The 144,179-nt window shown below is 43.5% G+C and overlaps 4 protein-coding genes and 6 non-coding genes across 13 annotated transcripts in view; 8 read left to right on the top strand and 2 right to left on the bottom strand.

Moving 5' to 3' along the window:
* Nucleotides 1-22,867, top strand: part of cacnb1 (calcium channel, voltage-dependent, beta 1 subunit) — a 310,047-nt gene extending 287,180 nt beyond the window's left edge. For all 3 annotated transcript variants that reach the window (XM_048560446.2, XM_059638898.1, XM_059638897.1), the window contains exons 12-14: nt 4,229-4,324; nt 9,163-9,348; nt 20,103-22,867. In XM_048560446.2, coding sequence (XP_048416403.1) covers nt 4,229-4,324; nt 9,163-9,348; nt 20,103-20,600 — 780 coding nt within the window. In that variant the 3' untranslated portion in view covers nt 20,601-22,867. The remainder of the gene's footprint in view (nt 1-4,228; nt 4,325-9,162; nt 9,349-20,102) is intronic.
* Nucleotides 22,868-57,095: 34,228 nt separating this feature from the next.
* Nucleotides 57,096-88,906, top strand: LOC125466235 (ADP-ribosylation factor-like protein 5B). 2 transcript variants are annotated; one of them, XM_048560501.2, is made up of 6 exons: nt 57,096-57,657; nt 72,090-72,150; nt 73,410-73,557; nt 78,592-78,675; nt 81,558-81,709; nt 82,908-88,906. In XM_048560501.2, exons 1-6 carry the CDS (start codon nt 57,612-57,614, stop codon nt 82,954-82,956), a joined length of 540 nt encoding a protein of 179 aa, XP_048416458.1. In that variant the 5' UTR covers nt 57,096-57,611; the 3' UTR covers nt 82,957-88,906. The 2 variants fall into 2 exon arrangements, with proteins under 2 accessions (XP_048416458.1, XP_048416459.1); XM_048560502.2 differs by lacking the exon at nt 72,090-72,150.
* Nucleotides 82,912-105,935, bottom strand: LOC125466134 (dickkopf-related protein 3-like). Its single transcript, XM_059638637.1, has 4 exons — nt 105,872-105,935; nt 94,090-94,264; nt 90,495-90,690; nt 82,912-83,183 (listed from the first exon to the last, which is right to left on the bottom strand). The coding sequence occupies exons 1-4, from the start codon at nt 105,893-105,895 to the stop codon at nt 82,991-82,993; spliced, it is 588 nt and encodes a 195-aa protein (XP_059494620.1). The 5' UTR covers nt 105,896-105,935; the 3' UTR covers nt 82,912-82,990.
* Nucleotides 105,936-109,390: 3,455 nt separating this feature from the next.
* Nucleotides 109,391-109,462, top strand: trnac-gca (transfer RNA cysteine (anticodon GCA)). The gene has a single exon. It is a non-coding gene; the product is annotated as a tRNA-Cys (tRNA).
* Nucleotides 109,463-110,922: 1,460 nt separating this feature from the next.
* trnac-gca (transfer RNA cysteine (anticodon GCA)) lies at nt 110,923-110,994 on the top strand. The gene has a single exon. It is a non-coding gene; the product is annotated as a tRNA-Cys (tRNA).
* A 606-nt stretch (nt 110,995-111,600) lies between these two features.
* Nucleotides 111,601-111,673, top strand: trnac-gca (transfer RNA cysteine (anticodon GCA)). Its single transcript has one exon. It is a non-coding gene; the product is annotated as a tRNA-Cys (tRNA).
* A 1,457-nt stretch (nt 111,674-113,130) lies between these two features.
* On the top strand, nt 113,131-113,202 carry trnac-gca (transfer RNA cysteine (anticodon GCA)). The gene has a single exon. It is a non-coding gene; the product is annotated as a tRNA-Cys (tRNA).
* Nucleotides 113,203-114,875: 1,673 nt separating this feature from the next.
* trnac-gca (transfer RNA cysteine (anticodon GCA)) lies at nt 114,876-114,947 on the top strand. The gene has a single exon. It is a non-coding gene; the product is annotated as a tRNA-Cys (tRNA).
* A 1,114-nt stretch (nt 114,948-116,061) lies between these two features.
* Nucleotides 116,062-116,133, top strand: trnac-gca (transfer RNA cysteine (anticodon GCA)). Its single transcript has one exon. It is a non-coding gene; the product is annotated as a tRNA-Cys (tRNA).
* Nucleotides 116,134-130,707: 14,574 nt separating this feature from the next.
* Nucleotides 130,708-144,179, bottom strand: part of swi5 (SWI5 homologous recombination repair protein) — a 13,717-nt gene continuing 245 nt past the window's right edge. Inside the window, exons 2-5 of the mRNA XM_048560648.1 lie at nt 139,466-139,514; nt 137,212-137,324; nt 133,921-134,015; nt 130,708-131,718 (exon numbers count right to left, since the gene is read on the bottom strand). Of these exons, the coding sequence (XP_048416605.1) occupies nt 131,654-131,718; nt 133,921-134,015; nt 137,212-137,324; nt 139,466-139,514 (322 nt within the window). The 3' untranslated portion in view covers nt 130,708-131,653. The remainder of the gene's footprint in view (nt 131,719-133,920; nt 134,016-137,211; nt 137,325-139,465; nt 139,515-144,179) is intronic.

Genomic DNA, 144,179 nt, shown 5'->3' with positions numbered 1-144,179 from the left:
ACCCAACCTTCAGTAATCTTACTACTTCCTGTTCTGGTCTCAGGCTCCATTGTTTATGTTGGTAATATGTTTAACCCTGAGATAAGCTTTCAGGAAACATATCTTTCTTTTATTCATTCATGGGATGATAGCATCACTGGCTAGGCTAAAATTAATTGCCCCAGGGCAGGTAAGAGTCAACCGCATTGCTGTGGGTCTGGAGACACGTGTATTAAAGGACACTAGTGAACCAGATTTTTTTTTTCTGACAATGGGTTCATGAACATCATTAGAGTTTCTTCTAAATTAGTATTCTGCTGTCTTCTGTGGCAGGATTTGAACCTGGATCCCCAGACCATTGTCTAGGTCTATGGATTAAGAGCCCAGCAATAATGCCACTCCTCCTGACACTATCTTTATCTACCATATCCCTAGGATTGCCTGTCCCCATCTCCATCTAGCCAGCCACCTGACTGTTCCTTCTTTACTCCATCTGCTGCTGAAGCCTTTTTTAGTGAGCTAGTCAGCTCCAAGTTGGACTGTTCCAACACATTTCTGGGTAGCCTCCCACATTCTACCCTTCATAAACTTGAGGCTATTACAAGGCTTGTTAGCTCATAATCCCTGTGCTCACTGATGTGCAATGCCTCCTCGTTGAGAAGCAGTTTGATGTAAAATTCTCATCCTTATTTTCATGCACCTCCATTATCCTACACAGCCAACACCCCCAGCCCCACCTGCTCTTAAATGATGTAATGTCTTTCAGCAGTCTTCTGTGATATCTGTGCTCCTGGAATGCTAGCCTTTATATCAAGAGGCTTATATTATAAGGATGTAGATGTTGGCACAACATCGTGGGCTGAAGGGCCTGTTCTGTGCTGTACTGTTCTATGTTCTATGTTCTATGTTATGCTGAGTATATAAACCCCTGGTTAGAACCCACTTGGAGCACTGTGAGCAGATCTGGCCACCACACCTCGGGAAAGAGAAATTGACCTTGGAGGGAGTACAGTGTAAGTTTACAAGAATGATACTTGGACTTACAGGGTAAAGTAATGAGGAGAGATTATACAAATTAGGCCTATTTTCCCCAGAAGGATAAAAGGTGATCTGATCAAGGTCTTCAAGATATTAACAAGAGAAAACAGAGTTGATAATGATAAATATTTCCACTGGTTGGAGAGTCTAGGAGTAGGAGGCCCAAGTCTAAGAGTTAGATCGCACCATTCAGGAGAGATCTGAGTAAGCACTTCCACACACAAAGAGTGGAAGATTTGGAACTCTCTTCTGCAAATGGTACTGAATCAGTTGTTAATTTTAAATCTGAGTTTGATACATTTTTGTTTAGTGAAGTTATTAAGTGGAAGTGGGCCAAAGCTAGGTATAGAGGTAGGTCTCAGATCAGCCATGATTCATTGACAGGCATGAGGGAGTGAATTTCCTTTATTCTCCGTTCTTAATTCCTTCATCTTTGGTGGCTGGGCATTCAGTCACATAGACATTTAACTCTGGAATTCTCTCCCTAAACCTTGTCTTTCCCTCTATGTTCTTACCTTTAACACTCTTGTTGCAACCAACCCTTGCCATCAGCTCTCATGCTACCTATCATGGCTCAACAGCATATTTTACTTTATAATGAACCTGTAAAGCACCTTGGGAAATTTTGTTAATCTAAAGGCACTGCATGAATAAAAACAGTTAGTCAAAAGGTGCTACCTTTAGATATGTCTTCACCTTTGATAATACTTAGGTGAAGTATGTTTACACCAGGATCTAATGCTAATGTCTGAATCTGAAATTGCTGAAAAGAAATTGCAAAATCTACTGTTGTACATCTGGGTTGTAAGCTTTGTCCTCATCACAGTCTGTTTTGTAAATTTCTGCAAATAAGCTATTTGAAATGTGGAAGGGTAGTGTAAAACAGAAAGTCAGCAGGTCTGGCACCATCTGTGTTGTGATGAAGAGTCACCAGACTCTGCTTTCCTGCCTCAGATATTCCCAGATGTGCTGAGTTTCGCCAGCAATTTCTGTTTTGTTTGTTTCAGAACTCCAGCATTTGCAATTTGTTTATTTATTTTAGTATAACTAGTAGTTCATATTTGGATATGAAATGTAGAAGATGTCAATAATCCAGACGTAAAAACAAAGTAAAAGTAAAAAATTCTGGCTGCTGGAATTTTGAACAAAGAACAGAAGTTGCTGGAGAAACTCAGCAGGTCTAGCAACATCTGTGGAGAGAGAAACAGAGTTAACATTTCAAGTCTCTTGGAAACATAGTCTAATGATATCTTGTATTGAATTGTTCCATCACAGAAGCCTAAAAATGTGTACATGGTTACAGTGAGGCATTACTGTGAATCAGAGAAGATTTTACAGTGAGGTTAGTGTGTAACTGATGTGTTACTGGTGTATCAGAGTTTTACAGTGCCACATTATAGCGAAGGATAACAGTGAGGGGTTATTTTGTGTCAGAGATCGCTACAGTGAGAGGCCAGTATACAGTATATGCCGGCTTTCGTAGCAAGAGGTTTTGAGCAGGCATGTCTTGCTTTAATGTACAGTGCATAGGTGAGGCCACACCTGGAGTTTTGTGTGCAGTTTGGTCTCCTTACCTGAAGAAAGATGTTCTTGCTGTCGAGAAAATGCAGGAAAATTTACCAAGTTGATTCCTGGGATGGAAGGACTGACATTATAAGGTGAGATTGAATTGGTTAGGATTGCATTCACTGGAGTTGAGAAGAATGAAGGAGCATTCATAGAAACCTACAGAATTTTAACAAGAATAGACAGGGTCAATTTAGGTGGGATGTTCCTGATGGTGGGGATGTCCAGAACCAGGGATCTTAGTTTAAGGATAAGGGGTAAATATCGTAGGACCGAGATGAGTTGGGGGCGGCCCAGTGGCTCAGTGGTTAGCATGCTGCCTCATAGTGCCAGAGAACAAGTTCAATTTAATCTTTGGGTGACTGTCTTTGTGGAGTTTGCCCATTTTCCCTGTGTCTGCTTGGGTTTCCTCCGGGTGCTCCAGTTTCCTCCCACAGTCCAAAGATGTGCAAGTTAGGTGGATTGTTCATGGGAAATTGTCCATAGTGTTCATGGATGTGAAGGCTAATTGGATTAGCCATGGGAATTGCAGCTTTATTGTTGGAGGAGTGGGTCTGGGACAGTTGCTTTTTGGAGGGTCAGTGTTGATTCGATGAGCCAATTGGCCTGCTTCCCCACAGTAGAGATTCTGAGGAGAAATTGCTTCACCCAGATAGAGTGAGCCTGTGGATTACACTGCTACAGAAAGCAATTGAGGGTGGGCATGGTGGCCAAGTGGCTCAGTGTGTTAGCCCCACTGCCTTACAGCACCAGGGACCTGGGTTCAATTCCACCCTCAGGTGACTGTCTGTGTGAAGTTTGCACTTTCTCTCTCTGCCTGGGTTCCCTCTGGGTGCTCCAGTTTCCTCCCACAGTCCAAAGATGTGCAGGCTCAGTAGATTGGCCAGACCTAAATTGCACTGTCATGTCGAGGGTGGGAAATGCAGGGATGGGGTGGGTCTGGGTGGGATGCCTTTTGGAGGGTTGGTATGGGCCAAATGGCATGTTTCCACAATGTAGGGATTCTTCAAAACATTATGTTTTGTTTTCAAGAAGGGGGTAGATGTAGATTTTATGGCTCAAGGGGTCAAGGGACATTGGAAGAGAGTGAGATTAGGATATTGAGCTCAGTGATCAGCCATGATCATAATGAATAGTAGAGCAGCTCAAAGAGTCAAATGATGTGCTCCTGCTCCTATCTTCAATGTTTTTAATGTATCTCAGTGAGAGGTTCCACATGTATTGGAAAGTATAACAGTGAGGGTTTGTGATGTGTCAGAAATAATAGGAACTGCAGATGCTGGAGGATCTGAGATAACAAAGTGTGAAGCTGGATGAACACAGCAGGCCAAGCAGCATCTTAGGAGCACAAAAGCTGACGTTTTGGGCCTGGACCCTTCATCAGAATGCTTTCTGAAGAAGGATCTAGGCCTGAAACGTCAGCTTTCCTGCTCCTATGATGCTGCTTGGCCTGCTGTGTTCATCCAGCTCTGCACCTTGTTACCTAGGGTTATGATGTACCTGGGTTACAGTGAGAAGCTATCATAATGAACTGGAGATCACTACTGTACAAGTGCATTATAGTGAGAAGCAGCAGTATGTTAGTCACACATGTGCACTAAAACGTGAAATGACATTCATTGTTATGATGAATTTTTGATTACAGGTTTTACAACGTCTGATAAAGTCACGAGGGAAGTCCCAGGCCAAACACCTGAATGTACAGATGGTCGCATCAGACAAACTGGCTCAGTGTCCTCCGGTCAGTATCTCCCAGTCAGACACAGAGGGCTTTCCCTGAACAGAGGGGCATACACATTAACCAGGGTTTGTCTTTGTCAGGCGTCACTTCTCCAGCATCTTCTTTATCAGCCTGCTCATGACGGAGTCTGGTAAACTGGGGCTGATTTGGTCAGAGAACGCAGAGATCTAAACATAGGTGTACTGTGAAGAGGAGATGGTACTCTGTTCAGTGTTGCTGAGAAATCCGAAACAAGGCCAGAGAAAATAAAAAGTAACAAAGCTTCTCGCTTGCTTAATTTATTAATGATGAGCTTGTGCAGCACTCTGCAGTCGACTGACCAAAGCGAGTGGGCTGCTGTTTCTGTTCTGAGTCAGTGCAGCATCTTTTGCAAGGCATTTGGTTTGCTCGCCTTGATTGGTCGGTGCCTTGAGCATAGGAGTTGGGAGGTCATCTTGTGGCTCTATCGGACATTGGTGAGGCCACTTTTGGAACACCGTGTTCAATTCCAGTGTCCCTGGTACCGGAAGGATGTTGTTAAGCTTGAGAGGGTGCACAAAAGTTATACTAGGATGTTGCTAGGGTTGGAGGGTTTGAGATATAGTAAAAGGCTGAATGGGCCAGGGCTATTCTCCCTGGATGGTCAGAGGCTGAGGGATGACTTTATAGAGGTTTACATTAAGATAAAGGGAGAGATTTAAAAGAGACCTGAGGGCAATGTTTTCATTCAAAGAATGGTGCAAGTGTGGAATGGGCTGCCATGGGAAGTGATGGAGGCAGGCACAGTTACAATATTTAAAAGGCATCTGGATGGGTACATGAAGAGGAAGGGTTAAGAGGGATATGGGTCAAATGCTGGTAAATGGGACTAAATTAATTCAGGATATCTGGTTGGGATGGATGAGTTGGACTGAAGGGTCTGTTTCCGTACTGTACAGCTTTGTGACTCTAGTAATAACTATTTCCTTCCATACAACATATACTGTGTTGCTAATTTATAATTGTGCCCACTAGTGAGCCCTTCTTTATATTGTACAGCTTCCTCCAATTAATTGATACTGTCTTTAGTTCGTGAATAAGACATTTGCTGCGTTGCTTCAGTGGCAACAATAATGCGCCGGTTATCTCTGTGGTAGACCTTATAAACATGTGCTTGGAAAAGGCAGTGAATATACATTTTATTTAAAGTAATTGGCATTCAGCCATTTCCCTCTCCACAGAAGGGATAACCAGTTTTGGGGATTTAGTACGAAATATGCCAGTCTCGCCCTGCCAGCTTTTAGTGAATCCAGGATAGTGAAGCCCAAGTCAAATGGTGAAGTCTGAAATTAGACACAGTCCATTTCCTAATAGTTCTTTTATTTATGGAAAGCAACAAATCAAGTCAGTGAATTAACGAGCTGAGAGCCACTGAAGGGAGTATCATGAGAAAAACAAAGGTTTGAATTGAATGTACTTCCCAGAGCTGGTGACAGACTCCAGGACCCATGGTGTCAACTGGTCATGAAAGGCCTCAAGTGTATCAGTAAACAACCATGTTCTTCCTCTCCAGGAATGACTCTCTCTCTTTACAAGTGCTCAAAGTGCTTTGTTAAACATTGCTCTTCACCTATGCATCTTAACAATACAATTAGCATATAATTAACAGGCAGCTGCAGGGGAAAATAGTCAATGATGCACACTGTTCCTTCCAAACCTACCCACTCTGCTTTCCAGCTGGCAATGCATTGAAGGTGAAATCAACCTCAAGAGGGCAAACAAACCACAAAGTTCCACCGAGTTTCCCTCCATTATTCAGTGTGAATGCTGGAGCTGCAGACCACCTTTCAGTGTTCAGTTGGAATTGAGGAATGGTATTCGGTCCATCATGCCTGTTCTGACATTCTGTTGGGTTGAAGCTGACCTGTGTCTCATTTCCATTTCCCCGTTCTGGTTCCACATACCAGTGGTGAACAGAATTAAATCTGGCGAGTGAGCTTCCAAACATAGCCACCCAGCAGCACTGTTCATTCTTGTTGGACCATAAGATACAGGAGCAGAATTATGCCACTCAGCCAATTGGGTTTGCTCTGCCATCCGATCGTGGGTATAATGTTTCTCAACCCCATTCTCCTGCCTTTTCTCCGTAACTTTTGATCCCCTCACTAAGAACCAATCTGACTCTGCCTTCTGCATGCCCATTGTATCCAGGCCTGTTAGTACTGTGTATCAATCAGATTCTCAGTCATCCATCTAAACTCCATCGAGTCCAAGTCCTCAGACTCTGAGTCCTCAACCTCTCCTCCTATGACAATGATCCCTGGGATCATTCTTCTAAACTCTGTCTTCAAAGCCAGCACATCCTTCCTTAGATACAGGGCCCAAACTGCTCACACTATTCCAAATATACTCTGACCAGAGCCTTGTACAGACTCAACAGTACCTCACTGCTCTCATAGTTTAGCCATCTCAATGCAAACATTGTACTTGTCTTCCTAACTGCCAAGTGAACGTGGATGTTAACTTGAATAACATCTTTAACTAGGACTCCTAAGTCCCTTTACTCTGCAGATTTCTAAACCATTTCTTCATTTAGGAAATAGTCTACGCCTCTATTCCTACCAAGTGCATAACCTCACACTTTCCCACACTGTATTTCATTTTCCACTGCCTTGCCCATTTTCCTAGCCTGTCCAAGTCCTTCTGCAGCCTCCCCACTTCCTGAGCACTGTCAGCCCCTCCACCTATGTTTGTATTGCCTGTGAACTTAACAAAAATGCCCTCAGTTCCTTCGTCCAGATTGTTAATGTATAATGCAAATAGCCGTGGTCCCAACACTGGACCCTGTGGAATTCCACTAGTCACAGGCTGCCATCCCTTTATCCCCTCTGTCTGCCAGTCAATCCTCCATCAATACTGGTACATTGCTCCTAACATCATGCGTTCAGAGATTCTGGGTAAGCACCTGGTATTCCACGTGAGCAGCATTCTCAGAAGCTGAAACTGTATCTGACTTTTCCTTCTCTCCCTCCATTGACCATGGGTTGCTCAAGACCATCATCACACTGGCAGAGACAATTTACTCAGATCAAAACCAGGAGCAAATATTTGCCTGTCCCTAGATTATAATGAATTTAATGATGTCCACAACAATGACTGAATTTGCCGACTTAGGGATTTTTGAAACATCACCACCACTTTATTTTATATTTCATTTTCTGGATGGCTTGGCTTGCAATTATTAACTGTCCCTGTTGACCGTTGAAAGTGTGATAATGAGCCATCATCTGGAACTGCTGTCGTCTGTGTGGAACAGAGACAAAGCGCTGTTAGGGAAAGAGCTCAAGAGTTCCAGGATTTTGATCTAGGGACTGGCGATATATTTCCAAATCCAGATAGTGAGTGGTTTGGAGGGGAACCTGTAGGTCGTGGTGTTCGCAAATATCTGCTGGGTGGCTGGCCCCTTGTCTGCTGTTATCTTTCTAAACGGAAGTGATTGTGGATTTGGAAGGTGCTCTCTAAGAGCCTTTGTGAAATTTTCAAGTGCACGTTGTGGTAGGAGTGAATGTTTGTGGCTCTGGTGCCAATAAACAGGCTGCTTTGTCCTGGATGGTGTCAAACATCTTGAGTGTTTTTGGAGCTGCACCCATCCAGGCAACTGGGAAGTATTCCATCACACACCTGACTTGTGCCTTGTAAATAGTGTGTAATCTTCAGCAAGACAGGAGGTGAGTTATTCACTGCAGAATTCCTAACCTCTGACAAAAACTGCATTCATCTGTCCAGACAGAAGTATATACTATTTAAAACAAAATTCATGGGATGTGGGTATTGGTAGCATGACCAAATGGTTCAGAAATCTGAAGAATAAAGGGACTTAGGAGTCCTAGTTAAAGATGCTCTTCAAGTTAACATCCACGTTCACTTGGCAGTTAGGAAGACAAATACAATGTTTGCATTGAGATGGCTAAACTATGAGAGCAGTGAGGTACTGTTGAGTCTGTACAAGGCTCTGGTCAGAGTATATTTGGAATATTGTGAGCAGTTTGGGCCCTATATCTAAGGAAGGATCTGCTGGCTTTGAAGACAGAGTTTACAAGAATGATCCCAGGGATCATTGTCATAGGAGGAGGTAATGGCCTTGTGATATTATCTCTAGATCTATTAATACGGAGACCCGGGTAATGTTCTTGGAACTGGAGTTCAAACCCCACTATAGCAGGTGGTGGAATATGAATTCAATAGCAAAAAAAACGTCTGGAGTTAAGAGTCCAGTAGTGACTGTGAATCCATTGGCAATTGTTGGAAAAACCCACCTGGTTCACTAATTTCCTTTAGGGAAGGAAACTGCCAGTGTTACTTAGTCTGGCCTACAAGTGATTCCAAACCCACAGCCATGTGTTTGACTCTCAGCTGCCCTCTGGGCGACTAAGGCCGGCCAATATTTGCTGGCATAGCCAGTGATGCTGTCATCCCATGAATGAATAAAAAAAAAAGCCCTTGCAAAGGTAGCAGTGAACTGCTGCAGTCCTTGGGATGTGGGCACCCCATTTGTGCTTTTAGCAAGGGTGTTCCAGGGTTCAGGCCCAGTGACCCTGATGGAATGGTGAGATGGTTCCTCATCAGGCTGATGCGGTTTGGGGAGCTTGATGATGGAGGTATTCCCGTGCACCTTGTCCTTCTAGTTCATAGAGGTTGCAGGTTTGAAAGGCAGCATCAAAAGACTCTTGCATCTACTGCTCAGGTGTTGGATAGGCTGTTGTACTTGTTGCCTGGTATTGGAGCCGTTGACTCTGATGAACATGGAGACAATGGAGAGTTGGGAAATAAAGGACGACTTCAGTCTTCTGAATGTTTGCTAACATTTTCTTCCATTGCAGGAACTGTTTGACATAATCCTGGACGAGAATCAATTGGAAGATGCTTGTGAGCACCTTGCTGAGTACCTTGAAGCCTATTGGAAGGCCACCCACCCAGCCAGCTGCAACCCCCCCAACCCTCTTTTGAACCGCACCATGGCAACAGCTGCCCTAGCTGCCAGTCCTGCACCAGTGTCCAACTTACAGGTACAAGTCCTCACTTCTCTCAGGCGTAACCTTGACTTCTGGGGCCCAAGTGATGATGAAAACAAAGAAGCCACAAAACAGCAGACGGAAGCAGAAGATACAGTCTAGCCATGAAATGTACAGAAAGGAGAGAGAGAGAAAGGAGAGAGAGAGCGAGCACAGTGGTGGTGTTACTTTAAACAAGTCTTCCCAACTCCTGTCTCAATTTGTGACCCTTTTTACTAGAATGTAGTTGCATGTTGATGTTCGCTAACCATGCATTTTTCTTTTGGTAAGGAAAGAAATGACACTTGAAGAAAAGAAAGTGGTGCCAATTCAGAAAGGGACACTTTTCTTTCTTCAGTGACAGGCAATCCCATTTGTCAATGGTGTATTGTTTGTGGTTCCTTTTCTGTTGTTCCATTTGTGTCATGTGAGCAGCATGCAATTTATGAGCCAGCATTTCTACTTCAGGCACATTCCCGATTAGTAGTTAGAGCTGGACTGCACAGACCACGCAGCAGAGAGTTGTATTTGAGGGAAAAAGATGTCCGTGTGATGTACGGAGTGAGCAAACCCTGATTTGTATTTAGCCACACTAAGTTGAGCTGACATCAAACCATGAGGTACATCAGCAACTGCCTGAAACATCATTGTAAGATCATGTTGGAGGCTCTTCAGAAGGTATAAGAGCACTAAAAATACATTTACACTTTAACTTCAGTTTTTGCCAAAATTGCAGTGCAACTCAGAAGTCGTTGTTACCAAAGTCCACGGAGAGGTTGTTTAAATCACAAAGAGACTCCAGACAAACCTGACTAGTGTCTGGATCTCCTGAATACTTGTTAAATGCGAGCAGTGTTGATTTGTAGAATGCAGGCACTCCCAATCAAGCATTTAAAGTATTGAATGTGACAACAGCCACTTGGGGAAATTTGCCTACTGACCTCTGACTGATAACTAGAAAGTAAGTGCATGTTAGAGGGACTGCAACTGCAAAGGAATTTTGTACTATACAGAACAATATCTCATAGTTGACCCTTTCAAGTGTCTCTGTCATCTGCTGTATTGTGGAGGCTTAGCGTAAATGCAGGATATATATTTTATTTTCTGAAAATTGTTTGAATTCTACAAGTTAAATGATATGTATCTTTTCCTGGGGACCCATGCAATGCCTTGTGTCTGTGCATTTGAGTTCTGGGGTTGCTCTGAGAGCTCTGGAGCTTTGTACACACAGTGTGTGCAGTCAGTTCGTTCGCTGGCATTATTTACTCAATGGATTGAGACTGGAATAAATCTCAATGTTTAACTGTAGTATCCTGACTTTAGAGGACAAAACCTCTTGCAGCAAAGTAACATGGATTGCACTGGTTACAAAGCATTGAGAGTAAGATTTTAGATGTTGAGGGATAGGCCACGACAAAGAACAGACTCACACTCCTCTGACATACTTCAGCATTTTCAACATTCAAACAGTCTTCCGTTGTTTAACCACTCCTGTTTGGCACACTCTGTATTTGAAGAGTTTTTGAGTATTGCGTGTGTCAAGTTAACGTGTATGCTACTTAACAAAACTTCATGACAATTCAGAATAGTGTTCCAGGTATTTGATGCTCTTGTATTTCCAAAACATAGCTTACAGACCAACATTTCGTCACCGAACAAAAAAAGTTCCAGGTATTACATGGAGGGGCAATTTCATGAGAGGCGAATAAACCAGGATGAACTCTGGACTCAGTAGGAAGTTATGTGAGTCTAACTGTAGATCCTCCTCAGAGTGAGTCAGTGCCCTCAGGAAAAAAATATAGAAAGAAGAATGCAACAGAAGGTTTAAAATTTTAGTAGAGTCCATATCCTTTTTTGTTGCAACAAGCTGGTCTTTGCCCATTTATTCCTGGGTTAGTCGATACCACTGTAACTGTGTTGTGCATGATACTAGTTCTGAGAAATCTGCTGTCAGCAACTTCACCTGCAATTGTTGACTTACGGCTTTCTCCCAGTGTTGGGAAAGAACTGCAGCTGAGAGTAAGTGGCCTGTGCTGAGTCAGTCAGCAGGAGGTGCCCAAGAGGAGGTGGATGGCGGGCTGTAGCACACTGTTTGGGAACAGCGGCACCTATTCTGAGGCACTCACTAGGCTGAACCAGAGCCTCTAGGAGGTGCAGGAATGACTTTACAGCAGACCTTACAGAAATAGCTTCTGCACTGTGGAATGCAGGTTAAATGTTGCTGCATGTGAAAACTTGAGGTTAGAACAATTTTGCTAGAATTTGAATGAAGGGAAGAATAGACCTCCAGGCTTGTTCAATGCTTATTCAACTTTGCCCATGAGCTGCTGCTTTCCTGAGAGTAGGGGAATAAATTGAGTCTAGGCCTGACGTTCAGACTGGGTTCGGTAAGGCACAAGCAGTTTCAACTTGAGTAAATGTCAGTCCAGGGTCCTCCCCTGAATAATTAGAGTGATCTGCCTCCTGCTGTTTGTGTATCTGTGGGTCACTCTGACAGAGGTGTCGATTTTGGGTTGCCTAGCGACTGACAGTGGGCCTCGGGTTTGGTTGGGGATGGTGTGAAGCGGACAGTAGAGGAAAGCAAGGTGAAGCAGACTGTTGGAAGGGAAGGAAGGGGAAGGCAGTTGTGACTCCTGTCTCTTCCCAGCCCCCAAAGAAAAGCAACATTTTTAACTCCATATTATTCACAAGTTTCAAAGGGTCCCTTTAACAGAGGTTACACGCCTCATTAACATTTTCAAGGCAGCTAATACATGTAGTTGCTTAAAACCCATGAGTTTGGCAGGAAGGCTAACACCTACAGTTTTTGGGACACAGGACGTCCTGTGGCTACATTAATGCACACTCTGCAGTTTTATGCATGTCAGCCAGTACATCATGTTTGGTTTAGTACATTTGCAATTATGATTTTTGCAGAGAGTTGAGCAAACCATTGATTTGTTACACGGAATCTGTACCTTGAATTTCTCCAGGGATATCCCTGGCAAGATGATGAGCAGGACACCAGAGGGAAACAGAGAAAACAGCTGCTTCTTTGAGGACCCAACCAATGGATCAAACATTGCATCAAAAGAATGCCACAGGAATTCACAATCATACTGTTTCCCATTCTTCGATCAAAATTCCCTTGTTTTAGGATGGGTTCATCTATTCAGATAAGGTCAGGCCAGACCTAATGGTGTGCCTTCAAACTATTTATTAATATCATATACACAAGGTTCTTCCAGTAGACATCACCGGTCTACATATTTTCCTCACCAACTTGTTTAAGCATGAGATGAGCTGCCTCTGGAGCAGGTGAGACTTGTACCTGGGCCTTCTGGCTAGGGACACTACCACAAGAGCCGTCCTCTCTATTGTTGTTCTAAGCTGGTCCAGTTCCAACCGTCTAGCAGAGTTTCTCTCACATGACTGCTAAGGTTACAGTTAGATCACAGCATACATCAGAGACTTGTCGGCATATTTATTAAGCCATGTATCTGCACCTTCCATTGCAGCAATCTATGGCAAGCATGCAGCACAGGCCATTCAGTCTATCTAGCCTCTGCTGGCCTTTGTGCCTCGTACAGATTTCCTCCCACCCCTCCTCAGCTGACCTTATCCCCATCGCCCTTTATTCCTTTCTCCCTCAATTGCTGGTCTAAGTTTCTCTTAAAACATTATCAATGTGTGGCTGTGTTGGATCAGTCTAGTTTTTTAAGCTGTAAAATTGATAATTTTATGTGTTGCTTTTGTGGTTAAACTCAAATTGTGCAATAATTCCAGTCCGTTTTTGTAGAGGAATTGAGATAATCTGTTCCCATTGTGAACGGATGGTGAGCGAGAGAACACAGAGTTCATGTAGTTATTAAAAGAAGTAACAGTGGTATGAGGAAAATCTTTTTCGCACAGTGAGTAGTCAGGGTCTGGAAGACACAGCCTGAGAGCGTGGGGAGAGTTAGTTTTGATTGAGGTTTGCTGCAGAGAGCTAAACATATATCTGGAAAGGAAGAATGTGCAGGCCTCTGGAGAGTTGGTAGTGAACTGGGACTTGTTGAATTGATCATTTGAAGAGACATTGCAGGTAATGATAAACCAAAGATCTCTTCTTGTGCCATAAAAGTCCAGGGAATAAGAGGGGTGACTGTAAAAGTCCATTCAATCTAGTTAGATATTCTTCCAGATTTTCTAGTTGCAAACCAGCTCCTAAGATATTGTCAGTCTGGTAATAAACTGGTTAATGAGTGGTCTGAATCTGTAAGAACATGGCAAATTGGAGCAGAATTAGGCCAATCATAGAACATAGAAAAGTATAGCACAGTACAGGCCCTTCGGCCCACGATGTTGTGCCGTGGAATAATCCTAATCCAAAAACAAAATAACCTAAACTACATTCCCCTCAATTCATTGCTGTCCATGCACATGTCCAGTAGTCCCTCAAATGTCACTAATGACTCTGCTTCCACGACTACCACTGGTAAACATTCCATGCGCTCACAACTCTCTGGGTGTAGAACCTCCCTCTGACGTCTCCTCTATACCTTCCTTCTAACACCTTAAAACTATGACCCCTCGTGGCAGTCAATCCTGCCCTGGGGAAAAGTCTCTGGCTATCGACTCTATCCATGCCTCTTATTACCTTGTACACCTCGATCAGGTCACCTCTCTTCCTCCTTCTGTCCAGAGAGAAAAGTCCGAGCTCAGTCAACCGCTCCTCGTAAGACAAGCCCTCCAGTCCAGGCAGCATCCTGGTAAACCTCCTTTGCACCCTCTCCAAAGCCTCCACATCTTTCCAATAATAGGGCAACCAGAACTGGACACAATATTCCAAGTGTGGTCTCACCAGGGTTTTGTAGAGCTGCAGCATAACCTTGCGGCTCTTAAACTCGATCCCCCTGTTAATGAAAGCCAAAACACCATATGCTTTCTTAACAACCTTATCCACCTGGGTGGCAACTTTGAGGGAGCTATGCACTTGAACACCAAGATCCCGCTGTTCCTCCACACTGCCGAGAATCCTGCCTTTAATCCTATATTCAGCATTTAAGTTCGACCTTCCAAAATGCATCACTTCGCATTTACCCAGGTTGAACTCCATCTGCCATTTCTCAGCCCAGCTCTGCATTCTGTCAATGTCTCGCTGAAACCTGCAATAGCCCTCAATACTATCAACGGCACCTCCAACCTTTGTGTCATCAGCAAACATACTAACCCACCCGTCAACCTCCTCATCCAAGTCACTTAAAAAAACTACAAAGAGCAGAGGCCCAAGAACAGACCTCTGCGGGACACCACTCAGCAGTAACCTCCAGGCAGAATACTTACCATCTACAACCACTCTCTGCTTCCTGTCAGCCAACCAATTCTGAATCCAGACAGCCAAATCACCCTGTATCCCAATCAATCCAATGAGTCTGCCCCAACAGTCAATCATGGCTGATACTTGTTTCAACTCTATTCTCCTGCCTTCTCCCTGTATGCCTTTATCCCTTTACCAGTCAGGAACCTATCTCTTTCTGTCATAAATGCACTCAATGCCTTGGCCCCCATAACCCTGTGCAGCAATGATTTCCACAGATTCCCCACCCTCTGGCTGAAGAAATTCGTCCTCATTTCAGCTCTGAAGGGTTGACCCTTCACTCTGAGGGTGTGCCCTTGGGTCCTAGTTTCTCCAAGGAGTGGAAATGTCTTCTCCACCTACATTCTATCCAGGCCTTTCAGTATTCTGTCAGTTTCAATCAGATCTCCCCACCCCCATCCTTCTAAACTCCATTGAGACAGACCAAGAGTCCTTCTCTGCTCCTCATTTGATAAGCCCTTCATCCCCAGGATCAGTCTTGTAAACCCTCTCTGGACCCTTATCAATGCCAGCACATTGTTCCACATGGCCCAAAATGCTCAAATACAGTCTAACCAGAGCCTTATGCAGCCTCAGCAGTATAACCCTGCTCTTATATTCTAGCCCTCTTGAAATTAACACTAACATAGCATTTGATTTGCTAACTGCCACAAAACCTGCATGTTAACCTTAAGAGAATCCTGAACTAGGACTTCCAATTTCCTTTGCGCTTCAGATTTCTAAAGCCTTTTACCATTTTGATAATAGTCTAGCCTCTATTCCACCTAGCAAACTGTAGAACGTCACATTTTCCCTCAAAGTATTCCATCTGCCACTTCTTTGCCCATTCGCTTTGCCTCTCCAAGTCCTTCTGCAGCCTCCTCGCTTCCTGAACAGTATCTATCCCTCCACCTATCTTTGTATCAATTACAAATTTGTCAACAATGCCCTCAGTTCCTTCATCCAGATAATTATACAATAACGTAAACAGTTGTGGTCCTAACTCTGCCCCCTGTGGAACCCCAATAGTCACCAGCTGCCATCTCTCTGCCTTCTGCCAGTCAGTCATCCCTCTATCCATGCCAATACCTTGCCCTTAACTCTTTCGGCTCTTATTTAGCACCCTCCTGTCCAGCACCTTATCAAAAGCCATTTGGAAATTCAAATAGATCAAACAGGACTCCCCTGTGCCCTGTTGTAAAACTCACTAATAGCTGCGTTACAGTATGGCACAAAGGAATTTTACGTCATCTCACCCACTGTTACACAACCAGAGGAGTTCAAACCTCAAAGAATTGAGCCCGGAAACCTCACAAAACAACAATGTCAATACAAACGGAAAAGAATATGTATTTGTGTACTCATAAAGCTTATATCACTCTATCCCTGCTGATAAAGGAGTAGAAACAACTCGTTAAAATAAATTTGGGTATGTCCATGGAATTCAGAATCACAGAATTCATGGAAGGAGGCCACTCGGCCCATTGTGCCTGTACTGGCTTTCCAAACAAGCATCTTGACCTTGTTTCAGAGGTAGTAGGAACTGCAGATGCATCAGAGGAGCAGGAAGGCTGACATTTTGGCGAAGAAGGGTCTAGGCCCAAAACGTCAGCCTTCCTGCTCCTCTGATGCTGCTTGGCCTGCTGTGTTCGTCCAGCTCTACAACTTGTTATTTCATCATGACCTTGTGCCAACCTCCTGTATTTTCTCAGACCCATGTACATAATTTCATGCACACTCCATGCAGAGGGATATACAAACTGCCTGCAGAACTGTGCCCACATTCAGATACACTTACAATTTTGACGCAGCTAATTCTTTACAAAAGTTTACAATGTTAATATCCGTTTTTGAGTATTTGTCTCGTGGCTCTTTGCTTTGTTGCCTTTGTTTGTCCTTAAGTTCCAATTAGCTCCAACGACAGGACAGGAGTAAAATCGAAAAGGGATCAATTTTAAGCTGGCGCTGATGTCAGGGAGGCTGGCTGGATTGCGTGCAGTGCTGCTTCCACTCCCCATCTGAATCCACTGTCCACTGGTGTCAAACAGTTCCCCTGTGTGTTTCCCACTCACTGTAGCTTAAATTAAAGTGATCCCCTTAGATTGAGTAGCAGTGCCAAGTGGCCAGGAGAATACAAGCTAAATCAAGGACTGTTGAGCCAGATTAGGAGATCTTACCATGTAGTGGGCAGTGCCCCTGAACTGGAAGCTCCAAGTTCCTTTGCCAAACAGGCTGAGTATCACCTTGTGATTGCTTCCAACGTGAACCACTGGTAGGTGGTAAGAAAGGGCAATACCAGCCGTGTGGTGGAAAGAAATCAAAGCCACTGTCCAGGTGACTTCAGCTGACAAAGGAGCAGTGCTCAGAAAGCTTGTGATTTCAAGTAAACCTGTTGGACTACAACCTGGTGTCGTGTGACTTCTGACTTTGTCCACCCCAGCCCGACACCAGCGTCCCCACATCAGGTTACAACACACACGGAAAGGTATAAGTTTCCAGAACAGCTCAGGGTCCTTTGGGGAGGGATGGAGGGAAACTGAATCAGATGCTGGAGGGTTTCAGCTGGATTTGGGACCTCCCTCCTTGTACTGCCCACATTGGATGTTGTGATCCTCTGGATCAGACCTGCCTACAGGCAGAGAACTCAAGGGTTAGATTTGGTCTGAGGAAACCCATGGTCTTTCTGCCCCAGGAAACAACAATGAGAAATACATCAAAGCCACTCAGAGCACCTGGGTAAACCTTATTTTTGCCTGCAGCCTGGCTGGTGCAGATGGGGGCAGATACAACAGATAGAAAGTGTCAGGACCATGCTGTGTCTGAAGGAGAGTAACAGTTTCACTCAACATAAATCGCCGCAGTTCCTTATGGGTCCAACTAAACTTGACTGACAGAGCTCCTCTGCATTCAGAGCATTTTCAGGTCTTTTGTTCCCACTGTTCAGTATTGGTAAGGCTTTCTCTTTTAGCCAATACAGAGATGGTTATGCTCAGATAGTTGAAAGTAATTTCTGCTAATTGGTGTGTATTCCTCTTGGACCATTGCATCAAGCAAGTGTTCATGGATCAGCAGCATGGAGTCCATCTGATTTTTTTTCTATTATTGAATTCATTAGGTTTACACTGAAGGCAAAATGTAGAACAGACTCATGATTCATTTTTGCCTGTTTCTGACTACTGCCCAGGCCTAATTTATACCCCAAATCACCAGCTATTTTGAATTTTCTTGGTTTGTCCATAATATGAAGCATGCGTTATATTTCAATGTAAAATTAAAAATTCAGACTCTGGCTTTCAAAGTTTAAAATTTTCATTTTCTTTCATGACACTTTTAAAGTGGTAGGTTTTGGCAGAAAGGTCGAAGCAAATTTCAGACCAGGCGATCAATGGTTGCTGTCTGCAGTGCTGCAGATGGTGCTGTCTTGCACAGAGTAACCATACTGTTCCACTGAAAAGGGCAAGAATACAGTGGTTAATTGGCTTCAGTCTGGGCAGCAGTATTGGTGCCACTGTGGTACAATGGAAATAAATGCAGACACCGCGTATAATGGTTGGCTGATATCTTCCATTTAGTGCCACTTCCCCAAAGCAAATCCCTGTCACATATTCTTCTTCTTAGGATTATAGAAGACGTAAGTCATAGAAATAGGACTCTTCACACAAACAGCCCAGGCCAGTGTTTGTGCTCTACTCAATCATCTTCACTCGTTTAAATTTACCACTGTAACCCACCATTCCCTTCTACTGCTCCCTTAATCAATGCTCCGTCTAATTTGTGTAGCCTTGCAGCTGCTTTGAGGATATGGGCATGCCAATACATTCACTTCCCGTTTCTCCCGCTGCTCCTCTGCAGGGAACACAGAAGGGTGTCTATACTATACACTTCGACTGTTCTGTATGGGACTCAGTTCCTCATTCATAGCAACACGAGGACGAGAAGCAGGACTAGGCAATTCAGCCCCTTACATCTGCTCTGCCATCTAATATGATCATGGCTGATCTCAATCTTGGCCTCAACTCCACTTTCCTGCCTACTCCCCATAACCCTTTAATCTGTTAAATAACTGTCTCCTGACCTTACTGAAGTCTCACCAGTCTCTGGGTAAAGAGGTTCTGTTTGAATTCCTCTTTGGATTTCTTGGTGACTTTATTATTAATGACCTCAGGGGGAGGCAATGGCCTGGTGGTAGTAATCACTGGGCTATTAATCCAGAGATTCAGATAATATTCTGGGGGCTTGGGTCTGAATCCTGCCATGACAAGTGTTGGAATTTGAATTCCATAAAATATCTGGAATTAAGAATCTAATGATGACCGTGATCCACTGCTGTTTGTCGGGGGCAAATCCGTCTGTTTCACTAATATCCTTTCGGGAAGGAAACTGCCATCCTTACCTGTCTGGCCTACATGTGACACCAGACCCACAGCAATGTGGTTGACCCTGGGCAATAAATGCCACCTAACCAAAAGCATCCTGTCGATGAATAAAGAAACAAAAAACATCTTACGCTATTCCCCACAAAATAGCAATACTCTGTATCCATTATACAAAACCTCTTCGTAATTTTAAAGATCTCCATTGGGTCACCCCTCAACCACCATTTCTTTCAAAAGTAAAGAGAAGCAGTTTATCTTCCTTAACTGGTAGGAACACCACACACTTTCTTTTGGTTAAGGTCATTGCTGTGGGTCTGGAGTCACCTATAAGACTGACCAGGTGAGCACTAAAGACATCTTTCACCGAAGGACATTAGTGAACCAGAACCAATTTTTATGGCAATTGACATGGTCAACTCACTTTAGAATTCCAGTTTTATTTGTCTCATTGAATTCAAATTTCACAATTTGCCGCAGTGGGATTTAAACCCACACCCTCAGAATATCATCCTGGCATTCTGGATTCCTGGTCCAGTGACAATACCACTACAGCTCCACTTCCTTTCTCCAGGCACAATCTTTGTAAATCTTCACTGCGTCCTCTCCAGTGTCTCCAAGATGTTTAATAATATGTTGACCAGAACCCCACATGCCTGTATTCTAAGTGTGATCCATACAAAGTCCTCAATCCTTCCTATCCTCAATAAGTTAGGTCCAGGTCCCTACACAGGCCGCCAGGAATGAGAAAATGCTTCATTTTAGTTGCTGTTTTATTTCTGGATTAGTCTAATTGGAACTTAATTCATAGAATTACTAACAGTGGAAGTCCATGCTGACGCTGCTAAAATGCAGGTTTCTTTTAATAGAAATATGTTACTTGAGCTTTGTATTGAACTCATTAAAAGAAGAAGAACCGATGGGATAGTTTGTGTCGATGTTGCTGTTGACCTGCATTATTAATCTGCTGTAAAAAAAACTGTGCTTGTTGTTTATTGTTAACCTATGTTTGTTTTCCACCTCCCCAAACCCATCCCCTCCCCAATTCTCTCTCTGCATGGTGTGCTGCTACTAACTAGGGTCCCTACTTAGTGCATGGAGAGCAAAGCATTGACTGTTCGGCTCCTGACTTGCATGACTATCGGAATAACTCTACCAAACAGCCCTACCATCGCTTGTCATCCTCCACGCCTCAGTACAGCCACCACCCGCGGGCTATGCCCCGGGGTCTCTCCCGCCAGGACACCTTTGACTTGGGGACTCAGGGCAGCCGGGACTCGGCCTACACTGAGCCAGGGGACTCCTGCGTGGAAATGGACCCTTACGACGACCCGGAGCTCTCGGAAGAGCCTCGGAGCACCAGCGCTCGCTGGTGCAGCATCTCAAGGCAGCAGGTCCGGAGGCAAGAGTCCTGGGAGGAAGAGGAGGAGGAAGAGGAAGAGGAGAGGGACAACCTGAACAGACAGCAGAGGAACCGGCTCAAAGCCAGAGAGCGCTACAGGCAAAACAACGAGGAGGTCCTACCCAGGAAACAGAGCGATATGGAGGAGTGGAACCGTGATGTGTACATTTGCTAAATTGTGCCCTGTTCTTCCCACCACCACCACCATCCCCTCAACCTTTGGAGAGTTTTATCTTGTTGTGCTGCCTGTCAATCCAAAAAAAAATAAGAATTTGGAGCATTTCTCCGTCCCAGTCCCTCTCGATCATCATCACCTCCTTCCTGTTGATTGATTTGAACATTTTACGTAGGAGAGGGGATTTTACATTCAATGCCACGTCTCCCCCTTCCTATTTATTTATAGTGCCTCAATACTGGGTCTGCGAAGGTGTCCGAACCAGAGATGGTGTATTGTTAACCCTTTAAAGGACTAACACAGTTGATGAACACATTTGACTCTGTATTTTGCATTACAGCTACACCTCTATTTGTTTTTTGCAATAACGAAACCAGCCAGTGGATTGATGATAATCAGATTTTGATCGCTAAAACGAGACAAGTCCATCCACCACCCAAAGCCATTTCACTTGTCTCACTGGAGCTTTTGTAGATCCGTTTTTTTTGGTAGATCAGGGCGATACGTTGCTGGGTGTGAAATGTGTAAAATCCTATTATAAACACGCAAGAATGCATGGAAGCATGAAGTTAAAAAGTTGGAACCTTTTAAAAGTGGCTCACACATGGACCACTTCTCCTAAGAGAATGTGCCCTTTTATTCACTCATCCTTGTTTACATGAAGGGTAAAATCGAGGGTGGTCTCAGAGGGAGGAGAGGGGAGCGCTGTTATGTTGTCTGCTACACTGCTGTTTTTTAAAATCCCATTCTCTCTATATTTAATTGGTGATTAGTAGTACCTATTTATTAAGTCCCCTTTCACAATGGAAAACCCTTCTCTCCCCATTTCGCCTCTCCCAAGTAATTTTCCATAGGGAGGAGATGGGTGAAGGATTATATAAACATGTGAAGCTACAAGTGGTACTTGTTATAGATATTTTTAACCAACCCATTCAGACATGTATTACAGGCCTTTAGTGCAGGTGGGAATTGAATCAGCACCTTCGAGCCCAGAGTTTGGGACACTACCACTTTGCAACAAGAGCTCCAACTTGTTATACTGTTGTTAAAGGGAGTATTGTGTAGAATCTACTCCTCCCCTCCACAACAGTGCAGACTGTTTCGTTCATTTAAGCATTGACTGTACTGATTAGGAATGCTGCTGGATTCTACATTCAGACTGCATGTACACACTGCTGTGTATGTCTGACCATGTTGGTCAGTCAATTGTTTACAATCTCGGAGCTTGAATTTGCAAAAGACACGGGCTGTCTTGCCACATTGGGGGAAGGGAGTCGAAGCGGAAACTGGGATTTTCATTTTGCCGTGGCCAAGGCATTCAGTGGAATTGAGAGAGGGTCAGTGACTCACTTTGAAGGAGCTTCCCAGGTCACTGTCCTTTCAATACAGCTAGCATCTCCCATTCGGGAATGATGGGCCATCAGCCTTTCTTAGCCTGGGAGTGTGGGGAACAGGGTCTCTGAAGGGTAATTTATGCCAAAATTTAAAAATGCATAGAGTAATAAATACTTGGAAGTGATTTAAAAGGCAGTAATGTAATCAGGGGATTAACATGATGCCCTATAGCAGGGGAGATGGAACAAATGCACTGAGTTGCACACTTACCTTTGAGACCTGACCTTAATATAAACCAGACTCCTACCATGAAAATCTCTCTTTCCTGTTTACTGAAGGGACTAAAGTGTTTAGAATAACTTTTATCCAATTCATTGCATTCAGGAGAGTTACCACAAGGTTATCTGTGATTTAACTCATAAATAGATGCGAAGTTGATCTCTTCGCTAATGAGTCATGAAAATAGCTCCTGGAATGGAATAAAGCTTAAGCTGGACACTGTTTCAGTAGGGTGCACATATGTGGTGGTTAGGGATGAAGGTACGGGTCAGATCATCGGGAGCTTCATTGTGCCAAAGCAAAGTAAATGGTTACGCACGGGGAGAGTCAGCTGCCAAAATGGAAACACTCAAATACTTGTCCAAAAACAAATTAACAAAAACAGAAAGTGTGAAGCTCTAGGAAGTCATTGCCCAGATCCCGTAATTGAATTATGACCTTTAAAATCACTTCCTATTGTCTGATATTGTTTATAATGATATACTGTTTGGATTTTCTGTGGGAGGTTTGATTTTGTTGCCGGTCAGACTGTGTGCTGGCAGTAATGCTCCTTGACCTTAAAGTCTGACAAAACCTACATCAGAGGATCGATGATGATCATTGCTGCAGGCCTTGTGAGTAACTGCCTGCAGGCGATTTCTGAAAAATTATGTGTCCAGTATATATTATAAATAAATGTTCAAATGTAAATTTTAATAAGAAATCTTGTACTATGTTTATTGGTGGTGTTTCAGTACTCACTCTGTGTATCTCTAAGATATTGTTGACTTAGTTGTAGCTTTTATTACAGATGGGATCATGGCATCCAGTCACCATTGTTAATAGAATCACAACAGTTTGCTAAGGTAGGAACCAAAACACACAGTTTTTCTTTATGGAGAAAGTTTATTAACGTGCTCAATCATAGCACTCACAACACATACCCAGTGTCACAGCTTTGGCCTGTTGAGATATATTTAAAGAAATTTAATATCGGCCATTGGTTTCTCTTACCTTAACAATAATGTTAATAAACCTTAACATGATTGACCAGATATTAACAGCCATCAGAACTCATTATCCACCAATGAAAAACTCCAATGGAGCCATAAAGAGGAGTAAGAGGATTTTCATATTGATTGAATGTTGATTTGCAGATGTAAATTGGATTCACTTACTTGCGTTCAACTGTATTACTACAGCTCACCCCCAGGCCGCCTTTGAACCAGCTGACCTAATGAGTTAACCCTTTAGTAGTCCATAAGAACTCAGAGCAGGAGAAGACAATTCAGCTAATGAAGCCTACTCTGTCATTTAATACGATCAAGGCTGATCTCCTCTCCCTAACCTTTCAACCCTTTACTGATTAAAAATCTACCACCTCCTTAAATTTACGCCATGTCCTGACAGCCACCACACCCTGGACTAGTGATTCACAACTCTGAGAAAAGTAATTTCTATTCATTTCTGTTTTAAATCTGTTACCCTTTATTCTAAAACTGTGCTCTCTCATTCTATATTGCCCCATAAGGGAAATAATCCTTTCTAGATCTGCTTTAGCAGTGCACTTTTTCATATCTTTTATACCTCAACTAGATCTCATTCTTCCAAAGGCCGGAGAGTATAGGCCTAAACTGCTCAAGCTCTCTCCATAAAACCAACCCCTCAACTCTGGAATCATTTTGGTGAACCTGCTCTGAACTGCCTCCAATATGACGACATCCCTCCCAAAGTAGGGGGACCAAAATTATATGCAGTATCCCAGGTGTGGTCTCATTCATGCCTAGGACAGTTTCAGCAACAGTTCCTTACTTTGTAATCTATTCCTTTAGCATTAAATGCTAAGGCCCAGTAATGCCACTGTTAGGGATAGGTGAAGTCAGCTCAGCTGGTTAATGGCACATGTGCACACATGATTGCTCAGGACTGAAGAAGGCACACCTTACTTGTATAAAATCTGCTGAGAGCAGCCTGGCAGGTAAGACAGGTAACATAGGGCAGCACAGTGGCTCGGTGGTTAGCACTGCAGCCTCACAGCGCCAGGGACCCAGGTTCAATTCCAGCCTCGGGCAACTGTCTGTGTGGAGTTTGCACATCCTCCCTTTGTCTGCGTGGGTTTCCTCTGGGTGCTCCGGTTTCCTCCCACAGTCCAAAGTTGTGCAGGCTAGGTGGATTGGCCATGCTAAATTGCCCGTAGTGTTCAGGTGTGTGTGGGTTATAGGGGGATGGGTCTGGGTGGGATGCTGCAAGTGGCAGTGTGGACTTGTTGGACCAAAGAGCCTGTTTCCACACTGTAGGGAATCTAATCTAATAACACTGTCAAACTCTCACTACTGAACATGAACCAGTGCCAGGGACAGAGGGTGAAGATAAAATCTGTAGCTGGTAGTCTTTTTCACCCCACCATAGTGAATAGAATGACAATATAATCTCTGGTGAGAAATAAGTGATGGAATAGTAAGCTTTTAGGATGTGAGAGTAAGGAATCACTGATTAGAAGCAAGTGGTCACCCATTTAAGATGGAAATGAAGAGAAATCTTTTACTCACAGAGGGTTGAAAGACTTCGGGAATCTTCACGTTGCAATCGAAGCAGCATCTTTGAATAGTTTTGAGGCAGAAGTATCAGAGATAATGGGAACTGCAGATGCTGGAGAATTCCAAGATAATAAAATGTGAGGCTGGATGAACACAGCAGGCCAAGCAGCATCTCAGGAGCACAAAAGCTGACGTTTCGGGCCTAGACCCTTCATCAGAGAGGGGGATGGGGGGAGGGAACTGGAATAAATAGGGAGAGAGGGGGAGGTCTTTACTCTCCATCTTCGGTCTGCCTCCCCCTCTCTCCCTATTTATTCCAGTTCCCTCCCCCCATCCCCCTCTCTGATGAAGGGTCTAGGCCCGAAACGTCAGCTTTTGTGCTCCTGAGATGCTGCTTGGCCTGCTGTGTTCATCCAGCCTCACATTTTATTATCTTGAGGCAGAAGTAGACAGGTTTTCAACAAGCAACGGGGAGAGAAAGATCACTAGGAAGCTCAGAGGGATCTTGGGATGCTTATCCGCAGATCCTGAAGGTGGCAGGTCAGGTTGATAGGGTAGTTAAGAAAGCATATGGGACATGACTTTATCTATGAGACGTAGATTATAAGAGCAGGGAAATTTAGTTGGAGTGGTGTCAGACTTTGGTTATGCCATAACTGGAGCACTAGATGCGGTTCTAGATGCCACACTCTAGGAAAGATGTGATTGCACTGGAGCGGTGCAGAGGAGATTCACCAGGATGGAGCATTTTAACTGTGAAGAAAGGCCTGATATGCTCAGCTTGTTTTCCTTAGAGCAGCGAAGATTGACGGGGCACCTGATAGAGGTGTATAAGATTATGAGGGCATGGACAGAGTGAATAGAAAGCAGTTGTTCCCCTTAGACAAAGGATCAACAACAAAGCGGCATAATTTTAATGTGAAGGGCAGGATGTTTAGAGGGGATTTGAGTAAAGAGTTGTTCACCCAGAGGATTATGGGAATGCACTTCTTGAGAGACTAGTCAACAGGGGAAACTTTAAAAAGTACTTGGATGAGCACTTGAAATGCAATGATATTTGAGGCTTTGGGCCTAGCGCTGGGAAGTGGGATTAGTATAGATTTAAAGTAGCTTTTTTGTTGGTGTGGACTTGATGGGTTGAAGGGACTCTTCTATATTGCACAATCTATAGAATTTAACAAGCCTGGGCAGGAATGTGATATAATCAGGTGAGCAGTGACCTTATTGACCAATGGACTGGCCTAGAGGAACTGAGTGAGTTTAGTCTTAATCGGTTGTTGAAAAAGAAGTGAGTGTGACCTCAAAGTTAGGAGTAACACCTCTGCCTGAGATCCATTTATTTTTATTTATTCTTCTCCTCCCAATAGAAGGTTGGGCAAAATAAGGCTAATACAAATTCTCTCTGAGCTGCTCTCTGCTGACTACTTCCTGTTGATAATTGGGCAGGAAACCTAGTTACAGAGCGGAGGGAAGTGCTTCAAATTCTAGATACCAATCTGTACTCCTTGTTATTAACTATGACATTAATTTGAACTGGCTTCAACAAAGCAGGTGTTTTATAAAATCGATTGTAGAGGTTGAATGTCAAATCCTCAGCAGAGTGTATTACTCATTTCTGTGATGATAAGCCATCACCAACCACAGTTACATCACCATACCCAGTGTTAATGTCCAAACACTAAAATGAAAACTCAACTCTTCTTCCCTCTTCCAAAGTTGCAGTACCTTTCTAAATATGTTTTGAATAAAAGGGAAGTAATAACAGAATGTGAGGAAGGCCTGGTGGTTGACACAGTGATATCTGATCCTCTCTGTTATTGCTTCACTGATGCTCAAACAGATATTACCTCTTTCACTTAAACTCAATGGAGCTGGGTACCATGTGCGTGTCTATTTTAGTATTTGCTCCCCTTTGACCTCTCATACTTGTCCTGTTTCTCTCACCTCCTCTCCTGTCCATCTCTCTTTTCCTTCCTGTACTACTCTTTTTGTCATGATGTGAATGGCTGTAAATTAGGAGAAGGGAGTGTGCAGTGGGACCCGGGTGACCTTGTGCACCAGTTGCTAAAGGTAAGCATGTAGGTGCAGTAGGCGGTAAAGAAGGCAAATGGAATGTTGGCCTTCAGTATGAGAAGTTTCGTGTACAGGCTCAGGGATGTGTTGTTGCAGTTTTACAGGGCTTTGGTGAGCCACATCTGGAATATTGTGAGAAGTTTTGGTCTCCTTTTCTGAGGAAGGATGCTCTTGCTTAGCCCATATTTGATGACGGCTCCATTTTCCTGGATACAAAGAACTCAAACTGTCCTTCTCAGTTCTTCGTTCCTTCACTGGATTGTTATGCATAGCCCTTTATTTTTACTTGCCCAGCAGGGCAATATTGAAGCTTTGAATTTAAAAAATTCATAGCAGTGTGATTTACACATGCAAAAGTTAACGTACTTTATAATGTAGCAATGTTTCATTGCAAAAACAAGCTCCGCTATCTCTCAATCAAATCCCCAACAAATTTCTTAACTTTTCATCTGACTGAATCATAGAATCCCTGCAGTGTGGAAGCAGGTCATTCAGCCCACTAAAACCCTCCTGAAAGCAGCTCACCCAGACCCATCATTCCTCCTAACCCTGTAACCCAGCATTTCCCATGGCCAATCCACCTAGCCTGCACATCTTTGGACTGTGGGTGGAAACCGGAGCACCTGGAGGAAACCCACGTATACAAGGGGAGAATGTGCAAACTCCACACAGACAGTCACCTGAGGGCAGAATCAACCCAGGTACTTGGCATTATGAGGCAGCAGGGCTAACCACTGAGCCACCATGCCTACTGTAAATAGATTTTGCAGATTGGCCACTTGTTTCAGATATCACTCATTTCCATGATACGCACAAGAATTGGGAGGGTTCTGTCTTAACTCCCCTTCCGTGTTGTTTCCTTTAATGTTCTTCTTGCTCAAAGTACAATCCAGTTCCCTGCTGAAAGATTTGATTCAACAGAGGTTTGCAACTCAACTTTCAAGAAATGACTACCCTGTGTCAAGATTTTAATCTTATTATTTAAATATTACTTTAAATCTGAGCACTGACGTTACTGTCTCACTGAAGTAGTAGAACAACCTCTTCATAACACACCTTACAATCTTGGCAATTACTACGAAGCGTTCCTTAACCTTCAATGTTCCAGTGGAAAACATTGAAGCAGAAAGAAACCATTCAACGCCTTGAGCCAGATCATGCCTCCACTGTTTTTTCAAGCTTGTCTACCAACCTTGCTGATATCTTTGCCTGACTAAAATCTATCCCTCAGCGTTGAAATTTTCAATTGACCCTCAGCCACAGCAGCTTTTTAAGGGACGAGGGCTTCAAAATCCGAAAGTCTTTGTTGAGAGGGTTTGACAGCATTGTAAAGATAAGATATTACCCCAACTGATGGTCACTCACCCTAATTGTCTCTGCACAACATGTGGCTCAAAACGCAGGCGAATAAGACTCGTTTAGTTGAGGAAGCTTGGTTGGCACGGACGTGTTGGACTGAAGGATCTGCTTCCATGCTGTGTGGCACTATAACCAAAAAGGATCTACAGTTAAGACCGCACAATGGCAGATAAGGCAGTGACTAATGGCTGTTGCACTAAAGCACATTGGGTTCTGATTTCCATATTATTGGACCCTGCAGAATTTTTTAAAAATCTATTCTACATCAACCTGCATGTTTTCTAAAAGCCGAATGGTTAGGAGGACTACATGCACCATGGTGTGTAGTATTGAGGCATCCACACCAGTTGCATAGAACATAGAACATTACAGCACAGTACAGGCCCTTTGGCCCTCGATGTTGTGCCGACCTGTCATACCGATCTCAAACCCATCTAACCTACACTATTCCATGTACGTCCATATGCTTGTCCAATGACGACTTAAATGTACTTAAAGTAGGTGAATCTACTACCGTTGCAGGCAAAGCGTTCATTCCCTTACTACTCTCTGAGTAAAGAAACTACCTCTGACATCTGTCCTATATCTTTCACCCCTCAATTTAAAGCTATGCCCCCTCATGCTCGCCATCACCATCCTAGGAAAAAGGCTCTCCCTATCCACCCTATCTAACCCTCTGATTACTTTATATATCTCAATTAAGTCACCTCTCAACCTTTTTCTCTCTAACGAAAACAGCCTCAAGTCCCTCAGCCTTTCCTCCTAAGATCTTCCCTCCATACCAGGCAACATCCTAGTAAATCTCCTCTGCACCCTTTCCAAAGCTTCCATATCCTTCTTATAATGCGGTGACCAGAACTGTACACAATACTCCAAGTGCGGCTGCACCAGAGTTTTGTACAGCTGCAACATAACCTCTTGGTTCCGGAACTCGATCCCTATATTAATAAAAGCTAAAACACTGTGTGCCTTCTTAACAACCCTGTCAATCTGGGTGGCAACTTTCAAGGATAACACCCCGAGTTTGATCCCAGTCTGGACTGAGTTGATCCCAGCTGGGCGAGTGTCATTTCTGTTATTGATTTCAGCAATGACAAGCTACAAGGGGAATCCAATCAGAATCATTGGGTCATTGAGGCTATTGGAATGGCAGCGAAGGGCAGATGCAGATAATCATGCAGGGTATCTCCACAGGGATACTCAGCCACTCAGTAATGAAGGCAAAACACTGTGCATGCTGGACATCTGAAAAAGAGACAGGAAATGCTGGAGAAATTCAGCAGGTCTCACAGCATCTGTGGAGAATCCCTACAGTGTGAAAGATACCATTCAGCCTGTCAAATTTGCTCCAAAGGGCATCCCATCCATACACAGCACCCATACCCCACCCCCACTACATATTTCCAATGAATAACCCACCTAGCCCACATATCCCTGGACACTACCCCTGGACAAATTAGCCTGGTCAATCCACTTAACCTGCACCTCTTTGGACTGTGGGGAACCCATGCAGAACAAGCAAACTCCACTCCGAGGGTGGAATCGAACCCAGATCTCTGATGCTGTGAGGCAGCAGTGCTAACCACTGAGCCACCGTACCACCAAGTGCAAAAAAAAAGCCAAGTGAAAGAAAAACAGAGCTGGTGTTACAGGAAGAGGCTGGATAGTCTGGGACTTTTTTCTCAGGAGTATAAGAAGTTGAGGGGTCACCTGACTCTATGGCTCTATATTGTGACAACCAAAGTCTTTTCCCTTGGGTAAGGGAAATCAAAACCTTGTGCCAGGGTGTGGGGTAGTCTCAATCTGCTCCCAGACAGGGATGAGGGGGCGGTGGTCAGGGGTTAGCGTGCAGCGAGGGTGTAGGGGGAGTTGAAAGCTACCCCTTGTGAAAGCCCCTCTTGACCCCTGATTGGCTGTGAGCTTCAGGCAGGCAGTTGGGACATTGCTGACTCAGGAAGTGATGCACCAAAAAAAACCCGCTAAGCAAACACTTGGGTGCCTGGCATATGCACAATTTGACAAGCTTTGCCAGTGAGGGTGGTAGTTAGTGGGCATTGGGTGGAGGGTGTTCTGCATGTTATGGAACTTGCCACCAAACCCCCACCGGCCCATCCCCATCTTCAGTTTGAAGAAAACCTAGAAAACCTGCCCCCTGCACTCCACTCCAAAGAAGCTTCTGAGCTTGTGTTTACTCTTTACCTGAACTCTGGCTTCATTGCATCTCTGAAGACAACAGCTCATTATCACTGTCTAGACTGGTGCATCAAGAATGGAACACACTCAAAGGTACCAGAGGGACCCTGGAAACATTCCAATTAAGTAGGTAAAAATATCACCAACAAGCCTGAAGGGGAAAAACAAAACTAAACATTTACAGGCCCGATAGGTCACTGAGGATAAACTCTGCATTCACGTAGAAAGAAGCAAGGGAACGGCCATAAATTTATGGGAAGGCAAATATCTTAACACTGCATTAAGTCAGATTTCACTTGCCCAGAGGTTTTAGCAGCACGGATTTGGTTCCTTGCATTTAATTAAATTCCCCAAAGAATTCCTCTGATCTCTGAAGCAATGTATCACCCCTCTCTTTAGACTGTGAGCTGTTGAGCTTTGAATCTGAAACAAACACAAATGCGAAGTGCTGGAGAAATTCGGCAGGTCTAGCAGCATCTGTGGGCAGAGAGAGAGAGAGAAACAGAGCTAACGTTTTGAGACCTTTGACCCTCAGAATTTTAAATCTGACTGATTGAAGTTTAAGGCAACCCCCTGATGAAGATTTAGCGAGTATTGTCACAGTTCCTTTTTATCTGGTACAAAATGGACATGACCTGACAACCTGTGATAAGAATTATCAGTGGGATCTTGTAGAGATTTGACGGATGTGGGTCATGGTGAGATTAGTGGCAGAATCAAACAAGGGGTCCAACATGGGGCCCTCTCTGATGAAGGGTCGAGGCCCGAAACGTCAGCTTTTGTGCTCCTGAGATGCAGCTTGGCCTAGATAATAAAATGTGAGGCTGGATGAACACAGCAGGCCAAGCAGCATCTCAGGAGCACAAAAGCTGACGTTTCGGGCCTAGACCCTTCATCAGAGAGGGGGATGGGGAGAGGGAGCTGGAATAAATAGGGAGAGAGGGGGAGGCGGACCGAAGATGGAGAGTAAAGAAGATAGGTGGAGAGAGTATAGGTGGGGAGGTAGGGAGGGGATAGGTCAGTCCAGGGAAGACGGACAGGTCAAGGAGGTGGGATGAGGTTAGTAGGTAGCTGGGGGTGCGGCTTGGTATGGGAGGAAGGGATGGGTGAGAGGAAGAACCGGTTAGGGAGGCAGAGACAGGTTGGACTGGTTTTGGGATGCAGAGGGTGGGGGGGAAGAGCTGGGCTGGTTGTGTGGTGCAGTGGGGGGAGGGGACGAACTAGGCTGGTTTAGGGATGCAGTAGGGGAAGGGGAGATTTTGAAACTGGTGAAGTCCACATTGATACCATTAGGCTGCAGGGTTCCCAGGCAGAATATGAGTTGCTGTTCCTGCAACCTTCGGGTGGCATCATTGTGGCAGTGCAGGAGGCCCATGATGGACATGTCATCTAGAGAATGGGAGGGGGAGTGGAAATGGTTTGCGACTGGGAGGTGCAGTTGTTTATTGCGAACTGAGCGGAGGTGTTCTGCAAAGCGGTCCCCAAGCCTCCGCTTAGTTTTCCCAATGTAGAGGAAGCCACACCGGGTACAGTGGATGCAGTATACCACATTGGCAGATGTGCAGGTGAACCTCTGCTTAATGTGGAATGTCATCTTGGGGCCTGGGATAGGGGTGAGGGAGGAGATGTGGGGACAAATGTAGCATTTCCTGCGGTTGCAGGGGAAGGTGCCGGGTGTGGTGGGGTTGGAGGGCAGTGTGGAGCGAACAAGGGAGTCACGGAGAGAGTGGTCTCTCCGGAAAGCAGACAGGGGAGGGGATGGAAAAATGCCTTGGGTGGTGGGGTCGGATTGTAAATGGCGGAAGTGTCGGAGGATGATGCGTTGTATCTGGAGGTTAGTAGGGTGGTGTGTGAGAACGAGGGGGATCCTCTTAGGGCGGTTGTGGCGGGGGCGGGGTGTGAGGGATGTGTTGCGGGAAATACGGGAGACGCGGTCAAGGGCGTTCTCGATCACTGTGGGGGGAAAGTTGCGGTCCTTAAAGAACTTGGACATCTGGGATGTGCGGGAGTGGAATGTCTTATTGTGGGAGCAGATGCGGCGGAGGCGGAGGAATTGGGAATAGGGGATGGAATTTTTGCAGGAGGGTGGGTGGGAGGAGGTGTATTCTAGGTAGCTGTGGGAGTTGGTGGGCTTGAAATGGACATCAGTTACAAGCTGGTTGCCTGAGATGGAGACTGAGAGGTCCAGGAAGGTGAGGGATGTGCTGGAGATGGCCCAGGTGAACTGAAGGTTGGGGTGGAAGGTGTTGGTGAAGTGGATGAACTGTTTGATCTCCTCTGGGGAGCAAGAACTGCTGCTTGGCCTTCTGTGTTCATCCAGCTCCACACTTTGTTATCAAGGGGCCCAACATGGCCCACTGGAGTGTTATTCCAGAGACTCAGGTAATGTTATGAGGACCAGAGTTCAAATAGTGGAATTTGAATTCAATAAAGCTTACCAGTCTAAGGATGACCATGAACTGATTGTTGTGGAAAAGCCCTAGCAGACCAACATTTGCTTCATTAATGTCTTTTGGGGAAGGAATTGCCATCCTTACCTGGTCTGGCCTACCTGTGTCTTTAGGCCCAAAGCGATGTGGTTGACTCTTAACTGCCCATTGGGCAATGAGAGATGGGCAATAAATGCTGCCTAGCAAAGCCCTGTGAGTGAAAAAAGGACAATTTATGCTTTTCACAAATGATATGGGTGAGATTAAACAGTGGCAAGTTGCCAATTAAGTGGATTTTTGTTCTGAATAGCTCAATTCCCCTCATAAATATTCAGTTTTCTATTTTGCCAAACTTGTCAAACAGCTAGCCAACGTGGAAGCCAGAGTAGGTACCTGGAAGCCTACCAAATGCTCCAAAGGATCTCCATGTTGGACAGTGGATATCAACATCTCAGGCCAATGGTCTGTGAGTGCAGCCCACAAGTAGCCCAAATCAGAGACATTGGCATCTGATGTGTGCCAGTCTTTAAGAATCCCCTCATGGTATATCTACAATCCATCAATAGAATGCTTTTGCACTTTTGATGCTGCACCTCAGGCTGTACCAGTGACTATCACTACAATAAAAACAGAAAGAACTGCGGACGCTGTAAATCAGGAGCAAAAACAAAGTTGCTGGAAAAGCTCAGCAGGTCTGGCAGCATCTGTGAAGAAGAAAACAAAGTTAACATTTTGGGTTTGGTGACCCTTCCTCAGAACTCAGAACTATCACTACAATGGTGATCTTCAAAAGAATCTGGCTAGAAAGCCTGTGCAAAATCTAGCAGCTCACCATTTGGTCCAAAGGATCTCCATGTTGGACACCAGGGATCAAAATCTCAGGACAGTGTTACATGGGCACCGACCCCTAGTCCACAGAAACTAATGTCCAACATGTGTCAGCGTCTAAACACCCTCAGAATGCATTGTCAATAATCTCACTGCTCACTTCTGCATTTTGGGTTGTACCAATAACTCTCATTGTAATACTGCAACAAGGACTTGTGTGCTCAGGGGCATGCACCAGGCTGTATCTCCAGGATCTTTGCTTGGTCTCATTGTGCTCAATTGCTCTGGGCCTACCTCGCATCCATTCTTGCCTCACCTTTTTACACATTGCTGTCTCAGCCAGAGATGTGCAGATCAGATCACTTTGGCCTTGCTGTGCTATTTAGCACAAACACAAAGGCAGGAAGCTTGTCATGGGTGTCACCAGGCCTCAAGTCAATTCAAGTTGGATAGCCTTTGTCAGGGAATGGGGCCCAGCACAGTAAGTCTATGGCAGATCTAATACTAGTCCAAGGACTTGGAGAATGATCAATCAGCAACCCTGCATTGTCAGAGAGAGGGTGCTGTCTAAACAAAGGCTGAGGAGCCAAATGTTGGACAAGCCATCACCTGTCTTCAGTCTTTATGCTGTATTTTGGGTGCTTTCCTCCTAGAATGAGAGAGAAAGAGGTATTAAGAGAAATGAAACTGTGTGGCACTACTCCTTCTGTTGGTGTAGATGGGGAGGTAGTGGGGAGTGCAGAGGATATGCAGGGTTAGTGGTGTTGGGGTGGGTGAGAGTGAGTGAGGGAAGATGTTGTAGGTAATAGACCAGCAGCGCCTGATCCTGGGTGCAAGTTGGTGCAGTAGCAGAGATAACATGAGTGCATGGTATCAAAGAGAAGATTGTGACTAGATGTTTGCCAAGGGGAGAAGGTCATTGTCCTCCTTCCAAAACTGCTGGACATTCCCGCAGGTGGCTGAGGCTTCTTTCATCTGGGTGACAACCTCAGACAGAGTTGGCATGGTCTGGTGTTATGGCATTCATTGCTGGTCCTAGGAAAAGAGAAAGTGCCACCTCTGCCCTCCAGGTTCCTGCCCGCACAGTGTGACCCTGATTTCCCCCATACCCCATATCTGGGCCAAATGTCAGGCACTGAGCAGGCCTCGTCTGAGTACACACTGACTTTAAAGATGGCGTGGGTGCAAAGAATGCCAGTGAATTCTGAGTTATCCACTGAATGGTGATTTGTTCCAGGACTGTCACCTGAGACCTGGGAGCAGGGAAAGAAATTAATGAGGCAACTTTAGCAAAATAGGCTGAGAAAACCAATGGTAGAAATCCGTCCAAGAGCTTAACACAACTCAGACTTAGCCAGAAAATTAGAAAATGCAACCCCATTTTCTCTATTGTATCTCCTTACATTTGTTTGCCTTTCTTTGAGTTTCTATACCTATATCAGTAATATGCTCAATCATTCTTTCCCAGAACCTACAACCCAGCTGATGCTTGTATACTGGAGAGTTATTGGCATCAGTGGAATAGCCAAAACAAAGTTGCATTTTTGTTTTTATTCACTTGTGGGACGTGGTATAGCTAACCAGGTCAGCATTTGTTGCCCATCCCTAGTTCATAGAATCCCCACAGTGTGGAAACAGGCCCTCCGGCCCAACAAGTTCACACCGACTCTCAGAGCATCCCACCCAGACCCATCCCCCATAACCCACCTAATCTACACATCCCTGAACACTGTGGGCAATTTAGCATGGTCAATCCAGCTAGACTGCACATCTTCGGACTGTGGGAGGAAACTGGAGCACCTGGAGGAAACCCACGCAGACACGGGGAGAATGTGCAAAGTAGCTCTTGAGAAGGTGGTGAGGGGCTGCCTTCCAGAGCCACTGCAGTCCATGTGCTATAGATTGTCCCACAGTGCCGGTCGGGAGGGAATTCGAGGATTTTGTCCCAACGACAGTGAAAGATCAGTGATGTATTTCCAATTCAGGATGGTGAATGGCTTGGAGGGGAACTCACAGATGGTGGTGTTCCCACAAAACTGCTGCCCTTGTCCTTCCAGTTGGAAATGGTTATAGTTTTGGAAGGTGCTGTCTAAGGATCTTTGGTGAATTTCTGCAGTGCATCTTGTAGATAGTACACACTGCTGCAACGGAGCATCAGTGGTGGAGGGAGTGAATGCTTGTGGATGTGGTGCCAATCAAGCGGGCTGCTTTGTCCTGGATGATGTCAACCTTTTGAGTATTATTGGAACTGCATTCATCCTGGTAAGTGGTGTATATTCTATCATACTCCTGTCTTATGCCTTGTAGATAACAGATAGGCTTTGCGAAGTCAGGAGATGAATTACATACTCACAGTATTCCTAGCCTCTGGCCTGCTCTTGTACCACAGTGTTAATGTGGCAAGCCAAGTTCAGTTTCTGGTCAATAGTAACCCCCAGGATGTTGATAGTGGGGTATTCAGTGATGGTAATGCCATTGAATATCAAACATCAGTGGCTAAATTGACTCTTATTGGAGATGGTCATTGTCTGGCATTTGTGTGGCATGAATGTTTCTAGCTACTTGTCAGTCCAAGCCTGGATATTGCCCAAACCTAGCAGCATTTGAAAGTGGACTGCCTAAGTATCTGAGGAGTCGCAAATGGTGCTGAATATCGTGCAATATCGATGAACATTGATTCTAGTTTTGTTAGAGCTCCTTGATGCCATATTCATACTCAATCAAATGTAGTTTGATGTCAAGGGCTGTCACTGTCATCTATATTGAAACTTTACATCCTCTGGGCATCCTGAAATATGCTTCCGCTAAGGAATTACTTTTGAAGTTTAGTCATTGTTGTTAGATAGGAATTACAACCAACCTGCACACATCAAGCTCCCAAAGACAGAAATAAGATCATGACCAGTTTCTGTGATAATGATTGAGTGATAAATATTGGCTGGAAGACCAGGGATACCTCCCCTACTCTTATTCAAACAAGGCAACAGGATCTCCTATATCAACCTGAGAAGCAGGTTGGAGCCTCTGACAGACAGCTCACTGAAAAGGCAACACTTCCACCAGGGGCATTCCAGTCTGAAGTGTCAGATTTGACTTGGGGTAGAACTTTCAGTGACAGTGCGACTAACTGAGCAACACTTAACCACTGTGCCGGTTTTATTGCTCTGTATTATCGGCCCCAATGGTGCAGAGGCAGTGTCCCCACTTTCCACTCCCAGGAGGTCTGGGTTCAACTCATGCCTCTTCTGGCTGACCCCGATTATAATGTTGGCCAATATTTCAGGTTTACAAAGTTCAGGGAGGAGGGGATAGTAAAAGTGACAATAAAAATTTAGCATTTTAGTGAAAGACACTTTAATACTTGACAATGCCTGAATGTTGTTTTGGCAGCTGTGGTCACTGTGTTTCACACTGATCTCACCTTACATTCCAGATAGAAACAGTGTTGGAGAACTTTGTTGCAAACAGAAATCACACGGTGGGAGGAGTTGGGAGATCTTTTCTCTGCCGTGAAGTAACAATTTCCTGCCATTACTTTCGCTTTACGGGAACAGCTCATAGATTTATAGCTTCTGACCCTTCTAGCTGCAATTCTTGACCTTTCCTCTGATTGCTGTGAGTTTTGTTTTCTGTTTTCTTATCCCCTATTCACCTATTCTTTCTGGGGGAAATTTCCAATGGGAAATCCCTGCGTCTAGTGGCTAGCAGGCACCAACCTGTCTGAGACTCCCAGACGATTAACAAAGGTAACAGCACCCAGGAGACCCAGGAAAGCGTGGGGAATATTTCGAACAGTTTCAGTGTTCAGCTGGTTTACAGGAACGGTTTTGAGCTCGCAAGAAACCAACGGATTTAGCTCGTTACTAATAGAGGCAGACAATAGAGAAGCAAGGAAGATATGATGAACCTGTGTTAAACAAGTGGCTCAATGTTGCATGTTTTTAACAAAGTGTGAGGAATGGTGTGTTCTTTGGAGGGTTTTTAGCATGAGGCCTAGTGAGATTTCTCACCAAACCCGCCTCAATAACTACCTACCCCAACCCTTTGGCATACCCTTTACCCAATTCTAGCCCTGAGTTGGTATGCACCGTTCCCAGAACGCCACTCTGTGAATATCCATCATAAGGCCAGCATTCCTTATGCCCTCACCATCTTTAAAAGGCCACTGTGCACCCAAACAAGTGGTGGTGATCTGGCATTATTGCAGTACCACAGCCGCAAAGCCACGCTGCTCACATGCTGACCACCACAGAGGATGGAGAAATCTGAAAAATTTAATGTCATCTATTGATAGCCATAAAATAATTGACATAAAAGCCCGACTTGTTCACTAATGCCCTTCAGGAACAGAAACGGACCACATTTACACACGGCCTACATGTGACTCCAGACCCACAGCAACGTGGTTGTGTCTTAAAGGGCCCAGCTGCAATCCCGTTATATCTAACCAATAAACAGCTTCAAAAAGGAATGCAACCGGATGGATTCAGCTAAGGCGCTGGAAATGACAATGGTTAACTCAGCCCTGATGACACTGCAAGGTTCTAGTGAATATGATTTTTTTCTAACATGGGAGAGCTGTCTCACACACCAGGTAAGCAACAATGTGACACAGTCATACTCATGGAATTGTATATCATGGAAAATGGCCCAGAAGTCAACATCACCATCCCTGGATATGTCCTGTCCCACCAGAGAGTATTGAATACCTCTTTGAAGAAGTACTGTGGACAGCAAAGCACAGAAAGTAGTCTTGGTGGGGACTTTAATGTCCATCACTGACAATGATTAGGCAGCAGGACTACTGACTGAGCTGGTCAAGGACATTACTGTTAGTCTGGGTCTGCTACAAGTGAAGGAACCCCTCACCAGTCTGCTAGTCACAAATGCATCTGTCCATGACAAAATTGATAAGAGTGACTACTGCACAGTCATTGAGAAGGCAAAGACCTATCTTCACCTTGAGGATACATTACATCATGTTGTATGGCACCAACACTCTGCCAAAAGGGATAACTTTCAAACAAAATTAGCACCTCAAGATTTGACAACTGTGGGCCATCAGCAGCAGCAGGAATTGTACTTTGATTCAATTTCACATCCTGGCCTGGCAGAGCGCTCTCTAACTTTAACATCAAGCCAGGGGATGGATTTTGCCAGGAACAGCACCAAGCAGACCTAAAAGTAGGGTGTCAACCTGGAGAAGCTACATAGTACACCCGTGTACCAAACAGCAACAAGTGATAGGCCTAAACAATTCCACAGCCAAAGGATCAGATCTAATCTCCACAGTACTGTCATGAATAGCAGTGGACAATTAAACAACACACTGTAGGAGGAGGCCCCATAAACATCTCCATCTTCTACAAGATGCACTGCAGAAATTCACCAAAGCTCCTTAGACAGCACCTGGCAAACCCACAACCAAAACCATCTAGAGTGACAAAAGCAGCAGAAACACAAGAACACCATTACTTACAAGTTGCCCACGTAGCTAGTCGCCATCCTGATTTGGAAATATATCTCCGAGAAATGGAGATGTCACTGAGTCAAATTCTTGGAACTCCCTCCCAAAAAGCATTGTAGGTATACCCACACCAAATGAACTGCAGACGTTCAAGAAGTTCACCTTCCCTACTGCAACTAGGGATGCGCAATAAATGTTGGCCCATGTTGGAACAAACGTGAAAAACAGAGCTAGAGGCAAAATGGGGGAAAGTTTTTATTCAATGGGTGGTTATAATCTGAAGTGAACTGCATGAATAAGGCAGGGCAGAACTACAAACCAAGGTTTTCAAAAGGGAGTTGGGTAAGGATCTGAAAGTAAGGCATTTGCAAGGGCTTTAATAAAGTGAAGCTAGCTAACTTGTTCACGCAGTAGGCTGGTATGGGCTCAGTGGGTTAAATTGCCTCTTTCTATGCAGTAACCATTCAATGTTTCCCCAAACGTAACTTTTACTTTTCCTAAAACAACCACTTATTTGATAGTTTACAAAGCTATGCTGGGCAAAATCATAGCACAATACAGCATGGTAAAGAATCTGTTCAGCCCATCATGCCTGTGCTATTTGAAAGAGCTCTATCCATTGCATCCTCATCACCAGCTGTTTCCCCAAAGCCCTGCAAACTACTTCCCTTCAAGTGCTGATCCGATCCCCTTCTGAAAGTAATCACTGAATCAGCATCTTCCAACTTTAATATGGCTTTTAACTAAAAGTGACAACGGTTCAGTAACAAGACACTTGATCCTCAGGGAACTCTATGTAGCTCCACCAGTCCTGCTTCCAAGGTTGACGGTACATTTCTAAGCTGACACATACATTGGAAAACTGTCAGAATTCGCTCCAATGAGGTCAACATGCTGTGGAGTCATGGTAGTGACTCTACATCAGGCTCAAATGTCTGGGTTCAAATCCCATCTGCCCCAGACAATGTGGCCCAAGCTATTATTAGTAATATCTAGTATAGGAGCCTTGCCAAAGAGTGACATAAGAACATTTAGATTTAGATTTAGATTTTATTGTCACATTTACTCAAGCACAGGAGATCAGTGAAAAGTCTATGTCACCACACATGGCAACGTCACAGCAATTTATAGAAATCAGAAACTCAATGTTATTGAGTTAAACGTTTTCAGTCTCTGAGAATGATGACACTTCCTCTTTGTGGTAAAGCTCTGTGTAGCTGTGCGTGAGATGTTATGTAATCTTACTGAACATCATAATGTTCCACCACAATTGCCTGTGTCATCAAATTGCTCGCTAATGTTCCCAGCCCAGCCTTATGTATGAAGGCTGGCCTCGTACCCATACAGTTAGAGAGGGTCCACCGGCATCTACAATGGTCCTGACAACACCTTTAAAAAACAATGGAGAGAAACAGAAATGGTTATGGGGCTTGTAAAGATTGGTTAACGCGTGGTCACAAAGTACAAGTCATTCTCATACCACAAACACTGAGTGAATATTTCAAATTTTATCTGAAAGATGTTGCATGTGGTGTACATTGCTGATAATTTCCTACATGATCAAATTAAGTGTCTTGTTACTGAACCGTTGTCACTTTTAGTTAAAAGCCATATTAAAGTTGGAAGATGCTGATTCAGTGATTACTTTCAGAAGGGGATTGGATCAGCACTTGAAGGGAAGTAGTTTGCAGGGCTTTGGGGAAACAGCTGGTGATGAGGATGTATTGGATACAACACTTTTAAATAGCGCAGGCATGATGGGCCAAATGGCCTCATTTCTATGCTGTATTGTGCTATGATGGGCCCAGCATAGCATTGTAAACTATCAAATGAGTGGATGTTTTATTAAAAGTTAATAAAAATAGACCAAGATATCTATCAATTTTTGACTGATCTTGCGCCTCACCTTTCTGTATTCAACATCCTTGTCCCTCTAAAAAGCTATTTAATTGGCTTCTGAATTCATTTTTCTCTTTCAACAATATCCCTTCAAAAAAAAGTTTACTCCAGAACTGTGAAAGATGCTGTTTGGCCTGCGGTGTTCATCCGGCTGTACACTTTGTTATCTGTGAAAGAGTCACTGTTTAAATTAATCTTGATTCATTAAAACATCAACTAAAGCAAATCATCCGGTCATCTATCCCAGTGATATCCATGGGATTACACTGTGCTTACATCTTCCTCGGCTACCACAGTGGCTCCAAATTAAACCTACTCTCTTGGCTTTGAAGCTTTTGAGATATCTGGAGATTGTAAAGGACACCACGTTTGATGTAAATCCTTTCTTTATCTGTTTCCCCTTTCTTATTCCTGGTTTCTTAATTGCACCTGTTTGAAATTGCTTTACCTGTAATACATCCCTTCAGCATGTCACCTGTTATCCTCAATCAATGCTTTTCCTACAATCCTCTAAATACCAATTACTGATGTGTATGGAGAAATCTTTGCAAGGGCAAGTTCTGCACTTGTGAATGCTCCCAGCATCCCACTTTGTAGGTGAGTAGGACTTGTGTTTTGGAACTAATCTCATGGCCAGAACTATGGAAATTAGAGTCGCAATTACAGCAGCATTTTTCTTCACAAAGTAAAATGAGTTTAAGATGCTGCATACAAATTATATGCATATAGATCGGTTGCAGATATGGGCAGAAAAATGCAGATGGAACTTAATCTTGGTAAGTGTGAGGTACTGCACTGTGGGAGACCAAAAATTAAGGAAAAGTGCAAGCTTTTGATACGTGTAGCCTTTCATCAGGGGAAGTCTTCAGCTAATGAAGGGGCTACTCTACGCTCCAAAAACTTGTGAGTTCGAATAAACATATTAGACTGTAACCTGGTGTTGTGTGACTTCCGACTTTGTTCACCACAGTCCAATACCAGCACCTCCACATTAAGGAAAAGTATGCAGTTCATGGCAGAACCCTGAACAGCATTGATACACAGTGGGATTTAGAGGTCAAATCCATAGCTCCCCGAAAGAGGCCACTCAAGTCGATAGGGTGGTAAGGAAGGTATATGGTATGTTTACCCTTATTGGTCAGAGAATTGAGGACATGAGTCAGGATTCATGTTGCAGCTTTATACGATTTTGGTTAGGCCACACTTAGAGTATTGCATTCAATTCTGATCACCACATTACTGGAAGAATGTGGAGGCTGTTGAGACGGTGCAGAAGATTAGAGGGTATGAGCTAAAAGGAGAAGCTAGAAAAACTCAGGTTGTTTTCTCTGGAGTGGCAGAGGCTCAGGGAAAGATTCGATAGCAGTCTGTAAAATTATGAGATGCATTCATAGGATTGAGAGTCAGAATCTTTTTCCTAGAGTTGAAATATCTCATCCTGGGGAATGTATTTAAGGTAAAAGGGGTAAGTTCAAAGGAGACGTGGAGGCGCAGGTTTCTTACACAGAGAGTGGTAGGTGTGTGGAATGTGCTGCCAGGGGTGGTGGTGGAGGCAGATACAATAGGGACATTTAAGGAATAAGCACACAAGTATGCAAGGAATGGAGGAAAATGAGCCAAAAGTAGGCAGAAGGGATTAGTTTAATTTGGTGAATGTTTGGCGCAACTTGGGGCTGAAGGGCTCGTTCCTGTGCTGGACTGTTTATGTTCTATGTTGTATCTCCACTCATAGTAAGACTGGTGGTGTTGCTCTGCTGAGGCTCTTTTTTCAATATTGTAACAAGTTTCATGATAAAGCACCAGATTTTCATGCATAGGTCTCACACACTCAGCTGCCTTAAGAGTGCAACTGACCAGGTGGGTCTAAGCCCAAAACATCAGCTTTTGTGCTCCTAAGTTGCTGCTTGGCCTGTTGTGTTCATCCAGCCCCACACTTTGTTATCCAGGATTAATTTAGGTTGATGTCATTAGAAGACAGTGCTTCTCCCAGTCACTAGTTATAGTAAAACCTGGATCTTTTCCTAAAGTATTGCAGCATTTCCATGCGACTCACATGTTGGGATTCAGTGTCTCTCAAGCCTGCTCCAATAATAACCCAAATACTGAAGGAGTTTTATGTCCAAATGCTGCAGGATTTGGTCAGAATTCAGGTTTCGGTTGATAAATGACAAGTAACATTCACACCACACAAGCGCCAGGCAATGACCATCATGAACCAGCAAGAATTCAACAACTGCCCGCTGACATTTAACAGCATTACCATCTCTGATTCCCTACTTTCAAGATTCCAAGGGATACCATTGACTAGAAATGGAACTACGCCAGACATTTAAATACTAGGAACACAAGACTTGGAAGTCTGTAACAAATAACTCACCTCCCATCTTCTCAGGGCCTGTTCACATTTACGATGGATAAGTCAGCTCTGTGTTGAAATATTCCACACTTTCCCGGACACATAAGAATTTCAATACCATCCTGGATTGGCACCCATCCACTAGTCTCAATATTCACTACCAACATGTAGTGTCTGCAGTGTGCACCATCTACAATAAGCATTGCAATAATTCAACAAAGGTCCTTCAAAACACCTTCCAAACCGAGGACCTCTGCCACCTAGAAGGATAAAGATAGCAGATGCATGGAACCAGCACCAAATGCAAGATCTCTTCTCAGAGTACTACAATGATCACCTTTCATGCTTTCAAACTTAAGAAACTTTAATGTGAACAACAAGATGCTTTGCATTTTCACATGTATACTAGAACAGATTCTCTGATCATTGTCATATTATAGTTTGAGGGAGCTTGCTGTGCACAAATTAGCTGCTGAGTTTCCTACATTACAACGCTGATTAAACTTCAAAAGTACTTCATTGGCTGTGCAGCGCTGTGTTATGACTTGTGAGGCTGAGGACACTATATCAATTTGAGTTCTTTTTTACCTCACACGTGAAGAAACATTCAGACCGTCTCTCAGCAAACAGAACACTGAACGAATAGCCAGCCAGCGGGAGAAGAAGAAACTCTCTAGCACAACAAATTTTAAGAAACATTTGTCAACTCATTCTCACAATAACAATCAAATTACATAAAAGTCTCACTGGTGGTGGGTGATATTTGAGGTTATAGAGATAGTAGAAACTGCTGATACTGGAGAATCTGAGATAACACGGTGTAGAGCTGGATGAACACAGCAGGCCAAGCAGCATCAGAGGAAGCAGAAAAGCTGACATTTCGGGTCGAGGCCCTTCTTCAGAAAAAAAAATGTAAATATATTTGGGGTTATACGGCTTTTTGTCACTAAAAGTAAATGTTATTCAGTAATTTTTTAAAAAATTACTTGAGAACAATTATGGGTAATTGCCTTCAATTGTGATCTTGTAGAACATGTTTCTGTCTCTGCAAAGTGGAAAAATATTAAACTTCTTAAAAGATCAAATAGTTTGCTTCTTTGCTAATTGAGATGGTATGTTCAGCAATTCAGACGAACCCTAGCTTTTATTGTCATGGTTCTGAAGGAGTTCATTAAGCTCCACTCAACCAGTAGAGGTCGCGTAGGCCTTGGATGAAGATTGTTGAGTTAACCAAGGATCAAGTGGATTTTCTGCAGCTCCTGAGAGTCCTTGCTAATTACGCTGAAAGAATTAATGTAAATTGTACCTGTTGCTATCATGAGATAAACTACTTTGTTAATTAAGACAAATGCCTCTTCTGTTAGGACTCAGCAGCGGTCTATGTATCATCTACTACTGATAGGTAGATAAGACCTAGAGACAATATACACATGGGAGGGTGGACGGTCTCATGGTGCAGTAGTAGTGTTCCTATCTCTGGGCCAGGATGTTCAGGTCTGAGTCCCACTTTTTCCAGGAGTGTGTAAGAACATCCCTGAAAAAGTTGTTTAAAATGTCTATGTATGAGAGAATTGATGGTAGAGGATTACTTACGTAAATCAAAGACTTAATGCAACATGGTGCCAACAATTCCAATCAGAAGATACCATTGCTTAGTCTAAAGCTCCAGTCCCAAATGGAAAGCCCAATGAAAAGCTCAAGGCTTTAGATTATTTGCCCTCGAATGGGGCAACAGTAGAGTCACTGCATTTCAATGTGGTTCAGCAGTCAAAACTGAAAGCTGCAAAGTCATCAGCCATCTCCCTTACCTCAGCATTCCATGTCTCAAGAAATCAGCTGAGATGCTGTGGAACTTCACCTACCATTGCTGCTCCAGTCTAAGAGTCTAGAGTTAAGGATCATAGGCTAGGGATAAGGTGTCAGCCATTCAGGGCTGAAATTTGGTGAAATTACCTCATTCAAAGGGTGGTTCATCTCAGAAACAAAGCTGCTGGAAAAGCTCAGCAGGTCTGGCAGCATCTGTGAAGAGAAAGTCAGAGTTCACATTTCGGGTCCGGTGGCCCTTTGATTTTGTTCTTCATTTAATTTCATTTGCCACAGCTAGACTAGCAAAAGCAGCTGATTATTTTCATCTCCCAGGACAGATTTTATTATCCTTAGTGTCCCCATTTCGCTTGGACTAGTCTCTTCACACAACAAGTGATGGAAAGTGGTATTTGGTATCACATGGGCAATGGCCTGAATTTCCTGTGGGGAAGCTAGATCAATATTGAGGGAGAAAGGAACAAAAGGAGAATGTGAACTGAGTGAGATGAATAGGAATGGGGGTAATCTTGTGAGAAGCATAAACACAGACTTTGACAGCTAAGTCACACAGTCAGTTTCTGAGATGGAAAGTCTGTATAATCAGATTCTTCAGCACAGACTAAAATTGTAAGGAAATGTCCTTGTGTGAGGGCTCAGTAGCACAGTTTTGTATTTGATGTATAACATTTTCTTTTAAATTCATTCGTTTTTTAAAAATTTGTTCTCCTACCCTGTCCCCGTTTCACCTCTACATGGAGGTGTGAACAGAATGACTGTTATTCACATTAAAACTTAAAACACATTTCCTGTGTTAGAGTGGCAAGGCCAGACATGGTACAAACAGCACAAGGCAATTGTGCAATGGAAACACTTTTTCAATAACACAGCACTGTAATAACAGAGGGGAAGTTCTACGTCAGACAGTTTGGTTTATTTCTTTTGTTCGGCTGCAACTCTGCAAGGTCGGGCAGAGGCCAACGTGCAGAAGCTGCACTGCTCCTCCCTGTGGATTGTTACACCAAAGTGTTCAGTCGACTGTCAGAAATCACTTGCTCAAATGCAAGTGTGGAGTTTCTGAAAGACACTGCAGCTTGCCCTCTTCCATCTGTGCAAACGTACTGTCCCATGCTACTGGCTGCCCAGTCTGGCAGCACTTTCATCTCAAAAATAGTGGACAGCAGTTACACCCACAAATACTTTCCTCACATGCTCCATGTTAAAATACTCACACCTGCTCTATTAGTCAGTCAGATTATGACTGATCTGTTGTGAGCTGAATTTGATTATTATTGTTGCTCAGTGGCTTAGCCCTGCTGTCTCACAGCACTAGGGATCTAGGCTCAATTCTTCCCTCAAACAGCTCTCTGTGCAGAGTTTGTACATTCTCCCCCTGTCTGTGTAGGTTTCCTCCCACAGCCCAAAGATGTGCAGGCTCATTGGATTAGCATGTTAAATTCCCCATAGCATTCAGGGATGTGTAGCTTAGTGTGGGTCTGAGTGGGAGGTCTGATGGTCTTGTTGGGCCGAAGGGCCTATTTCCACACTGTAGGGATTCTTATGATCTATTGCAAGATCTCTCAGGCTGCAAGGGGGAAACAGAACTGATGCTCTCCCCACCTCAATTGTTGGTGGGGTGTAAGGCTGTCTTACATGCAATGACACCAATATGTGAGACTGGGGGGAGAAGGGTACTATACTCACGCAGCACTTGCACTCTGCTCCTGTTTCTTTGTGAAATGACCAGTGGAGCCGTCTTCAAAATAAAGTCAAAGTGCCTTCATTATCAGAACTTGGTAGAGGAGCGTGTTGAGCTGTCAGTTATAAGGATGTGACTGTTGACTGTTCTCATCACTAATAAACTTGTGCTGCTCAATATGTGGCCAACACAGCTTCACGCTAAACGTGACTGATGGACGTAAGCCACAGCAGCGGTTACCATTGCCGTGACTATATCGCAACAAAGGTACGGAAAGAAGGAGGAACAGCTGTGCCAACAAACCCTGCACCTTTTCTTCATTCATTCAAATGATAAGACCATTTCTGCCTAAAGCAGCATTTACGGCCCATCCCTAATTACCCCAGAGGGCAGTTAAGGATCAACCACTTTGCTGTGGGGCCTGGAGTCACATGTAGGCCAGGCCAGGTAAGGATGGCTATTTAAAAACCAAAAGAATTGCGGTTGCTGTAAATCAGGAACAAAAACAAGTTGCTGGAAAATCTTAGCAGGCCTGGCAGCATCTGTGAAGAAAAATCAGAGCTAACGTTTTGCGTCTGGTGACCCTTCCTCAGAACTGATGGTAGCTAGGAAAATGTCAGTTTGTGTGCAGTAGATAGAGTGGGGGTAGGGGTTAAGGAATAAATGATAGGTGGCGATGGAGCTCAAAGACAGTGAGGAACAAAGGAGTTGCTAACGATCTGGCTGGGAGGATAAATAACTGTTAATGGGAATTGTTAGTGACTAACAGTAGATAATGTGTAATGACAGGCCATGTAATAACAAGGGCTGGTGCGTGGGGTGGGGCTTTGGAATATGGGAGAGCTTAGGCCCTAAAATTATTGAACTCGATATTGAGGCTATAGGATCCCCACGCAGAAAATGAGGTGTTGTTCTTCCAGCTTGTGTTGAGCTTCGCTGGAACACTGCAGCAAGCAGAGACAGAGATTTTGGCAGGGAACAGGGTGGCGCGTTAAAGTGGCAGGCAATAGGTAGCTCAGGGTCTTCTTTGCGAGCAGAACGTAGATGTTCTGTGAAGCTGTCACTCAGTCCATGCTTTGTTTCCCCAATGTAGAGGAGACCACATTGTGAGCGGCGAATGCAGTAGACCAAATTGTGGGAAGAGCAGGTGAAGTGCTGCTTCACCTGGAAGGTAAGTTTGCGTCCTTGGGAGGGAGGAGGTAAATGGGCAGGTGTTGAACCATCGCTGGTTATAGGGGAAGTTGCCATAGGGTTGTTGGGCATGGTGGGGGAGTGGTGGTGTTAGAAGTGATGGAAGAGTGAACCAGGATGTCTCAGAGGAAAAGTCCCTGCAGAAGCCAGACAAGGGAGGGGAGGGGAATATGTGTCTGGTGGTGGCATCTTGCTGGAGGTGGCAGAAATGGCATCCGATGACCTTCTGGATGTGGACGCTGGTGGAATGGTAGGTAAGTACAAGGGGAACCATATCACTGTTGCGGATGGGAAGAGAGGGAGTGAGGGCGGAAGTGCGGGAGATGGGTCAGACCCCGTTGAGCCCCCTGTTGACAATGGTACTGAGGATGAAGGTGGACATTTTGGAGGCTCCCTTGTCAAAGCTGGCCTCTTCTGAACATATGCAAAAGAGACGGAGGAACCTGGAGAATGGAATGGAGTCTTTAAAGGAAGCAGGGTGTTAGGATCTATAGTTCAGGTGGCTATGGGAGTCAGTAGGTTTATAATGGATATTAGTGGCCAGTCTATCCCCAGAAATGGAAACAGAGCTTTCGAGGAAGGGAAGAGAGGAGTCAGAGATAGACCAGGTGAGAGTGAGGGTAGGGTGGAAAGTGGAAACGAAATTGATGAGCTTTTCCAATTCCAGACCAGGTAAGGATGGCAGTTTCCTTCCTCAAAGGGTACTAGTGAACCAGATGGGTTTTTCCTGATAATTGACATCTTTTACCTCTTAATTCCAGATTTCTTTTGCATTTAAATTCTACCATCTGCCACGATGGGATTCTAACCTAAGTCTCCAGAGCATTAGCTAGGTCTCTGCATTAACAGTCTAGTGACGATACCACTAGGCCATTGTCTAGAACCAACCTACAGCACAGGCTGAACAGCAACCACAGCTGAAGGTCCCCTCAAGATGCTTTGGAGACACTAGCGGGCCAGAGACCAAGAGACCTAACCACACCACCTAGGAATAGAAAGAGAACATTGCAGCGACCCGTCATTCTAAATTCTCCCATAACAGGAAACATCTTCTCCACATCTCACATGTCAAAATTTTCAGGAACTTATCAGTTTCAATCAAGTCAAAGTTGCCAGTGATGAATGATGCCCAAGTTCCTGCCTCCCTCTTCTGCCAGGAGTGCCCAGGTTGTGCCAATGGTAGACCAGGCAGCCACCAACAGATATCTAAATTGGATGATCCACCATCGATGCTGAAGAAAGAAGAGACTTACATTTATATAGCACTTGTCACTGCCAGTGGCCTCAAAGCACTTTGTAGACAATTCGGAACTTTATTGAAATGCGATCACCGTTGATATTTGGGATAACAGCTACTAATTCATTCTCAGCAAATTTTCACAAAGACGAGTACTATAATGGCTAGATCATTAGCATTTTGGGATGGTTGTTGGTGGTTAAGTCCCCTGTTCTCCATGTAAATAATGCCACGGGATCTTTTCCACCTACCTGAAAGGACAGACAGGGCCTCAGTTTTAATATCTCACCTGAAAGCCAGCGCCACTGACAGTGCAATTTCCTAAGCTCTGATCGTTGTGGTTAAGTCCTGAGCATGTGATTTGATCCCAGGATCTTGTGATTTGGAGGAAAGCGATGCAAAAGGCTGGGAGTTGGTGTGCCTCAGGAGCAGAGCTCATCACTAGGCACTGATAATGGGAACTGCAGATGCTGGAGAATCCAAGATAATAAAGTGTGAGGCTGGATGAACACAGCAGGCCAAGCAGCATCTCAAGAGCACAAAAGCTGACGTTTCGGGCCTAGACCCTTCATCAGAGAGGGGGATGGAGTGAGGGTTCTGCAATAAATAGAGAGAGAGGGGGAGGTGGACCGAAGATGGAGAGAAAAGAAGATAGGTGGAGAGTAGAGTATAGGTGGGAGGTAGGGAGGGGATAGGTCAGTCCAGGGAAGACGGACAGGTCAAGGAGGTGGGATGAGGTTAGTAGGTAGGAAATGGAGGTGCAGCTTGGGGTGGGAGGAAGGGATGGGTGAGAGGAAGAACAGGTTAGGGAGGCAGAAACAGGCTGGACTGGTTTTGGGATGTAGTGGGGGGAGGTGAAGAGCTGGGCTGGTTGTGTGGTGCAGTGGGGGGAGGGGACGAACTGGGCTGGTTTTGGGATGCAGTGGGGGAAGGTGAGATTTTGAAGCTGGTGAAATCCACATTGATACCATTGGGCTGCAGGGTTCCCAAGCGGAATATGAGTTGCTGTTCCTGCAACCTTCGGGTGGCATCATTGTGGCACTGCAGGATGCCCATGATGGACATGTCATCGGAAGAATGGGAGGGGGAGTTGAAATGGTTCGCGACTGGAGGCACTTCCTGGCAATTATCCCATTGGAGTTGAGCTGCAAGTTTTCAGACCTAAGTAATTTGAGTATTTATTGGGACAACACTGATTTTGGTATTTTTTTATATCAGATGGCCATGACTTGACTGCCACTGTCCTCCACAGTAATCTGTGCTTGTGAAGGTTATTTCCGAAAACTGTGAAAGGAGTCAGATGCTCTAAACATTCAGAATCAAACCAAGAGCTGCAGTCTCTCAGAATTAAGAGTGTCATGTGAAGTATCTATTGGGAGGGAGCGCAGTCACATTCAACAGAAAGCGAATATGTTATGCCTGCAGGTGATTCCTAATTCAAGAAGAAAACAGAATGATATAACAGAAATTTCAGCAAACAGGTTTGTGGATGTGGTTTATCTTTCCTCCCCATTCTGAGTCATCTCTCACTGATCGTCTGCTAATCATGACGTACACCAATCCCGTGTAAATGATCACACATGACTGGCTTTGTTCCTGCGAAGAAACAATCCTAGTTTTAATTCTTCCAACTGCAGTTATTATCTTTTCTACCAAATTCTTCCTGACTGATTCCTTGACTTGAAAACTCAGACTTGTGCTGAGTGAGTGTCACTAGGCCATTGGACGACAGGAAATATCGTGGTCAACTGAAGCTTTGACCCTATGCTGTTGTCCAACAGTGCTCTCTAATAAAGTAAAAGCTGCTGCTTTACTGGCCTGGTCACATATCCCTCATAGTTGGTTTAAGGTTTCTTCTTTAACTTGACCTCCTTCGGAAACACCGTACAAACTGACTCAAATTAAAAGCTGGGCACTTCAGTAAAAGGAAATGAATGTCAAGGCTGACTGTGCAGGATTAAGGGAATGCTGCACTGTCAAAGTCGCTGCCGTTCAGATAAAGCATTAGTAGGCTCTGTCTGTGCCTCGCCCCCAGGTACCCCCCCCCCCCCCCCCCACCAAGGTAGACATAACAGATCTTCTGAGAACATTTGGTGATAGAATCGGGAGATTTACTCCTCATGTTCTGGCCAACATTTACTCGCTTGCCAGTAGCTTCCAAACTTTTATCATCCGGCACCAAAAGCAAGGACAACAGATCCAACACCTGAAAATTCCTTCCAAGTCACCTAACATCCTGACTATATCGCCATTCCTTCACAATCACGATGTCAAGATCCTGGAAGTCCTTTCCCAACAGTACTGTGGGAGTCCCTACAACTCAAGGGATAACTCAGTCACCACCAGCTGCTCCATGACCATTAAGGATGGGCGAAATACACCCACATTTCATGAATAAATAAAAACATTACGGCACAACCGCAATCTGTTTCAGTATGAAACACTGCCCGTGTTATCTAGAGTGTAAGTGACCTCAATAGTGATGACACTTTAAATGTATTTCAGTGATTTGAAGATAATTGAGATCACCCTGAGGTAGTGATGTGTGCTTTATAAATGCAAGTATTTTCCTTTCTTTTAACTTTTTTGAAGAAATACTCCAGTGTTTATTCGGAAAGGTCTTCAGGATAGTTTTGATGAAGGCAAAAACCAGAGTCTTGGTGGTTTAGTGAAGCTGATGGAGAAAATCTAGATGCTTTATTTTCAATAGAGGGACCCATTGGTTTTTTGTTTGTTTAATTTATAATTTTGTTTGTAACCCTGTGTGAACTGAGGCTTTAAAACAAATCCTCCTGATGTGCACGTTCTTATGTAAAAGGAATGAAAATAGTGAGCCCGAATGAAACTAGTTGAAGAGGGGTTTTCCATCTGTAGATTTGTCGATATTTCCTCTTTGCGGCTGGTTGGATGTAGATGTCTCTCTTTACACTGTTCCAGGAAGCAGTCACAAACATGTGAACAAACCAGTCCTAACAGACAAGTCTTGTTCATAATTCCGTTTAAGAATGAGTAAGCAGAATGACATGCAGTTACCTGAAGGAACTGTGTGTAAATCACTGAGGTGTAAGAAAGGATGACACACTGTAAGGATCATCTGTAGACCAAGCAAGTAGTCGACTCTTTCCAGTATGCTTTCAAACAGAACATTTAACTGCAACAGGTTGCAAATTTATAATGAGTACATTCGTTTTAGATAATGAAGCAGTGAAACTTTACTAGAATTGTATCAAGGATGCAAGACATCAGTTTGATCACTGGGTTCAAAAAATTAACTCTGTTTCTCTTTCCATAGACACTGAGTTTCCCCAAAAATTCCTGCTTTTGTTTCAGACCTCCAGCATCCACAGTTCTTTGTTATATGCAAGTCTTCTGTTAAGAGGCAGAGATTAAAAGGGAGGTAATGATGTAATGGTATTATCACTGGACTGCCACTCCTGAGACCCAGGTACTGTTCTGGGATTAGGGTTCACAACCTACCACGGGAGATGTGGAAGGCAAATCCCTTTTTTCTAAAAAATCTGGAATTAAGAGTCTAACAGTAACCTCGAAACCATTGTCAATTGTTGGGAAAAATCCATATGGTTCATTAATGTCCTTTAGAGAAGGAAACTGCCACCCAAACCTGCTCTGAACTCTATATGACTCCAGATCTACAGCAATGTGGTTGACTCTTCACAATTTAGAGACAGGCAATAAATTCTAGCCTAGCCAACAATGTCCACAACCTTTGAATAAATGCTCGGTAAAAAGTGTAGAGCCCATTTAAACTGATATTATTCTTTTTTGAACAGAGATTTAATAGAAATGTTCAATGGTTTGATGCAGAACACAAGGAAAAACTGTTTTCAGTGGCAGAAGAGTGAGTGACCAGAGAAAGGGGATAGAAACGAATTAGCAAAAGGACCAGAGGCGAAGGAAATGGAATATTGATGTGACAAGTTGTTGCAATCTCAATTACACTGCCTAACAGAGCAATGGAAGCAGAATCAAATAAAATAAATCAAATCAAATCTATCATCAAACAACTTATGAATATATCACTCAAACTTACTACCTAAACTGTAGTGATTGTAACAAGGTCAGCCAGGTGAACCTCATAGAATATGAGTTCCCTGACTGGGGCTGTTAATCTGGTCCAATCAGAGAGCCCTGGCTGATAAATAAGAACAAGAATGTCAGATACTCTGTTCACTCTGAGAGCTAGTACTGAGGCAGCTGGATCATTATCAAGGACTCTCCTTGTGACAATAAAAGATGACTTGGTGACAGGATAACAGCATCTGTGGAGTTATTTCAGCTATACTAATGCACCCTACACAATGCAATCATCTGCCAATTCCTTTTGTATCATTGTCACCTATTATCTGATGACTCCCCTCTATAAAACACCTTGAATTTTTTTCATTGCTTTAAGTACTATATTGAGTCACACAGTTTTAGAACATGGAAAGAGGCCATTCAGCCCATCATGCCCATGTTGATAATCAAGCATCTATTATTCTCATCCTGTTTTCAGAACTTATCCAGGTTTCTCAAATAATCATCTAAATAATTGTTAAATGTTCCTGCCTCTATCACTCTTTCGGGTATCATTTCATGCCCAACATTCCCTGGATGAAATATAAATCCATAACTCATTTCTGAACCTCTTGCCTGAAAGCATTTAAAAATTTGGTACTAATGCTGAGGAGCACATTGAACTCCACCAAATACAACAATATAACAAGGTCAGTGTGGAGTAGAGTTCTAGTTCTTGAAGGAGACAGGCCTACCATCTACATCTCCATATAATTTTGGAACTATGTCTATCATGCCAATGTACCTGATTGCTATCATACAATTAACTGCACCTTGTTTAAGACAAGAGTTTTATTAGACTAGAAAGTGATCTTTTTCTCAACCGCACTAGACTCTGCTCCCCTATCTGCAACTGGATCCTTGGCTTCCCGACCCACAGACTGCAATTAGGCATCAACACCTCCACAATGATTCTCGACACTAGTGCCTTGTAAGGCTGTGCACTCAGCCCCTTACTACTCTCCCCACACACCCATGACCGTGTGGCAAATTTCATCATGACTTCATCGACACGTTTGCTGATGATGCTGATGTTGTAGGCCAGACACTGACAAGATCAAAATCAAGAAAGAGATAGAGTTCTTTGTGACACGGTGGGAAGATAACAATCTCTCTCTCAACGTAAGCAAAATGAAAGAGCTGGTCAGTGACTTAAGAAGGAAAGGTGGAAGGCACACAGCTGTGTGTGTAAATGGAGCCATGGTGCAGACTGCCAAATGATGATCACCAACAATCTGTCCTGGTTTACCCACATTGATGAAATGGTCAAAAAAATATAACAATGCCTCTATGGCCCCAGGTGATTAAGGAAATTCGACATGTCCATAAAGACTCTTACCAAGTCTTATAGCTGCACTATAGAAAGCATTCTATGTGGAAGCATTATGGCTTGGTACAGCTGCTCTGCCCAGGACTGTAAGACTTTACAGTGAGTCGTGAATGCAGCACAGTCCATCACACAAGCCAACCTTCTATCTATACTTCTTGCTGCCTCAGGAAGGCACCCTACATAATCAAAGACCTCTCTCGCCCTGTTATAATCTCTTCTAACCTCTACTCATGGGCAGAAGATGCAAAAATGGAATGACACATCTCAACAGATTCAAGAATAGCTTCTTCCCTGCTGTCATTAGACTTCTGAAGGTATCTTTCAAATTTTAAATTTAACATTGATCTCACTCTTTGTGCACCTTCTTTACAGCTGTAACACTGTACTCTTTGGTCCATTCTATTACCCTAATGCACCTTATGTGATAAGACCTGCCCATACCGCAAGCAAAACACAACTTGTCACTGTACCTAGTTACATGTGACCACACTAAATCAAATCAAATCAAATCAGTAAGGATAGATGACAACACGTCCTCCACAATAATCCTCAGCACTAGTGCCTCCTAAGACTGTGTACACAGCCTCTTACTATACTCCTTATATACTCACAACTGCATAGCTGAATTCAGCGCTAATTCCATGTACAAATTTGCTGATGACACCAGTGCAATGGATAAGATCTCAAACAACAGTGAGACAGAGTACAGGAAACTGACAGCTTGGTGACATGGTGTGAAGACAACAATCTCTTACTCGATGTCAGCAAAATTAAGGAGCTTGTCATCGACTTTGGGAAACAGTGTGGAGGGCATGCCCCTGTCTGTAGCAATGGTGCTGAGGTGAGGATGGTCAAGAGATTCAATTTCGTAGGAGTAAATATCACCAACAATCTCTCCTGGTCCTTCCACATTGACACTACAGTCAAGAAAGTACTCCGTTGCCTTTACGTCCTCAGAAGGCTAAGGAATTTGACATATCTGCAAAAACTCTTACCAATTTTTATAAATGCACCATAGAAAGCATTCTATCCAGATGAATCACGGCATGGGATGGCAACTGCTCCACACAAGACCACAATAAATTATAGAGAGTTGTGAATGCAGCCCAGCCCATCACACAAACCAGCCTTCCATTGTGTGACTCCATCGACACCTCCTGCTGCCTCGGGAAAGTGACCAATATGGTCAAAGACCCCTCCCACCCCGATTTACTCTCTTCCACCCTCTTCCATTGGGCAGAAGATATATAATTTTGAAAAAACATGTTAATAGATTTAAGAATAACTTCTGCCCCACTGTTATCAGACTTATGAATGGATTTCTCATGTTAGAATTGATCTTTCTCTGCACTTTCACTGTAGCTTAACAGTTATTAGGCTGATATACTTACATAAGGTACGACTGTCTGGTTAGCACACAAAACAATATTTTTCACTGTATTTCAGTACGTGACAATAATAAATCAAATCAAAAATATGTCAGTTCCAAATAAGACATATCAGTTTAAAATATTAGGGATAATCAAATGTGAGGCTGGATGAACACAGCAGGCCAAGCAGCATCTCAGGAGCACAAAAGCTGACGTTTTGGGTCTAGGCCCGAAACATCAGCTTTTGTGCTCCTGAGATGCTGCTTGGCCTGCTGTGTTCATCCAGCCTCACATTTGATTATCTTGGAATTCTCCAGCATCTGCAGTTCCCATTATCTCAGTTTAAAATGTTAACTCTGTTTCTCTGTCTACAGCTGCTATCAGACCAGCTGAGTCTATCTAACACTTTCTGTTTCTGTTTAAGGTCTATGTGGTTCTGAATCTAAAAAAAGTGGAAGTAGATCAAACAGGAGTCCAGCTTGTTCAGACAGCAAGCTCTTGTGGTGCGCTGGTAGTGCTCTTATCTCCTAAGCCAGGTGATGTGGGTTCAAATCACAAACACCCCTGAACATGCCGATATACAGGATATTAAAATGCAATGATGAGGGTGTGTTGGGAACACAACATAACAGAAGTTGCCGGGGGTAAAAGCTCTGTAGGTCTGCAGCACCTGCGGAGAGAAATCAGAGCTAACGTTTCAGGTCCTGTCACCCTTCCTCAGAACTGAGGTGCTGTGAAAGATTACTCCCTTCAGTGACCCCATTGTCTATTGAATGAAGCACTGTACTTGGGGTTGGTTTTCCTGTTGGCTCAGATTGCGAATTGTGGGGGTGGTGGAAGCCCTAGGAACAGGGAACCCTCTTTATCATCGTGATAAATATTCATACCCGAGTAGCCAATGAGTTTTGAAAGACACACTACGGAGGTGGGGCTGAAATGACGTGTGGGCGTTGATGACTTTGATTGGTGCATAGTGGGTGGGGAGGCGGGACCAGAATGGAAAGGAGGGTATAAGTAGAGGTGCGGCGGTTGGTTCTGGCAGCCACTACCTGGTGGGTGATAAGGGTAGCATTTTAGTCAGTGTTAGTGACCTGCAACTACCGCAAGGGCCCAGCTCAGCTCTGAGGGAATTTTACAGGCGGGTCACTTTGGTTCAGGACAAGCGTCACCACTTTTAAGAAAAAGAATTCCTTCTCGGAAGCCAGTAGACCCGGCTGTTGTTTTCTTCAAGCCCCGGGAGTTTGCTTCCTCCCCTTCCTGCTTTCCCCCTACCCCCCTGTGTGGGTAAGGCGCCCGCCGCTGCTCGCCTCTAGCCCTGCATCGGATGGAAACAGGCTCCGGGCTGAGTCGGTCTCCGCTCTGTCTTACGCTAGGCCTCGGACGCCGGCGTTGAAGGGAGGAAAAATCGACGGGGACTTGCGGTCAACCATCGAAAATTAATCTTCGGCCTCCGCTGCCTTTTCGTGCGTGGGTTTCGTTTCCAGCGAATCCCTGACTTTTCACCTATTTTATTCTCTCTCTCCTTTCTCCCCCCACCCCCACCCCCTTTAACAATCGCACCAAGAGGAGGATGGGGATGTTCTTGGCCAAACTGATGAGGTTCTTCTGTAACCAGGGTAAGATTTTCCCCCATCCTTTTCCCCCAAACCCTCCCCCCTAACACGGATGGGGACTGCCTGCCAACTGACTGAGTCGCCACACTTAATCTCCCTACTTCTTCTCTTCCCCCCGCCCCCCCTTCAGATTCAAACAAAATCTGATCTTTATTTACATTCTTTGTTGTTGGGATAGCTTCAATCCCGCGGGTGAAGGATTCACTTTGAGTGAGATGCCCAATTCCAGCGAAGTTATTTATCCTGATGTGTCTAGACTTCCAGCAGTAGCGGGATACGATGTAACGTTCTCCATTTGTAACTTTCTTTTAATTTATGTTGGAAAACCAAAATTTAAGCACTTGGAAACTTTATGTATAATAATTGAAGCAGCTATTTTTAATCATGAGGGCAACTTGGGTTTTTAAAAAGACCATTTTTGAAATAACTAGAGGACCTGTTAACTTTTTAAAAAAAGCAATGTGTTCCAATACCCATTAAGTTGGGCAGTCTCTTTACAGAGAGGGGCAGAGTTAATGCCTCATGGCTGAGCTCTTATAGCAAAACTTCTACAGAACTTTCCAAAAGTTTGTTCTTATGCATGCTGTAGTTTGGGCTTCTCTCAAAGTAGAGGGTTGTTGGTTATGAAGTAATAACTACGTAAAGTCTTTGTTGGAGTGGAGGGGTTAGTCTGAATCTGAACTGAAATGAATTGATCTTATGTTTTTTATCTGTCTGCCTATATCAGTCTAAATTTTGTTGCTGCATTCAATAGTTGCATGGTATCTCTTGAAGCTCAGTGTAACTTAAGCTGGTGTTTGTCACTGTCTTGGGCTGCCTCCTGTAGAGAGGTCTCTGTGTGGCCTTCAGATAAATTGGAGATAGTAATACAGTCTGGAAGTGAATATTATTCAGGAATGGGGGATAATAAAGAAGCCTGGTTGTGTCCATTTGCTAAATTGGCATAAACTCGGATTGCTGTTGCTGGGTTCTGTGGTATGAAACATCTACACTGAAGAGGACTGGCTATTGTGATGTAATTAGCACACATCTGATGGTACAATGGACAATTGGTTACTTTGATGAAATAAAATGTTTTGGTGTAATAAAGCACCTATTCATTTTGGGCAGCTTCTTTAACTTGCACATGCTACATCTGAGACAAATTGCCATGAAGTCCTGCAGTGAGATGCGAAACCAACTGATTTTTCAATCACTTCTCCCTTAGGCTTTCCTTCAGTTTTTGGTGTCAGCTGCAACTCAAGATTGTGGAATCAATTTCTTGACTGGGATTTTAAAATCCAGACTGGCACACCATCACTGAAGTGAGGAGCACTGTTATTGAGGGATCTTCTGGGAAATGAGATACTAAACCAAAACCCTGTCTGGCCCTTCAAGTGTAACAGTCTCATTGAACCATTTCAAAGAACAGCAGATGAGTTCTTCTGATGTGTTTTCAAATATTCATACCTCATCAGCACCCCAAAAGCAAATTTTTAGGTCACTACTTTTTTGGTTATTTTCCCTTTACTCATCCAAAGGGTGATTGTGTTGCTTGCTAGACAACACTTATTGCCCATTTCTAATTGCCCAGAGGGCAGTTAGGAGTCAACCACATTGCTTGGGTCTGGAGTCGCATTTATCCAGACCAGTTAAAGATGGCATAAGTAAGTGTAGAGGAACTCGGCAGGCCAGGCAGCATCAGAGGAGCAGGAAAGTTGACATTTCAGGTCAGGGCCCTTCAGTAACGTAAGGATATCAATTCCTTTCCCTAAAAGGGCTAAAAGTGAACCAGATGGACTTTCCCAACAATCAGTAATGGATTTATGGTCACCATTAGACTCTTAATTTAATTTATTCATTGAATTCAAATTCCACTATCTGTCATGATGGAATTTGAACCCAGGTCCCCAAAACATTTGTGGGTCTCTGGATTATCACTGAACTGTTAATGCCAAAAGGCCATTTGTCAGAGCATACTGTGTGCAAGTTGGCTGCTGTTTCTAGAATTGGATCAGAAGCTACATTTAAAAATACTTAATTTGCTGTAAAGTGCTTTGGGACAATCCATGGTCGTGAACAGTGCTATATAAATGCAGATTTCTTTTCTGTGACCCTAAACTTCCCACTCAGGCTCTTTAAAAGTTGACAATATGACATATATATTTTGTTTTAGATATTTCATCAATAAATTGTTTTTAATTCAATTGTCTAAGATGCCTGAACTTTGGATTGAGCAGTGAGTGTAAGAATCTGAGGATTTAATGGGAGCAACTCAAGGGCCTAGGCCTGAAATGTCAAGCTTTCCTGTGCCTGTGATGCTCCCTGGTGTGTTATGTTCATCCTGTGCTATGCCTTGTTATCTCAGATTCTCCAGTAGCTGCAGTTCCTACTGTCTCTAACAATTCAGAATGTGATTGACTCTGCAACTTGAGTTCTTAATTCATTTATAATTTTGAAAGGTGGTGTTTTCTGAATTAATGTTCATGTAGCAGCTGTTCTTCCTTAATTTCAAAAAGGACTCTGCAACTAGTTAGGGATGCCCTTTGGAGTCACTGTTACTCTTCACTAAATGAGCAGGCGCTGACTTGATTAGTGAAACAAATTGTCATCACCTAATGAATTATTTTCCTCCCAGTTAACCCATGTAGTGTGAACCTGCCTAGATTTTAAAACTTGTTCCTCCTTTATGGAATGTTAAGAGTAAGCACAAGTGGCAAAATCTGTATAAATGTCCCCAACCTCCCAGCAATGATCTTTTGATGTGCTTTATTTGAAGAAATGCTGGGAAAGAATTAATCCTACAACTCATCAAGTGCTGTTTTATTCCACATGGATAGTCTTAGCAGATGGTGGGCTTTTTCCTCACCCACTGGCAGCTGGGTCTCATTTCTTTTATAGCTTATATTACATTGGCTGTTGTCTGTGTTGTGACTGGTGATTGGGGTTGGGTGTGGGGGTGGTTGAGAGTACTAATCTAGACCCTGGCTCAGTCAGCCTGTCTTCAGCTCAGCAAGTTTGGGGACAGGGATAAAATAATGACTTTTAAAAAGTAAACAAGCGATTAATACTTGTGCTGAATTATTTTGTAAACATATATGGCTGGGAACTTTTTGCCTTTTCCTGGATGGAGAAGTTTGACAATCAGCTGTTTTTGCTCATAATCCTAATCCTTCTCTCTTCAAAGTGCTCTAATTGACACTTGCTTTAAATCCAACTTGAGGAATATATGTAAAACTGCCTTTAATTTTACTGTAGGTTAAGTTAAAATATTGTCTTTTTGTGCCCTAGTACTCTTAGCTTGTAATCAAGTGATATTAAATAAGCAAGATAATAAAATGTGAGGCTGGATGAACACAGCAGGCCAAGCAGCATCTCAGGAGCACAAAAGCTGACGTTTCGGGCCTAGACCCTTCATCAGAGAAGGGTCTGATGAAGGGTCTAGGCCCGAAACGTCAGCTTTTGTGCTCCTGAGATGCTGCTTGGCCTGCTGTGTTCATCCAGCCTCACATTTTATTATCTTGGAATCTCCAGCATCTGCAGTTCCCATTATCTCTGATACTATATTAAATAAGCAGTTTAGATTGAAGTGAAAATGTGTACTGTACCCCATTCAAACTGCTACACAGATGCCAAATCATTCAAAAAATGGCCAGGCAAAAGAGACGTGACAACACTTGCTCCTGCACTGATTAATGGACTTGTGAAATTAATTTGTTACCTTTCGACATACTTGTCTTCTAGCTGTAAACATGTTAGCAAGCATTAATATAAGCACAAAACAGCATGTAAACCAGTGTCCTAGGAGAACAGATTTAATTCCAGATGCTACCTAAACATTAATTTGAAGGTAGAATTTGAAGTGCAAAATATAGGAAAAAGTTCCACTCAGCTTTGTTTGTTTCAGTTGAGTGCCAATACCAATCCCTAATGAATTCCACCCAACCACAGCACTTGAAGGCTGTCAATATTTAAAGGCTTGCCTCATACCAACAGAATTCTGCTGAAGTGACCCTACTATATAAATACATGCAGCAGACCTCCTATTAAATCCTTGTCCTGTGTAGTATTCAATTTTTACAACATGGAGACCAGCTATTTTACCCATGTTTGCATATGAAACGCCTCTTACTCCTGCCTCCCTTCCCATCGCTATAGCTTTTCAATCCTTGCTCAGTCATGTTGATCTAGCTTTCCAGTTAAAAATCCATTTTTTGCTACTAATTAAATATAAATGTTTTCCAGTCCGACTGCAAAAGGCTGTGATTCCAGCTTCAAATTAATGTTTAAAGTGTCTGAAATTAAATCAGTTCTCCTAGGACACTAGTATACATGCTGTTTTGTGCTTATATTAATGCTTGCTAACATGTTTACAGCTAGATGACAAGTATGGTGAAAGGTAGCAAATTAATTTCACAAGTCCATCAATCAGTGCAGGAGCAAGTGTTGTTCACATCTCTCTGCCTGGTCATTTTTTGAATGATTTGGCATGTGTAGCAGTTTGAATGAGGTACAGTACCTGGCATCTGAAAATTGAAGACAAGTTAATCAGACCTTTTGTCTCTCTCTCTGATCTATGGCATATCTGCCATCTGTTTGAACAGGTAGACAGCACTCAATTCCAAAACTTAGTCCAGTTATCTGGCAATCGTTAAGTCATGAATATGATGAGCTGCTAAAACGTTGTTGATCTGATCCTGTGATAAAACTGAGGGTAAACAAAGTAATGCTAGGAATTCTGATGTTTTATAAAATGAGGGAATCATCAGTAACAGGCCTGTAACTTGCAGGTGGCTTTCAGTGTAAGGGCACCTGCAGGGAGTTTGCAAGGAATAATTCCTTGCATGTGCTGTACAATCTCCACAGCAATTCTACTCTGGAGTGGGTATGCAGGTGTGGCATAGAAGACAAATAAAATCCTGGCATTTCTTGCAAAAGGACTGAATACAAAAATATTGCTAAATTATATAAGGCACTGGTGAGAACACCCGGAGTAATGTGTACAGTTTTGACCTCTTCCTTCCTTGAAGGAAGTGTTGGCACTGGAGGCAGTTCAGAGAATATTCACCAGATTGATTCCAGGGATGAAAGGGCTGTATTATGAGAATGTGGTTGAATAGCTTGAGTTTGTACTTGTTGGACTCCAGAAGAATGTGGTGGGATCTGATTGAAGTACATAAGCTGCTAAGGGGTTTGATAAGTGTTGCACAGATGTTCACCCCTTGGGATCATCTCAAATGAGAGGGCATGGAGTAAAAGGAGGTAGGCTCAGAATCGAGATGAGAAGAGATGACTTCTGTCAGGGTTGTGAATTTGTTGAACTCACTCCCTCCGTGCAGTGGAAGCAGAATCTGATTCAATAAAGAAATAGATTCATTTCTAACAAAAGGTAGGATAAAGGGCTGTGGGGAGCAGGCAGGAAAGCTGAGTTGAGATGAGATCAGCCATGATCGTGTTAACTGGTAGAGTGAGCTCACAGGGCTGAATTGCCTACTCCCACTCCTGTTTCCTATGTTCCTGTAAGGTTCTTTGTGCACTCCCAACCATCGTATCCTGACTGTTACTTGAGTTAGATAAATGGTGATTCTTGATCTTGACTATTAGTATTAAGCTTATTAGACTATTTTGACTTCCTCCATTTCTGGGAATCACTGTTACACTGCAGTGACCAGAAGAACTTGTTTATACAGCTCAATTTCAGGATGTCCCAAAGTACTTCACAGACAATGTAGTGTTTTTTTAATTTCAGCTGCTACAATGTAGGAAGCATAGCTGCCAATTGCAAAGTTTTATTCTCCATCTGGATATTCCATCATGCCAGAGGTCGTCAACAGTTTGATATTTCTTGTGTACTGTACATGAATGGAATGGTATGCTGCCTAAGCTGGGGGCCTCCCTCACTGGCACAAGATGGCTTAGTTGTAGTTAAAGTTGTTTTGGGTTTTGCCTCCATTCACTGCACTGTTGCTCCAGACACAATCTTGAGACAACAATCATGCAAAGTAAATCTTGTGATCAATGAAATAAATGTCCAATGTACTGCAACCAGACTGAGTTTCTTGTATCCTGTAGTTGACACTGAACTTGAGGACCCTTTAAGACCAGGTTCCTGTGGAGTAGAATCTCCAAGGGACAACTTGTGCATTGCTTAGTCCAGTGGTAATGTTACTGGGCTAGGAATCCAGAACCCCATGCCCTCATTCAGGGTAGTTGTTTGATTTCCAAATAGAAAATGACAATTTGATTAAAATCTGGAATTTTAAAGCTGTCAGCAGGTAGCAAGAGGCATGCTGATCATGTCGATAGAACGTCTCTCTTTTTTAAAAAAAAACTTTGCTGTGCCTTACTTGGTCTGGCCATCATGGCATTTCAGACCCATGGCAATGTGGTTCATTTTTCACTGCCACCTGAAAATGGCCTGGAGACCTAATCCATCCACATACCAAAGCAAGCAAAAACACATTCTCCATGCCAAGCTCTTATGTTGCACAACATGAATTTGTTTGAAGCTTTGTTTGTAAGCTATTCCTTGTGTATAAGATAACAAAGTGTGGAGCTAGATGAACACAGCAGGCCAAGCAGCATCTCGGGAGCACAAAAGCTGACATTTTGGGCCTGGACCCTTCACCTGTCTGAGCTTGTTGACTCTGCTCACTATGCATAATCTCCAGAAATTGGGCAAGCAAGCGAGATCTTTGCTGATTTATGACATTCTGTTAGCCTCGCCTGAATTTGCCAAGGTTCCAAGGCTGCATTCATTTGCAAGCACACTTCTGAGAAAAGGGTGCTGATCAACTGTTAGATTAGGTTAGGATTAAATTATCTGAAGCAGAAGTATTACTCCCCAAGCCAGGTCCTAGAACAAAAGAATAAATTTTTGTTGTAAAAGCAGAACTGTGCTTTTAAACTGGGATTGTATGTTTTGAGATTACTTGTAATTAAAAAGCATCATCTCAAGGCATGTCTGGTATGGACTATGTAATTGGAATTTCCTGGTCCAAATATAGGCAATTGGACATGTTTAAACTTTGGTTATAGTCTGGATATGACTCTCTTTTAATTAAAACTCTTTGAACAATTACTTGAATTAGTACATGTTTGCTCAAATAGGTGCAGAATGAGGATATTCAGTCTGTTAAGCCTGCTCTGCTACTCGGCATGATCATGGCTGATGCTCTATCTGAATGCCATATTCCCCTGCAGTCCCCATACCTCTTGACACCTTAAGTCCAGAAACCTGTGTTTCTTAACATGTTTATTGATTTGTCACCCATTGTCTTTTGTAGAGCATTCCCCAAGTTTACCAGCCCAATTTAATAAACGTCCTGTCTGAAATGGCCTACTTTATATAATCTGAAACCATAACCCCTTGTTCTGGAAACAGCATCCAAAGTCTCTCCATCCCTATTAAAATTGTGTTTAAACAAAATTCCCCCTCGTTCCTTAAACTTGTGCAAACAGGCCCATTCAACCCAATCTCTCTTCATACAGAAAACTTGCTTTCCCAGGCAGCAGTCTGATCAACCTTTGCTGTACTCCCTCTATAGTGTGTTTTTTTGGGTAAGGTCACCAGTACTCCAGGTGTGGTCTCACTGAAACTTTGTACAGCTGTATTAAAATGTCCTTGCCCCTGCAATCAAAACTATTTGTAATGAAGGCCAGCTTACTATTTTAAGTTCCTAACTGCTTGCTGCACCTGCATGCTTTCTGTGACTGGTGTACAAAGCACGCTTTGTACATCAATTCCCAATCTATCACCATTTAAGTAAGACTCTACTATTGTTCCTTTTGAAGTGGATAGCTTCACACTCCTGCACATTACACTGCATCTGTCATTTGTTTGTCTTTTCTAAATCACCTTGAAGACTCTGAATCATTCCCTCCACGCTCAGTCTTCCTGCCTTAAATTCTTGCAGACAGGCTGCTGAAGGGACTTTGATTCCTGACCCAGATGCAGGCTCAGCCTGCATGCTCCTGATCTTTATTTTGGAGTGCAGCATGCTGTTCAGCAGAAAACTGCTCTTGTGCACTTGGTTTTCAAGGCCTGAGACTTCACTCCAAGAGGATGATTGTAATGTAGGTTTACCACTTCCCCCATTATAGTTGCCACTAGTTGTAAATTATTAAAAATGGGTATTTGAGTTAGTGTTTTCTGGTGCAGTTGTAGAGACCCTGTCCCTGGGGCATAGGTCCCACCTGGCCTACATGTCATCTGTCCAAGTTGGTTGGTTTAAAAAATTACAAACTTTACACTACATTTTTGTTCTAGTTGTCTAGGATTTTATTTAGATGTTCTGCTCCAGCATTAAGTTGGAGTCTAGACATGTGAAGACTTGTACTGGAGACTTTGATTCAGATTTTCCTGCTGTTGCACTCATTGATAATGCCTGTCTTACATGTTGGCTAAAAATGCTGAACCTGGCTTTGGGTTATCAGTTCACTTCACTGAGATCAAAGGGACCTGATTAAATACTGTGGTTATTATGCAATAAAGATGTGTTGAGTCTACTTGGTAGTGATGCAGATGAGATTCATTCAGTTCTGTGCTTGGGTTGTTGCCGTGGGCAATGTAGATGTGGCTTTGTCTGATGACAGCACCACCTCCCATGTGACAGTTCATGTTTTGTTATGCTCCAATGTCATGAAGCAATGGCAGGCATTGCCTGATGCTGCAGGAAGTGAGTTATGGAATTCTGAACTCCGGCTCAAATTACCCTGATCCAGCTTTGAGGCCAAGTGACTGAGGGAGGTGTCAGGTAGTGGTGCCGCAGGAGGCTTGGCTTAGGGAAGGGCCCTCCCAGGGTGCATGGTTAGCACTGGCTTGACAAAGCCAGACAGCAGTGGCTAAGAAGCCAGATATGCTGGCCATCCCAGGGTGTGCTCATGCATATACTGCTGTCACTTAGCAGGAACTCAGTCCTGACAATGTGCACAATCTGCATGTGCAGTCTATTTTTGCACTTTGGAGGGGTGGGGGCAGGGGGTAGAGAGACCCATCCTTAGGAATGATATATCCAGTTCTAATCTCTTGTTTTCCCATGGGAACTGGAATTTTGCTTTGCCCTAGTAAGCATGTAAGAACTGAGCAGGAATTGCTCATTCTCACCCCCCACCCCCGTGAGCCTACTCTGCCATTCAATCTGGTCTTGGCCTCAAATTCACTTCTACCACTCCCACCCTCAGCCCCCAAAGACTTTCAACCCATTAGTCATGAAAAATGCCTCTTCAGATTTCTGTATAATGTTCACTGTACTCTGGGGTAGTGAAATCCAGATTTGTGGTGCTTTTTCTGAGAAGTAATTCATCTCCGCTTTAAGTCTGTTCCTTATCTTAAAACTACTCCTTTAGTTCTAGATTGAGGAATCACCCCCTTCAGCATCTTGTATACCTTGCTTCGATCTCTCTTTTGATCTCTTTCTAAACTTGAGCATATTGGTCTAAACTGCTTAAATTCTCAAGACAAACCTTTCATCTCTGGAACCAACTTGTGAGCTTTCTCTGAACTGCCTCCAAAGCAACTGCCTTCTCGAGGGGATCAAAGTTGTACACTGTTCTCTAGGTGGAGTATCAGTATCACTAACATTTTGTACTGTTGCAGAAACAAGTAACCAATTCAAGAGTCTGGTGGTTAAAAGCAGGAAAGTGCAGAAACCAGCTGTGCTGAGAGTTCTAACGGAGTGACATTAACATTTGACATTTCACCAAAAATATTTTGATTTGTTTTCTTGTGCTCATGATTGCAACCCTGTGCAGCCTTTATTTTTGTATTTAATTTACAAGCTCTAATGAAGCGTAGAAAGGCAACTGTTGCTTGCTAACAGAAACCACTTAACTGTTTTGTTTCCTTCACCTGGCACATGTTAACCATGACTAGTTGTAGATGTTGCTACCAAACTGCATTGCAGCATTAAGCTTACTGACCTCGACAACAGGAGTGGGCCATTCAGCCTGTCAAGTCTACCCCAACATTTCTAAAAGGTCATGGCTGATCAATTTATTTGAATGCCTTTTTACTACCAATCCCCAGAAACTGTTTTGCAAAAAGCTGGAATACTTCCACCTGTATGGTGTCAAGTTTCTTGTGTGTGTCAGGTGTTCCCTTCCAGGTAAGGGGACAGTATAGTATTAACCTTGGGACTTGTGCCCTGGTAGATGTTGGACAGACTTTCATAAGACAGGAATTGTTACTTGCTGCAGGGTTCTAAACTTCTGACCTGCGCTCATAGCTACAGTATTGATGTGGCTGGTCCCATTGTCCAATAAGAAACCTGTTTTGGTGAATAATTTCAAATTGTTGCAGGACCTGGGGCATTGCTGGCTATGCTAACATTTATTGCCCATCCCTAGTTCCACTTGAGGATAGTGGGTGAGCCATTGCCTTGGGCCCATTGCAGTCCATGTAAATGCATTCCATTGTTTCAAAACTTGTGTTGAAGATCCCAAAGGGTAAAACCTAAGTTGCTGTTTTCAGCTACATGCAGTGAGTGGTAGTAATTATAACTGCTGTTGCCTTTTTGGCCAACTTTTCTGACAAGGGTCAAATTTTATTTGTTATGCATGGCATATGTTTGGAGGGTTGGGGGAGGTGCGGAGCTGTCACTGGTGTTTTGTCTGAGCTGCCTGTACATGTTGGTGACAGCTGCAGTTTGAATGCCGGCAGGACCAAGTGGAATTCTCCAGCTGGGCTGTGGAACAAGCCAGCGTCTCTGGTCTCTGGGTTTCGCAGTCAGTTTGCAGTGACAGATGGCAGAGTTGGGCTCTTAAAAAAAAATCAGCAAAGCTGTGAGCACTCCCCTGGAAACGTGAAACCTCAAACCTTGACCTTTCGCAGAGTGTTTCCTCCCCTCTGCCCTCATGGCTTTGATTGTTCACCACTCTGATCCTGCTGCTACACCAGACTTTTTAGGGGAACTGCGATAGTAATTTCACTCCATTCTGTTACAATGGGGGACGGAAAGATTTAAATTCATATTCACTCTTTCATAACTGCAGGACATCAAAGCCTTTACAGCCACTGTATGGAGCTTGAAGTACAGCAGCTAGTTTGTATGTAGCAAAATTCCAGAAACATTAATGCCAGATGATCAGCTTTTATCAATGTTGATTAGTGACCTCAACTCTGGGGAGCACACCTTCACTGGCAACAGATGCAGCAGCACTTTTCAGCAGTGAAACAGGGCCTGGTTCATCCAAAAGGTGGCAGCACCTTCTGAATGCAGCACTGATGCATCAGTTGAGAATTTTGTCCTTGAGCCTCTGGAATATGACTGACTTCAGTTGAAAAGGCTGTCAAGCCTAGGCAGTTGCCTGCTATCACAGTTGTTGCATGCTGTGGGTATCGGGATGCCTTTTAATAAAGATACTGCTGTTAGTCTTCCCAAGTGCAATTGTTACTCAGGCTGTGAATGGGTGTCCCCTATTGTGCCTTTGTATGGAGTCCCAGTTGCTCTTTTTACAGTGGGCTTTAATTGCAAGTTTAGGCTCACATGATATCTGAAGATTCTAGTCAGACCTAAGTTGACAAAGACAGGAACCCAAATAAGTGGCACTCTTTTTTTTAAAAGTCTAGTTTTAGCTCCCACTCTGTTCCAGAAGTAGCCTTGTCTGTGTTGGGTGTGGATAGGTATCTGGGGTGGGGGGGGGGGGGGGGGGGCGCGGCGGTGGTAAGGAGAGGAAGGCTTACTACTGACTTCAGAACAGTATATGCAGCAAGGTCCCTGAATAAGAGCAATGGAGTAGACATGGGTGGAAGATAAGTTGCTGTTTAAGTGTGATCTGAACAATAGGCAGCTTTCTGAAGGGTTTACGCCCAAAATGTCAGCTTTTGTGCTCCTGAGATGCTGCTTGACCTGCTGTGTTCATCCAGCTCCACACTTTGTAATCAAATGTGTAACGGCTGTTCTAATTTCAATACGCTCAGTGCTACAATGCCATTTGGTGGCATTGTCTGTAACTAACCCAGTCAATGTGCCAGGTGAAGGAAACGTGATAGTTACAGCAGTGGTTGTGGCTTTTGTTACCTAGCAACAGTTTTGCCTGCATTTTTATTCTTGATTTCATTAGTTTGTAAAATGAAATTCAACAATAAAATCTGCATAGGGCTGTGCTCAGTTCAGGAATGTTAGTTTTAACTGCAGCTACCATCCATTTCAGGCTGAAAAGAAGCAACCGCAAATGTTTTGGTGTTTTCCTACAAATACTTAGTAACAGATTGGAGATAGTGGCCTAAACCTCTGATTGGGAGATGGTCATTCCATTTTCCTGAAAGATGCTCAACAGGAACACTTAGGCTGTGATGGACCAACTGCCTAGAATTTCTAACTAATGGGCAAATGCAATTGGAATCCTTCCAAAATTCCCAGTAACTTAGAGCTGCAGGCTTCAAAGGTCCAGACTCTTGCATCTGAGTAGTGCTACAAAAATAGCAGCAATTTAAACTTTTTAACAACAACCCTGGGTAATGATATAAAATAGTTGTGTCCACACACATGCGCACTGAGTCTTGTGCTCAGTTGCACACTCTCTCACATGTGCACACAACAGGCTGTAAAGAACACCTGTAGCCCCAGAGCCCAGGCTCATGGTGGGTAGTTGTTTAAAGACTCTAAATCTTGCATCATTGCAGTCAGACAGACACCTTCAGGCTCATAGCCTGTCAACTATAATTCAAATTCTTGTGCTGCCTTTAGCAATTTTAAACAGCTCACTAATTCCAGGTGAGTCTGAATTGTGGGTGACGAAGTTCCAAATAAAACTGCAAATTATCTCCAGCATCTGCAGTTCCCATTATCAATGGGGGTTGAGACAGTTTGCTAAGCATAGATTTCCTGTCTTTTTGGGAACAAAGTTAGTTCACTTTTTTAGGTAAAGCCATCTAGTGACACCAACAAAGTTGCTGGAAAAGCTCAGCAGGTCTGGCAGCATCTGTGGAGGAGAAAACAAAGTAATGTTTCGGGTCCAGTGACCCACCCTCAACAGTTTGAGGAAGGGTCACCAGACCCAAAACGTTAACTTTGTTTTCTCCTCCACAGATGCTGCCAGACCTGAGCTTTTCCAGCAACTTTGTTTTTGTTCCTGCAGTTCTTTGTTTGCCTTTTCACATTTCATTCACATCAACGCAGCTGGTATCAGGGGTGGTGTGGAAAGGTTGGCCCACAGTTGCACTGCAGGAGTGTTGAGCTGTTGAGAAACAAAGTGTGATTTTGCAGCATGTCCCAGTGTTCAGCCAGTGAAGCCTAGAATTCATGGTGTCCATCTGACCAGGCAGAGTCTTGGTTTGGCATTTCCTCTTAAAGTATCAGTAGTTAGGCCATAGCATGTTGGCTTTGAGGTACTTTCTGTGAAAAGAGGCAGGTAAAGGTGCAGCACGCTGGCTCAGTGGCTAGCACTGTTGTCTCTCAGCACCAGGGACGCAGGTTCGATTCCACTCTTGGCTAACTGTGTGTGGAATTTGCACATTCTCCCTGCATCTGTGTGGGTTTCCTCCCAGATGTTCCAGTTTCCTCCCTGTCCAAAGATATGCAGGTTAGGTGGATTGGCCATGTTAAATTGCCTGTAGATTTCAAGGATATGTAAATTAGGTGGGTTGGGTCTGAGTGGGATGCTCTGGTTCAGTGTGGACTTGTTGGGCCAAAGGCCCTGTTTCCACACTAGGGATTCTATTCTAATTGCAGGGCTATACTGCTGGCAGTTCATTAACAGTATCTATCTGGTACCAATAATATCGCATTTTCTAACTGTGCTAATTCCCCAACATTTGAGTTTAGATTATACAGTTGATTGTAGTCCATTTCACAAAAGCAAAGAAAGAACTGCAGGTACAAAAATGAATTTGCTGGAAAAGCTCAGCAGGTTTGGCAGCATCTGTGGCGGAGAAAACAAAGTTAATGTTTTGGGTCTGGTGACCCTTGCTGAAACTGTTCTGATAAGGGTCACCGGACCTGAAACATTAACTTTGTTTTCTCCTCCACAGATGCTGCCAAACCTGCTGAGCTTTTCCAACAACTTTGTTCTTGTTCCTGATTTACAGCAACAGCAGTTATTTTGGTTTTTATGAAAAACTGCAGATGTTAGAACACTGAAACAAAAGCAGAAATAGTTAGAAAAACACTTCAACTTCTGAAGGGTCACTAGACCAAAACATTAACTGTTTTCTCTCCACAGATGCTGCCAGACCTGAGTTTCTCCAACTGTTCTTCTCTTAGAAAAGAGGCTGCTGGAAGAGAACATTTGGCTTCACACCATACATATGTGCCATATGTGAGCACATCAGTGTTCATTGGAAAGTGTTAAATGTTTGAAATATCTTAATGGGGTTATATAGAAATAAACAGGTACTGTAGGCTGCTTGGTAATTCTTAGTGTGGAGAAGGATTCTAAATCTTACTTGTAAGGACAGGAGTTAATGTGTTTCAAGTTAAACAATCATTGGTTTTGTTTCTTTGTTTCTCTTTTAGAGCACAAAGTTATCATTGTTGGGCTGGACAATGCTGGGAAAACAACCATCCTTTATCAATTGTGAGCACGTTTTGTATCTTGTTGGTTTCTAGATTTGTTGCTACAGAATATGCAAAATCTGTAATTTGAAGTACATGTCTACAAATGAGTCTGTTATCAAAATAATTGGACCCAGGATTTTGAACCAAGCTGTTGAGACATTTTTGGCACAGATGAGACTTAAAACCCAAACCGTCTGACCCAGAGGCAGTGATGAGTCCTCTTATTTGTGTACATGCTTGTAGCAATTGCTTTTTGCAGTTGACTACTCCAAGAAATCAGAAGTATGAATTTATAAAGCTGCTCATGTAGATGGTAACTTTTAAACTGCAACATGATGCTTTTCCATATTGATCAATGTCAAATCTGCAACCCCCTAGTTCGGTAAGTGAAATGAGCTGTTAAATATCTGTCTGTTTGCATAAATCTGTGTACGATGCAGATTGGTATCTGAAATTTATCCATCAATTCCTAAGGCTCAGGTGTCACAGGAGCAGTGTAGTCTTTCTGACCTGCCAGAAGCTTTTTTACCTAGAGTTTGCTTAGAGTTCTGTAGAAATTGCATTTGCACAGTAACTACAGGCTGAATGGCACAGTGAACATTGAAAAGCAGTAGCAATTGAATAGAGACAATTGATGTGTCCAATTTTCTGCTTTGGTTGTTTAACCAAATGTAATGCTAGTAATCTTCAGATGCTGATCTAACAGATTATTGGACCACTTTATAGGATCTTTAAAATTGTAAGCCACGATGACATGAGTTTTAACAAGCTACTTGTATCCCAAAGGATGATCTGTGCTGTTATTTAATTTCATGTTACCTGCCTTTTCTTGAGTTTCAATATGCACTGCTCAATTGCTCACAGCGTTAATTCTTTTTATACAGACCTTTCAGGGATGATATCTATAAGTCCAACGAAATGGTTTTAACTTAAGTTGAAGTTGCATGCTTCATTTGGACAATTTCTGCTCTTTCCAAAACAAAATCATTAATAAAGATCAATGTTTTGATGTTGATCTTGCTTTAGTGAGAGCAGGAATGTTAAATTTTCTGACATTGTTTAATGGATTGAGAGCTTTGAACCAGTTGCTAATTGCCTGCCAGGTAACTAGCTGGAAAATAACTTGCTATGGAATCATGCGATCCTGAGCTTGAAAGTGATGCTTTCTCTTGGGTGAAGAGAATATTTTACTAAATTTTGGAACCTGATCGTTGTGATTGGGGTGTAATGGATGTTGTGCCAATAGAATTATAACCCTTCTGTTTAATTTGTTCCCAGCCTAATGAATGAGGTGGTCCACACATCACCCACAATTGGCAGCAATGTGGAAGAAATAGTCGTGAAAAACACTCATTTCCTAATGTGGGACATCGGTGGCCAAGACATGCTTCGTTCAACATGGAGCACTTATTATACAAACACTGAGGTATGTGATTATACAAAGTTTTGATGTGACCATTTCCAGGGAGCTAGATCGAGTTCTAATTACCATGTTTTGGGAAGGACCTGCTAGGCTTGGACAGTAGTACTTGATCCACCAAATTGATTATCCAGGTTAAACTAGATGATTCACAATAATTTGAAAGATGACTTGAAGGATTTGATTAAGTGGAGGAAACTTAACTATGATGTAAATATCCGATCCAGAAGACGTAGCAACAGAATAGGTCCTTCAGCCCACTGAGTCTGCATTCAATGAGGTCCTAGCTGATGTCATTAACCCTCCACTCTCTGCTTTCCTGTCTTTCCCTCAACCCTTCATTCCCATGTTGATTTAATTGTCTATCTCTGCCTTGCATGTATTTCACAAGCCAGTCTTGACCGCCTCTGTGGTTAGGATTTCACATGTTCACTCAAGAAATTTTGCCTCAACTCTTTCTGAAAGCTGCAATCCTTTATTCTGAGATAGTACCTTCTGGCCCAAGACACTCCCCGTGAGGGAAACAACCTTGCACATCTACCCTTAACAGGTTTGAGGGACTGGCTGCCATGGTTAGTTATGATTTTAGATAAAATGTCTTTAACTGGAAATAGTTGTCCAGCTTTGAGAGTCCAGAACTGACAGAAGGATGCATAAGCCATTCAGCCCATGCCTGCTCCACCAGGCCTTCCCATGTCACCTCCATAATCTTATCTTAGCATCCAAGCAATTATCATTAGCTCAGTAACTGAGCATCCACAGTCCTCTGGAATAGGGAATTCCAAAGGTGCTCAGACTTTTTGAGGAAGTTTCTTCTCATGTTAGTCCAAAATCAACCTATCTGTTGCTATGTCTTCTGGATCAGATAATTACATCTGACTGACATCATGCTCTAAACTCTGCAGGCAAGGAACACCCTGTGAACATGAACAGGGTCAATTCCCTGAAATTTTGTGTACTAAGTAGGTAGTAATCTGTACTAGGCAGTAATTTTGCCATCCGTGTAATGCTGTGTTTAATCCGAGTAAATGACTCCCATATCTATCTCTTTACATTGAGTAACCATTTATCTACACATTCCCTTCTATTTTCCCTACTCATTGCCATCACCATCTGTTGTATTCAGCCTGTGTTACCTGCAAATACATTGTGAGGATGTACTTTTTTATTCTATGACTCTGGCCTGATGCTGGGAGTTTTTTGAGTTGATATCTCTGAATCAGATTGAGTCTTCAGTAATTTGTAACAGTTTTCTTGGTGCTGACTGGGCACTGAGTGTCAAATTGAAGTGTGAAGTATTTTAAACTTAAAATGTCACAAAGCTAAGCTTCTTTCCATGATGGTTAGAGGTGTTGGTGTGCACTACACTCATGCTGTTCACTTTCTCACAGAATTGCTTCATCAGACCGGCCCTTACAGATGCATTTTCTGCCTTGCCTCCACTCCAAATTATTAATGATTCTAAAGAACAGCAAGTAAAATGAGAAACATTGTATTCAACATGTTTAACTCTGCCACCCGGGGGTGTGAGCAGAATGACTCCAGCCGATGTTTTGAAATTTCCCCAAGAGCTCCTTCCTCCCTTATCTCAAGTCCCCTAACTTTATTGAATGACCAATGTTTAGATATTGAACTGAGTCCTCTAAGGGTTTTGTATCTCATCAATTCAGGCAAATAAAATTGACAAAGCTATCAAACAATCTGCAACAGCACTAATGATTCAGTTCACTTTTTTAAGCAGCACTTCAGGAGGTTTCCTTATGCACACTGTAGCTGACCTGACCATAGTTTGGAAAGCAATGACTTGTGATTCACAACCCCACAGAATTAATGACAAAATAGCTGGCAGAGACCAGTCTTGGGAATGACTGTATTCAGGAATTGAATTGGAAATCTCTCCCAAAAAATGCTTCCTTCTCTTCTCTCCCCCCCCCCCCAGCCTTAACGTCTCCATCCTAGGAAAAAGTCAACTGTCATTAACCCTAGACAAGTGTGGAGCAGGAGGAACGCAGCAGGCTGGCCAGCATCAGAGGAGCAGGAAAGTTGACGTTTTAGGTTGGGACCCTTCAGAGAACCACTTTGTGAAGAAGCGTTCTGACCCAAAACATCAACATTCCTGCTACTCTGCCTGTCCTGCTGTGTTCCTCCAGCATTGGTAGTTCTTGCTATAGGACTGTTGTAGCCTTTTAATATTATTCAGTGGTTTTAATGATTCAATGAAATGTGCATGAATAAATGCCTTAAAATGGTGCTGTTGCACTGGATATTGGGCATTCAAGTCTGCTGTTTCTCAAACACTTGTGGGTCAAAACAACTTTGATAGGTTCAATCCTCAGTTTGCATCTACCTGGCCAACATGGAGGTACAAACCAGTTTATTTGGACTCTGTTTTAATACCAATTTGGGAGGTGTTTATAAGTCAGCTGTAAGCCCCTGATGCAATGATCTCCTGGATCTTACATTGCCCCTCCATATAGGAGCACTACACCATTTAAATGCGAATATCTACTTGGGTTGCTGGACAGTTCCTAAAGGCAAGCAGCTTTCTTCCAGAAGAGCAATAGAACTGCAATAAACCAACTGTTGCTTCCCCAATTCACTCATTTGGTCCAAGGGGATCCAGTTCCCTTGACAGGTTTCATTCCTATTGAGTCCAACTGCCAGTGGAAAATTGCAATATTTTATTACATAATTATGGATTGAAATTACATCAATGAACTGGTCTAATGCCCATTCAGATGGAGCAATTAGCCTGAATGGAAAGCAACACATAAAGGAAAATTGAAGCATTTTGAACTTGATGGTTGGCAGTTCATTGGTCTAGAAAATCATCTGCATTTACCACTCACCTTAAAATGAGTTCCACTTTAATTTACATTTTGCAATCACCATGTTCTCAGTAGCTAATGGGAGACATTTTGCAAAATATTGCACAAATAACAGATGTTCTACTTTTGACAAAATTGCCCTGAATTGAAGTGGCATTAGCAAAAGAATGGCATTCAACTTTGAAGAATATAATGCTCAAAAACACCAATAGCTTTGGGACTGTCTCAAAGGGACTAAAGAGCACATCTACAAACCAGGTTGTGATATAGTCTTGTTACAGCAGGTCACATGGGAATCCTAAAGACTGGGCAAAGAGGTGGAGGATGTGGGCATGATTACAACATTTAAACCATTTGGCTAAGCACATGAATAGGGAATGTTTGGAGGGCTATGGGTCAGGAGCAGACAGGTAGAACTAGTTTAGTTTGTGATCATGTTTGGCATGGACTAGTTGGACTGAAAGGTCTGTTTCCCTGGTGTTTGACTGACTGCCACCCTCCATCTTCATGTACAGCACTGAGAACACTTGCCTTTCAAGTAGCCATCTGGTTGCCTTTCAGAAGCTAAATTTATGTCCCATGTTTTTGTCTATACATTCCACATTAAAAAGCACACTTTCCCACAGTTCTTTTAATTTTTGTCCTTTTCTGTCAGTGGAAACAGTATTTCCAACTTTATTCCAATTCCTTACAGCTTCACAATTTCCAATGTGCTGATGACCTTTCATGTTCTACTCGAACCTGCTTCTAGCTTCCCTGCTGGAGATGTGCTTTGTTTTTAACTGTACCATTGTACACTTCAGTGTGAATGGGTGACTAAGGTCAAATTAGTGTCTAGTTGACTGCTGTTTAAAGTTTCTGGCTTTGTATTTGTAAAACAGGAGAAGGCAAACAGATGGAGTGATCAGGCACCCTGTTCAGAGAGCTTGTGTTTATAGTAAACTCCACTCAATGAAGTTTGTATTGCAGCTGGCATTGCCTAATCTTTGGCACGATCCAGATATTGCAGTGCTGACACAACAATCAAATCTGATCATTTAAACTTCCATGAAGCTGCCAAATCCATCTTCAGGTTGGAAAAGAAACAAATGGCATGTAGCATTCTTGCCATTTTCTCCTGTCCTGCCCTACTAGAAGTACTATTGTGAAATTCCACTGTCTTTGCACCAGGTCAGCAAATCTGCAGTGAAGAGATTGCAACCTCACCAGTCAAAATTGCTGTTTAAATTATTTTGACACAACTAATTGCTTAACTGCAGTTAGTCAGCATTGCCAGAACTACTTTATCACACTTAAACTGCTTTAATGTTGTACCACAAACAGGTGATTTCTTAAATTACTAATTGCTGCTAAAACCGTCCCAATATCACATTGTGGTATGTGGCTGAAACTGTACCAGAGGACAATCTGATAGTGAACTTTGTTTCAGATTAATGCAGCACAAATTTGTTATGAATTACAGTAAAGTCCTAATTTGAATCTGCCTGTAATTGTCTTTGACTTGAAACAAACAGAGCTGGGTTTAGTATAATATTTGGCACTCTCCTTGCTGCTACTGGATTGCTTGGTAGAATAACACTTCAGTGGGCCTCTTTTTTTTCCCTCTTTCTGTCCCTTTAGATAGCTTAGCTTAGTTTAGATTACCTAGTGTGGAAACAGCTCCTTCGGTCCAATGAGTCCACATCGCACCCTTAACATGCCACCCAGACCCATTCCCCCATAACCCACTCACCCCTGAACGCTATGGACAATTTAGCATAGCCAATCCACCTAGCCTGCACACCTTTGGATTGTGGGAGGAAATCTGAGCACCTGGAGGAAACCCACACAGACGCGGGAAGAATGTGCACACTCCCCACACAGTTGCCTGAGGCTGGAATTGAACCTGGGTCCCTGGCACTGAGGCTGGAGTGCTAACCACTGAGCCACTGCTGCCCCATGTTTCCTGTACGTTTCTGCTGTGCTGACTTGGTGTGGAGATGTGCATAGCTCCGGAATCTGTGCTGCCTGGTCTCTCTATCCAGTGAGAATGAAAGCATTTATAAAGAAACCAAATAGCGAAGGAGAGTTGAAATACCATCAGTAAATACCTCCACTTATTCAGATAAATACTGAGGACATGGCAATGACAACCAAATTATCCAAGAAGCTAATAATAAATGATTCAGAGTTGATTTGTATTCATCATGGGTAACTTCTTTTTTATTTTCAGTTCGTCATTCTAGTTGTGGACAGCACAGACAGAGAACGGTTGACAATTACAAAAGAGGAGCTGTACAAAATGCTGGCACACGAGGTACAGTTTGCTAGAAGCAATCTTATTTTTGGATACACTGGCAGTGGATAAGGAGTTCACTGCTAAAGTGATGTTTGGAGTATAGAATCTTACATAATCTTCATCTATTTGTCAATATTGTCTCAGATTGAGTCTCAGTTGTTCCTGTATCTGGGTGGACTGATTTTAGTAGTCATAGGAAAGTTGGGTTCAATCACTAATGGGTGGAGATTGTAAGTTATGTATGACTATGAAAGAACTTTATTTTCTTGCCCCTGACCAATAACTCGAGTTGAAATGTGATGAACCTTGGATGCCAACTTTTGCTAATTTAGTTTCATGCATGTGTCAGATTGACTGACTGATTTGTTTACTCATGCCACAGCTGGTTTTGGTGCCTTGGGTAAGGAGTGACTTCCCTTAATGGGGCATAAACTCCAAGAAATACTGGGTTTTGAGCAGTGGCACAGGAAATGTACTGGACTGTGGGGTCCTATCATGGCAACAGTTTTGAATTGGATCAGACAATTAGCTTGGAATGTTTCCTGTGGATATCCAGTCAGGAACGGAACCTGATGTGGTTTTGTTGGATTCTTAAGTGCTTTAAAAAAAAGTTAGGTGGTTTTTGACAAGTGTAGACTTGATGGACCAAAGGGCCATCTTCTGTGCCATAAACCTCGGACTGTGGCCATGGAATAGTTAGATGTCAGTGGACCATTGAAACTAAGAATATGGGGTAGGTAGGAGGGTGATTAAGGACATTAGGCGCACACCTTAGTGAAAATCATTGTCAACTAGCATTAATTGTCTCTATCTGTTAAATGGGGGAGAAACAGCTAGTTTCCTTGAGTGCATACTGAGTTGAAAGTTGTACTTCTGGAGAATAGAGAAACGAGATACTAACATTACAGATGTTACCAAAAATCCAATGTAAAATTACCCAGTGCTACAGCCCTCTTTTAGAAAATCTGTTGATATTTGAGCTGTATTATTACCAGGGTTTGTTGAAGGATTAAAGATTTAATCAAATTACTCAATCCCCCCACTTTTTTCATTCTGATGAACTCTGGATAATGGAAAACCCTTTTTGTCTATTACAAATACTGCTTCTAACTACAGGTAATCAAAAATCAAGTTATCAACTTGTCACTGTCCCTCCTGAAGTCTAGACACATGCAGAGAGCCCTAGATAAAAATATACCTGTCAAGGGAAAGCCGAACTGTTCAATAGCACCAGTCAGCAGGATTCAATATGGTGCCCTTTAGTTCTTCACTGCAGACCCAGGACTGTTCAGTCTCAGTCACTCATTAGAGGTAGTGACTTATGGGCAAATTCCAAGTGAGCTATTATCACTATCTTGTGGATCTTTGTTACTTTTCTCTGCAAGGGCAGAGATGCAGTCTGTTTAGCCTAGAAGCTTTCTGCTTCTATATCCTCTGAGCTGGCTACCTGACCATGGACCAGGTACACATCAGTTGCCATGCTGATCACTTCAGACCCACATAACTGGACCTGATTGGTAAAACCCAGTCAGTAGCCATCCTCCCAAAGCTGCCTGAACACGCACCCACAATGCCAAGTACACCAGAACCTTCACTCCCTGCCTGACCAAAGTAGGAGTGGCAATACAACTGTCAATTAATTCCTTAATTCAAAGCAGTATGCTTTTCCTATTTTGGTCCTCAGTCCAAGAATAACGAAACATAGTGGTCATCACACCAGGAGTGCTGAAATGAGACTTGCTAGCACAAGGAGTGGTTTGAGTGAGTAATATAGGTGCATTTCAGAGGGAGCCCCACAACCATGAGTGAGAAGGAAATGTCATTAAGTTGGATGTGGGAAGACTGGAGCAGGCTCGAATGGAACATCAATGCTAGCATGGACGGGTAGGGCTAAATAGCCAGTTTCAGATCGCCCTTACTTGAAAACCTTGGCCAGCTGTTTCTCAGATAAGTCCCAAACATGTGAAGCTCTGTTAGGTCCTTCGGAGTTAAGTAAAATTTTACTTGGACGATCGCTTTGTGGAACACCTATGTTCGGTTCACGATAAACAACACCTCTCGGTTGTGAACCACTTCAACTTGCCCTCCTGCTCCCTGGACGACATGTCCATCCTGGGCCGCCTCCAGTGTCACAGCGATGCCACCCAGAAACTGAAGGAACAGCACCTCATTCTGCCTTGGAACCCCACAGCCCAATGGTCTCAATGTGGACTTTACTAGCTTCAAATTCTCCCGACCTCTGCCTCATCTGAAGATGAGCTCCCCACCCCCGATCCCTGCCTCATTGATCTGTCTGTCTTCTCTCCCACCTGTCTACTCCACACTCTGCCTGCTCTCACTGCCCCCCCTTACTGGTTTCAGAGTCCCCTTCCCCTCCCCCATTTCTGAAGAAGGGTCTCAATCTGAAATGTCAGCTTTCCTGCTGCTCTGATTCTGCCTGGCCTGCTATGTTCCTCCAACTCCACACTTATCTAGAGCTAAAGTGCATGCTTTCTCCACTGAAGTCCTAGATTCAGCACGTCTACAAGTCTGTTTCGGTTGGTTTTTAAGACCTTTGGTTAAAATGCAATTGCAACACCGTTCAGGACAGCACACAAACAGACCCTTCAGCGCACCAAGCCTGCACCAATTATAATCCTTATTTAGGCTTTTAGACAGCCAGAAGATACCTGTCCCATATTGCGTATATTTCATGTCTTTGCCGGATGTTGGTCTTGGAGACCAGCTCAGACACCTTCCTTTTTGTTTAAAAGGATCAGCTCATTGAGCGTACTTGAGATACAAACGTTGAACCTACGTTAGTGTTATACTTGAAATGTTTGCTAGTGCTAGTTTGGGTGATCTGTCCTCTGCTGGTATTTGTTCTGAAGGATTTGTAACAATGGCATGTTTTATTCTAGGACCTGCGGAAGGCAGCTGTGCTGGTATTTGCCAATAAACAAGACATGAAGAACTCTATGTCAGCAGCTGAAATTTCCAAATTTCTAACACTAACTTCGATCAAAGATCATCCATGGCATATCCAAGCCTGCTGTGCGCTCACTGGCGAGGGGTTAGTACTGGACTATGGCTTCGTTATGTAAAAAAATTAAATTTGCTTGAGTTTGTCCTAGAGTTGGTGGAAGTTTATTTTCTGCAGCAATCTGACTTTATCTTGTTTGCAGCAGTACATTTTGGGGTAAATTCTGCATTAGTCTTGTCTATCTGAGCTGGAAGTGTAATTTTAAATATTGAATTCTGAATATTTAATTATATAAATGTACAGGTTTGAGCTGTATGTTGAGTTGGTTGAGGAAAAGACTCAATTGCAGAGTATTAAGATATTTAAACTTCCCTGATTTTAACTGGGATTAACTCTGCAATATAGATACTTTTTAAATTGCCCCATTCCTGTTTTAAAACTAAACTGACCTGTTTTAAACCATCATTAGCTGGGAAAGAAGGCATTGAGTTGCTGAGCAACTAACTTGTCTCCCTAATAGCTTCAATAAGTAATGCTTTGAAATCTTAAGTGTTCAGTCAGTATGTAATGCTGTTTGGAGACATCACTAACAAAATGTAGCTATTTATAATAAGGATATGTAGAATCATTTTATATCCAATATTTAAATTGGACTCTGAAATGAATAACTATTGAGATGAATGTTTCAAATCTAATGCATCTTTACAAAGTCAAAACAGTCTCCTGTTTCATAACACTTGATCAGTATTTCAGCATACAGCTTGAGTTTTACCCCCACCCCAATCAACTTGAACTGAAATTAGTTCATGCCAATGGGATTTGGATATGTTGGATTGTGATTTGGAGAAGTTTGTTTTGAACCAAGGTTACTCATCTGTGGAAATGTTCACTCAACTTAAATGCAGAGCCTTTTCACTCCTTGTTCAGGATCACCTGTTTTCTAATGGTTCACTTTCATCCTAATGCCAGGGAGGACTTTCATCGCTACTTAGCCTTCTGTGTTTAATAGAGATCCTTCATAGGAACAGAATAGGCCATTCAGCCCCTTGGTCTGTTTCAACAGTGAAATCATGGCCCAACACACCACCTGCCTTTGGCCAATATCTCTCAACCTTACTTAACAAAGTTATCTGGCTGAGACTGAAAATTAACGTGATTATTAATTGGTTTAATAGAGCAGTGCGAAGGGGTTAGGAAAGGTGTTGGGGGGGGTAGCGGGGTGCAAAAAGAACTCATAACTGAATCTCTTGAAATCCAGTAAGGATTTTCTCCATTTTATTTTTTTCAGACTAGGTCAAGGGCTGGAATGGATGACACTGAAAACAGCCGCAAAATAGATCTTGGTGCTCCAGAGCAAGAAACAAAAACTTTCTAAGGAAATGACTCATCAATGAGCAGCTGCAGGAACAGACATGGAATCGTGCCATTTTTCAGAGAATTCTTGAAATGTGTGGAGAAGACTCCTGGTTGATTCACTTGAATTGCGACGTGCCCTTCAGTTTGAATCTGCAGGCACTGAAATGAGGGACGGGCATCTGGCTGAAGCCTGAGACAGACAAACCTGCTGGGATGAAATAATAGAAACATTTTGTTCCGCAGGGTTTTCAACCTTTGCTGTTCAAGTGCAGAATGAGTGCACTTCCTGGGTTTTTTCAGAAAACTGAACACTAACTGAAACCATGCAATTCTCCATAGTGCATCATCAAACTGAAAAGTTAAACAGATAAAAGAACTTCTGCGATCAGCAACACTCCAAAGGTTCTGTGGTAACTTGTATCTGTGGTTAGTACACATGCTGAGCTGGCTTGGTAATTGTGTCTCCAGTATTAAGTGGGAAACCAGAATTGTTTGTGGCCTGAACCTCAGGATGTGCATCTTACTGGTCAGGTCTGGCAAGAGTATTTAATTTTTATTGAACCTTAAACAGTTTGGTCAACCTGTTAGAGTTTTATTCTATCGAGTGAAGCACCATTAGATCACAGATCAGTATTAGTCTGTTCTAGGGCTTGAATCAGATTTGAAGTTTCAATAAAAGAAATGCTTTTATACACTTAGTACATTCAAGGCAGGGCAGGTGCTGTAAAGCCAGCAGAGATGCAAGAGTGAGTTGTTGTAGTCATCAGCTTGGACTTCAAAATCTTGGGGGTGGGGCACTTTAACCTGAGTACCTCACTTGACTACTGTGGACAGTCAAAATTCAGCTTTTCTTTTTTCATTACAGAACTACTTGCTGAATTTTAGGTAAACAAAAGGAGGCTGAAAGAATGCAGCAAGCCAGGAGGAAAGGAGTAGTCAATGTTTCAGGCATTACCCTTCAGGATTGAGTCCTGATGCTACCTGGCATGCTGTTCTTACAGCCTCCTGTTTGTTTACTTTGGATTCCAGCACCTGCAATTTTTGTCGTCTCTTGTTTAATTAATCTCCTGCTCATTGGAAAAATGAACTTACTATTTCTCATTAAGAAGTTTAAGAACTGCTGATACTGGAGTTGGGTAAGTGTGGAACTGGAGGAACACAAGCCAGGCAGCATCAGGAGCAGGAAAGTTGACATTTTGGGTCAGGACGTTTCTTCAGAAGTGGCCTTTTCTGAAGAAAGGTCCTAACCTGAAAAGTCAGCTTTCCAGCTCTGCTGCTTGGCCTGCTGTATTCCTCCAGCTTCATGCTATCATTACAATTCTTAATATGGTCTGTCAAGGACTGGTCTTTGCATTGGTATTTTAGGCAGAAGGCTGACAGATTGGGTTCGGTGGGATTTCCCATTGTTGTCACAAGGAAATGACTTGGGATTTGGTACTTAATGTAGGCAATGGTTTTTCAGGCCCAGCTACTGTAATGGATGTGTTTAGTGAAGTGGGAAACCAGCTCCAACTGAGGCACACAGTTCTGGAAAATGAATGTTTTCCCTCAATACTCCTTACCCATACCAATGTGAAAGGTAAAAATGAAGAAACATCGTTCCAAATGAGCAGTTCTCTCAGTATCAGAGCTTGACATCTCATTAACTATTGGCCTCTGGCAAAAGTGCTAATCCTGTCTTTTGTCTTTTCTGATGCTGACAGGCTTGATGTGTATTTCCAGCAATAATTTTGGGAAAGTCAGTTTCAGTTTCTTTTTAATCGGTGCATTGAGGGGACAGTGAGAAATGTCACTACATGACAGATTGAGATTTAAAGTTAATTGGGCTAATAATAGCCTGAACTTTTCAGTTGATCTTGTTAGCTGTTTCACTAGCCCTAGGATTTGGTTTAAGTGACCAATTATAGTTTCACCCAGCTGAATCAAATTGACCATCTTGTATTGGCAAAGGCTTGAAGGAAAGTGAGATGTTGAACCAATGTTAGTAAGACAAACTTTAGAAATAGTCTGTCCTATGAGGAAGAATGGTAAAGCTTTAAGACTGCCTTGCATTTGCAATGGGAGGTTGAAATGGAGTTTTCATTGCCCTGGCTAACTGACCTTTCCATTTCTTCTTTCCTGTGGTGAATATGTGCATTCTTGCTTTGTATTCACTTAATGTTCCAGCAGACAGTAACAAAATTCGTCTGTGTGCTCTCTAGCTACTGCTGGAGGTCCTCATTCAAGCATTCCACTTTGCTATAGTAGCATCTATTTTAAACAATTTCCTTTTTCTGTTGCATAAAGGACCTTAGCTCCTATGCATCTGTCTGTGAATTCCTCCCTTGAGTTCATCCTATTCATAGACTTGATTAACAACCATAAAGTGACAATGCTATATATTTGGGAGCTGAAGAGGTAGAAAATGCTGTCTTGAAACTATCAATTTGACCTGTCAGTTTGACAGTTTAATTCTCATTCTGGTTTAAAATTTTTTGGAGTTGAAACAATTTGCACTTGGTAATGCTGCCTGCTTGTAATTAATTCAAAGTATTGCAACATAGCTTTAGCTGTAACAGTAACATGCAGATTATAAAAATTGATGCATTTTGTGGCTTGCACAAGCTAAAGTTGCAAATGAAGGTAAATCTCCCACCACAAGTTTTTAATGAGGTTCACCAAATGAATTGTTTTGGTCCTACACAGCTGGTCACATCCAACATCTTGTGCAGAATTTTACACCTGAGACCTTCAGGCACAGTAGAATGTTACTTCATTGTTCTACACTTAATCCTGTTTCCTTCTTGGCTGTAGTTAAATCTGTGTACAGTGTACCGTCTAAATTGTAAATGTTGAAAGGTTCATGTCTGTTTCGTTGTGACATGTTACTGCCACACCTAATCTAATTGAGATCTACAAAGCCACCCTGTGCACTCTTGATGTAGCATGTTGGATTTGTGCCAGAATAATTACCTGTTGAATTATGATTTTCTACCTCAAGTCTTGATTCATGTTGGAATAGATGGAGCTTTGTTTTTACTTGAAATTTTTTTGTTGTCTTGCCAAATGTTTGACAAAGTAATGACAGACAAAACTCAAGATTTGGTATGGTCCTGCAGCTATCCAGTGGGTAATGGCACCACCTAGTGTGGTCAGAACAAGCCTCTCCCAAGGTCAGACAGTGCTTAAGCAATGCCAGAATTTCTATTTGTGTGCCTCAGGTGTCATGAAACAACTGGTTAAGATCCATGGTGACAAGAATGGGAGTTAATCCTGATATTAAGGAAATGAGGGATGTCTCATTTTTAAAAAAAAATTAAACTGCTGCAGGCTGTAAACAGTTTCAAATTCCTGAATACCAGAGCAGTGCTCTCCTTTCAGGAAATCGTGTTAATTCCTGCGCAAAATAATTAGTAGCTTAGATCTTGTTGCAAGCTCCCAATTGTTGTATTCTTTTAACTTAACACACCTCACACCAGTTTATTGGTTTTAGCTCCTTGCCTCAACTGTCAACATTCCAAGTTTCATGTAGCTTGTTAACCTTTCCTTTGGTAAATATAGTTTGTAGAATTTTGCTTATTTAGCTTTATTGGTGACAGGATGTTGGGCAAGGGGAGTAAAACAGTTAAAATGAGATCTTTCTATTTCATGAAGCCTTTTTCTCCCTCTCTCCTCCCTCTTGCCTGCTTCTCCCTCTCTTTTTCAGGATGAAACTGAAGACTTGCCAGATTTTATTTTTAAAATTTTTGGCTTTCCTCTGCTCAAATGTGCAGGAATGATTTCTCTATCTGGACTTCATGAAGTCACAGGCATTTTTCCTTCTGACACTCGAGCATCCTTTTCAAACAATTTCTGACAGTATATTTTTATTGTGTATTGGTTACCTGAGCATTACATGCTGATGCATCTCTTGCCACTGTTCTCCATGGTACAAGGAGTTAAAGCACCCTTCTACAAATTTAGTTGAGTTGAGAGATAAGGAAGGGTGCCCTGACTCTACTAGTAGTCACATTGCTTTAGCTGGGCATGTTGCTTTAATGGCCAGTGAGTTGGATGTGATTGTGGCCACAGACAGGTCTAGGCAGCCTGATAGTACTTTGCAGAGGAAGGACAAACATTATCTTGCTGTGACTGCTATGTTTCTCTTAAATGCAGCAACTGCTTGTTATTTACATGGATAACTACAGCTGACAGACTTGGTCACAGCTTGTAGGATTGTTATTGCAGGAGCCAGTTTACCCCTTTGATATGTGGGCCAAGAAAACAGAATGGTTACCTGGACTTGCAGCAAATGCTGTTTTGGTGGGTTGCAATTCCGATGGTGTAGTCATATGATCAAACTGTTCCAGGGCAATGTTACTTTGTGATCTCATCACTTTCAGTCTGACAAAATGCATCAGCTACAATGTGCATGATCTTCAGTTGGCCTTTGAAGCCAGTTATTTATGCTTGGAGTCTGTGCACAAAGGTATCTTCCACTTTTTTGTCAGGACTACTTATAGCCTACCTCTGACCTACCTATCATGCATTCAGCTGCCAAACTTTTTAAATGTTTTTTAAAAATATCAATTTGTAGACTGAGTTCAGTTAATTACTCTAAGAATTGCAATGTTATATTATTGCAATGTCAGCATTTTATTATTGGCACTCCATTTTTGTGGGATTTGACTAGTTCCTTTTCTCTGTACAGTGTACATTTTACTGGCCCCTGTAGACACCTGACTGCTACAATTAAATTTCATCAAAATGATCAAACCTTTTTACAATTTATTGCTGACTGTGACAATGGAGGTAAACTTTTTAATCTAATGCCTGACAATGGGTATAACTGACAAGATTGGCATTTATTACCATGAATATGGTGCTAAAAGTATCTTTTGGTGTATTCTTCCTGGTGATGGTGCTTCTATGATATTAGTACAGTAAGGGTCCCAGGCAACAAGGGAATCCTGGAGGCAGTAAAGATGCTAGCTTATGAACAACTGAACCAATAAACCTTAATCTCAGCATGATCATCTTCAGTTGAGGAGTTTGAAGGTGCTACAGGAACTTCTTTAACAATTCCTTGCACAGAAATGATCTTCAACCCTTTACAACTTCTAAGCACTATAAGCAGAGGTAGGCAATACCTTCAGCCAGCTACTGATGATTTTGGATGCACATTGTGTGGACCAACATACTTCATTCAAGTGCTTTTATAGGTGAAAGTGTGAAGAAATTGATCTTGGCAACTTTCTTTTGCCTGACTTTGCAAAGGAATATCTCGTTAATGCAAAGTCAGCTTTGTAGTGACTTTGTCAGAACTCTTGTCTCTTCTGGTTCACCTAGTGCTGAAGAGCAGTAAGTGTATTTAAAAAAGCCAACCTGTTAATAAATCTGGTATCTACTGATGAAAAATTAGATCAACAAAATGGAGCAGAATTATCTTGTTTTAATGCACCCTTCCCTGAACCAAACCCTTAAGGGTTGCTCCGCAGGACACTGGTTCAAACAAAGCTGTCCAGTTTGGGTTAATTTTTGATACTGTTGAACATTTTGGGAGTCAGAGGGCAAAGTGCCCCCAAAATTAATAGACACTCTCTACCTCCACAAAACGCAAGCCTGATCTGAAGACTCTACTTGTTGTGTATTCATGATTTTCAGTCCTGGCTCCAGAAACAAATCATTTCCATAAATACACTTGTTGACTCAGATATCTAATCATGTAATTTTATTTACTGCTTCTGGTGGTAAGCCTTCATCTGTCAGTTTCATAATTTTTTTAATTGACTTGAGTATTAATATTAAACAGGTCACTTTCCTCAATTGTGAGGAAATGAGCCAGTATTGAACATGGAACATGTCACTGATAACATTGTTACAGTCTGCTTAATGTTCTTGTATCGAAAATACATGCAAAACATCTTTCATTCCAAGACTTAATGAAGCATGTGTGTTTTAAATAAACTTTGTGTGCTTTTTATTCTTGCGTATTTTTTTAAATGAGTAACAAAACTAAACTTTGCCCTTAAGAGCAAAGGATGAAGATAACATTCCTGCCTTACAGCACTGAAGAGGACTCTAACATGTATGCATCAGCTATTGGGAGCTGCAAGTCATGTTCATTGAAGTTCATTTCCAATTTTGTTGCCCCAGTGACCAACAATTGAGCTGTACGAATGGAAGATTGCTCAGTATGCTGGTTTCTTCCCACTGCTTCTGGGGTTGGTGATGGATGGGGGCATCTGGCATTAGCCATGATTGCTACTGGGAGACACATGATGGTGCTTATCGGCCTTCTGCACTTGCTCCACAACATTTTCAGACTTCTCAATATGTTCAAATGTTATCACCCATGTCTGGGGCAGGTGACACTTGTGCCCAGGATTCCTGGCTCAGGAATTGCATAATCTTATCATTTTTAGTTTGACTTCAACCATCACTGTTTTTGCATGATGCATTGCTGATGGAGTTGTGGATTAGTCATTGCAATCACTTGGTTGACTAGTCTTAAACAACATACATAAAGTGACAAAATAATTTAGAATATTGAAGTAGCCATTTCAAAGATGATAACTACTAACTACTTGTGTATTGTAGATGGTACTTTCTCTCTCTTCAGTGTTCATTCTAATTACTCACTGCCACATCACAAGTTATGCCCTAATACCTGTACAGCACACTACCTTGACTTCATTGGCAATGGTTATAAATTGACTGCACTATTGGTTTACATTATGAATCACTTAACAAATTTGATTAAATAACATAATATATGTACAGTAAATACAGCTGTGTACAGAATGTATTCCTTTTTGTTAGGACAAAGAAGGGCTCAGGCACTGCCAGGTATCCACATTTTCCCAATAATCAAACTCTTTCCTGTGAGAAAATAAACAGATTTGTGAGAAACTGTTTGCTGCTTCAATCAAGATAATCAGTTTGATATTTGAAGTAGAAGTGACGGCTTTGGAACACAGGACGGTGGGAGAGAGAAAGTGTTGTGTTCAAGGAGAAATGGTCAATACCATTCACATGTCCCTTAAGCAGTTATAATGCTAGTGCTTTTGCAGCATAGATCCTCATGCATTTAGTTCACTTCTCACTTCTGTAATGAAAGTACTATTTGTGAACCAGAAGGGATTGTGCAACAATGGTTACATAGTTGTCATATGATGGTTTTTTTTGGTAAATGCACCTTGTGCCATGGTTGGGCTGAAGAACATTTAGTGTAGTTCAGTGCCAATTTTACGTCTACGTCAGATCATAATGTCAATTCAAATAAAATAGGGCAGAATATCATTCATGCTATTGTTACAAACTTTCAAACATCAGCTAGGAAATGCAAGCATAATGCCCCGAGGAACATCCCTCCATTCTGCAGGTGCACTTAGAGTCAAGGGAAAAAAGGAACAGGAGTAGGCCATTGAGCCTGTTGTACTATTTCATGAAATAATGGCAGATGGTGTTTAACTGCATGTGCCTGCCTTTTGCTCATATTCCTTAAGTGCCAGAGTGGGACACCAACTTTGTGTGGGTGTAGGAAACGTGTTCTACTTACTCTCGCATGATCCTGTTGTTTCTGCAGAATAGCCCTTCCTCACAAGGACATAACTGGTTAATGCTGTAAGCCAGCCCTCCATCAGGGATATAGCAGTCCGTGCCTGCAGTCAGCTTCTTCTTGCAAATCATCTCTCCGTGGTGTCTCGCACAGCACATTGAAACGCTGCAGTCTTCATCGTGTTTACAGCGAGCTCCTGCGTGAAAAGAAATATAACCAGTTGAGGACAATGGGCCTATTCTTAGGTTATGGCTAGAGCTAATCCCTTACCCCTCAGGCTCTGTTTATGGTATTGTGATTGTCATGTTTAGACCCCGGCCCCAGTGTACAGATGCAAGTAGCCAATGCGGATATAATGTTTACCCTTGGGTAAATTGGATAAATCAGTGGGCATAAAAGGATAGCAAAAGTAACATACTGCAGATGCTAGGATAAAAAGGTGTCGAGCAGGATGAACGCAGCATTAGCGGAGCAGGAAGGCTGACATTTCAGGCCTAGACCCTTCTTCAGAAATGGGGGACAGTAGGGGGATCTGAAATAAATAGGGACAGAGGGGGAGACAGAGGATGATGGATAGAGGAGAAGATGGGTGGACAGGAGATAGACAGGTCAAAGAGGTGGGGATGGAGTCAGTAAAGGTGAGTGTAGGTGTGGAGTTAAGGAGGAGATTGGTCACTCCAGAGAGGGCAGAAAGGTCAAGGGTACGGGATGAAGCGAGTAGGGAGGAAATGGAGGTGTGGCTTGAGGTGGGAGGAGGGGATAGGTGAGAGGAAGAACAGGTTAAGGAGGCGGGGATGAGCTGGGCTGGGCTGGTTTTGGGATGCGGTGGGGGAAGGGAGATTTTGAAGCTTGTGAAATCCATGTTGATACCATTAGGCTGCAGGGTTCCCAAGCGAAAAATGAGGTGCTGTTCCTGCAACTTTCGGGTGGCATCATTATGGCACTGGAGGAGGCCCAGGATGGACTGGTCATCCGAGGAATGGGAGGGGTTGTTGAAATGGTTCGCGACAGGGAGGTGCAGTTGTTTAGTGCGAACCAAGCGTAGGTGTTCTGCAAAGCAGTCCCCAAGCTTCTGTTTGGTTTTCCTGATGTAGAGGAGGCCACAACGTGAACAGCGGATGCAGTATACCACGTTGGAAGATGTGCAGGTGAATATCTACTTGCTGTGGAAAGTTTTCTTGGGGCCTGGGATGGGGGTGAGGGAGGAGGTGTAGGGGCAGGTGTAGCGCTTCCTGCGGTTGCAGGGAAAAGTGTAGGGTGTGGTGGGACTGGAAGGAAGTGTGGAGCGGACAAGGGAGTCATGGAGAGAGTGGTCCCTCCGGAAAGCAGACGAGGGTGGGATGGAAAAATGGCTTGGGTGGTGGGGTCGGATTGTAGATGATAGAAGTGTTGGAGGATGATGCATTGGGTCCGGAGGTTGGTGGGGTGGTACGAGGGGTTTCTGTTTTAGTTATTGCTCCTCTGATGCTGCATTCATCCTGCTCGACACCTTTTTATCTTATCTGCAGTATGTTGCTTTTGTTATTGCAGGGAGGGGCTGTGAGGGATGAGTTGTGGGAAATGTAGGAGACATGGTCGAGGGCATTCTTGACCACTGTGGGGGGGATGTTGCACTCGTTGAAAAATGAGGGCCACTAAGATGTTCGGGAGTGGAATGCCTCATCCTGGGAGCAGATGCAGCGGAGGCAAAGGAATTGGGAATAGGGGATGGAATTTTTGCAGGAAGGTGGTGAAAATTTGCTATCCTTACCCCTGGCTTGTGGTCAGCTCCAATTGCCCCTGAAAATGCCCAGTTAACAAATAGTACACTGACCAGCTTCTCAATGACAGTGGGGAAGGTGGGAAGAGGTGTATTCTAGGTAGCTGTGGGAGTCGGTGGGCTTGAAATGGATATCGGCCCAGCTGAAACCCCAATACCCTGTTTTCTTGGAATAGAATTATTTGCAAAGGAAGAGAAAAGTTAAATAGATATAATTCAGAATGTTCTCCATTGACAACCATTCCTTATTCTGTTGGTTACACAGCTAATGTCTTTGTTGGCTTTTTAATCTATATTTAATTAAATTCAGTGAACTAAATACACTTGGAACAAAAACTACTGTCAGTAATGTTGGCCACGAAATCGCCAATTACCATTAAAAGCCCATCTTGCTCACCAATATCCTATAGGGAAGAAAATTTGCCATCCTTACCCATGGCTTGTGGTCAGCTCCAACTGCCCCTGAACATGCCCAGTTAACAAATAGTACACTGACCAGCTTCTCAATGACAGTTGGGGTGGATAATGAATGCCAGCCATATTCACATGCTGTGAATGAATAAAGTGCAAGTTCATGCTTCTCAGATGTGAGCTCTCCTGGATGTAAGGTAGAATTGTCAATGCCCAGAGAGAGCACCTCAAATCCAGGGAAGAGAGTATTTACAAACAGACTATGATCCTTAGCTTGGGTCCCCTTGCACAATGAAACTCCTAGTACTGCAACAGGAACCCCAATTGCAGAATCCCTACAGCGTGGAAGCAGACATTCAGCCCATCAATTCCACACTGACCCTTCAAACAGCATCCCAACGAGACCCACCCTACCCCTGTATTTCCCAGGGCTAACCCACCTAGCTAGCACGACCCTAGACACTATGGGCAATTTGGCATGTGTAAAGCAGCCAATCCACACATCTTGGCATTGTATGGAGGAAACTGAAGCAACAAGAGGGCGCCCACCCAGACACAGGGGGAATGTGCAAACTCGACACAGATAGTCGCCCAAGGCTGGATTCAAACCCAGAACCCTGAGTCACTGTGCTACCCAACTAGTTAAGATAGACCCAGCATGAGCTAGATGGACTGTATGTGCTAGCTGGATCTCTAAAGATGTTTGAAGGAAATTAAATAAGACACTGAAATTTAAATCTATTGCTTTGGGCAACAAGCAGGTTCGAAACATGACAGAACTTCCTCTGTTTGTGCTAAACTTCCCTCCGAGTCGAATTCCTACTAATCCAGACTTGTACGAAGAATAAGGACAGAGAAATGGCCAAGTTATAAAGGTAGCAAAGATGTATCTGCATCTTGTTTTCTGAAATTTAGACTGAATATATTTCCATGTCTGTTGTTGTTTGCGTGAGGTTGTCAAGGCAATAGTGCAAAGATGTGGGATTGCCCTCTGTGAATAATTTAAATGCTCAATTCTGATGCATACATGGAATAACACCATTTTCAAGTTTTTTTCTCTGTTGCGGGGTGGGGGTGGGTGGGGGGTGCAGGGTGCCTGCGAGGTGTTGGAAAACGAAAAGGTCATGAATTGAGCAAGCAATGATTACCATCTATACCAAAACGGTATAAGGCAATGAATTGTGAGGGGGCTAATTACACATGCTTTGCAGTGATTAGCTCATTGCATTTCAATGGATCTTCAGGGCCATCTTCCTAACATAAGCATGACTGAAAGCCCAGTTTTTCCAGAGAGATCACATTTGAGTGAGTGACATCTAGCTGCTTTTAATTCCAATTCAATCAAGCCAGTTGCAGATTTTGAGTCCTTTTTCTTATCCACATGTATTTAAGAGGGCTGATTCAGATTACCTCAACTTCTCTTACCTTCGTGTCCTTTGGGAACAGTGAAGTGACACTGGCCAAACATGCAGCTCAGACCCTGGGAGCACTGACTATCCCGGCGACAGAATTGGCCTTCATCTCTTAAAGGGGCACACCTCCGAAAATGTTTGTCACAGAAGAATCCCACACCACAACCATGATCGTGTTCACACAGCACCTGAATGATACAACGCAAAGCGATTTTAATATAGAACCATCTGAAAAAGGTTTTTTTTGTTAAAAAAAGGTATCGTCCAACTGTTTCAGAGATAGTAGGAACTGCAGATGCTGGAGAATCTGGGATAACAAAGTGTGGAGCTGGATGAACACAGCAGGCCAAACAACATCAGAGGAGCACAAAAGCTGACGTTTCAGGCCCAGACCCTTCATCAGAAATGGGGGAGGGGAAGGGGGTTCGGAAATAAATAGGGAGAGAGGGGGAGGCAGATAGAAGATGGATAGAGGAGATGTCCTCAATACTGAAAACCTAGGCTTGGATAATTACATTGCCGTGTAAATATTAGCATTAAATATTAATGTTAAGCTGCACAGCATGCTCAGCCTTTCAGACAAATCAGACCAGTTTATATATGCACAGGTTAATGGGTTGAAACCTTCAAACTAGGACCTGAGGGGAATAACATATCCCATAGAATCTGAGTTGCTGTAGTCTTACCAGACTATAGGGCTGGTGTTTCATTACAGAGAGACAACTGTTGGTAACTTAACCTGAGGACCACCATACCTCACATGAAGGGAAAGGACAGTTCTTCATGGTAACCTCAGCTTGTGTGGGAATTGAATCGGCACTGTTTGCATCAGACTGTGTCACAAACCAACCATCCAGCCAACTGAGCAAAACCAACTCCAATCACAAAACAGAGCAGGCTATTTACCCCAAGGAGTCCTTGGTGGTATTTATACTCTATTAGTTTCTGTTGATCTAACACCAATGAGTAGCATTAGTCAGTTAAGAACTTTCTATATCTTCTGTGTCCTTGAAAGATCCCAAATTGCTTTGAAGCCACTTTTATAACCAGCCCTGTTCTTTGGGCAAATGACAGGCAATGTAAAAAACACACATTTGCTGGAGAAGCTGAAAAAATTTGGCAGCATCTGTGGAGAAAGAGACAAAGTTAATGCTTCCTCAGAGCTGTAGGGAGCTGGCAAATGCTGTTTTTATGCTGTTGATAAAGGCCTAGGAGGAGCTGGTGAGACAGACGGTGAGGGTTCACCAAGCGAAAGACAAAGGGAGTGCTGTGGTTGTGAAGGAAACTTCCCGATGCAGAATAGATGTCAGTGATAGCTGTGAATACTTGGAAATAGGCCTTTCCTATTCGAGAGCAAGCCCATTGAAATAAGACACTGAGGGAGAAGGGGTATAGGAAACATGGGGGACAGTGCTTGTACTCTGAAGTTGTACTCAACTTGAAGACAGTAAAATGACTAATAAGGTTATTGTTCATCCAACTGGCATTGGGTTCACTCAAAAACTGGAGCAGGCCGTCTGAGGTCTTCCTACTGAAGTTAAATGGGGTTCTGATCAGTTATCAGACTCACCTAGTGCCTCAAATATACATAGATATATTCTGGCACAAGTAAGGGTTCATTTGTACAGGGTCAAACTCCAATGTTTGTTTGTTTCCTTGATAAGGTACTGTAAAGAAATTAACTGCATTGGTGACTATGTACGTAATGATACTTATAATGAACGAAGTATATTTTTGAAATCAAAAATAGAAATGTCAGCATGGGTGTACGATTGTGCAGTGAAAGTGAAGTAACTGGAAAGTTGGGGTTGTACCCATGGACTGAGTGGAGATGTTTTGCAAAGCCTTACCAGAGACTGCATTGTGAGCAGTGAAAACATCAAACGAGATTGAAAAATGTGTAAGCAAATCACGGTTTCACCTGGAAAGTATGATTTAAACCCTAGGTATTGAAAAGGTACAAGGGCATGTATTACATCTTCTGCAATTGCCTGGGATGATGTCACAGTGTGGAGGCTTAAGGGAATTGACAGGATGTCACAGAGGGAATGAGCCCTGAAGAGTGCAGTCAGTAGAGGTGATGGAAAGAGATAACAAGGCGTAGAGCTGGATGAACACAGCAGGCCAAACAGCATCAAAGGTGCAGGAAGGCTGACGTTTTGGGCCTAGACCCTTCTTCAGAAATGGGGGAGGGGAAGCGGGATCTGAAATGAATAGGGAGAGAGGGGGAGGTGGATAGAAGATGGATAGAGGAGAAGATAGGTGGAGAGAAGACAGACAAGTCAAACAGGTGGATATGGAGCCAGTAAAGGTGTGTGTAGGTCGGGAGGTAGGGTGCGGATGGGTCAGTCCGGGGAGGATGGACAGGTCGAGGGGGCGGGATGAGGTTAGTAGGTAGGAGATGGGGGTGGGGCTTGAGGTGAAAGAAGGGGATAGGTGAGAGGAAGGATAGGTTAGGGAGGCGGGGATGAGCTGGTCTGGTTTTGGTATGCGGTGGGGGAAGGGGAGATTTTGAAGCTTGTGAAATCCACATTGATACCATTGGGCTGCAGGGTTCCCAAGCGGAATATGAGTTGCTGTTCCTGCAACCTTCGGGTCGCATCATTGTGGCACTGCAGGAGGCCCATGATGGACATTTCATCTGCAGAATGGGAGGGGGAGTTGAAATGGTTCACGGCTGGGAGGTGCAGTTGTTTAGTACAAACCGAGCGTAGGTGTTACACAAAGCAGTCCCCAAGCCTTCGTTTGGTTTCCCTGATATAGAGGAGGGCACAACAGGAACAGTGGCTACAGTATACCACATTAGCAGATGTGCAGGTGAACATCTGCTTGATGTGGAAAGTCATCTTGGGGCCTGGGATGGGGGTAAGTGGGGAGGTGTAGGGGCAGGTGTAGCACTTGTGTTTGCAGGGAATAGTGCCAGGTGTGGTGTGGCTGGTGGGGAGTGTGGAGTGGACAAGGGTGTCACTGAGAGAGTGGTCCCTCCGGAAAGCAGTAAGGGTGGGGAGGGAAAAATGTCTTTGGTGGTGGGATTGCAGATTGCGGAAGTGTCGGGGGATGATGCGTTGGATCCGGATGTTGGTGGGGTGGTATGTGAGGACGAGGGGGATTCTGTTTTGGTTGTTATTGCGGGGACGGGGTGTGAGGGATGAGTTGCAAGAAATATAGGAGACATGGTCGAGGGTGTTCTCGACCACTGAAGGGGAGAAGTTGCGGTCCTTGAAAAGCAAGGACATCTGTGATGTATGGGAGTGGAATGCCTCATCCTGGGAGCAGATGCAGCGGAGGTGAAGGAATTGGGAATAGGGGATGGCATTTTTGCCAGATGGTGGGTGGGAGGAGGTGTATCTAGGTAGCTGTGGGAGTCAGTAGGCTTGAAATGGATATCTGTTTCTAGATGGTTGCCTGAGATGGAGACAGAGAGGTCCAGGAAGGTGAGGGAGGTGTTAGAGATGGTCCAGGTGCGGTTGGGGTGGAAGGTGTTGTTGAAGTGGATGAACTGTTCGAGCTCCTTGTGGGAGCATGAAGCGGCGCCGATACAGTTATCAATGTAACGGAGGAAGAGGTGGGGTTTAGGGCCAGTGTAGCTACAGAAGAGGGATTGTTCCACGTAAGCTACAACGAGGCATGCATAGCTTGGGCCTATGCGGGTACCCATGGCCACCTCTTTGTCTGCAGGAAGTGGGAGGGATCGAAAGATGTGTTTGCTGGCAGCATCTGCTAGATGTGGCAGAAATACGAAGGATGATCTTTTGAATGTGGAAATTGAGACTGAGCGGGGAGTTGAGGACGTGGGGAACCCTATCATTGTTCTAGCAAGAAGGGTGAGGGGCGAAGACAGCAGCATGAGAAATGGGTCAGACACAACGGAGGGCCCTGTCAGCTCTGTCAAAAAGCAGTAGCAGTGGAAGGTGGCATCATTGGAACAGTTGAAATGGAGAAGCTGGGAGAATGAAATGGAATCCTTTCAGGAATCATGGTGTGAGGAACCGTAGTCAGGGTAACCATGGGGTCGGTGGGAATGTAGTGGATAACAATGGACAGCCTGTCCCCAGAAATGGAAACCGAGATGCCAAGGAAGAGAAACAAAGAGTTGGAGATGGACCAAGTGAAGTTGCGAGAAGGCAATTTAAACTCAGTTGCAAACAGCGACGAGACAAATAATCTGCTATGGTCGCATGATAAATGGGAGAGATCTGGTGTTTTAACTAACATTGGGTGATCCTAATCACTTCCACCTGCACAGGCACAAGAAGACCCTGAATTTTGTATGACATATGGCAACAGTAATACCTCAAACTGAATTTAAAACACGGCCCGGCTTATATGTTTCAACTCTAGAGAGCTGAACTCAGCACCTTCTGTCTCAAAATTAAGAATGCTGTTCATGAGTTTAGCTGACTGCATTCTACTTTGGAATTGTCATGGAATTTTAAATGGGGACACAAATGGCTTCTGAAAAGCATGGGGTAAGAATGATTTCAGCCAGGAGTCCTGCTCTTGCGTTATTCAAAAGCAGTGACTCTGAAAACCACCCTGCCCTGTCAGTTTAGTACAGTAATGTGTGTTTGACTGTTCTTCTTGCTGACGTTGGCACTTGCTGGTTACTGTCATTGGGAGCTACAGGCCAGCCAATTTCTATAGAACTTAACCTAGTGATGATTGCGTATCTTTAAAAAGGGCAAAACTGAAGGAATAAAATTAATTTACCTTTTAATTAATATCTAGCCATTTAATTGAAATAGATTTCAATAATAAGTCACTTGCAAAAAAAAGTTTGGAATTTCAAAATGTTGAATTAAATCCAGTATAACCCATCCTACAAACCAGAAACCATGGATTAATGTGTACCCCAACTCCTATGCTGGTTGATGAACACGTGATAAGATGAATCAAAGAATTGTTTGACTACAGTATCACGCTAGCTAAACCCAGCACAGTCAAATGACTTGGTTTTAACCTCTTATTGTCAGTCTGACAACATGCTGCCATCTCAAAGTTATCCCATCCCAGTCCATGCAACAAACCCCCACCACCAACTCCCTGCTGTAACATCCCAAACCCAAAATCCCAAACCATTCCTTCCATCCTCAAACACAGTTGTCATTTATACCAGGCTGCAACAATGTCTGATTGTTACTCAAAGGAAAGTTTTGAACTTTGTTTACAACTTTTCAAATTTCTAATTTTTTTTTCCAGGATTGATGAGCTTTTCTGAGTTTAAACATTTAGGAACTCGCTTGAATGCAGCCAATGCTTCACAATTTACTTTCTCAATAAAAGGCACAAAAATATAGTTAGCACTCTGTTTTTACAGGGTTCAGGAGAATAAACTTGGACCTAAGAAAAATTGGGTTACTTTTACAATCTCATCAAAGCTGTTGTCACCTGAAGGTTTTCATTTCTTATTTATAGACTAATTACTTGATTCCATTACCTCAACCCTCTCTGTTGGGAAATGGAACCCACGAAGCTATAGTTTTGTACAGTCAAAGAAAATGCGCACTGGAACAGAGATATAAAAGAGAAGACAGCAACAGTCAGCAATTATATCAGCAAAAGTTGCAAGAAGAATGGAGGCAAATAATTAACAAAAATAAGAGTCAATTCTGGCCTGGATCACAGATCTTGTCCACTTTATACTCACACTGCTGTCTTGGTTACTCAGCTGAGTATCTGAACTTCTCTTGGCTGAGATCTCTTGAGGTGCTTTGTAAGGAATAGACAACATCCAAGCCCAGAGATAACTACTTACAGAAGGTACGAAACCAAGGCAGCAAAGGAAAAATGTGATCAGTTTTACCATCTCACACATAATTGGGGATGAAATGAAGCTTCTTAATGGTAAAGCACCAGGTTGTGTTATTGGTGAGGTTTCCTGGTATTCTGAAGCTTGTACGCTCTTGGCTTTTTAAGGCTTCCGATATAATCTCTGCCCGATTTAGTTGTTTGCTCTGATAATGGGAAGGAGGGGCAATTAGTTGTTAAGAGCTTAAACTTAATGGGATGAGCAACCCAACTGATGTTGAATCAACAATGTGCTCAAACAAACATACTTCACCATGCTCCCAATCTTAACAGGAGTTGGGGGTGGGGGTGCATGCGTGTGGGGCGTAGATAGAGAGAGAGAGAGATAGAGTGGCTATCTTGTCACTATTAATGGTTTTGCACTTCACCCCCACCTATCTCAGCAGTCTCCCTGTTTGTTGACCCAGGTGGAGAACTATCATCAACTCCATTCTTCCCTGCATTTGCCAACAATCCTCAAACCGTGCAATCTCTGTAATTTCATTTGAGGAACATGCCACCTCATTAGTTGTAATTATCACCTACTGAAAGTGGAGAATCAGATATCGAGGAGCCATTTCAACAGAAGTAGAGTCTACTTTTCAGTTATCAACGCACAGTAATGTATAGTGGTTCATGTCAAAACAAATTAATTTACTTGCGTAAATAAGGAGAAACTATAGCGGTAGAAGGTCCAGTAACTAAAGGATAATAATTTAAGGTCATTGGGAAGAGATCCAGGGTGAGGTGTGAAGAGTCTTTTTAACACAGTGAGTTGTTATAAACTCAAATGTTTTACCTGAGATGATGGGGATCTGTCAGCTCACTTAGCTAGAAGAGTTGAGTGTGGTGTAAAATGAAGTCAACAGTAGAGGTTCTATCTCTGTGCCATAGTTCATGGAGGCCTTGGTCCTCACCCTACCTCACAATGTTGGAGCGGTCACCCTCAAGCTGCCAATAACCAATTGTCACAAAAATAGAGACAGCTGGAGAAACACAGTAACATCTGTTGAAGAACCAAGACCACTTCCATCTTGAAGATCAAGGGCAGCAGATACATGAGAACACCACCACCTCGAAGCTGCTCTCCAAGTCACCCACCATCCTGACTTGGAAATATATCGCCGCTCCTTCACTGTCACTGGGTCAAAATCCTTCAATTCTCTCCTTAATGGCATTGTGGATCAACCCACAGCAGGAGGACTGCAGCAGTTCAAAAAGGCAGCTCACCATCACCTTCTCAAGGGCAACTAGGGATGAGCAAGAAATGCTGGCCAGACAGCGACGCCCACATCCCACAAATGAACAGAAAAAGGTATTAATGTTTCAAGACCAACGAGTGTGTCAGAACAGTTATCTCTCTATATCGGAGAAAGATACCTATTGGCCTCCATCGCAGTCACGGTAGGCCGAATGATCTCTTTTGGCACTGTAACTGTTGTGTGACTTATGGAATGTGGCTCCTTACTGCTTTAAAGTGGTGAAAACACATTAAATGATAACTTTGAAAAGGTAACATGGTAAAATCTTGAATGGTAAGGAAGTTTTGCAAGTGTATAGGGTCTCTGGCTAATTGGACAGTTCTTTCAAAGGGCTATCACATGCAATGACTGAATTACACCTTCTGTGCTGTATTGATCTGCCATTCTATGAATTAAATCCTTGTCTGTCATAGGTTCTTCAACTCAGCACTCATCAGAACCTCTAACTCATCCACTCTGCTCTTCCCACATCCTGTCCGTCCCACACAATATCCCAGGATCCCTATCCTTGCTCTATTCTGTTAGCCCCCAAGAATCAATTTCAAAGCCCCTATCCTTTTACAAACCCCTGTAAACCCTTGTTGATCTGCCCTCCTGCATGCATGCAATCATGCTTAGTCTGAACCAATCAGGTCTCTGGTCCCATGTGTATAAGGGCCTCTCCTTTCATTGATGATAAATCTTGCAGCCACATCTGTCTCTCCCTGCGCTGCCTATCTGAACCTCTCCACATTAGTTTCATCTCTCCCTAGGCTACTCAAAATGAATAGACATAAAAATTAAGCAGTAACGTTCAGTTAAGCATTTGGTTGATTGAAGCCACCATATTTGATTCCAACCCACCAACAGGTCACAACTCTCATGACTAATTGCAGTCCTCTCCATGTCTCAGGTTATTTGCAGCTTTGATGCCCTATTCAACCCTGAGCTACACTTAAATTATACATTTTCTCCACCTCAAAATCCCCCATCCCCCTATCATTGCTGAACTTTGCTCATAACCTAAAACCAACTACTCATAGAAACCTGCACATTGAAACAGGATATTTGGCCCTTTGAGTCGACACTCATCCTCCAAAGAGCATCCCACCCAGATCCACCCCATAGGCCTGCACTTCCCATGGCTAATCCACTGAACCTACACACCCCTGGGCAATATGCTCTGTGTATACACAATGGGCAATTTAACATGGCCAATCCACCTAACCCAACCTGCACACCTTTGTACTGTGGGAGGAAACTGGAGTACTGAGAGGAAGACCAAGCAGACAGAGGGAGAATGTGCAAACTCCACACTGACAGTTGCCCAAAGGTGGAATCGAACCCAAGTAAAAACCAAAGGAACTGTGGATGCTGTAATTCAGGACCAAAAACCGAAGTTGCTGGAAAGGCTCAGCAGGTCTGGCAGCATCTGTGAAGAAAAGTATCGGTTCATATCTCGGGCCTGGTGACCCTTCCTCAGAATGGACCTGAAATGTTAACTCTGATTTTCACTTCACAGATGCTGCCAGACTGGCTGAACTTTTCTAGCAACTTCTGTTTTTGAATCAAACCCAAGTCCCTGGTACCACGAGGTAGCTGTGCCAACCATTGTGCCACCCTGTTGAAGCATTCCTCCAGTTCGCTGTCAATTCCACTATTCCAAACTGATTCCCCATTGTCCCCCACTGTCAGTTTCAGCACCCCCTCCTGCCCATACCACAGTGCAGGCTACAGGGTTCTGCTCACCAATTTCAATTACAACTGTTGATTTATATTGGCTTCCAATGCCCTAAATTTCAAATTCTCATTCTTGGCTTAAATTATAAAATAGCCTTTCCCTTTTTCACAAAGCAACCTTCTGCAGTCTTACAATACTGAACCACAATGCTTCTCTCAACCCTCTCTGACTCCCTAGTATAATTCTCTGTTGCGACTCCACACTTTTTATCCATCATCGACAGTCAGATATGTCTTCAGTTGCTCAAGTTGCTGTGTCTAGAATTCTTCCCTTAAATTCCCAAACCTTTCCACCTCCTCCATCTCCTCTAAGGCCCCCCTTAAAACCTCCATCTCCCATCACATATTACTTCGTAGTCCTATCTACTATCTGTTCAGGAATTGCTGATTATTCGTTTAGTGAAGAGCCTGGGCCTAAATTTCCAAGTTAAGGGTGCTGTAGAAAACCAAGTTGTTACTGGGGTAACCAATCCTGCCCCACAAAAGAACCACATTGAAGAGGAGAATAAAATAAACACCCCTGCACTTCTCCAATTCTGACATTATTCATTCCCAGCTCTATTTCATTCATCCAATGACTGCCTGCCTGTAACCATTAAAATCCTGAAATACTCTGTCTCTCCTTTCCTCTCAGGTGCTCATCAAAATCAAAAACTTCTCCCAAAGCATTGTCCACCTGTTCTGAAGTCAGCTTATTTGGCCTGGTCTGTACTTCTGACTGATTATGTGTTCATAAAGCACCCAGGGACAGTTAACAATGCAGAAGGTGCTGTTTAAGTGGAGTGGGTCTTGGATAACTCAGGTGGCTCGGCAACTGGTTTTCAATGCCCAAGGGGCACTATTCAGCGTGGGTTTATATTCTTGCACGAGCTGAGCATGAAGGACTTTCCTTCTCAACCTCTCCCCTCACCTGAGGCATGGTGATCCCCTTGGGTTAAAATAGTATCAACTGTCTGTCTCCAATGAGTGGTCTGGTCAGACTGTGGCAACTTTACCTGTTATCATTTATTTTAAATGAAAAAATTCCAGAGACACTGAGGAATCTGCAGTTTTCTAACCATTGCTTGGTGTGCACCTGCTCCAGTGAGTGGAAGCAACAGGAACACTTTTCGTGCCACAACTTTTGTTGGGTCCCGATAATTCACTGAACAACTTGATGACAACTTTTTATTAAGGAGGAGCACTTAGCATCTCATCACTTCGATGATTTTCGCAGAATATTTCCACAGAAAAGACCTGCACTGTCTCAGGCAATAATTAATCCAGTTAAAAGATTACACAATGAGATGGGGATAAGATTTTCCAAAATTCTTTCCTGGGATGTGGGTGTCCCTGGCTTAGCCAGTATTCACTACTATAATTACTCATGTGAAAGGCTGCGAACAATATATTGTATGATCACTTGCTTGCAATGATCCATGTTAATCTGCTGGTGTTGGTGCAGGCAGGGCCAGCAAATACAAAGTAGGTTGAAGTAATTCTAGGGGCAGACGCCTCGGATCATTGTTATCTCTCTGTCTCCTCTTAGTCTGTTGGGAAATATTTGCACAAATGTCGTTCCCAGTGCAACACCAACCTTAACTCATTCAGATTTGATGATCTTAACACAATGACTAATGACCTGAAGGTAAACTGTTTGCCTGAATTTTTCTCTATCATTCTTAACACTTGTGTTTGCTGGAGGGCTTAACATATGGATTTGCCTAAACTCCCTTTAAACTAAATATCAACAGCCGCTGAAGACAATGCACTGTAATCTCGGTTACATTCTTAATTAAACAAACAGTAATTGGCCCAAGTGGCCAATTTCAGCAAAATGTGTTCATTTGATTTTGCTAAATTTGTACAGGATTGGGCCAAAAATTCAGGTCAACTGAATGAGCTGGTGCAGTAGTGAATTGGTGATATTGATTATGCGTTTAAAAAGGAGAAAAGCACAAAGTAAGGATTAGATTGGAAAAATATGATTGAATGAAGAAGCTAAGAGTGACTCTTGAAATCAAAAGGGATGGGATGTGGATGAATTGCGCAGGATGGTGTTTGTGAAGATGAAGAGTGGAAAGTTTCGAGGGTCCCAGACATTGCCATATCGATCAAACTATAAGAGTTTGAAAGCAGAGCCAGGTTTGAGGTGCCAGAAGGTTAATCTGGCAGATGAAAAATGCCAGAGAGACCAACATCATGCTCCCAGATGTGTGTGCCAACATTAGCAGCTTTACTTTGATAAGTTATTGATGTCCCTTTTCTCCAGCTCCTTCCTGAACGTGGTGCTTAGGATCCAGAATTACTCCAATTTCTTTTCAGTAGCCCAGCCAAGCAGTCAATCCATGTGTGCCTGGCCAATAATCAGTGAGTAATAGTTTCACTCTATGCAATGGAATTCGAGAAAATAAATAGGGAATAAGGGACATTTTCCTAGGTGATACCTGCTGACACCTTGTGGTATTTGCCACCACCATCTCCACAGTGCAGGGGAAGGACTGATTCAGGTGTTTCATTGCTACCAGTCCCCTCTTGTCTTTGCTTTGTCTTGAAACTATGCAGTGATTAATGGGAGAGAATTTATCATCATCGAGTATCTACAGAAGAGGGACTGTTTTTGAAAACACCAAAGTTTATGACATGATAGCAGTTTGTATGACTACATCTGGTCAGGTACAATTACTCAGACCTTAGGGAGCTGGTACAGATACAGCTTCTCCCTCCAAAAGCGAGAGAATTCCTTGTCTCCAATCATTGTTTAAGAGATATCATTACAGCAAGTGGAGACAAAATAACATGAACACTAACCCCTTCAAAATCATTATGTCATACAACAGTGTTAACCACTGACTGGATTTAAATGAGACAAACTGTATGAATTTTAATTCAAGTAAAATTTACTGTCAGTCATTCAAGCATTCTCCAATGATGTAGCTAAGAGTGAGGGAGACATAGTTCACATCCAGCTGGAGAGAAATGTACTTCAAACTCACTGCAAACTTTGTTCATTGAATGAAACCAAATCAACTCAGAAAGGTCACTGACCTGGAATGTAATGCTGTTGCTCATTCTCTTCTCCACTGGACATGCTGGGGACTTCCAGCGTTGTCTCGTGTTTATTTGAGGAATTGAATTTTTTCTTGCAGCAACATGCAGATGGAGCCTCACAGAGCAGTCAACATTCCTGAGCTGCACTGTAATAAACCGCCCCGTTTCCAAGACCAAACCATGCAGACAATGAGGGAGGACACATTCTAACATGAGCAAGCACAGATGGTGAGGTCTGTTTGTTTTAATCCAATATGCTTGAAGATGAAACTGTCACATAGATGGTGGTGTGTGTATGGAACGAACTACCAGAGGAAGTGGTGTTGGCCGATGCAATTACAACACTTAAAAGGCATCTCAATGGATGTATGAATAGGAAGGATTTAGAGGGATATGGGCCAAATGCTGGCAAATGGGACTTGATTAATTTAGAATATTTGGTCGGCATGGACTGGTTGGACCGAAGGGTCCGTTTCCATGCTCTATGGCTCTATGACTCCTTGAAATCTCCAATTTCTAGGAATCATTCAAAATCATTCAGTGTTTTAAATCGGTAAACTCAACTTAATAGCACCCTCCAAATCTGCGACTTAGAAGGTCAACAGCACTAGGGGTAGATCACGTTGATATTTATTAAGAGATTTATCAAGATGCCCTCTGCATCCTTATTTCCGAGGTCACATTAACTTAGCAGACAATTAAGATTGTGATTTTACATCCACAAACGAATAAACACACTGAGTAGCAAGTGACCTTATTTAGTTTTAGAGCTGGCTCAATGGAACGTGTTGACATGACCAGGTTGTTTGTGGTTTGGCAGGTGTTGTGCCAAAGGGATTGAAATTGAGGCCTCACCTATGCTACAATATTTATCAATGACTTGGATGAAAGGACCAAATGTTTGGTTACTGAATTTGCTGTGGACACAATGGTAGGTAGAACGGTCAGTTCTGAAGAGGACATAAGAGGTCTGTAGAGTGATAGAGAAAGGTTAAATGAGTGGGGCCAAAAGCGCATTATGGCAAATCAAATGGGAAACTGTGAAAGAAATAATAAGCAGCGTATTATTTAAATGGAGAGTGATCACAAAGTTCAGACGGACAGGGGGATCTGGTGTCCCAGGAATGAACCTGATAATGTTAGTATGCTGCTACAGCATATTAGGTAGAAGCCATGTGGAATGATCTCATTTATTACACGGGCAGTGAAAAATGAAAGTGAGGATACTTTGCTGCAGACACATGGAGAATCGGTGAGGGAATATTTTAGGGATGGTGCACAGTTTTGACCTTCTTGTTTAAGACATTTGAATACATCAGAAGCAATTCAGAGAAAGTTCGCTTGACAGGTACCTGGGATGAGGGGGGGTCATTTATGAGGAAAGGTGAGAGAGGCCGGACGTGGAGTTTAGAAGCATAAGAGCAAATCTTATTGAAAAGTATAAAATCCTGAGGAGATATAAAAGATTGCATGCTGAGAGGAGGTGTTTAATTGTGGGAAAGACCGGAACTGTGGGCCACAGTTTATAAAAGGGAAGAAAGAGAATTCAAAGAGAAGCAAGTGTATCGGACTGCAATATGTCTCTTCCTGGGCACATGCGGGCCATTTCTTTATGAGTCAAAATCCTTGATATCTCAATTGACGTTCTCGCTAAAGCTGTTCGGCTGCACGCATCAGCGGTCAGTTCAAGGCTCCTCACATGACAACTGGCATTGGCGCAGCAAACGCAGCGATCCTGAAATCCGCTGCCACACGTAGCCCCGGGTTGCGTGGACAGCACTTCAGAGGGAATGCAGCTCCCAATCCAAGGTGTAAGCAGCCTAAATTCAACAGAGTCTGCATCACCAACTCGAGGGCAACCACAATGGGCTAAATATTGCCAGTGATGCCCACATTACAAACAAAGTGATAATAATTCACACAGTCACAGAGATCACCCTGTCAGGTTTGCATCAGACCTCCATGGTTGACCTAACACTGCAGGATATTTGTTTCCCTGTTTGGACAATTGCAGCGTTTAGAAACTATTGCCAAGAAGGAAGCAAATACTAATTGCAGCTAAAACTGTGTAATCCTCCAGATTGAGGCTGGTCTGTGGGTTCAGGTGCTTGTGTAATTTAGGATTGTTGACTGAGAAGAGGTGGAAATGGTTTAAATACAAGCTGTAAATGAGGCCCAGGATTTACAGATAGAAGCAAGCAAGTGAAATGCTCCTTAGTCTGTTTACTGAGGAAACGACAATATTAAATGAACCAAAAGTGTACTCATAGGATGAGACACAGGACATTCATGGTCAAGAAGCTGACAAACTATTTCTGCAATTTCTCATAAAACATTGAAGTAAAAGCACAACACGCTGGAACCGATCAGTGTGTTTATTGCACAGGCATTTCACGTAAAATTGTTGTCTGTAAATTTGTTCTGGACTTGAAATTCAGGGGACTACTTCATTTTTGTACCATGACCAAACACATGTAAAATTGGATCATGCCTTTCAGAATGCTGAAAGCAGACAGGAAAAAATCCAGACAAACAGATTCATGAGATTTCGGGTCATTTTGGAGATACATTAAATATCTTCAAGACGTCTCCAACATATGAACAGCAAAACGGTTCATGGTTCCAAGTCAGTACAGTCTGATGTTACAACACAGCACTGAAAGGAATGAAAAACAGCACCAAGGAACTCAAGGGATGCAGGTTAATGCTGAAGCATTTGGTGGCAGGTTCAGACATCTTACTACAAATAGCAGAACCTACTGTAGAAAAGCAACGTGACTCAACGCTACTGATGTTTAGTTTGATTGGGCACACTGCAGGGAGGAAAGGAAGGCGTAATTTCATTTGAGGTCAATGATCATTGCACATTCGCTTTTGTTCCACATTAAGAATATGAAGGGAAAAACAGAGAAGGTCTCAGCGGCCAGTTTTTAAAACATAGCCCTGAATTCCAAAATGCTCAGTGCTAAATCATTGAGCACAATTAAGAATGTCAATGGGTCCTACACGGCCATTTCAAGGATAGCAGGGAAATCAAACTTCAATCAGACTGGGTGAATGTCATGTAGGAGTGCTGCTGTTGATAGAGAGTCACTCTGGCTTAATCCCCCGCACCTTTGCTTTTGGCGGCTGAAGGGCTCACACTTCAGGGCATGTTGCCAAGATGCTACAATTTGGCAATGAAAGTCAGAAAGGGAGAGGCCTAGGCATTGACCAGCAGCAGTGCCGTGTAACAGCATTGGAGTGCAGATTGAGTCCTCAGTTCAAAAGCTATTGCCCTTTAGTCTTGCTTGTTGAGCCCATTTCAAATCTGCTGCCTTTCAGCCGCCTCCTGACAGGCAGGGGCAGCTCTGATGCAAATGGTCGCGCAGGTCTCGAGTCACTTTGGGGATATATTCCAGATGCACGGAAACTTCGCTGCACAGAAACAGACGGAAAACATGGATGACAGAGCCTCACGACCCATTCCTTACAACGCTGCGCTGACAGCCAGAGAAGGAGGGCAGCAGGTCCTGTGGGGGTGTAGCTCAGTGGCAGAGCATTTGACTGCAGATCAAGAGGTCCCCAGTTCAAGCCTGGGTGCTCCCTTCACATCTCCACTACCCCTCTTTTTAAATACACCAGGAGAGTGGATTCACATGTTGCCCGTGGGGTCAGCACCTTTGACTCCATGCTGAAATGTGAATCACTGAGAGTTGCAGGGCTCAGTTGTTGCAACATGGCTCTGCACTGAATGAGGAAAAAGAGCACTAAAGCATTGAGTGCAGATGAGGAGTGTGGAGTTTGACACTGAGATTTCCATTTCCCTGTGTGGCCATTTGCAGGCCGGCAGAGAAATTTCGGGTGCAAACGCTCTGGCATTTGGGGATAAACTCCAGCATGTGTGTTGTGCACGCACAGATGAAAAAGACAGAAGACAGAGTACTGCTGGCTGATTGTTACAATGCTGTGCTGAAAGTGAAGACAGGAGGGAATCAACCAATATGGGGGTGTAGCATGGTGGTCGAGCATTTGACTGCAGATCAAGAGGCCCCCCAGTTCAAATCTGGGTGCCCCCGTCTCACTGGCACCTGGATTCAACTTGAGCTGTGTTTAATTCTCTTGCACAACACACCAGATTGCAATGGTGGGGACATTTTGCATCTCACACCTTCATTTCACTTGATATTCCACCTTGAATGAAGAACAGCGTGTCGCTTATGGTTCGTGTAAGCCGGTTGTTACAATGCAGAGCTGAAAGAGCAAAACGAGAAAACCAAAGTATGGTCAGCTGGTAGATTTCAGTGTTACGGATTTTTACTGCAAATCAATGGGTTCCCTGCACCAAATCTGGATGTGCCACTTGTAAATTCACCAGGAAGCAATGTGCATTGTCTTGAAAACTGTGTTTCGACTTGCTTCAATCAGACTGGGCACATGTCATGTGGAGGAGAAAACGGAGTTAACTTTTCGGCTCCGCTGAGCCTTCCTCAGACGTTAACTCTGTTTTGTCCACCACAGATGCTGCCAGACCTGCTGATCATTCCCAACAACTTTGTTTTTGTTCCTGATTTACAGCGTCCTCAGTTCTTTTGGTTTTTAGTGGGTGCATGCCATGTCGGAGTGCTGCTGTAGGGAAAGAATCGCTCTGGCATAATCCCCCGCACCTTTGCTTTTGGCGGCTGAAGGACTCGCACTTCAGTGGCATGTTGCCAAGATGCCACAATGTAGCAATGAAAGTCAGAAAGGGAGAGGCCTAGGCATTGACCAGCAGCAGTGCAGTGTGAGAGCATTGGAGTGCAGATTGAGTCCTCATTTCAAAAGCTATTGCCCTTTAGTCCTGCTTGTTGAGCCCATTTCAAATCTGCGGCCTTTCGCTGCCTTCTGGCAGGCAGGGGCAGCTCTGATGCAAATGATCGCGCAGGTCTCCAGTCGCTTTGGGGATATATTCCAGATACACGGAAACTTGGCTGCACAGAAACAGACAGAAAACGAGGATGACAGAGCTTCGAGACCCATTTCTGACAACGCTGCGCTGACAGCCAGAGAAGGAGAGCCGCAGGTCCTGTGGGGGTGTAGCTCAGTGGTAGAGCATTTGACTGCAGATCAAGAGGTCCCCAGTTCAAATCTGGGCACCCCCTTCACATCTCCACTTGCCCTCTCTTTAGATACACCAGGACAGTGTTTTGACATGTTGTCCGTGGGGTCAGCACCTTTGACTCCATGCTGAAAGGTGAAGGGCTGAGATTTGCAGGGGTCAGTTGGTGCTCTTGTTACTCAGAGAGTAGTAAGGGAATGGAACGCTTTGCCCTGCAACGGTAGTAGATTTGCCAACTTTAAGTACATTTAAGTCATCATTGGATAAGCATATGGACGTACGTGGAATAGTGTAGGTTAGATGTGCTTCAGATCGGTATGACAGGTCGGCACAACATCGAGGGCCAAAGGGCCTGTATTGTGCTGTAATGTTCTATGTTAACACGGCTCTCCACCGAATGAGAAAAAGAGCATGAAAAGCATTGAGTGCAGATGAGGAGTGTGGATTTGACACTCAGATTTCCATTTCCCCTGTGCGGCCATTTGCAGGCTGGTAGAGTAATTTCAGGTGCAAACGCTCTGGCATTTGGGGATAAATTCCAGCATGTGTGTTGTGCACGCACAGATGAAAAGGACAGACGACAGAGTACTGCTGGCTGATTGTTACAATGCTGTGCTGAAAGTGAAGAAAGGAGGGATTCAACCAATATGTGGGTGCAGCTCAGTGGTAGAGCATTTTACTGCAGATGAAGAGGCCCCCCAGTTCAAATCTGGGCACCCACTTCACATCTCCACTTGCCCTCTCTTTAGATACACCAGGACACTGTTTTGTCATGTTGCCGGTGGGGTCAGCACCTTTGACTCCATGCTGAAAGGAGAAGCGCTGAGATTTGCAGGGCTCAGTTGTTGCAACATGGCTCTGCACTGAATGAGAAAAAGAAGAGCACCAAAGCATTGAGTGCAGATGAGGAGTGTGGAGTTTGACGCTCAGATTTCCATTTCCCCGGTGGGGCCATTTGCAGGCCAGCAGAGTAATTTCGGGTTCAAACGCTCTGGCATTCGGGGATAAACTCCAGCATGTGTGTTGTGTGCGCACAGTTGAAAAAGACAGAAGTAGGAGTACTGCTGGCTGATTGTTACAATGCTGCGCTGAAAGTGAAGAAAGGAGGGATTCAACCAACCTGGGGCTGTACCTCGGTGCTCGAGCATTTGACTGCAGATCAAAAGGTCCCCAGTTCAAATTTGGGTGCCCCCTGTCTCACAGGTACCTGGATTCAACTTGAGCTGTGTTTAATTCTCTTGCACAACACACCAGATTGCAATGGTGGGGACCTTTTGCATTTAGCACCTTCACTTGTTATTCCATCTTGAAAGAAGAACAGCACGTCGCTCACGGTTCGTGTAAGTCAGTTGTTACAATGCAGAGCTGAAAGGGCTAAACGAGAAAACCAAAGTAAGGTCAGCTGGTAGAGTACAGTGTTACAGATTTTTACCACTAATCAATGGGCTCCCCGCACCAAATCTGGATGTACCGCTCATAAATTCACCAGGAAACAATGTGCACAGTCTTGAAAACTGTGTTTCGACTTGCTTCAATCAGACTGGGCGCATGTCATGTGGAGGAGAAAACAGTTAACGTTTCGGGTCCACTGACCCTTCCTCAGAACGTTATCTCTGTTTTCTCCACCTCAGTTGCAGCCAGACCTCCTGACTTTTCCCAACAACTTTGTTTTTGTTCCTGATTTACAGCATCCGCAGTTCTTTTGGTTTTTAGTGGGTGCATGTCATGTCGGAGTGCTGCTGTAGGGAAAGAATCGCTCTGGCATAATCCCCCGCACCTTTGCTTTTGGCGGCTAAAGGGCTCGCACTTCAGTGGCATGTTGCCAAGATGCCACAATGTGGCAATGAAAGTCAGAAAGGGAGAGGCCTAGGCATTGACCAGCAGCAGTGCAGTGTGAGAGCATTGGAGTGCAGATTGAGGTCCTTATTTCAAAAGCTATCGCCCTAGGTCCTGCTTGTTGAGCCCATTTCAAATCTGCGGCCTTTCGCTGCCTTCTGGCAGGCAGGGGCAGCTCTGATGCAAATGATCGCGCAGGTCTCCAGTCGCTTTGGGGATATATTCCAGATACACGGAAACTTGGTTGCACTGAAACAGACAGAAAACGAGGATGACAGAGCCTCGTGACCCATTTCTTACAATGCTACACTGACAGTCAGAGAAGGAGAGCTGCAGATCCTGTGGGTGTGTAGCTCAGTGGTAGAGCATTTGACTGCAGATCAAGAGGTCCCCAGTTCAAATCTGGGCACCCCCTTCACATCTCCACTTGCCCTCCCTTTAGATACACCAGGACAGTGTTTTGACATGTTGTCCGTGGGGGCAGCTCCTTTGACTCCATGCTGAAAGGTGAAGCGCTGAGATTTGCAGGGCTCAGTTGGTGCTCTTGTTACTCAGAGAGTAGTAAGGGAATGGAACGCTTTGCCTGCAATGGTAGTAGATTCGCCAACTTTAAGTACATTTAAGTCGTCATTGGACAAGCATATGGACGTATGTGGAATAGTGTAGGTTAGATGTGCTTCAGATCGGTACGACAGGTCGGCACAACATCGAGGGCCAAAGGGCCTGTACTGTGCTGTAATGTTCTATGATCTACGTCAACATGGCTCTGCACCGAATGAGAAAAAGAGCACGAAAGCATTGAGTGCAGATGAGGAGTGTGGAGTTTGACATTCAGATTTCCATTTCCTCTGTGGAGCTATTTGCAGGCTGGTAGAGTAACTTCGGGTGCAAACGCTCTGGCATTTGGGAATAAACTCCAGCATGTGTGTTGTGCACGCACAGATGAAAAGGACAGAAGACAGAGTACTGCTGGCTGATTGTTACAATGCTGCGCTGAAAGTGAAGAAAGGAGGGATTCAAACAACCTGGGGGTGTACCTCGGTGGTCGAGCATTTGACTGCAGATCAAGAGGTTCCCCAGTTCAAATCTGGGTGCCCCCAGTCTCACTGGCACCTGGATTCAACTTGAGCTGTGTTTAACTGTCTTGCGGAACGCACCAGATTGCAATGGTGGGGGCATTTTGCATTTAGCACCTTCACTTGTTATTCCATCTTGAAAGAAGAACAGCGTGTCGCTTGCAGTTCATGTCAGCCAGTTGTTACAATGCAGGGCTGAAAGAACAAAATGAGAAAACCAACGTATGGTCAGCTGGTAGAGTTCAGTGTTACAGACTTTTGCCGCAAATCAACGGGCTCCCCGCACCAAATCTGGGTTTACCCCTAGTAAATTCACCAGGAAACAACGTGCGATGTCTTGAAAACTGTGCTTCGACTTGCTTCAATCGGACTGGGCGCATGTCATGTGGAGGAGAAAGCAGAGTTAGCTTTTCGGCTCCGCTGAGCCTTCCTCAGAACGTTAACTCTGTTTTCTCCACCACAGATGCTGCCAGACCTGCTGATCATTCCCAACAACTTTGTTTCTGTTCCTGATTTACAGCATCTGCAGTTCTTTGGGTTTTTACTGGGTGCATGCCATGTCGGAGTGCTGCTGTAGGGAAAGATTCGCTCTGGCATAATCCCCCACACCTTTGCTTTTGGCGGCTGAAGGGCTCACACTTCAGTGGCATGTTGTCAAGATGCTACAATGTGGCAATGAAAGTCAGAAAGGGAGAGGCCTAGGCATTGACCAGCAGCAGTGCCATGTGAGAGCATTGGAGTGCAGATTGCGTGCTCACTTCAAAAGCTATCGCCCTTTAGTCCTGCTTGTTGAGCCCATTTCAAAATTGCTGCCTCTCAGCCGCCTCCTGACAGGCAGGGGCAGCTCTGATGCAAATGGTCGCGCAGGCCTCGAGTCACTTTGGGGATATATTCCAGATACACGGAAACTTGGCTGCACAGAAACAGATGGAAAACGTGGCTGACATAGCCTCACGACCCATTTCTTACAACGCTGCACTGACAGCCAGAGAAGGAGGGCAGCAGGTCCTGTGGGGGTGTAGCTCAGTGGCAGATCATTTGACTGCAGATCAAGAGGTCCCCAGTTCAAGCCTGGGTGCTCCCTTCACATCTCCACTTGCTCTCTCTTTAGTTACACCTCAACAGTGTTTTGACATGTTGGCCATGGGGTCAGCACCTTTGATTCCATGCTGAAAGGAGAAGCGCTGAGATTTGCAGGGCTCAGTTGTTGCAACATGGCTCTGCACTAAATGAGAAAAAGAAGAGCACCAAAGCATTGAGGGCAGTTGAGGAGTGTTTAGTCTCACGCTCAGATTTCCATTTTCCCTGTGGGGCCATTTGCAGGCTGGCAGAGTAATTTCAGGTGCAAACGCTCTGGCATTTGGCGATAAACTCCAGCATGTGTGTTGTGCACGCACAGATGAAAAGGACAGAAGACAGAGTACTGCTGGCTGATTGTTACAATGTTGCGCTGAAAGTGAAGAAAGGAGGGAATCAAACAACCTGGGGGTGTACCTTGGTGGTCAAGCATTTGACTGCAGATCTAGAGGTTCCCCAGTTCAAATCTGGGTGCCCCCTGTCTCACTGGCACCTGGATTCAACTTGAGCTGTGTTTAACTCTGTTGCACAACACACCAGATTGCAATGGTGGGGGCATTTTGCATTTAGCACCTTCACTTGTTATTCCATCTCGAAAGAAGAACAGCGTGTCGCTTGCAGTTCATGTAAGCCAGTTGTTACAATGCAGAGCTGAAAGAGCAAAACGAGAAAACCAAAGTATGGTCAGCTGGTAGATTTCAGTGTTACAGATTTCTACCGCAAATCTACAGGGTCCCCACACCAAATCTGGATCTTCCCCTTGTAAATTCACCAGGAAACAATGTGCACAGTCTTGAAAACTGTGTTTTGACTTGCTTCAATCAGACTGGGCACGTGTTATGTGGAGAAGAAAACTGAGTTAATGTTTCGGGTCTGGTGTCCCTTCCTCAGAACGTTAGCTCTGTTGTTGCCACCACAGATGCAGCCAGACCTGCTGACCTTTCCAAGGTCAGCTCTGATGCAAAAGGTCGCGCAGGTCTCGAGTCACTTTGGGGATATATTCCAGATGCACGGAAACTTGGCTGCACAGAAACAGATGGAAAACGTGGATGACAGAGCCTCGCGACCCATTTCTTATAACACTGCGCTGACAGCCAGAGAAGGAGGGATGCAGGACCTGTGGGGGTGTAGCTCAGTGGTAGAGCATTTGACTGCAGATCAAGCGGTCCCCAGTTCAAATCTGGGCACCCCCTTCACATCTCCACTTGCCCTCTCTTTAGATACACCAGGACAGTGTTTTGACATGTTGTCCGTGGGGGCAGCACCTTTGACTCCATGCTGAAAGGAGAAGCGCTGAGATTTGCAGGGCTCAGTTGGTGCTCTTGTTACTCAGAGAGTAGTAAGGGAATGGAACGCTTTGCCCTGCAACGGTAGTAGATTCGCCAACTTTAAGTACATTTAAGTCATCATTGGATAAGCATATGGACGTACATGGAATAGTCTTAGGTTAGATGTGCTTCAGATCGGTATGACAGGTCGGCACAACATCGAGGGCCAAAGGGCCTGTACTGTGCTGTAATGTTCTATGTTCCACGTTAACATGGCTCTGAACCGAATGAGAAAAAGAACACGAAAGCATTGAGTGCAGATGAGGAGTGTGGAGTTTGACGCTCAGATTTCCATTTCCCCTGTGGAGCCATTTGCAGGCTGGCAGAGTAATTTCGGGTGCAAACGCTCTGGCATTTGGGGATAAACTCCAGCATGTGTGTTGTGCACGCACAGATGAAAAGGACAGAAGACAGAGTACTGCTGGCTGATTGTTACAATGCTGCGCTGAAAGTGAAGAAAGGAGGGATTCAAACAACCTGGGGCTGTACCTCGGTGGTCGAGCATTTGACTGCAGATCAAGAGGCCCCCCAGTTCAAATCTGGGCATCAACTTCACATCTCCACTTGCCCTCTCTTTAGATACACCAGGAGAGTCTTTTGACATGTTGCCGGTGGGGTCAGCACCTTTGACTCCATGCTGAAAGGAGAAGCGCTGAGAGTTGCAGGGCTCAGTTGTTGCAACATGGCTCTGCACTAAATGAGAAAAAGAAGAGCACCAAAGCATTGAGTGCAGATGAGGAGTGTGGAGATTGACGCTCAGATTTCCATTTACCCGGTGGGGCCATTTGCAGGCTGGTAGAGTAACCTCGGGTGCAAACGCTCTGTCATTGGGGGATAAACTACCGCATGTGTGTTGTGCACTCAGAGATGAAAAAGACAGAAGACAGAGTACTGCTGGCTGATTGTTACAATGCTATGCTGAAAGTGAAGAAAGGAGGGAATCAACCAACCTGGGGCTGTACCTCGGTGGTCAAGTATTTGACTGCAGACCAAGAGGTTCCCAGTTCACATCTGGGTGCCCCCTGCCTCACAGGTCCCTGGATTCAACTTGAGCTGTGTTTAACTCTGTTGCACAACACACCAGATTGCAATGATGGGGGCATTTTGCGTTTCGCACCTTCACTTGTTATTCCATCTTGAAAGAAGAACAGCATGTCGCTCGCGGTTCGTGTAAGTCAGTTGTTACAATGCAGAGTTGAAAGAGCAAAACAAGAAAACCAAAGTATGGTCAGCTGGTAGAGTACAGTGTTACAGATTTTTACCACAAATCAATGGGCTCCCCGCACCAAATCTCTATGTACCGTTTGTAAATTCAGGAGACAACATGCGTTGTCTTGAAAACTGTGTTTCGACATGCTTCAATCAGACTGGGCTCATGTCGGGTGGAGGAGAAAACAGAGTTAACGTTTCGGATCCGGTGACCCTTCCTCAGAACGTTATCTCTGTTTTATCCACCACAGTTACAGCCAGACCTGCTGATCATTCCCAACAACTTTGTTTTTGTTCCTGATTTACAGCTTCTGCAGTTCTTTTGGTTTTTACTGGGTGCATGTCATGTAGGAGTCCTCCAGTAGCTAGAGGGTCGCTGTGGCATAATTCCCCACACCTTTGCTTTTGGGAGCTGAAGGGCTCACACTTCAGTGGCATGTTGCCGAGATGCTACAATGTGGCAATGAAAGTCAGAAAGGGAGAGGCCTAGGCATTGACCAGCAGCAGTGCCGTGTGAGATCACTGGAGTGCAGATTGAGTCATCAGATCAAAAGCTATCACCCTGCACTGAATGTGAAATAATTACACGGCGCCTTGCATTCGTGTTGTATCCAATGGTAGCATGCGTGCGTGATGATGCTGATGCTGAGATTCCTCTGAATGTCTGGCTGTTTTGGTTTTGCAGGCAGCATGACAGTATTTCATCTGTGATTCACTGCGTTCCAACTGATTGTGTGCACACCAGATAGAAAAGGAAGGGGTGATTTGACCTTTTTGGCAATTACTTTCACACCTTATTCTTCACGTTGAACTGTTTACCCGATCACCTATCTTTGGCATGATGCCCAGATGTGTCAATGCATGACTGAAACTCATTAAGTGAGACAACTTTGCATTAACCTGTTGCATTGCAGCGTGCGTGCCTTTGAGTGCAGATTGAGTGTCCCCAGTTCAAATGTTTGTGAGCACATTTGTCCTTTTGTGCACATTTAAAACCCGCCTTTCAGTCTGTGCAAACTGTTAGAAGCATTGTTGGTGTGAGTTTTCTTCCAGGGTCTGGGTCATTTTTGTGTTGCCCCAATGTCTTCAGCACTTCAGCTTTTTTAAAAACATCATTCAGTTCCCATCAATCATCAGCTCTCCCTCTCTCTTTTCAAATTAAATGCTTTGCCCATTGATTTGATGCTGTCCTTCACTTATTCAAGTTAGCACGGATGTTGGGTCCCCTCTTGGACTTTCTCTTCAAAGTAAAGATATTCTTGTTCTGCATATTGTTGAAGAATTTCTCATTAAAGGAGATATGGTTAGTAAGCTTGCGGATATCACCAAAATTGAAGGTGTAGCAGACAGCGAAGAAGGTTACCTCTAAGTTCAACGGGATCTTGATCAGATGGGCCAACCAGCTGAGGAGTGGCAGACTGAGTTTAGATTAGATATGTGTGAGGTGCTGCATTTTGAAAGGCAAATCAGGGCAGGAGTTATATACTTAAAGGTAAGATCCTGGGGAATGCTGCTGAACAAAAAGACCTTGGAGCGCAGGTTCATAGTTCCTTGAAAGTGGAGGCACAGGTAGACAGGCTAGTGGAGGCAGCGTTTGTTATGCTTGCCTTTATTGGTCAGTGTACTCAGTGTAGGTGCTGGGAGGTCATGTTGCAGCTGTACAGGACATTAGTTCGGCCACTTTTGGAACACTGCGTGCAATTCTGATCTCCCTGCTAAAGAAAGGGTGAAGCTTGAAATGGTTTGGAAAAGCTTTAGAAAGATGTTGCCAGGATTGGAGGGTTTGAACTATCAGGAGAGGCTGAATAGGCTGCGGCCATTTTGTATGGAACATCAGAGGCTGAGGGGTGACCTTATCGAGGTTTATAAAATCATGAGCGGCATGGGTAAGGTAAGTAGATAATGTCTTTTTCCTGTTTGGGGGAGTCCAAAACTAGAAGGCAGATGTTCAAGGTGAGAGGGGAAAGATTTAAAAGGGGTCTTGGGGCAACGTTTTCACGCAGAGGGTGGTGCGTGTGTGGAATGAGCTGTCAGTGGAAGTGATGGAGGCTTGTACAATTACAACATTTAAAAGACAATTAGATGGGTGTATAAATAGGAAGGGTCTGGAGTGATATCGGCCAACTGCTGGCAAATGGGACTAAGATTAATTCAGGATATCTTGTCGGCATGGAAGAGTTGGACGAAGGGTCTGTTTCTGTGCTGGACCACTCTATGAGTCTGATTGTATATCTGTCTGTGCTTTTCTGTTGATCTGTTGCCTCGCCGAGGATAACAGGTCCAGAAACCAGCTTAGTATTTATGTCCACATAGCTGTCTTCATTTAGATTGATTATACAGGTCTAGATCCTCTCTTCCATTCAAACGGATTATAAAATTCACTTGTGTTGTAATTGCTGTAACCTAGGTGCCCCCTTACCCCAAGCTAATTAATGCAGACAGTCTTAGTACACAATACAAAGTCAAATGTAATCTGTTCTCTAGTCAGTTCCAGAAAACACTGCATTAAGAAACTGTCTTGGAAACATTTAAAAGCTGCTTATTTAGGCTATTATTACAAATCTGATTTTTCCAGTTAACATTCAAACAAAAGTTCCCCATCGTTATTGCTCTCCTTTTAGCTCAAGCATCCAGTCTTTTCTTATTGTATGCTTTGTCCTATATATCTGGCTACGGTTACAAGGCATGTACAGTGTTCTGACTTCTTTCTCTCATTCTCCCTTATCTACACCCAAACTGATTCTGCTTCTCGATCTCCTGAGCCAAGATCATGTCTAACTCTTGTGCACCTGCCGTCCTTAATTAACTCTGCTCCCCGTCCATCTTTATTTAGCTTCACATTCTTCTTGAATATCATTCAACACTCCGAAGCTTGAACCCCAGCTATTCATAATGTACTAATGCTTTATATGAGGGAACAAAATGCAGTATCTCCAAGTCATCATGCAGCCAAGTTTGTGCAATGGTCATTTGGTCATTTACTTCAATATGTGTGATCAATTAGAATCATAGAATCTCTACAGTGTGGAAGCAGGCACTTCAGCCCATTGAATCCGCACTGACCTGCTGAAGAGTAGCCCACCCAGACCCATCCCCTACCCTATCTCTGTAATCCTGCATCTCCCATAGCTAATCTACCTAGGCTACACAGCTCTGGGCACCATGAGCAACTTAACATGTCCAATCCACCGTAGCCTGCACATGTTTGGTGGGAGGAAACCAGAGAACCTGGAAGGAACCCACACAGACACAGGAGGAATGTGCAAACTCCACACAGATGATTGCCCAAAAACGGAATCAAACCCAGATCCCTGGCTCTGTAAGGCAGTAAACCTGATCACTGAGCCACCCCCAGCATTCATAACAAGGTAAATTAATTCCCTATTCCCAATTCCTCCGCCTCCGCCGCATCTGCTCCCACGATGAGGCATTCCACTCCCGCACATCCCAGATGTCCAAGTTCTTCAACCCTGCAGCCCAATGGTATCAATGTGGGCTTCACCAGCTTCAAAATCTCCCCTTCCCCCACCGCATCCCAAAACCAGCCCAGTTTGTCCCCTCCACCCACTGCATCCCAAAACCAGTCCAGCCTGTCTCTGCCTCCCTAACCTGTTCTTCCTCTCACGCATCCCTTCCTCCCACCCCAAGCCGCACCCCCATCTACCTACTAACCTCATCCCACCTCCTTGACCTGTCCATCTTACCTGGACTGACCTATCCCCTCCCTACCTCCCCACCTATACTCTCCTCTCCACCTATCCTCTTTTCACTCCATCTTCGGTCCTCTTCCCCCTCTCTCCCTATTTATTCCAGAACCCTCACCCCATCCCCCTCTCTGATGAAGGGTCTAGGCCCGAAACACCAGCTTTTGTGCTGCTGGGCCTGCTGTGTTCATCCAGCCTCACATTTTATTATCTTGGATTCTCCAGCACCTGTACTTCTCATTATCTCTAAATTAATTTACTGTCACTTGATGACAGCCCGTCCACAAACCACCTTCTGGAAGCAGTGACTGCACTGATGCAGCTCTTCCCCAAGTCAGCCAATCAACATCGCCACGCTGCTGCCCTCTTCTGGGTACTTGTCTTTGCTTGAACACAGAGGATGTCTTGATGAAGTCCACATTCTGGAAGCAGTGAATGTGTCCAACCAATGCAGATGAGCAGCAGTAACTCTATTCTCGGGCCTGTCTGAGTGACTGGGTAGTGAGTGTATCAGAATCAGGTTAAGGCTCAGACTGGTGATCAAGATGTTATCAAGCATGTGGAAGAGTACCATGAGGTTTATTGCTGAAAATTGAGGCCTAAGCCATGACGAAAAGACTGTAGAAAGACGGGCATCTTCGTTTTCAATGAAAGCATTCCAAAAGAGATCACAGAGGAAAATATATTACTTAACACCATTTGTGCCTCCCTCCCACACAAATGGCTTTACTGTCAATGAATTGGGGGCTGCTGGCCTAGTGGCATTTTCGCTGCACTGTTTATCTCGAGATCCAGGTAATGATCTGGGTAACCAGGTTCAAACCCTGTCCTGCATGCCCTTTCGGGAAGGAAACTGCCATCTTTACTGTCAGAGAATCTAATGGTCCAAAACAAATGTATCTTTCAGAATTGAACAAAAAAATAGGATTAAGAGTTGTTAAACCTTAATCTTACAATCTACTTTCTTCCACATCTGGTTCAAATCCTTTGCGTAGTGTTCTGAGCAAAGTGCTGATGTATTGAAAGATGACGCATGCGGTGCCAATATTATGGAGAGAGCCGTCAAACTTCACCTGAGAGAAGTTAATGTGGCTACAGCTGCTGTGGTCATGAATTAGACAATAATTCTGTATGATAAACATCAAGCCCCTAGACTCAGCTCTGCAGTTGATTCATTCAGAATGATATGGTTCATTGTAGTTAATGGTCCAATTTCTCTGGGATTGGAAAGCAGGAGAAAATCTAGAATGAATTGCAAAAATTAGTCAAGAATGAACTTTATAAGGCTTTGGATAGGCCGCAATTAGAATAGTGTGTTCAATTCTGGTCACCACATTACAGGGACAATGTGAAGGCTTTGGAGAGGGTGCAGAAGAGGGTTACCTGGGTGCTGCCAGGATTAGAGTGTATGAGCTGTAAGGTGAGGCTAGAAAAACATAGGTTGATTTCTCTGAAGTGGCAGAGGCTGAGGCAAGACTTGACAGAAGTCTATAAAATTAAGAGATGTATAGATAGGGTTGACAGTCAGAGTATTTTCCTCAAGCTGAAATGTGTAACTCTAAGGACATGCATTTAAGGTGAGAGGGGGAAGTTCAAAGAAGATGTGACGGGCAGGTTTTTTATGCCCAGAATGGTAGGAGTGTGGAATGTAGGTGGTGGTGGAGGCAGATATGATTAAGGTATTTAAAAGACTTTTAGATGAACACGTGAATATGCAAGGAATGGAGGGATGTGAACCAAGGGCAGACAGAAGGGATTAGTTTAATTTGGCGTCATGTTCAGCTCAACATCATGGGCCAATGGACACATTCCTGCGCCGTACTGATCTATGCAAAAACAAAGTTGCTTGAAAAGCTCAGCAGGTCTGGCAGCACCTGTGAGGTAAAAAGACAGTGTTAACGTTTCGGGTCCAGTGACCCTTCCTGAGAACCTGTTTAACTCTGTGTTTTCCTTCACAGATGCTGCCAGACCTGCTGAGCTTTTACAACAACTTTATTCTCGTTCCTGATTTACGGCATCCGCAGTTCTTTCCGTTTTTTATTCTGTACAGCTGTACGTTCTATGATAGACAACACTGTACCAACAAGGTTTTTTCAACAAGACAACCAAACAGCTCATGCAACATTATGTTCTTGACTGCTACCGTTAGATTTTCTTTTAATCAAACCTGTTCAGACAGATGGCACACCTCTGAGGACACTGCCACAGTGGCACAACAGATCTCTGTGGAAAGAGTATAAAATGTGAGGCTGGATGAACACAGCAGGCCAAGCAGCATCTCAGGAGCACAAAAGCTGACGTTTCGGGCCTAGACCCTTCATCAGAGAGGGGGATCGGGGGAGGGAACTGGAATAAATAGGGAGAGGCGGACCGAAGATGGAGAGTAAAGAAGATAGGTGGAGAAGGTGTGGGTGAGGAGGTAGGGAGGGGATAGGTCAGTCCAGGGAAGACGGACAGGTCAAGGAGGTGGGATGAGGTTAGTAGGTAGCTGGGGGTGCGGCTTGGGGTGGGAGGAAGGGATGGGTGAGAGGAAGAACCGGTTAGGGAGGCAGAGACGGGTTGGACTGGTTTTGGGATGCAGTGGGTGGGGGGGAAGAGCTGGGCTGGTTGTGTGGTGCAGTGGGGGGAGGGGATGAACTGGGCTGGTTTAGGGATGCAGTGGGGGAAGGGGAGATTTTGAAACTGGTGAAGTCCACATTGATACCATATGGCTGCAGGGTTTGAGGATCAAATAGTCAATGGCACAGGGCAACTTAGGAATAGTGGAAATGTGAGAGAGAGTTAGATCCATTTCAAGAATGATTGGACATTGTGTTTTTTTGCTGGAGTGTACAATTGACGCAATGCTTTTCTGTAGAGTTATCATCATTGACTGACACGATTTGACAGCTGGTTTGGTGAACATAATGTTATGCATCATAAATGACAGGGAGAGGATACCCAGAGTTGAACAGAGGGACACTGCAGTGCAGGCAAATGTTCTGCCTGGGAACCCTGCAGCCATATGGTATCAATGTGGACTTCACCAGTTTCAAAATCTCCCCTTCCCCCACTGCATCCCTAAACCAGCCCAGTTCATCCCCTCCCCCCACTGCACCACACAACCAGCCCAGCTCTTCCCCCCCACCCACTGCATCCCAAAACCAGTCCAACCCGTCTCTGCCTCCCTAACCGGTTCTTCCTCTCACCCATCCCTTCCTCCCACCCCAAGCCGCACCCCCAGCTACCTACTAACCTCATCCCACCTCCTTGACCTGTCCGTCTTCCCTGGACTGACCTATCCCCTCCCTACCTCCCCACCCACACCTTCTCCACCTATCTTCTTTACTCTCCATCTTCGGTCCGCCTCTCCCTATTTATTCCAGTTCCCTCCCCCGATCCCCCTCTCTGATGAAGGGTCTAGGCCCGAAACGTCAGCTTTTGTGCTCCTGAGATGCTGCTTGGCCTGCTGTGTTCATCCAGCCTCACATTTTATTATCTTGGAATCTCCAGCATCTGCAGTTCCCATTATCTCTGTGGAAAGAGTGTTGGACAACTTTAATAAAGGCTAGAAAGAATACACACAGACTTGAAATGGGGAACATATTGATAAGTAATCAGATGCTCTAGTAATGAGCTACTTCTTCACCTGTGCAGTTGTAGTGTTAGAATAAAACAGTCCACAGCACAACACAACATCGGAGATCAAGAAAAGGAATGTCATAATCTGAAATGTCGTTCTAAAAGTCAGCAGTCCTTATATACTGGCTCCAAACTGTTTAATCACTTTAATTTTGCAGATAGTGAGAAGTATGTGGAACTCTCATTGCGTGTATATGTAGCATATGTGGAACTTTGAGTTGGAGGCAGGAGGGATGTGAAGAGTGAGTGAGAAATTGTAAACTCAGGATCTAGATAACACAGTCAACTTTTCCACTGAGATTTTAATCCATGGACATATGTTGGTATCAAATTTACCCTCTGGTTCTTTCTCCACAGATGCTTCATGATCTGCATTAGTTTTCCAGTCTTCCCTGTCTGGTTCAGAAATGTCCTTGAGGAAAGGAAACTGCTCTCCTTACCTGGTCTGGTTTACAAGTGACTCCAGACCCACAGCAATGTGGTTGACTTGCAACTGCCCTCTTGGTAATTAGGGATGGGCAATAAATAGCCATCAATGATCATATCCTGTGAATGAATTTTTTAAAAGTTGCTTACTTTCTCTTTATAGTCCAAATGTCAGGGATGAAGATCTTAGTGAGCTGGACAGAAATAGAGCACCACACGGCTACATTTATTCATACTTTACAGTCACATTGTAGCTTCTACATTTGAGGATCAAATAGTCAATGGCACAGGGCAACTTAGGAATAGTGGAAATGTGAGAGAGAGTTAGATCCATTTCAAGAATGATTGGACATTGTGTTTTTTTGCTGGAGTGTACAATTGACGCAATGCTTTTCTGTAGAGTTATCATCATTGACTGACACGATTTGACAGCTGGTTTGGTGAACATAATGTTATGCATCATAAATGACAGGGAGAGGATACCCAGAGTTGAACAGAGGGACACTGCAGTGCAGGCAAATGTTCTACCATTGAGCTACACCTTCCAGCATTGTAGATAGTCATGGGGTCAAACTGGAAAAACGTAGTCACATAACAGTAAACAGAGAATTGTTTCACCAAACTGATGCCAGTTTGCTGACTCTTGGTCTACATTCTTGCCTGTGAGTTGATCTGAAATCTGTTGTTTAGAAGCTTATGACTGTTCAATTGTACTCAGGCACTGCTACGCACTGTCCAATTGCCTACCTTCAATAAGACATAATTTCATTCTGCTCAGTGGCAACCAATTCAAAGGCAACAACAACTTCTTGTTCCTGTTTCCAGCTTCACTGCTTATCCTCAGCCCAGGTAGATTAAATAACCTCATGTACAATCTCAGTCTACTGCTTTGACTATGAGGCTGTCATTCCATTGGAAATGCAGTTAGCGGCTAATGTGCTTTTTATTTGTTTACAGAACGTGGCCTATTGACGTCCTTCTCAGGTCCCCAGTTCCGTTCACCCTCCAAAGCGACAAGCTATAACCCCATCACAGCTGCTTCTCTCAACTGCTGATCTTTACAAGTAACTAAGTTTGAGGTCCAAGTCTCAACTTTGTTCAAATTATTTCAGTGTCCATTGACTGCCTTTTCTGAGTCAGTTCCTCCAAGTGTGCATCTTGGATTCACCCTCCTGTAAATCACTCCAGTTCTGTTTTGGGCTGAATCCAAAACTGAATGCTGATGGAGTCTGAATAACTGAAGCATAAATTCCACGTATTTACATGTAAGGGCCTTTGGCTGAAAGGTCAATATTGCATTTAACTTCATCATTGTTTTTTGCACTGACACACAAGCCTTTGGTTCAACTGCCATTTGTGAAGGACTTACACAAGCCAGCTGTGGCACCGTGTCCCAATCTGCCCCATGAAGGCTAATCAAGTGTTCATTCTCTTCACTTAGAGACAAGTTATAGGTTTACTGAGGCTAGGATCGAACCCAGGCCCCCACTGCTGTGAGGCAGCAGAGTAGCCCACAGAGCCACCATGCCACTTGCATGGCTCAGAATTGCAGTGTTTGTAGATATTTTGCATTCCTGGGTGATACCTGTTAGTCTCATTAACAAATGCATGGAGTGTTCCCTCGGTTGTCCCTTTATCTAAAACTCACATTACCACATTCGCCCAATGCTTGCTGTGAAGATCATTTGGAGAATAAGTATTGTCACTGCACCTTAATCCGATTCCAGTTAGCGAGATAGATTCATTCAGATTGGCCACTGAAGTAAGAACACTAATAACACAGGCAACAATGTCAGTCAAATTCAAAGACAGCAAACTGACAGTAGTTTTCATTCAAGATTTGAATTCCAATGTTTCTTTTGATGCATTTGTTCATATACATAACCAGAAGAAAATGTCTGATTTAGTGGTTGAGAATCCACTGAAGATGAAATAGTTCCCAGCTGTGATATTGAACCCCATTGCTGTCTTCAATTATCCACCAGTAACATGACATACTTTATGTGCATGAACCTCTACCAAATGACTACATCTCTAAGTCAATCAACATTATCTTCTATTCCTCCCTCATATGTTTATCTAACATCAACTGCTCCTTCTCACAGCACACTGCGCATTCTAACTTAGCTACATAGACTGACAGCACCTCTACAATGTCTAGAGTTGCAAATAGAAAGATACAGCACAGAAAGAGGTCATTTGGCCCATCATACTATGTTGGGTTCTGTTGTAGAACTGTTGGCATTTTTTAAGGATATAACAAGCAGAATTGATAAAGGGGAACTGGTAGATGTGGTGTATTGGATTTTCAGAAGACATTTGGAAAGATAGCAGATAAATGAGATTGTACAGATAGGACCTCTTGTTATTTTGGATAATGAATTAGTACGGATTGAACATCAGTGATTGAAGGTCTTGCTGCAATTTGTTTTTGAAACCCAAAGCTCTGGTTCTAGGTAAGTGCAATGACCAGGATGTTGAGGGAAAACTCAAGAGATACAAAACGGAGATCCACTTGGTGATGCATGGGCAGTATGTTGTTTTTCATCTGTTTTGCTGCAATGAATATTTGTCACAGTCACGCTTTGTGTCTGATGCATCAGAGTTCTACAGAAAGATTTTTCCTTTTTTAAAATCCATTCATGGGATGAGGGTGACACTGGCTAGGGCAGCATTTATTGTCCATTCTTAAATTCCCAGAGGGCAGTTAAGAATCAACCACATTGCTGTGGGTCTGGAGTCACATGTAATCCAGACCAGGTAAAGGACATTAGTGAACCAGGTGGAGTTTTCCTGACATTTAATTTTTGGCCATCACTAGGCTTTTAATTCCAGCTTTCTAAAGAAAAAATGAATTCAAATTCTACTAAATATTCGCAACCTGCTGTAGTGGGATTCCAATCCAGGCTCACCAGAAGAAAATCAGGAGTCAGGATCAACAGTCCAGCGCTAACACCACTAGGCCATCATCTCCCCTTATGATAACTCTTTTAACATTCAACGCAGCCAAAGATGTGATTGCAAAAGTAAGGACTGACTGCTTTATAAGGGATGAAGAATAAACATACAGTAGTATTTCAAATAAAGAATCAAAAGCAGCTTGACTCATTGGAAGCCCTTCAGCAGAATGAGCCACTTGCTATTATTCAGAAGTATGGGTGGCAAAGCTGGAAGAAACTTCACTGTTAGACTATCCTGCACAATCAAAGCTTGACAGGAAGTGGAGAAAATAGTACAGTGCAAAGTGTACTCTACACGAAGAGTGCAGAAGCAATTAGAACCAGTCTAAATAATGTTAAAAATGCAAAGCTTAAGGTTCTTAATCTGAACGAAGCCAATATTTGTAGCAAGTTAGAGGAGTTGATAAGACAAAAGATCTAAGAACTACGAGCAGGCCATCCGGCCCCTTGAGCATGCCCCATCATTCAATAAGATCCAGGCTGGTCTTTTTGAGACTCAGTTCCACTTATCCACCCACTCACCACAACCCTTAATTCCTTTACTGTTCAAAAATCTATCTATGCCTTAAAAATGTTCAAGAAGGTAGCCTCAAGTGCTTCACTGGGCATGGAATTTCACGGGTTCACAACCCTTTGGCTGAAGAAGTTCTTCCTCAACTCAGTCCTAAATCTGCTCCCCTTTGGATGTGAGTTTGCTCGCTGAGCTGGAAGGTTAGTTTTCAGACGTTTCGTCACCATTCTAGGTAACATCATCAGTGAGCCTCCGACGAAGCGCTGGTGTTATGTCCCGCTTTCTATTTATCTGGTTAGGTTTCCTAGGGTTGGTGATGTCATTTCCTGTTCTTTTTCTCAGGGGATGGTAAAAAGAAGAACAGGAAATGACATCACCAACCCAAGGAAACCTAACCAGATAAATAGAAAGCAGGACATAACACCAGCGCTTCGTCGGAGGCTCACTGATGATGTTACCTAGAATGGTGACAAAACATCGGAAAACTAACCTTCCAGCTCAGCGAGCAAACTCACATCCAGAACCTCAACCTGAGCTACAAATCTTCTCAAAACTCGCTGCTCCCCTTTATTTTGAGGCTATGCCCCCTCATTCTAGTTTCACCTGCCAGCGGAAACAACCTCCCTGCTTCCAGCTTATCTATTCCCTTCATCATTGTACATGAAGGCTCCTCCTCATCAACTCCTCCAGAAAAATTAGGGATAAATAATAAATGATGTGCACATCCCATGAAAACTTTTCAGAGAAATTCTAAGTTCTCAGAATATCACCCATAGAGTTAATGTTTGGTTAAGTAGAAGATTAAAGCCAAAACAAAGCCCAGTCACTACATGTTGCGTGAAAGCATAGTGTTAAGTCTACATAAAGCTCATCTGAACAGGCAGCAGGTTTAAAGCTAGGAAGAATAGCACAGGCAATGGCATTACATTAGTTTCAGATGTAGCTGTATACTATGACAGCGTGTTTACTGAGAGACAGCAATTGATTAGTTTGAGTAAATGGATTTTCTGAACCTTCACATATTTATGACGTGGAGATGCTGGTGTTGGACTGGAATGGACCATAGGTTGTAGTCCAACAGGTTTATTTGAAATCCCAAGCTTTTGGAGCACTGCTCCTTTATCAGATGAAGTCACCTGAGAAAGGAGCAGTGCTCCTAAAGCTTGGGATTTCAAATAGACCTGTTGGAGTCTAACCTGGTGTCGTGTGACTTCTGACTTCATATACTTGAAAGGACAAAGGTGAAGTTCCCTCTGCTGGGGATTATTAATACTCCATGTTAGTACAATGGAAAGCTGTTGCTAGCATTAGTGCTCAGGCACAATGAAGAGAAGGTCTCATACACTGTAACACCTCTGCCAATTTTTATTATTGTGTTAACTCACTCTCATTGCTTGTACAATATTTACATTTCAAAAGTAGCGCGCACCACTTTTTTTCTCAATGTTCTCCTTGTACGTACTTTTGATGGAAGCTCTGGGAAGCAAAATCGATTCTTATTACAAACTTTATAAAATCCTGGTCCAAGTACATAATCCTATAATTATTTAGAACCTTCAACTTAATAAAATATCCCAGTATTATCAAAAATGTTTGATGTTGGACCACCTAAGTAGATAATGAGGGTAGTATCTTAAAGGGATGAGACAGGGAAAGGAACAGAGGTTGTGGCACTGCTACAAATACTGAAGCAATTAAAATTGACATTTGCACTGGAAATCGGCCCCTGGAGGGCTATCAGGCTAAAGATGTTGCCACCTGCATGATATTTATTTACTTTGAAAATACTTAATCAAAGATTTTTAAGAATTTGGGCTGCCAGAAAATTGTGTTCTCTTTAGTTTGGAGTATTTCCACCTGTTAATGGGGCCTCTGGCTTACACTGGTAAGGTAACACTTCCTGAACAGACTGGATGATGAGGGACATTCTCAACACAAACAGCTTAGCAATACACTGGAAAGGAGAAGTTCAAGATGGACGTAAGTCAACTGTCATGTGATTAATGAGTCAAGTCACAAACAGATACTTTTTAATTAAACGTAAAGGACCAAAACTGATCAACAAACAACAATTACAAAACAGAGTTCCGGGAAGTGGCACAATTTAGTCCTGATGACCTCTTAAAGAAATCTTAAATGGAGGTTTAATCCTTAACAAACAATGAATCAACAGTTTTCATACGTGGAACAAGTGATGATTGTTGGGTCCTAAATCAGTCTCCAGCCTGAGTGTGGAGAAGGTAGTTTATCAGGGTCACTGCTCCTGATCACATTTCTCCTGCTACCGAAGTGACCGTGTATGGAGTATGGTTAAAACCAGGCTCAACCATGATGCCTCAATAATGGAATGACCTTCTGATATTCACTGTCCACACACTTGGAACGATAAGAATCATCACCTCTGGTAGGTGGTTCACATGCCACGTTCCCAAACTGGCCTTTTACCCATCTCTCAAACATCAAGCTGAGGATTCACCCAAGAGTTTGCAGGTGGTCAAACTGGAGGTCATTAAACTCAAGCTCAATAAACTAGCTGCAATGTGCTGCTAATCCTTCCTGCTCAGAACACCATGGAAAGCACTGAACCAGGAAGGGGATTATCCCAATTTCCAAACAGGGAATACCTCACAGCACAAACCAAATAAAGCGGGGTGGGTTATCAGAGCTCGGTAGTGACTAGAAACACTGGAGGTGCCATCATAACAAGTCCATAACCTCAACTGATACAGAATTCATCAGCAACGCTACTTGAAATCTACTGAGTTTTTAAACAAGGCAGCAGATCTGACATAGCACCAGACTTCAAAGCCAGGTGCTTAGGTGGCCTTTTGGTCATGGTTCACAATCCTCTCCCCGTCTTCAATATCTTTGTCGGTGGAATCAATGTGCAGATCAAATTGAGACAGATAATGATTCACATCCTCCTCTTCGACAAGAGGCCCTCCCGATTCAGTCTAGTCCTCCAAATCCAGTCCAAACTCACTGTACAGCTCCCTGGTGGTAACCCCTCTGATGACAGCTGTAATGAATGATGGAAAGCTGTTACTAGCGTTAGCATTCAGGCACATTGAAGAGAAGGTCTCATCCATCGTAACACCCCTGTCAATTTTTATTACTGTGTTAACTCATTCTCATTGCTTGTACAATATTTACATTTTGAAATTAGCACATGCCACTTTTCTTTCGATGTTCTCCTTGTACGCACTTACAATGGAAGTCGAATCAATTCTTATTACAAAATTTATAAAATCCTGATCAAGTACATAATCTTACAATTATATAGCACCTTCAACTTGATAAAATATCCCAGTATTATCAAAAATGTTTGATGTTGGGCCACTGAAACAAATAATAAGGGTAGGTTTTACTCAGTATCTTAAAGGGACGAGACAGGGAAAGGAACAGAGGTTGTGGCACTGCCACAAATACTGAAGCAATTAAAATTGGCATTTGCACTGGAAATCGGCCCCTGGAGGGCTATCAGGCTAAAGATGTTATTGAATCATAGAATCCCTGTAGAAGGGAAGCAGGCCATTCAGCCCATTGAATCTACACTGACCCTCTGAAGAGTATCCCAGATCATCCCCCTACCCTATTCCTGTAACCCTGCATTTTCCATGGCCGATCCATCCTACCCTGCACATCTTTGGACTGTGGACACAGAGGAAACCAGAGCACCTGGAGGAAACCCACGCAGACACAAGGAGAATGTCTGTGCAGAGTTTGCACAGTCACCTGAACGTGGAATTGAACCGGTGTCCCTAGCAGCAGGTCTAACCACCGAGACCACCATGCTGCTCTCTGAGGTTATAGAGGTAAGAAGGGGGTAAATACGCAGGATTTGTAAACACAGAATATTATAATGAGGGTCAGCGAGAAAAGGGAATGATGGAGGAATGAGCCTTGGCACAAGTTAGGATTTCGGCAGCAGAGCTCTGGATGAGTTTAAGCTTGTGGAAACAGGGAGAATGGAGCTACATTGGAATAGTCAGGTCTAAAGGCAGCAAAGTCACAAATGAAGGATTCAGCATCAGATGAATTAACGCCAGCAACTCCAATGTTATGGAGTTAGAAGGAGTAATCTTGGCAATGGAGTAGATCCACAGTTGAAAGCCCATCTAAAGGGTCAGTTTGGATGCCAAGGTTGAAAACAGTGTAATCCAGTCTCAGCGAGTGCCCAGGGAGAAGGTTAGAGTTGGGGGACAATGGAATGAAGTTTATTGATGGAATCATGATTAGATTGTGAGCATAACTCTTTCTCATAATTCTCAACAAAGCAACGTAATCCCCATTCGCAGTGGTATCACCTTCTTCACCGTTCCCACATCAGGCCTTTTCAAGTGAGATTCTCTGTCAAACTTGCAGTCATTTTGTGCAGGAGTTCCTTTAGAATTGGATCTTCCATCTCAATGGTTTCTTAAACTTAGCAGGTTGCATTGAGCTCAGAATCTGGGCTGCCATTCCCAGTGCACTCCCATTCAGGGCGAGCTGCAGCAGAAGTGTCAATGTTCAGGCTGTGATACCGTTTTGCCCACTCAGATGGACGAGACCAGGACATGAGATACACATGGACAGTGGAGGAATTCACGTGACACCTCCAAGTCACTGTGGAAAGGAAAATCTACTCTCTTTACGCATGATCCCCATTTGGAAAAAGTGTATGGAAAATTAATCATACACTAACTGGAATATCTTGCTAAGAGTAAACAGAGTTAAGGTTTTGAGTCCAGTAACCTTTCTTCAGAATGAAGAAAAGTCACTGGAGTCCAAACAATAACTCTATTTTTTCTCCAGAGATGCTGCCAGCCCAGCTGAGTTTCTCCAGTAATTTGTTTTTGTTTCAAATCTCCAGCATTCACAGTTCTTTGTTTTATTATATTGGAACATCTTACTTCTAGATTCTAAGTTAATAGAATTCATAATACACACATGTGCAATCTTTGCATTTATTTGCAATCTTTTCTGTCTAAAGAAGAAAACATTCGACACAAATATCGAAAGTATTTGTCACTGTGACTATATCAGCCAATAAATGAATTTGAGAGAGTGAAAAACAAACTCCTGAAAATGAGCAAGTAGTTCTTGAAAATAATTCAAAGAGCCCTTGAATAACAATATTAATTTGGCTCTGGTCCACTTTGAAAGGACCCAAGGATATGAGAATTGCTATTAAAATGTAAGTCATTTCCTTTTCTTTTAGTAATATTTAAAGTGTTCTTACCCAACTTTCCCAACAGTAACTGGCCAACATCCTTGATGTCATTGTACTCGTGGAGCTGATCAATGTGTTGGTCCAACTCTTCCAGAGTGTATCCTCTGTAAAAAGAGAACAGCCAAATCGGTCTACATACCGACCCCTTTACAAGCACTGATATAGAACTGATCACTTCTGGAACACATGCTCGAGTGGCTGGCATATTTAATAAACACTGTTACGCCAAGCAGTTTGTAACTGAACAGTTCACAATCAGGTTTACAAGCAGCGCCTTCTAACTCACTGGGTAATAGACTGTCCTTGGGACATCAGGAGGAACAGAACCACAGAATCTAAAATGCACAGAAAGAAGCCATTCAGTCCATCTGCCTGTGCTCGCTCTTTGAAAGAGCTAATCAGTTAGTCTGACAACTCCCCTTTTCTTACCCCATCATCCTGCAAATGTAGATCCAAACTGCTTTTGAAATTCAGTAATGAATTTGGTCTGACTGTCTTTTTAGGCTATGTCTTATTCAAAACCATCATAACCCAATTCATTAGCTGTAGCCGTGTCTCCAGTCTGGGTTGGATATCAATAGGCATATTTAACATAGAACATGGAGTTTACAACATTGGCTATGAAGTTAATTTAATGAATTATTATTAAAATACAATCACTTGTGTTAAAGCATGATGGTCACAGTAACTTTAATGGTACCTTAAAGGAAAAGTTCTTTATGGCAAAGAAAAGTTCTATGACAAATAGTAATTGCCAATATTAACTTCAAATAAATACACTGCAAAGGATGACATAAGTTCTTGGCTTGTCTAATATTCTTGTGTTCATGAATTTAACCGTGCAACTTCTACAACAATGGCTTGCATACTTGTTTGGGCCCTTTTTAGAATGGGTTAGGAAATCACCGATTTCAATAAAACTCACAAAATGGAAAAGCACATTTTAAACAATCTTAAAACATCATGAAATATGACACTTAAAAGGAATTACTTTGCCAATGTAGCCGCAGAGCGATTGGGATGAATAAGTTTCCAGTCTGTTCGAGGTGGTGTTTCTTGCGCCATCGAGTCATACAGCATGGAAACAGACTTTCGTCTAACTATCCATGTTCCCAAACTAAACTAGTCCCATTCACCTGCATTTGGCCGCTATCCTTCCAAACCTTTCCTATTCATGTACTGCTCCAAATGTCTTTTAAACTATACCTGCATCCACCACTTCCTCTGGCAGTTCACTCCACACATGAACCACTGTGTAAAAAAAAAGCTGTCCCTCATGTCCCTTTTAAATCTTTCTCCTCTCACCTTCAAAATAAACTCCCTTATTTTGAACTCCTCCACTCTAGGGATCTAAAGTTCCTTGCTATTCATCTTATCTATGCTCTCATGATTTTATAAACCACTGTACGGTCAAACTTCAATCTCCTACACTCTGGTTAAAAAAGCTCCAGTCTATCCAACCTATTTTTATAACACAAACCCTCCAATCCCAGCAACATCCTAGTAAATCTTTTCTGAATCCTCTCCAGTTTAACAATACCCTTCCCACAGCAGGGCAACCAGAACCGTACACTGTACTTCAGACAAGGCCTCACCAACATCCTGTACAACCTCAGCATGACTTCCAAACTCCTATACTCAAAGGTCTGAGCGATGAAGACAAGCGTGCTAAACGCATTCTTAACCGCCCTGCATACCTGTGATGCAAATTTCAAAGAATTATACACCCAAATCCCTGGGTTTCTCTGTTCTTCAACACTAGCCAGGACCCTACCATCAATTGTATAAGTCCTGGTTGTTTTACCAAAATGCGATACCTCACATTTATCCAAATTAAACTTCGTCTGCCATTTTCAGCCCATTGACCTAATTTATATCTTAGATAACCTTCTTCACTGTTCACTACACAAACAATTTTGGTGTCATCTGTAAAATTACTAATCATGGCTCCTACATTTGCATCCAAATCGTTTATATAAATGACAAAAGTGGACCTCATACCAATCCCTGAGGAATACTGTTGGTCACAGGCCTCCAGTTCGAAATATCGACCCTCCACCATAATTCTCTGTCTCCAATTTTATGTCCAATTGGCAAGCTTACCCCGAATCCCATGTGATCTAACTTTACGAATTAGTCTACCATGTGGAACCTTGTCAAAAGCCTTACTAAAGTCCATGTAAACAACATCTGTTGCTCTGTCCTCATCAAGCTTTGTGGCAGAAATTTTGCTCAGAACACTAGCAGAACATATTGCTACATTATGATCACATTACACCCCAAACAAATCAACTGCTGATCTGTGATAAGAGATAATGGGAACTGCAGATGCTGGAGAATCCGAGATAACTAAGTGTGGAGCTGGATGAACACAGCAGGCCAAGCAGCATCTTAGGAACACAACTGCTAATCTGTGATATGCTGATAATGAACACCACACCAAATATATTCACGATGAGACTTAGATTTGGGACACCCGCCGCAAAATTTTAACTTTCTCAGCCTAGACGACAAGCTCAAATCTTGAAGAGACCACTGAGTGAGTGAACAAGGCAAACCAGCAATTTGAAAGTGATCCTCAAAATATCCCTCATGCTAACTCACATCCAAGTAAAATTCCACATTCATTTCTTGACATCAAGCTACTTTGCCCAAATGTCTATTTGATGGCATGGGAGTCTTCAATGTCAGACTGTATGACTATAAAGAGTATTAGGTTCCCACCTGAACTCGCCCTCATCCAATTTGTATAAACTGGCAAAGGTTTATTCAGAAGCAGAACACTGACTGATTCATCCATTCTCAGAGAGCTGGTAGTGTTAAAGTCTAAAGTAGAGCTTCTAACTGCCTCTCGGTCCAAACTGGAAATGTTGTGACCTGCAAGGATCACACCCTGAAGGAAAACAAATAAAACTTTTCACAGAATCTATAGGTGAGAGGCTAGGCACTAGGACAAAGGGTTTTAGCCCGAAATGCTGACTTACCTGCTCCTCCTACGCTGTCTGACCTGTGCTTTTCTAGCCTCACACCAGAGACTGTGGCTTCCAGCATCTGCAGTCCTTATTATCTCCAAAACCTTTCACACATTGCATCACAGTCAGAGCAAGTAGGATTCACTGTCCTGATCCCAGGAGTGAAATTCCACTTTAAAAAGGGATATGTCAGTGATGTAAAATGCTTCAATAAATGGCAATAACGCAAGTGTAAATATGATTATTAATAGCAACCTTTTGCATAATTTGCAGGTAGACTGAATTTATTGCGGATTTAATTTGCGACATAGGCAAACAACCCACTTACGCCGAGAGCAGCTCTGCAATCTCACGGTCAAGATTGTTACATTTCTTCCTCAGATTCTCAACATGAAGTTGAAGACCAGCAGAATCAAGCTCATGGTCGAGAGAGGTCTGTACCTGCAGGAGAAGTCAGAGTTTTGAGTATGTAAGCATAATATCTCAATGGCGAGAAATTGCACAGCTCAGGGTCAAGGAGATTTGAATGCCTTCACGCATGAATCTCAGAAGTTCAGTGTGTAGGTACAGTAAAGAAAGCTCATTGAATATTACTGATTATCAAGACGGGGAACTGAATATAAATAGAGAAATTACGCCTCAGTGATAAAAAGTGAGGCACCATCTTGGAGAACTGTGCACAGTATTTAAGGAAGGATGCGAAATGTGATGGAGGCAGTTCAGAGAAACCTGGAAGATACAGGCTGGTTTACAAGTAAAGGTTGGACAGGGTCAGTTTGTATCGAGAGGTCTTGATTGAAACAGGGTCTTAACTGGGCTGAAGTGGAGACAATGTTTTCTCCCTTTGGGGCAACCGTTTAAAAATAAGATGTCGTCCATTTAAAAACAGAGATTAGGCAACATTGTTTACTCTCAGAAAGTGGTGAGACTTTGGAACTGTCTCCCTGGTGGAAGCACAGTCTTTGAAGATTTTTAAAGCCAGAAGTGGATAGTTTCCTGTTAAGCAACAGGCGATGAAAGGTTATCATGCATGAGCAGGAATGAGAGCTTGAGATTACAAATCACCATGATTTTATTGAACGGCAGAGCAGTCTCAAGGGGGCTACTCATGTTCCTGACTCATATGTTCATATGAAAAATAAATACCATTCATTGTGAAGCACCTAACACACTGTACAGCAGAAGCTATTGAAGGTAAACCTATCATTTTATTACAAATAATAACACCACAAAAGTTCAAGGATTTGGTTTGCACCAACAGATTTCTGAACAAATTTGAGAGCTGTGCTTCCTCAAACTGTTCGTTCTTTCTAAAAAAATTATTCTGGTTAGGCCAGAAACTATTGCTTGTCCCTAAATGCCCACAAGGTGCCGTTAGTGAGCTGCCTTCTGAAAACGCTGCAGTGGTCACTCGCACACTGCTGTCAGAAAGAGATTTACAGGCTTCGGACCCAGTGACAGCGAAGGAACAGCGATATGTTTCAAGTCAGGATGGGGAGTAGTGTGGCAGAGCACTTGTAGGTGGTGGTGATTCCATACTGCCCATGTCAATCTAGATGGCAAGTCTGAAATGGTGGCTGCTGTCAAATGATATCTGGGGAGTTAACGCACTGTCCCTTGTAGATGGCACAATCCGTGCGTTGGTTGTGAAGAGAGTGAAATGTTGAAGGTGTTGGATTAGCGTGCCAATCAATTGGGTGGCTCAGTGGCGATCGCAGCTGCCTCACTGTGCCAGGGACCCAGGTTTGATTGCAGCCTCGGGCGACTGTCCGTGAGGAGTTTGCATGTTCTCCCTGCGCCTGAGTGGGATGTTCTTTGGAGGGTCGGTGCAGACTCAATGGGCTGAATGGCATCTTATCTATCATACGGTGATTCTATGAAGCGGGCTGCTTTGTCCTACAGCCTGTCGAGACAATGGGAGTTATTGGGGCAGCACCCATTCAGACAGTCAGGGAATATGCCATCAGATTGCTGGCTCCTACTTTACAGATGGTAGACAGAAATTACACAGATTCTGACTTGGTTACAAGATCCCTTTTCAAACAGATTGTTACCAATTTTCCCATTTAATTTATAATACTAATTAACAGACATACTATGAAATCTCTACATGTTTACAGGAGATAACAAGGTGTAGAGCTGGATAAACACAGCAGGCCAAGCTGCATCAGAGGAGCAGGAAAGCTGATGTTTCAGGCAAGGGTCTAGGCCCGAAACGTCAGCTTTTGTGCTCCCGAGATGCTGCTTGGCCTGCTGAGTTCATCCAGCTCCACACTTTGTCATCTCGGATTCTCCAGCATCTGCAGTTCCTATTATCCATGTTAACAGGATTTTAGCAATGCTTTCGAAAAAGATACTTACAGGTACTGATTCACAGATTACAGATACAGCAATCGTTATACTTTTTTTGCTGCACTCTTCCCTCCCAGGGAAGACAGCCCATTCTCTGGTGTGCCCAGTCTGCACCAAGTCCGTCCACTGTCACCCAAAAGGCTAGCCCTGCATGATGGCAATCACTGGCACACCCCCATCCCTTACAAAGTCTCTGCAAATCCGACAGAGGGCAAGTTTAAATGACTTACTGGTGATTTAAAGCTTGCATTTAGTTTTCTGGATGGTCCAAGTGGTGTCCTGTGAATATAAAGGCAAGAATTGAGAAAGGAAATTCATGGCTGAATATTTGAACTATTCTCCATCGAGCACACTTTTTCTATTTATTTGTTTATTCGATGAGTCAGATACTTTAGAGATTTTTAAGCAACTCTTGGATAGACACATGGAGGATAGTTAAATGTAAGGTATGCAGGGTAGATTGTTCTTAGTAGGATAACAGGTCAGCACAACATTGTGGGTTGAAGGGCCTGTGCTGTTCTATGTTCTAGGGCATTGTTTGCTAGACCATCATTTACTGCCTGTCTCTAACAGGCCCCTACACTTCCGAAAGTGGATGTACATGAGGAAGGGTCATCCATTCCCAAAGACTTTCATGCCCTAAAGTTTCCAACTCCTCTGCAGAAGACTGAAGGCTGCAGCCCACAGTATCCTACTTGAACATCCATTCCTAGCTCAACATCACTTGCTTCATGAGGAGAACTGCGTGATTTGTCTTTAGACAGTTTGTTGACTCTTAGATTAATGAAATAGTTTAGATCGGAGATATGCTGGATTTGCAGTTTCTACACCATTTACCATAACATATATTCATGAAATATCAGCCCTCAGTAACTTTTTGATTGACTCTGTAATAACTTTATTCACTGGCTGCAGGTAAGAACTCAGGATAATTCAGAATAAATGGAGGCCTTTTCGCTCATCTCACTTCTGCCATCCATGGCCGCACAGTCTGTCCAATGCAGCTTCCCATAAAGTCATAAGAATGATTCTAGAGTTTGTACTTCCTTTCCAATCTGTGCAGGTTTCCATTTCAAGTGTTAGTTATTCTGTGGGCAAAGCAGCCTCTTGTTACAGTTCTAAATTTATCTTTTTGCTTGAATCCAAGGCAACTTGTCCCATCCACTTAATTAAACTAGAATTTCCAGTTAATATTTCCACGCTTTTTGCTATCCCATGTAATTATGAATATTTTCTATTTAACCCATTTGGAGATATTGCACACCTCTGGAGAAAGGGGAGCCTGGGCCTCCTGTCTCAGAGGTAGGGACACAACTGCTGGGCCACCACTATCAAAGAAAAATCAGTCACATGCGTTAATGATACCACCTGGTGGTTCTGACATCCATCATTACAGAGTGCATCGAGAGGTTAGTAATGACATGTTGAGTCCAGCGTCCCAGCCTGCCTTAATCCGCTACAGTTCACCTACTGACACAATAGGCCAACAGCAGACGCCATCTCTCCGGCCCTACACCTGTCCCTGGAACATCTGGATAACAAAGACACTTACGGTTGACCCCTATTTATTGACTTTAACTTTGCCTCAACACCATTATTCCAACAAAACTCACACTAAGGCATACAGCTCTGCTTCCCCTTATGCAAGTGGATCTTTGACCTCCCGACACGCAGAACCATAATCAGCAAGGATAGGCGACAACACCTCCTCCACCATAATCTTCAAAATCAGTGCTGAGCAAGCCTGCATACGCAGCTCCCTACTGTAGTCTTTATACACTCAAGACTGTGTGGCCAAATTCAGCTGTAATTCCATTTACAAATTTGCTGGTGACACCATTGCACTGAGTCAGATCTCAAGCAACAGTGAGACAAAGTATAGGAAAGAAACAGATCTCAGTGGCATTGTGGAGAGACAATAACTTCTCCCTCAACGTCAACGAAACAAAGGAGCTAGTCATCGACTTTAGGAAGCGGATGGAAGGACATGCCCCTGCACATGTCAATGGTGCTGATGTGGAGGTGGTCGAGTGCTTCAAGTTCCCAGAAGTAAAATATCGATAATGATTTATCCTGGTCCATCCACATCGACACAGTCAAGAAAGCACACCAATGCCTCAAAGTTCTCAGAAGGCTAATGAAATTTGGCATTTCCATAATGACTCTTACCAATTTTTACGGATGTGTCATATCGAGATGCATCACAGCTTAGTATGGCAACTGCTCTCCGAAGACCGCAGGAAATTACAGGGAGTTGTGAATGTAGCACAATCCATCACGAAAATCAGATTTCATCCACTGACTCCGTCTATATTTCCCGCTGCCTCAGAAAAGTAACCAACGTGATTAAAGATAATAAAATGTGAGGCTGGATGAACACAGCAGGCCAAGCAGCATCTCAGGAGCACAAAAGCTGACGTTTCGGGCCTAGACCCTTCATCAGAGAGGGGGATGGGGAGAGGGAACTGGAATAAATAGGGAGAGAGGGGGAGGCGGACCGAAGATGGAGAGAAATCAAGATAGGTGGAGAGGAGAGTTTATGGCTTTCCACCCCCCACTTGTCTGCCTTCCGGAGAGACTACTCTCTCTGCGACTCCCTTGTCCGCTCCACACTCCCCTCCAACCCCACCACACCACACCCGGCACCTTTCTCTGCAACCGCAGGAAGAGCTACACTTGCCCCCTCACCCCCATCCCAGGCCCAGGATGACCTTCCATATCAAACAGATGTTCACCTGCACATCTGCCAACGTGGTATACTGTATCCATTGCACCCAGTGTGGCTTCCTCAACATTGGGGAAACCAAGCGGCGGCTTGGGGACCGCTTTGCAGAACACCTCTGCTTGGTTCGCAATAAACAACTGCATCTCCCAGTCGCGAACCATTTCAAATCCCCCTCCCATTCCTCAGACGACATGTCCATCATGGGCCTCCTGCAGTGCCACAATGATGCCACCCGAAGGTTGCAGGAACAGCAACTCATATTCCGCTTGGGAACCCTGCAGCCCAATGGTATCAATGTGAACTTCACCAGCTTCAAAATCTCCCCTTCCCCTAATGCATCCCAAAGCCAGCCCAGTTCTCCCCCTCCCCCTACTGCATCCCAAAACCAGCCCAGTTCTTCCCATCCCCCCACTGCATTACCAAACCAGCCCAGCTTGTCCCCTCCCCCCACTGCATCCCAAAACCAGACCAGCCTGTCTCTGCCTCCCTAACCTGTTCTTCCTCTCACCCATCCCTTCCTCCCACCTCAAGCCGCACCTCCATTTCCTACCTACCACCTCATCCCGCTTCCTTGACCTGTCCATCTTCCCTGGACTGACCTATCCCCTCCCTACCTCCCCACCTATCTTCTTTTCTCTCCATCTTCGGTCCACCTCCCCCTCTCTCCCTATTTATTCCAGAACCCTCACCCCATCCCCCTTTCTGATGAAGGGTCTAGGCCCAAAACGTCAGCTTTTGTGCTCCTGAGATGCTGCTTGGCCTGCTGTGTTCATCCAGCTTCACATTTTATTGTCTTGGATTCTCCAGCATCTGCAGTTCCCATTATCTCTGATATCAGCTTCTAACTGCGGCTCTCAGACTTATGAACAGACCACTGGTATATAGAGTTGATGCTTCTCTGTACCTTCACTGTAGCTGTAACACTATATTCCGTGTTCTGTTCTATTACTCTGATGTACTCATGTAAATTGTGACTGGTCTGGTTAGCACAAAAAAAAACACTTTTCATTGCATCTTGAGTATGTGATAGTAATAAATCAAATCAAAAGAAACTGCCCTCACCCACCTATTTTTACAAGATTTTTTCTCACATAACTCCTTTCAGGAACAGAGAACTTGAATTTTCCCAGTCCCTCTCATGGCCATCCAATACTAGGGATCATGCTGATGACACATCCTTGCACCTGTTCCAATTCTAAAATATCTTGCCTGCATTGAGATGAAACAGAAGTTCTAATCTGGCTAGAACACAGCGTAGTTTCGTCATGATTTTTGTTCATTCCTGTGTCTTTTTACAACATATTATTCACCATGTTGATCACTGTTCTGCACCGGATGGATGTAAAATATTAAGCTTCTTTCATCAGCACAATATTTCTTATTAACACCATCCAAAGATTTGTAAAATAACTTATGAATACATCATCACTTGCTTTATAAGTGCTTGATATTAATGTCTTAATTATTAGATTTTTTTTGGGGGGGGGGGAAATATCTCGTGACAATATTTTGCACCTTGCTGTGTTAGCATGATTCAATGTTCTGGACCTGAACAAGAAAATAATTGTGAGAAACACTCGGTATATGGAGCGTTGGAGGCTGAGGGGTAGCCTTATAAAATCACGAGAGGCATGGATAGGATAAATAGCCAAGGTCTTTTCCCCAGGGTAGGGGTGTCCAAAACTAGGAGGCATAGGTTTAAGGTGAGAGGGGAAAGATTTCAAAAAGAACCAAGAGGCCACTTTTTCACACAGACGGTAATGCGTGTCTGCTTAAAGTCAAAAAATGAACTTACAGATGCTGGAATCCAAGATAGACAAACAGAAGGCTAGAAGAACAAAGCAAGCAAGGGAGAAGTGAGCTGCTGGAGGAAGTGGTGGAGGCTGGTACAATTACAACATTTAAATGGCATCTGGATGTGTTTATTTATTGGCAGGGTTTGGAGAGATAGGTGCCAACTGCTGGCAAATGGGACGAGATTTATTTAGGATATCTGGTTGACATGGGCGAGTTGGATTGAAGAGTCTGCTTCTTTATTGTACAACTCTATAGCTCTATGTTAAGCAGCATGTGGGGAGAACAAAACAACTGACATTGCCGTTGTAAAATGGGCAAATTTAGTCTACGCTGCCAACTAGAATAAGTTAACATTTCAATCAAAAATACCTCACCAGATTTAACGCCATGCACGGATGAATTGCCCATTTTTAAAACATAAA

Source organism: Stegostoma tigrinum, chromosome 31 (assembly GCF_030684315.1).
Source record: "Stegostoma tigrinum isolate sSteTig4 chromosome 31, sSteTig4.hap1, whole genome shotgun sequence".
Taxonomy (NCBI): Eukaryota; Metazoa; Chordata; class Chondrichthyes; order Orectolobiformes; family Stegostomatidae; genus Stegostoma; species Stegostoma tigrinum.
This window is presented reverse-complemented; position numbering and strand designations above follow the sequence as displayed.

Excerpts from the sequence above, each read along its gene's own strand:
- LOC125466134 (XM_059638637.1), bottom strand. The coding sequence starts at position 105,895 with ATGAGCAACAGCATTACATTCCAG. Across the intron at positions 94,265-105,871 it reads GCAACAGCATTACATTCCAG|GTGCTGTGTGAACACGATCA; the intron begins GTCAGTGACCTT and ends TGTATCATTCAG. Across the intron at positions 90,691-94,089 it reads TGTTCCCAAAGGACACGAAG|GAGCTCGCTGTAAACACGAT; the intron begins GTAAGAGAAGTT and ends CTTTTCACGCAG.
- LOC125466235 (XM_048560501.2), top strand. The coding sequence starts at position 57,612 with ATGGGGATGTTCTTGGCCAAACTGATGAGGTTCTTCTGTAACCAGG. Across the intron at positions 72,151-73,409 it reads ACAACCATCCTTTATCAATT|CCTAATGAATGAGGTGGTCC; the intron begins GTGAGCACGTTT and ends ATTTGTTCCCAG. Across the intron at positions 73,558-78,591 it reads CTTATTATACAAACACTGAG|TTCGTCATTCTAGTTGTGGA; the intron begins GTATGTGATTAT and ends TTTTATTTTCAG.